Consider the following 144,179-nt stretch of genomic DNA (forward strand, 5'->3'; position numbering starts at 1 on the left):
AGCTCAGAATGTCAGGATATCACTTCCGGCTCTTTCTCCATCTCTCTCTCTCTCTCTCTCTCTCTCTCTCTCGGCCATCTCCTATCCTTCCTTCCCCACATATGGTGTTTAAACTTTACCAGCCAAAATCTATCATACTTTGTGTTGGCATGCAATGTGCCAGCAGCCTGATTCAAAGAATCAGTCAAGCATACTGTCTGAAGCATACAGATGTCAAAAATTGTTTGGTAATCACATCAAAATGCATCTGTTCGTACCATTTCCCCTACTTTTGTGGAGGTAGGAAAAAAAAGGAAATCTTAGAATTTTGTTATGTCTACTTTTGGTATGACATCAAAATCTGAAATGCAGAAAGCTGTGTATTTTAAAATTAGCCCTATTGAATTAAGGGAAAAATAATAACCTCACCAATGTTCTTTTATGTCCTTATCAAAATCTGAATAGGTCTTGGCACCCCTATGATAAAAGAGGCAAATAAACAACACCAATAGTGAAGTAAAAAATGCACATCTTGTAAGAATTCCAGCCAGTTGTGCCAAGATTAGACATCTGGAAGCTTTCCTGTAAGAGATGTAAAACATGTCAAAGTGGGATATTGATTTTTCTAGTGTAAATCATAATAATTCCACAAATGAAAGGTATATTATAGACAGGTTTATTTTCCTGTATTAATGCATCTACATTTCTGATGTTGAAAAGTAAATAAATTACATTTTTTGTCAACTTTGCTGGCTGAAGTTCTAAATATTGACCCGAGCTTAAGCACCAGCACTATTTTTATCAGCTCTTAGCTCAGACGCTGGTAGAGAAGCTGCACAAATACAGATGTAAAAAAAAGGAAGGTCTAAATAATGCAATATTTGGAAATAGTTATGGGAAGATGACAATGAAAAGTAAATAAGTTCCAGAATAAATCTCTGCTGTAATAACATTGGACAGGATTTCTGGTCAAAATAGTGCAGCACAGACTTTTCTGAAGATAAGGATTGCCCTTATAGTTAAACTTTTAGGCAAAGCTCCTCTTGGTACATGTTATGCTCAGCTTAAGAAGAATAATTAGCTTTTTACTAAATACTCTCCTGTGTAGAATATATTTATTACATACTAGTTTATTGAAGGACAGTGTCTTTAAGGGTATATGAGATACTTCTTCATATGTGAATTAGAAAATCAGTTTCCTGAATACAAGGAGCAGTCCTCATGAAGTCATCCTCTGTGGAAAAAGTTTAGAGTCACAAATGAAAAAACCTTTAAAATTCCTTTTCTCCAGGAAAATTCTTTGGTTTCTATATTCTAGGTTATCTTTCCTTGCCATGATAAAGCCTCAGGAAGGAAATAAGCTACAAATCTATGATGGATCCTTCATAGGGAACTTTTTAAAGAAATATTCCCTCTAGAGGAAATCTGGTAAAACGGGGAAGAAATGTGTCTGAAGTCCTCGTGGATAGCTGCACAGAGAGCAGAGTTTGATGACTTCTTTGTGCTCTTTCTGACATCCTGCTTTCTTGCTGTGTCTGGTTTGGTTCTTTCACCCTGCTACATTTCCTTCAGTGAGATGGGACTGGAAGCTTCATTAGAGGCTGCGCTCTTTTCTGAATCTGCTGGGATGCTCTGCAGGTCCTGAGGGTTCGTGCTCCAGGGACCCAGTACATCCCAACTTACTTGACGCTGATGGGATTTCTTCTGGTTTACATAATTTGCTTATTATGCTGCTTTGGAGTAATACCACCCAATTTACTCTCATTTTCTTCACCATGGAGGTGATCAGAAAAAATAAACATCTAAAACACTTTGTTTCCTAGCTTTCAGACATGTAATTTGTTGCTCTACCAACTGCAGAAAATGGAAACTATAATACAAAAGAGGTTACTATTTGTCTCAAATAAGCATTTAACTTAGCTTTAATGAGGTAGTTACTGTATATTAATTAAATCTAAATAGCTCATTGAGAGGTTCTTTCTGAGATTTTTCCTTGCCATCTGTTTAACTTGTTTAAAATGACAAAAGCAATAAATACTTAATTACGTTCCTATTAATATATCTTAATTTCTGAATGTTCTGGGTTTTTAATGGGCATTTCTCAAGGTATAGTGAAAGAATAGAGATTTTATCATCAAAGAGTAATTACTTGCATTAACAGCTTTGCTGCAGAGTGCTTCTGTAGCCTGTCTTTGGAACTGTGTCGTGCAGACAAGAACAGAAATGTCAGCGTTTTGCATGTGTCATAGCAGCCTCAGAATGAAAAACACCCAAAGCAGAGTTCACATTTCTTTCTCCTGGTGCTTCTGCTCAGTAAAACTAAGTCTGCCTTGCATGGTTACAGCCTGTGAATTTCCCTGTCTCACTGAGCTCTACTGTGTTGGCTATTACAATAGGATCACTCTGGAGGCAGCATAAACTTACTGGCGATTTCAACCACTGCCGAGTCCTGGTGCTCCTGCTAGAAACACCTATTTACTGACACTGCCACCACCTCTCTCTAGACACGGAACATCTGTGTCTCCCAGACCATAGAACAAGCAGGGCCTCACAAGGGAAAGAAGCCTTTTTTCTTTTTAAATTAGGTGATGAAGGTGTGGCTGGTAAGCAAATAATGGGAATTATCATGCTATTTAGAGAAATGTTCTCAGCTGTATGCTTTGTGCTCTGTGAAGTCTAGTGGAAAAGGCAATCTGTTTTGGTATTCATTGAAAAGGAAAAGTCTTCTTGAAGGCATGCTGTTGCTTTTGTCACAGCAGTGGTCCAATGGCCATTAGATATGGGTAATTGTCATTTCCACAAAATGATCTTTGCAGCTTGCATTTAAATACTATTAGCCAAATGAACTCTCACTCAGTGACATGCTGAGTGACTAAAAGATGATCAATGGCAGCTGTACCTGGTAAATAGGAAAACTGCCATTCTGTCTGCTTCTTGGCCACCTTAGTCTGCAGCTGTAGGTATCACGATCAAGCATCTACCAGTTTTACAGGGAACTCCACAACTGATAAACATAGGTACATCCTTACAGCACATTTTGTTCCCTGCTCAAGCCATGAGGGTGCCATAAGCAATGCTTTGAGTTGATGTGCAATCTACTGCTTACTGTGGCCAAGTGTGAGCTGGGTACAGTTTCTGTAGCAATTGCTTTTTTTTTTTTATTAGGAAAGAGAAAATGGTAACATGGCACCTAAAGGAATTTGATTTTAGACATGTAAGAAATGTAGGAAAAAAGTAGTGTAGAAAGGCAAGAAAAAACAAGGCTGAGAGAATTTCCTAGAGACTATTACTGGCTGAAAAGAAGGACTTTCCATTTGCAAGGAATGCTGGGGTGCTGTGTGAGGTTTGGTTCTCGGTGGATTGACTTTGTTATTTACCTGTGCTGCTCATAGGCTTGTTTGGATTTGAGGAGTTGTAGTTTCTGTGTCATTTATTAAAAGTCAAAACCTCACAAAAGTCAACAGGCAGCTCCATAATACATTTAGTTATTTTAGCAGCCAGGAAGCAACTTCAGATAAGAGCAGGAAGAAAATAGTGAAAGCCCTCACAACGTACCATCATTTAGCAACTGGATAATGATATAATTACAGATTCAGTGGCAGAATGTTTAACAGCCAGCGTGATCATCTCATAAAGTCTCCACACAGGGGGCTCTGCTGAACAAAATGTGCCTTCTCAGACCCAGTTGAATACTCTGCTTTGCTTTTAATTTTGATGGCTTTGGAAATAGATCCATTTTGGTATGAATAGAAAACTTTAGCCTGGGTTTCTTAATGCACAATCTGAATAATCATGAGCTAATACCAGATTCACATGCTACAGCTTGAATATCTACGTAAGGAAATAACAGTGCTGAAAAGAGTGTGTTAACTGCAAAGGTGCCAGCACACTTAACAAGGGAATAAACTTCATGCTGAAAAATACATAATGTAAACCACAAAACTGATTTTTATTTTTCATCTTTGCTCCACCTCTTCTCACTTTTTCCCCCTTGAGCATTGTTTCTTTTCTGCTTATGTTTCAGCCTCACGATCCCTATTTTTAGAATGCTAAAGGCAGCAGAACTATTGCAGCTAGAGTGAAGTAGCAAACCATATATCACATAATCTTATCCTATCCAGGCATCCTAATATTCATTCTTCTACCTGACCTCCCACTCTCCTTCCTTTCAAGAGGCGAACAGAAAGCACCAGAGCTCTCACTTCAATTGCACCAGTTCCCTCTGCCCATTAGTTTCGGGAGGTTATTCTAAATTTCCACGAATGAATCAGACTTGCAGGCTTTTCTTTAACCTCAGTTATGTGGCTGTCTTTTACACTCTACTTGCAAAGACTTCAAGCTGAAGAGAAGACAGGGAAGTAACTGCAAAGGTGCTTCTTAACAGGGCAAGAAAAAGGTGTGTTCTTACTTGAAGTTAAACAAACCAAGAGAAGACAAGAGTATGCAAATGCTGGTTCAAGTTAAGGAGACAACATAGTAAGGAGAATCTCTCTAGCTTCTGGAATTTAGCCACAAAGTCAGCTGGGTAACCTATCTGAGGATTCGATCTGCTGAAATATTTTAGGGTTGGTTAGATAAAAGGAGGTTAGGAAATATTTCTACGGGAACTGGCTGAGGGGCCAACGTTCAGGACTGATACAAAACAACATGGTCCTTATGTTGTTTCTATTTAAGAACACACTAGCTTTTGTCCTTATGTTGTTTCTATTTGAGTTCACTCTAGCTTTTGTCCTGATTCATCAGCTTCTAAGAGCTAAGATTGCTCATTTTGCCCTATTCTTGGATCTGTATTTTTCTCAGCTCGCTATGACTGCCACTGGGAATTGGGCACCAATAATTTTAGGTCATAGCAGCCCAGAAAGAAATTGGTTTACATTATTATTATTGTTGTTGTTTATATTATTAAATTTCAGATGCTTCTAGTTGCTATTGAACTCCAGCTTGGAAGCTTGTATTTCCTTGTTGCAACTATTGCCCATAGAGAGCATGTAAAGCTTGGAGCAGCAACTGGCAGGTTTTTTCACCCCATGCATCACCCTGACAAAAGGCAATACTGGTACACCTCCTATTTTCTTAGGAAACAATTTTCCCTGCAGCACGAAGGAGCTGTGATGGAGATGGGAAGTGTAATTTGTAGCCTGCTGAGCCATCTTCACTCAATCTTGCCCTAGATATAGAGTTATATTTGCAAGTTCACAACTTTTTGAAAGGGAAAGTTAGGCAAGATAAGTGACTAGTCCTTAGAAGAACTCAGCAGATATGCACTACGTGTGCCTACACAGAGTGAAATATGCCAGAGCTAGAAAGAGTGTAAGAGGGAGAATGAGCATGAGCAAACAAAATCATTCTTGCAATCAAATCCCTTGATTACTTTACAAACACTTCAGTGACAGCCCTGTAAATCAAAAGATGCTGTGTGGTCAGTCGCGAGGCCTTAAAGTAGGGAATCTAAGTGATTGTACAGTACCCAGACCACTAATGATTGGGGTAGCTCTTCCAAGCTCTTGACTTAAGAAAGCCTTGTTCTGCAAGGGAGTCTTCTGGTGGTCGGAATTTCAGAAAATCAAAACCCACAGACATTTACATCAGAATGAACTGAAGAAATGTACATGCTTATCAAAGAATGTCTTTTCCAAATGTGGCAAAGTCCTTTATGGGAGAAGCCTAAGACTGTCATGAAAAGGGTATTGAGTAGGTATCTTGTCATAGACCGTTGCTTTCCATCCCTTCCCCATAAGTTGTGGATGGCTGAAGCCCCAAGCTGTTAGTTGATTTAGACTCCTCAATTTTCTCTTGGCCACAGTCAATACACAGCCACTGTGGTCTCCTCAGTAGGCTCAGAAAATATACCAGGCACTTTTGGTATGCTTCAGCATGGCCAGATTAATTACTCAGATAAGCCTGTAGTGGAGATGCACCAAAATGTTTCAAGGAGCAAGGACCATGAAACTTTAAGGCTAAATGTTCAAAAGACCTGGACTCAAAAAGCAGACGGTGACACTGGTGTAAAAGAATTTTGAAGAGTTCCACATGGAGAAAAAGTAAAGATAAGAAATCCTACCAAACCTTATCCATTTTTAATGAGGGAATCTTTAGCTGAGGTCTGAGGTATCCTGAAAGGGAGCAGTAAGATAATTATGTTAGGTGACTTTTAGCAGTCATAATCAATATTTCCTTTATATAACACTACTGTGAAACTCACAGTGCAATACTGAACTACTCCACCCATCAGGAATAATAAAAACTCACTGACAACAGACCTTCCTGGCTGGAGTGCCTTAATTGTAGTCCATTTAAAAATCTATTTAAACTTCCTAATAGAGTCCTTAGTTCTAATTTAAAGACCTTCTTTTCTGGTCTGCGTACTTCTCACTGTCACATGCCAAAGGCATTTTTCACTTGCTTAGGTGATAATATGCCTATCTTGACATAAATGTTCACTCACACAGTGAATTGCTTGGCACTTGTATATTTTTTTTTTTTAGATTACTGTCAAGTCAGCTAGCTCAAAGGGGCAACAGGTTGTTTTCAACAGCTGGCATGCTCTGGCAATAAATAAATGATCCTCTTTTATTTACATATTTTCATTTTGTCATCCCATTACTGACTTACACATGATGGATTTTATTTAAAGCCTCTAGAGGTATTAGTATCAAATAAAAAGAGAGTGCTGTTATAAAGATAGATAGAAGAGCTGTATTACAATGCCTTGAAACATCCTTTATTCTGCTGAGCATATATGAATGAGAATTCAATACAACAAGGGGGGAAGAGAGACAGAGAGAGGCATCTGTCTGTACCTGTGTATAAAACAACAGACCCATCTGTTGCTTTATGTATGAAAATGCTATTGTAACAAAATGAATTAGAAGAAAAAGATGAGTATTTTTTTGCAATGGGAATATTTGAAAAATGAAGTGTACAGGCCTTTGCAGAGCATATCTGAGTGCTGGAAAAACAAGAACAAGACCCCTAGGTATTATCATCCCTAAATGTTATACGCAGTATTGTGTGGTATGTGGACATTGGCAATTAGTCATGGGTAGCCATTTCTGAAACATTAACCTCCATGATACGAGTTCTGCTTACCTAATCCACAGAAATACTTCTACTCCAACGTGTCTCTTGCAGCCTAGCCTAGCCCTCAGAATATTGGACATATTATTTTCTGCATTTGAAAGTCAGACTGTAAACATTGCAGTGAGAAACCTGGAAATACAAACAGTTGCTCTTGCGCCTCAGCCACAGCAATTGCATGTGGATTATTTGCAATTGAAAGTTGCCCCAAAATTTGCAAGTACAGTTATAAATTCTGGCCTAGAGAAGCAGCCAGTGTGTGCCAGGGGCTTGCAATGACACTTTTAGATTATAATGATGAAGTCAGTGAGTATAAGCAGGACTGAGGTGTTGGCGTGGGCATGGCAGAGGTGAGCTGGGCAGGCAGCGAGCAGGGAAGGAGGAGCTATTGTTGGGAGCTGATTTTAAAAAGCTGTGCAGAGCAAAGGTGTGCAATGCCATCGCTCTTGGGGCTCCCCCTGCAAAGGCAGCTCTCTCTGAGCCTGTGGAAAGGGATGTATTGTCTCTGCTCTCCACCTCCCTGTTAAACCTAAAACACAGCAATAAGCTGGGGCCTGGATGCTGCCTTTTTTCTCCCCCTTTTCAGAGGACTTCTGGCTGGTTTTCTGCAGCTGCCAACCGTTGCTGAGCTGACTGGCTTGCCTCTGACTCCTCAGTGCACAGGACAGCCTTGAAATCCTCTCAAAAATATGTTTTTTCAGATGATGTGATCATCTCTTTAACAGATTGAAAGCAGAGAGTGGTTATGGTTACTGGGATACCTGGAACTGGGGGTTGCTGGGTCAGGAAGGATGGCATTAGAAAACAAAGTGAAGTGAGTGGCCATGTTTTCTACTGCAAGTATGTGGAGCAGAGGAGTATTTTTCAGCTCCCTGCTCTGGAAGATAGCTGAATGGCATAATTTAAAATATCGTAGGGCCTAGAAAGTACAGCATCTACAGCTAGGTGCAGGTACTGCGCATGCACCAGCCAGCTAGTTGTTACCAGAGGACAACTGCAGCTCTCCCCCCAGCACTAAAAAGAGGTGCTGTGTAAAAGCCAGGTAGTCTTGCTTTATCCTGCTCATGTACTCTATTGTATTTCCCAGTAGGGATGCACCACATGAGCAGCAACAAGTGGCTGAGGAGGCTGTGGTCCAAGCTTCTGGCCTTCTGCATCACAGGAGAGCTGAGGCAGAGCAAGAAGAAACCTGAAATGCACCACATCCAAAGGGGAAGCTGCCAAACGTCCACCTGGGCTCCTAGTGAGGAAAAAGAAAAGGAAACTTTTAGAAAGGAAAATATTTAGTATTCAAAGACCAACAGCCTGCTAAACAAGTATCCCTGCTCTTTTCATTTAGCTTAATGACAACTAGCAAAGACTGGCAAGCTTCTTTCTTTGACTTACCGAAGCATTACCCTAGTATGTGGGAGTACTGGCTCTGGCAGGCATTGTGTGCTGTTTCATTTGTGAGGGAAAGAGGCTGTCTGCCTTTCAAGGAATCACAGTGAAACCGGTACTCAATTTGAGGCAGAATAATAAGGTGATCTATTGTACTGCTTTTGGAAGTGGAAAATGAGCTCTGCTCTAGGTGTGTAATTTTCCATCGTGGAAGCAACAGAAGTATCAGCAACACACAGATGCTCACATGTGCTGTGCCCCGTGCACAGGGTGTTTGCTTGCTCATGTGTGAGTACACATAAATACCTGGACTGGGGGAGGGACGATTCAGCTCTAGCACTGTAGCCTTTAGCTGTGCATGTCTCTGACTTCTGGAGCAGAGGTTCCTGTGGGGCATCAGTGGTCACGGTGAAGAGTTTATTTTGAAAGCTTGAGGAATATTCCTCCACTTGAATTCCAGTTATGGGGACCTCAAAACCCTACAATTTTTTTTTTTTTAATGGAAATAAATCAGACAAAAAGGTGTCTGAGTAATCACATTATAAAGAGGTGGAAGTTTTAATGTCTGTAATACAGTTATCCAAGCCTGTGCTCTACATACTTCCTTCTGGAGACTATGAAGTGTCATTGATTGTGGTGGTTAAAAACTAGTCACTCAACATGGGGTACAAAAATGCAGAAGAGATTTTGCTCTAACAAGGAATAGGAAGGAATGAGACAAGGTATTCCTTTAAACAATAAGAAGTGACAAAGATTTGCTGTAACAAAGGGAGGAAAATATGTTTCAGAGATGCAGAAAAAGGTCTGTAGTTGGCAACACTTGAATGTCTTTTTTATTTAAATAGATCCATCTGCCAAAGTTTGACTAATGACTCTGTCTGATGTGTAGAAAGACCTGAAAGATTGAGCTCAGAACCAGTTGCATTTTTTCTGTGCCTACAGAGTGATCACGTGTTTTTGGACAAAGTGATGCTCAGTCTAGAAAATGGCAAAAGAGGGAGATGGGGAAGAAAATGAACAAAAAAACAATGTAAAAACTATGTGAAAGTAATCTTTATGTCTTCCCTGTGACATAAGGTAATGGCTCTGCCTGGTGTAATGGGGTAGAAGCTGTCATCTTAAATTTAAAGGATCAGAACAGCGACGGGAAAAAGAAAATCACAGTATCAATAGCTAGCATATTTTTTCTTCATAGATTTCTGCAGTGTCTTAAAGATTGAACAAAGAAAATTCTCAGAAAAAAAAGGAGGCAATATGAGAAAATAATACTGTTAAATATTTGATGAAGTGGGATTATAAATTACTGAGAACCAGACCTCTCCAACCCAACATTCAGAAAGCCAGCTGAATTAGATTTTCTGATTTGCACCAAACTAGATTTTCATCATAACCTTGCACAGTCACTTCTGACTCAGAATGGTCAAACTCTATCAAGTCAGTAGTGCTTTCCCAATGCAAATAAAGCAAACCATGCTGGGCTGTGCAAGGAGAAGCATAGCCAGCAGACCAAAAGAAGTTACTATTTGGCTTTCTCTGGCACTGCTGAATCTGTACTGGAAGTCTGTCCAATTCTGGGTTTCCAGTTAGCAAGAAACATTAAGAAATGAGGGAGGGTGTAGACAAGGTGTGCAGAGGGGAACCAGGATGTCAGGGACATCAAGCAACAGCCCCAGACTATGGATTTGGTGCTTCAACGACTGGGCCATAAGAAAATTTTTTTCACTAGTAGAGGTGGTGGAAGATTTCAAAAGTCAGATAGATCAAGCCTTGGATGACCTGATTTAGTGTTGGTGATGGTGTTGAGTCTTCTGCAGGTTGTTTCTGTAATGAATGAGAAATCTGTCATTCTATCTAAAAACATCTATCCAACATGGGTTCTTCTGTGGACTGGGAATGCCTGAGACTCAGTTACTGTTATTTATGTAGATGTAGAGGGGAAAGGAGCCACACAAGTTTCCCCCATATATTCATTGTAATATGTAAACCCATTAAAGCCATCATGGATGTATAAAAGTCAACATGGACATGGATTTCTGATTTAAGCACTGAAATCCAACAAGCAGTGAAAAGTCCCATTGAAAGAAGTGTTGGCTTTACTTTGCCAATCTTCTTGCTTAGTTCATATAAATAATACATTTACCAAGATTCCATTAATGACCATCTTTTCTTTTAAAAAGCCGAATCTTAATACAAAGCAGTTCCTCTAAATTTCAGTAAAAGAGAAAACATCCAGTGAGAAATCCTGAGTGAACTAATCCTGTTTCTGAGGTGCTGATGGCAGAAGATATCTTGCTTGACTGTCACTGACAATAATAAATTCTAAAAAGGTTTTTAAATAATTTATTTGATGCAGTTCTATGCTATCACACTACATGTTGAGAATTGTTTGTAATTGCTTGCAAGTTGACTGAGCTGCGGAATATGCAATGAGCACCCATTTATAATTTACACTAGTGAAAAAGAAAAAAGACTAACTTTGCATTAGTTTTCCCTATTTCTATTGCATAGATTCACTGAGACCTAATTAAAACTCTATTTGAATAGAAAGCAAGAAACTGGAGTTTGCAAGCTTTTGGCGGATATGGTCCAATATTTCTTAAACAGCTACATTATGGATTTCAATGGGACATTAATTATGTAGGAAAATTAACTTCCAGAAGTAATTAACGTAATCACTTTTTGAAAAATTTAACCAGAAGTCTAATCATTAAATTATTTCATACAACCTACTCAGGAGTTGATGAAGACCAGGGAAATGAGTGACTCAAGAGGTTCCCTCCCAGTTCTGCTTTCCTGAGAGCTGACATTGAAATCAATGAAGGATACAAAAGAACAACTTCTTCCTGGTTATTGTAAGTGTTTTGTCTCCTTTCCCCTACTGACTTAGAGACTCTTGGCAATCACAGTCCTACTAGATAGCAGGAGACTGAAATTGTCCTGCAATTAAACTACATTGTAGACTGTCTTAATGTGGATGGAGATGGTTATGTGAATCCCAGCTCTCTCTGCATAGATTTTAACTTTGCTACTGTTTTCAGACAAAAAGACATACCTGATCCTCAGAATTTCAAGAAAAAAGGTCACACACAGTATTTTGCCCTCATCCTGTGCTTTCGCAATTTTTGATACAAAATGCAGGTCATCTGAGGGAGGAATTACAGCAGTAGGAAGCTGAGGGATCCATCCTTTCTGCTTTGCTCCTGTCACCATGGGACAAGAGGATTGTGGAAAACAGGTAGTGGTATCAGGCTTACAGCAGCTCCTGTGCCATCTCATGTTCATCTAATGTAAAAAGGAACTGATCAAAGCAAAGGAAAGTAACAGACTAGCAGCTTTTTATTTAATGTCTCCAGCTCTGGTGGTAGATTTTTAGGGTCTCTCACAGCTGTAGGGTTGCTCTAGGTAATAATTCTATTTCTAAACCATGTCCTGCACAGGTACTCTAAGTCTGTGTTCTGTTTCTTGTTTAAATTAGTGAGTTGAACATGGGGAAAACCCTATAAGCAGAACAGCAAGGCAATAGCTCCAGGAGAGTCACCTCCCAATAACCATGTTGGGAGAGGTGGAAAGACACTGGATTTGCTAAAAATAAAGAGGCCAATGAGGAGCTCTGTCAGGTTACAGTGGTTTTCTGGATGAGGCTGGAAGCCTCAAAGTGCAGAACCTCCAACTGGTTGTAGGTAGCTCTGGGAAAAAAAAAAAAAAGTTTCCCTAAAAAATGGGAGAAAGGGCCAGATGGCTTTTGAGGCATAACTGGAGCCAAAAGTGTATTATGGGGAACAGGGATTATATGATAGGAAACTTGAAAATCCACCCTATCCATGACACCGTAGATCTAAAACTTTGTTATCAAGGTGAAAAAGCTTGAATACACAGGTTTCTGATTTTGTGTATTTTGTTGGAAAGAATCAAATGAGCAAATAGTATAAATTAAATATACAAAACAAGGCAAAATTAAATAGATTAATATCATAACACAAAAATACACTAATTACCAAACTGCTTAAGATGATCTGATTAAACTAACCCTTTCTTAGTGCATTCTGTACCATAAACTGGAAAAGCAGAGGTCGTGTTTACTTGTTAGCCCATCAGACCCAGCATTAACCTAACTTGCTCATCATGTTGGTATCAGAATGTTTGTGTTTTGGCAGGTACTCTGTGTGTGTGTGTGTATGTGTATATGTAGGGTCTAATCCCTGGTGGAGTCAAGATTGCAGTGTTGATGGTGTACAGTGCAAAGCGTTCATCCTCTAAATCGTCAGAGAGAAGTCAGTGTTCTGTGACTGAGCATAACGTAAGGATACATAAAGTATTCTGATGCAGCTTGAGGTGACAAAGGTTCCCATATCTAATTGGTGAAGAAGGATATACATACAAATAGCTATTTCACAACTGCAGCACTGTCCATGGCCCATAAGATTTGTCCACTTGTGTGTCTTTAGACAATGCAATTATGACAGGGATATTCACCCAAGGAGCACTGATGAATTCACAGTGCTTCCTAGAATTTAGGATTGCTGAGTTTTGCAAAGAACATTATGGCATACCGAACATGGAAATCTGTTGGCTGCCTCACTTATGGGCATATAGTGTCTTACCCAATGCAGAGTCTTCTCATGTAAATCATTACAATGAGTTGGCAAAACCATTCACTTGAAATTGGTTTTGGAGTACAAGACGGGCCTTTGTTCAAGCACATTTTTTTCAAAGAAGCATAGAGAAAACTAAGGAATTATAAGGGTCAAAGCTAGAATACCCAGATATTATTAGCTATTGTTATTGGTGGTTTTTGTGCTCTTGTCCTCTTCCATGGGCATGGTCCAGAGCTGTATTTCATCTCCTGTCTGTTCAGTGACCAAAGGAGTGCCAAGATGTACTGTCTCATCACTGAAATGGAGGGTGTAATGCCTCTGGCACAAGTATGCAGTCTAAGTGACAGTACAAGAATGAATGTAAGTTATATGTAGCTGAAGCTCCCATCACTCAGCATGGCAACATGCTTAATCTGAAATATTTTGAGGGGGAGAAAAGGTATTTTAAAAGTAAATATTGTTCATGGGACATTTCAGTTATCTGAAACGCAATTCTCTGTTGGTAACTAACTGACCTTAATTTTGGCAAAGCTTCCTTGAGGGACAAGCCTAGAAAGATGCTACTTCAGGGTACCTAAAATGCAGTCAGAGGTGTGAGGTAAGGTAACCTCTGCTAGCTGGTACACTGTAGGAGATCATTGCTATGCTATGCAGCAGTCACCTCCGTGTTTGCAGTGTATACATATGCTCAACCTATTATTATGCAAAAACCTACATAACCCTACATAGTTTATAGACATTTATTTTGATCTGTAATATTTCCATTAGATGGTCATTCAGTGTTTTAGGGGGCTATTATGCAAATTACTATTCATAATATAACTTATCAGATACTATAATGGGTTTCTAACTCTGTTTCAATGAATGGATAATTATGCAAGAGCAAGGCAGGAAATTTAAAGCCATTGAAAGAATAGGTCAAACAGAATCTGTAACAACCAGATGCAGCAACTTTCCTCCAGGCTTTTCTCCAGTGGGATTGTTCTAGCTCTGTATATTTCTGCCTGTGACAGGGTGTGCCTCTTAAATCTAGGTAGGTGAAGCTAGCAATGCTTGTCTCTAGGTTATGTTTGGTAGGAGGCTGATTACTCTCTGGTATTGGATCTTGATATATAAGGATCTCTTTCTTTTGGTTTTAATTATTTTTATTTCTTCTGCACCTATTCTGATAATTATTGTGCCATTATGTATTATTATCTATAGTTATTTTCCATTCTCCTTTTTTGGATGGTCTTTGGCCTTTGGCAATACCAGCTGCATAGGTTTTCCCAAGTTATTACTTAACAGAGTATTCAGAGGACTAGGCAGAGAGTAATTAAATACTCACAACTCAGGGATGAAAGATAAAAATTCCACACGCTGTATTGAATAGATAATAGACACAGAAGTCTATTTATTTTAATTGTTTTGGATTTACCCATAGGAAGGAGGAACACACAGCCTTTATAATGTATTACACAAAGAACAGAGTTGTGTGTCACTGGCTGTTAATTCAGTCCCTCATGGAAAATTCCTGCCAGAACAGGAATTTGTTAAGTACATAGAATATTGCTGCATATTCCTAAAACGTGCATTAGATCTCTAGGGTCACTAGTTAATTGTTTTAACTGTCAACTTTCATATATTACATAAATTTAAATGGAGTGAAAAAGAAATATAGAAGAAAGACAGAGACATCACATTTTTTTTCATTAAAAAATAATAGTGGACTCCCAAACCCCAAAACACTGTCTTTACCAGGATTACCTAGAAGTCCACTGGCAGGAGGCTCGAGTAAGTGCTTGACATACAATTACTTTTTCTGAATTGTCCTTTTATGAAGTTCTGTTAAACATTTCTCTTAAATCGTGGCTCTGTACATCTGCATAAACAGGAGTGTTCACCTTTGCCTTGTGGTTAGAGACTGTAGAATGCAAGATTGCACCAGAGGATTGCTTCCAGTCAAGACATTAAACAGAACTGACAGCATTCCTGGCGTATTTGTGGTATTAGCTATACTTAGAAAGGGAAGAAGTGCAAATGTGGCAGTAAATTCCTCTGCCGCACTTGATACGTTTCCAGTTTCACATGGGGCTCACTGTACAACTGGGAAATGTCATTCATTTTTTAAATTGAAATTTGATGCAATTTTGTCATTGCTCTGTAGTTCTGAGACCATAATGTTAAAATAACAATATTAATTATGTAACAAAAGCCTATTTATTTCCCCTCAGGTCCTCTCATCATGTCCTGCCAAATCTGAATCTTTTGCATGGACTCTATTTCTGGAGATAATTTCATCAAGTCAGGTACTCTGAATGATCACAAGTATTACTCGCCCCTGAAGGATTTTGCTTATAGCCCAAGCTTGCTGACTTAGTAAGACTGAAATTTACTCTACTTCTTACTTTCTTAGGTAGGTATCACAGAACTGCCCAAAACTTCTCTATGACCATGTCCTCTGTCAGGTCTTGTGAGGGCATTAGACGATAATATTAGAAGACAATTTTCAGATGTCCACCTCAGTCGTGTTTAAAAGGAGCTAGTTCCTCATTGGATGAAAACTTTCATACTCTTATTTGTGTGCAGAGACTAGAGAAAGTATGTACATTTTACCTTTGAAGTTAGGATTCTTGTTAATTTGTATTTTTCCTGCAGGGGTTGACATGATTAGCCAAAAATCTTTGGTGCAGTTCATTACAGAATCAAACTTAGCTTCTGAATCACCAGGGAAGTGTCTGTGAGGCTTTGGATCTGGGTAAGACATGTGGACATTTAAAAGAATATCTCTGATTTTACATGCAGAAAAAAAACTTAGCTGGGATTTGACCTGATAAAACAAGCCCCTTTGATAAAACAAAAGCAGTTAATCTTGTTATTTCTTCTATTTCTACTTATCAAAGACTTTATTTGTTGCGGGTTTGTTTTGTTTTGTTTTGGGTTTTGTTTGTTGTTGTTGCTAAAGAAACAAAGATTGTGTTTCAAGATCAAAATATTCATTGTTTTCCCACTGTGATGAAAATAGTTCAACTGTGCTAATTAATTAATTAGCACAATTGTTAAAAAACTCCCTAAATACACATTAAAAAGTTACTTCTTTCTGTCTATGTCATGTCAGTTTATCTACCCCACCATCCTGCTTTTATGCCCTTTTTTCTCCTCTTCTTCAGACCTAACTCCAGTTCCTTTAAAGTTCTTATGACTCCTTAACCTTCATCTTTTCAGCCCATTGCAGACCTTCATGGTTCTGAGCTTCCTCACTACCCTCTAGCTCCAGGCAGTCTTCCAGTTGGTGGAGCAGTTGGCTGGAAGGGCTGGTAGGTGTTGGCTTAGAGGCGGAAGAGGAATTTGAGTGTTTGGAATTAGCTCCCGGGGCAGCAAGAAATTCTAAGATCTGTAGGTTTTAATGTGTAAAGGATTGTCTGTAGATATTGTTGCTGTTGTCTCCCATCTGACTTCCCTCAGATTTTTTGTGCACTATTATCCAACATACCATCACTTTCCACCTGGTCAATGGAAGTGACTAGTGCTACCTCCCACCTCTCTCTTACTCCCTTGCTGATGACTCAAGGCCCAGTCCTCTTTCCCCTGCAGAGTTTTGAGAAACCTGTGTGCAGACAGCAGTTATTAGAAGGCCACTCAGGATATCAAAAGCTAAAGAATATGGTGTCCAGGAATGGTAGCCACAATTCCACATATTAAGAAACACAGAACCATTTATCTCGCAAGTGCCAACAGTCCTATCAACATCTGTAAAGCAAGCAACAAGGAATAACTTAGTTGAGCTGACAGAATGCCACTGCAGCTGAACACACCTCCCTCATCCTGCACGCTTCAGTCCAGACCCTCCTTGCTCTAATCTGAAGCAGAGGACTCTGGGTTGGCAGGATTTCCATCAATAGAGCATATGTCGAACACAGAGGGCATCTTCTGCATAGTCTTCCTTTACAAACTTACTCAGGCTATGAATATATTCCTCCTAATGTATTGCAGACTGCTTATCTCTGTACATTAGGATTTAGAGCCTTTGAACAAGTTTTTGCACCTATAATCTTGAAACAACATTTTTGTAGTTGCATTGAAGAGAAAAAAATTTTATAGTCCAAATGAATATTTATTTATAAATGTAATATTTATATTCATTTATATGCATTTGGAAACTAGAAAAAGTCTCTGATCTGAAGTACTCTGCCTAACTTTAGAACTTAGGCAGCAAAACATGGCTGTTTTACTGGGTTCCGTTCTGTCACCTGAGAGAGACCACATGCACACAGTCATGTTTAGCATCATCTCTGTTGTAAGAGGACGCTTTTCAAGTGCAGGGTATTACAAGAAACAACTATGTGCTTGCCTTTTGTTTGAAAAAAAAAAAAAAGGAAGCTGCCTGATTTCCATTCATGCCATTAGAAACCTTCCCCTACCGCTTCTTTGAGGATATATTTCCCCTTAATGGCTCCTCCTCTCACAGTAGTGATAAATGCCTGGAAACATGCCATTTTTCCTTACTCAAGGAAAAAAAGAAGAGGGGAGCTGTGCTGTTCTTCTGCTCCTTCATTCTATGGGGGCTTTGTGGAGCACAGACCCCATTCTTGTTCAGGGTTGTGGAACTAGAGCACTAAATGACCCTGGGAAAAGGACAAAAGAGGTTCTTAAAGGACTTCCCCAGTATGCTTTTGGGGTATTTGATTCTGGGGATCTTTGCAATTGAACACCAGAGATGATAAAAATTATTATTGTTGTTATCACGGTTTTATTTTTTTCAGTTCTTGCTGTTACTGTGACATTTCATAGCCTTAGTCATAAATGAGGACTTTGCTGTGTAAGAAAAGGATGGTTTGTTTACCTGTAATTGGCAATCTAAGTTAGTATTTGGCTGCCTCCCTTGCTCAATATTAAAACTTTGTTTTAAAGTTTGAATAAAAGTCTTGAGCACCATTTGCAATCCTTTTTGAAAAGCATTTAAAACAAAGTGGGACTTTTCAGTGTACAGTACTTTACTGAAGATTCATCATTAGACTTAGTGAAAACTGTAAAGATAGCTCCCTGGAGAACATCAGCTGGGGTTTGACAATATGTTGTCTCTGGCAGCAGTATCAGCTTTAAGGTTTTCCAGGTTCCCATGTCCCATTCCTCCACCCCTCCTCTGCTTCCTGGCTCACTGTACAGTATATACTAATGCAGCTGTTTTGGACGGACGGTCTGCATCCTTGGAGGGCTTGTAAAGTCGGATCACTTGTCTGATTTAGAGCACAGGCCCCAACTGCATTTTGCTTGTGTGAAGGATTTGGGAATTGCTGTGCTAAAAAGTCGAGATAAGTGGCAGGAATTGCAGTATCATAAAAAAAAATTAGGTTGGGAAGGACCAAGCTTCTGGATCAAGACTGGGCTACCATCATCAAAGCAGGTTACTCCTGGTTTTACCCAATCACATTTTAAATACCTTTAAGTATAAAAAAATCTGTAATCTCACCTCTACAAATCCTGATGCCAACAGTTCTACAGTGAACAGTACAGAGGTTACATGCCAGCTCTATGTTTTGAGAGCTTAGCAGGTCTTTGGGCTATCACCCACTTTAGCTTTGGAATGGTTAGTTTATGTCACTGAGGAATAATAGTAGCTCTGTAAGGTAGTTGCTCTTTGGTTAATGAGCCTTGTCTCATAATGTGGCTGATTATCTCAGGAGACATACACTGATGGGTCTGCATTACTTCCAACCTGAAAACAGCCCAGGTAGCCGTTCTGTACGTATAGTGAGGTAGTGCACTGTATAGATTTCCCTGATTGCTCTTTGACAATGTGCAGAAGACAAAGGAGAGGGATTTGGGAATATGAGCCAGACTGTTCACATGTCAGTGCTTAGATCTAACTCCTAATCTGATATCCAAAACAAAGAGAGCTGAAAAATCAACTAATGTTACTGCAGTGCTTGTATCAGTCCATTTGCTTGTGCATTAATTCTTTTCTTAACCACATGGAAACAGCTGGGTACATGATGCATGACAAAGCAAGTGAAGGGTTTCTGTTTGTGCAGCAGGGCTGCTAAATATTTACATTTTGTTCGAGCTACTGGAAGCAGCTGAGAGGTAAGTATGCCAGGCAAACCAGACCTGACTGCAAAACAATGATTCATTCAGTCAATTTGTCACTTAGCTGAAGTCTGCATTCAATTTTAAAAAAGGAAAGAAGAAACAATGAACTCACTTGATTAGTTTCCACTCATTCAGTGTTGAAGTTATCCTGCTTCAGATACAGGGAAAAAACAAGGAAGAATGGAATAGTATTTCTACGACCTTTAATTAAACAGTAAGGTAAATATAGGCACAAACTGTTGAAGAACTTTTTGCGGGCTTCTTTTCTGAAATATGTATACACAATCCTCACTAAATTGGTGAACAGTCTTTCTTTCATCTATTGGTTGCAGAGTAAACTGGAGAGTGACAGCTCAATTCTCTGGTGCAAACTGGGAACGGTGCAATGTTGATTGATACAATATTTACAAAGGCATCTCTGGTATGCTGAAAAGTGGGTCTAGGTGGACTTCAGCAGGAGCTGACTATCCTGACTTCTATGACTCATAGAATCATAGAATGGTTTCAGTTGGAAAAGACCTTCAAGATCATTGAGTCCAACTGTCTATCCAGCCCTACTAGGTCCAACACAAGACCAAGTCACCAAGTACAACATCTAGTCTTCTCTTCAACATCTTCAGGGATGGTGACTCTGCCACCTCCCTGGGCAGCCTGTTCCAATATCTAACAACCCTCTCAGTAAAGAAATTTTTCCTGATATCCAACCTAAACTTCCCTGACACAACTCCATATTATTTCCCCTTGTCCTGTCACTAGCTACCAGGGAGAAGAGACCAACCCCCACCTCACTACAAGCACCTTTTGTGTAGTTGTAGAGAATTATGAGGTCTCCCCTGAGTGTCCTTTTCTCCAGACTAAACAATCCCAGCTCCCTCAGCCACTCCTCATAAGATTTGTCTTCTAAACCCTTCACCAGCTTTGAAGCCCTTCTCTGGACAAGCTCAAGCATCTCAATGTCCTTCTTGCAGTGAGGCTTACCTCTATAGATAGACAGTGGCTGCGTGTAAGGTGAGCTAGATCCAGTCCACCTCATCTGTCCCATGTCTTCCCTTGCTTTGATGAAGTGACAATCCAGGAGCACTCAGTCCTGGAGACTGAAAACTTACAGAGAAGTCAAATGCTGGCTTGGACTATAGGCACACCAGCTGCAAAAATTTGTCTTGGTTTTAATAGCAATATATATCAGTGTTGACTGCTGAGCATCAACAACCTTTCTTCCCTTCTCCTCCCCTCAACCCCCTTGTATTGTTGCTATTCTTAAACATTGTATAGTCAATTTTAAGGTAAGAGTAATACTCTGGAGAGAGTTTGGGGATAGTCTTGCAGCTCAAATAAAACTGACCCAACTTATTCACACAGTGGACATGTGAAAAAATCCCACCAAAAATACAGGGGAAAAAATTAAAAAATGTTAACAAAAAAAGGACTGTTTATCTGAAATCAAGACAAATAAATCCAGAATAGCTCCCAAACCCAGGAAGATGGCTTGCAAATAAATATAAAGTAGGAAATTTTTTTTTAAAAGGAACAAATTAATTCAGAGGCAACGATATCAGACAAAAGCAACAGGGTAAGAGTCTTACAGTATTATTTTTCGGGATCTAAATTCCATAGAGGAAATTTGCAATTCTGGCAACATTAAACTGCAGTTATCTGTGAAATGAAGAGCAAGGACATTTGTCACAGCAGCGTTGTGGTTTTGGTTCATATAATGATAAGTCCTTGTGAGTTATGGTGGAGTACCTAACACTAGAGATATATGTTTGTCTTGGAAAGAAAACAGAACGTGCATCTGTGCATCTGGTGAAACCACAAACTCGCAAAGCCCAAAGGCAGGGCGGGTGCCCCTGCAAGATGAGCATCAGGTGTTCCAGCTGTATATAAGCAAGGTAGCACAAGAATTTATTGTTTCTTCATATTTTTGCTCCATGCTGTCAAGGATGGCACTGGCTTAGCTTACAAGGCATGCCTATAACGTTTTCTAAAGTATGAAGAAATTGCTTTACCTGTAAACTCTTGTTCAGCTTTCCTGAAATTGTTTTGCCCAGCTGCATGCACAGTTTACCTCTGTCATTACTGCTATTGCAGTTTTGTCTTTCACCCTAATTCTTTTCCTTTTTCTGTGTGGTTTGCCATGACATGCAACTTAAGCAGGCAGTCAACGTTTGTAAGCAAAGCTGAAAGAAATGTCTTTCCTTTATGCACCTCATACTACCGATTTAGAGATGTTTTAAGCACCAAATAAAGTCAACACTACCTCTTCTACTTTTATTTGTAAAGTTGACAATAATTAATAAGTTCATGTTGAAAAGAAACTATTAAAAATAATAGACTGAACAAGAAAGAATGAAAACAAAATGAGCTCATTGACACATAACAGCAGTAACTAGGTGCTTGCTCAGTCACCACATCAACCAACGGATCGCATGGTTTAGAGGAAGAAGAGACTATTGTGAAATATTAATTGCAGTAGTAGAACTACAGTTCTATTCTTCTTCCTAGAATACAGTTGTTCTTTTAAATACTTACACAAATCTTCAGCAGCTGTAAGTTGTTCCTTGGATTTATTTCTTTTTATTGTCTGAATTCTTGCTGTTGCAGAAGAGACAAAAGAAGTTTATTTTAGAAATTTTTTAATTTTTCCTCATTAAAACCTACTTAGCATTCATGATCATAGGAGGAAATAGTACTCCATAGGTCTGTAATCCAAACAGAGTTTTTGGTGTGAAAATGGTGTTTACTGACTCTTCACATGGTGAAGTTTCAGGTCTAAATCTAATCTAGAGCTGTTTTTTTTCTGCATAAAAGAAGAAACTTCTTTGGAAGTTTTGCAAGGCATGGATGGAACTGATTATAAACAACATTTTTTATGCCGTTCATTATGAGGAATTTTGGGGCTGAACTGAAAATGAGATTACTAGTCATGATTTTCCTGTTAGCAATACTATAATTATTCACTTAGAGAAGAAAAATCAGAATTAAATAGTAGAAAACTACCTTATTACATAAGTAATTATTTATCATATGTATCATATAGGGACTGACCATGGCTGGTCTGCCATCCAAAGCAGGAATATTCCTTGTCAGATTTTCCAACCATTCCTTACAAACCACAGGTGTTTGCAGGTTAGGATTACTGTATGGTGGTTCACTAACCAGGATGAAGATTAAATTCATCAGGAGTCGTATTCATACAGAACAGCTTGATCAGTGCTTTTCTGCTTACAGTTATCAAGTAAATCAAAGTCGCTCCAATTCCTTTCGTCAGTTGGAGAAAGGTTCCGTAAATGCCTGCATCTTATTGAACCACTGCTGAAAATTGCTTTGCCTTTACCATTGCCTGTAGGGAAGACTATTAATGACTTTTGGAGAAGCAATGTTAAGTCCTCACTCTCCCCCCCCCCCGCCCCCCCCCCGCACCTTCCCCATTTTGGTTAATCCTCAAAACAATATAATCCTTCTTTCCTGCCAACACCTCTACATCTCTTGATCATCTGCACAGGGTTTATGCTCATAGCCTCAACACTAGCTACAGATTCCTCTAGCAAAATCAGCCAGACTGGTACTTTTGCAGGGCTATGAAGATCTTATAAGCTTATGCTGCCACAATGCATATTCAAGAAATAAGATCTGTTCTGAAATTCAAACCACCTTGGCACTTATTAATAAAACTCTTTCCTGAGTTCCAGATGAATTTTCTCCCTTTGCATCTTAAAAAATATGCAATAAAAATTTGCTCAACCATAAAAAGGTGGAATGAATGCAATTAAGCCATTTAAATATCAATCATTTAGACAAACAAAACACACAAGTGCCCAAGTGTTCAGCCAGTCAATTTTATAAACACACAAGAAAGAATAAACCAAGAGTATTTTAATGGAAAAGCAAGCTAATTTGCAGTCTGCTACAACACACCACTAAGCTTCTTGGGTATACTCTGATTAGACATGGATTGCAGTAAAATAGCTATCAAGAAGCCACAAATTCTGATGGTATTAGCAAGAAGTCTAACTTTCCCACAGCCACATCTAGGAGAAACAATGGTTGGAAAGGGGGAGTGGTGTTAATACTGAAGCTTAATGGGGCAAGACTTGCTGTTCATCAGAGAAGCTGGATTTTGGATCAGCTCCAAGTCCATAAAAATCTGCCCAGGAAAAATATGAAACCTGATATAGAAGATGTCTCCTTATTTAAATAACTTAGTGCAACCACTGCAAAGTTGTTTGGGCATTTTAATATAAAGGAATAACAGTATAGAAACCAGAAAACGTATTTCTTCAGAACCTCCTTGATGCCATCTGCAGCTAATGTACCAAATATCATCTCTGAATGCTTTGCAGCCACAAGGTGACAAAGTAGCTATCAATGAGATAAGGATTGTTCTGCTTAGAACTGCTCTTGCAGTTACAATAGGGAAGTGATAAATTACAGGATTCAATGATCTTTCTGGAAGAAAGGTTTGAGACAGTTACAGCTGAGATTAGCACTTTGGCTAAGAGAGTGACAGGAGATGAAAGAAGACCAGAGGCCTGCAAGAAAGATCACAAGATTTAAAAGAAAAGACTAAAATATTCTGCTCATACAAATGCAAATGATTATGGAATAATGAACTGAGCACCTGCAGGACAAAATTAAAGCAGGAAAAGAAATTGTAAACTGGATAAATTAGCTGGTTAAAAACAGTCTGAGTTTTTGCAGTGGTCTGTGAATGAAACCTTTTGTTTTCAAACACCATGAAAAGCAAAAAGGAAACCCAAGAAAGGAGATGCGTTGTTTTGGTTTTTTTAACAAGGATCGTAAACATGTTCTGAGCAAAACCAACATGTTATAAGGTTTGGGAATATGTCAAATATGCCTAGTTTCCAGAAAGACTCCAGAGTCAGGAATCAGCTAAAAGGGATGTTAAGGAACATGCTTCTGAAATAGCTGGGGAGTGTTTGGAAAGCTAGATGCAAGTATTTGGCAGTGAACAGTTCTGTCTGATAGAGTTTACTTACTTGTTCAAGACAGCAGCCTCAATGTCTGCATCAGCATCCTGGGGAGAATCCAACTGTGTTTTCCTTGCAATTTTTTTCTCTCATCATGAAGCTGACCCAAGTCATAAGCCAGTGTGTTGATTTTGAAGCTGTAGGAAGTTTCCATATGTGCAGGAATGGTCTGTCAGTGACTTTTTGACAAATATGTGTGCTCAGTAACAGATCATGGTGCTTAGTGCTATTGGTAATATGCTCAAATGAACATTAATACAATGTTCCTTTTGATGAGGTGCAGTCTACCATCAAATAAGAATGTTAACTTGGAGATTTACCTGGAATCTGTGGCTAGAGCACTTTTGAAGTTTTTCCTAATGAAATGATCAATTTTTCCATCCAGTACTAATTTCTATCCAATAATTGTTTTCATGAGCAAAATTAGAATTTGTACATGTGCTCTGCATGGAAAATTGGAAGCTCTTCCGAGGGAGACCCTTTCTGCTTTAAAGGTGACAGTGGTCAAGAAGGAACTTCGAGAAAGAGAAACTTGGGGACCAGCTGCTTTCCTAGCAGGCTCTATACTTTTCCCACAGTAAGTATTCTTGTAGGAAGAAATACTGCCCCAGCCACTCCAAACATCTGAGTCAAAGCCCACTACAGGGAATTGGAAGATTATCAGGTTACAAATTACTAGCAGTCCATTGTCATCCACACTGTTTATGTGAATGTTCACCAAAGCAATGGCTATTGCTCATATCACCATAGCTTGCTAAGAGATAACTTTTTGGGAATAAAAAAATTATTCATTGCTGTGGAGGTTTTGGGGATATGTGAGTTTGTGAGAAGGCTTGCTGTGTTTTTTTCAGATCCACAGGAAAGCAGGAGAAAGCTGATGTTGAAAAAATAGAGCTTAATTCTTGTGTTTCCACAGAAGACCTTGAAGGTATGATCATTCTACATTAAAAATGTAATGGCCAGGGAAAAGACCCTCCCCTGATAGTATTTTTTTTGTAATCTAATCACTTGGTGGGTGGGAGAAGTAGAAACAGGCCGTGATTTTTGGATATTTGGATTTGACAGTGTTCTTAAAGACAAGATGCACAATACATCTGTTAAGCAGAGAAATAGCACCTTCTCATTGGGGAAAATTTCAGGCCTTGAGACCAGATCATTTACAACAGTCTCAAGGTGAGTCTGTAGCAGGAGTCCGGAGAAATGTCAGGGGTTTTGAATTGTAGCCCCATGCCTTCACCACAAAACTGTCCTTAAAATGTATGGTCCCAGGGCACCTAATTCCCCCAGAATCATTGCTAAACCTGGCATATGAAGATATTGGAAACTTCATTAACGTTAACAAAATGCTTTCAAAGGAAGGCTGCGACCTTCTAGTTTAATTATGGTTGCAAATCTCTATCTCTTCTCCAGACTACTGCATTTAATTTGGTCTCTGTGTGTTCAAATATAGCTTGTTGCTCAATATCGTGTATGCAGCTCTTGGACACCCCATTGGTAATTGTTGCTCTGCTTACTTAGGTACATCACAGCTACACAGAGATATTTGCCTCGGAGAAGATAAACTGCTTAATGGTAAAATAGTAAATAATCAGAATTGATGGACAGCCTCTGCCTCAGTTGAATAACCAAGCAATCCTGTGAGTTTAGATTTGGCAAACGAAGGCTTTTTCATAATTTCAACTAATATTGTAGACTTCTGCTTGATTTAGAAATAGCTGTAGATTCCATATATTGCAAAAATAAGGAATAATAACTAGTGCTTGCTCAAGGACTATCTTAAGAAAATGTTTAATTTACTGATTCCTTGTTGACCTGCCAACAATATCTTTTCACACTAGTTCTGTCCCGACACAAAAAAAAAAAAAAAAAAGAAAAAAGAAAAAAAGAGGAAAACAAAGTAGTTTGGCTCATGTTGAGAAGATGATAGGTCTCAGACATTAAACCATAGGCTAGACTTCGGTCCATTCATCATAGTCCCCAGATTCTGCATTTGACAGTGTTGCCTACTGAGCAGGAACAACCTACTCTGCTAGTTTCCTAATTGGTGATTTCGATGATAGAGGAATTAATAGGGTTAGTTTCTCAACATTTTCTTTTTATTCATGTGTTGCCCACACGTCAGCTTGTGACTGCCTGTCCCATCTGAAATGTTGTCATCTCCTTCCACATCCAGCCTTTCTTTGAACAATTTTTGTTTGCAGATAATGCCTGTGGACTCTAATCCAACTTTTTGGAGCTTTGGCAAAGTCTAGAGGACCTGGGTGCAAATGGGGAAAGGATCCTAGACTCCAGAAAGCTTTGTATCATTCAGTGGTATTTTTGGACCTTACCATTTGGGTTAGAAATCCAGTCAATTTCCTGGATAATCATATCAGGATTAGTATGGAACTCAGAATTGATGGGGCTTGTTCTGTGCACAGGAGTCTGTAAGGTTATAAAATCTGCACTCTTGATTACAAAGAAATAAAAAGTGCTCTAACATGAAAATCATTTTATTTACAGGCAGTGAAAAATGTACAATTTTCTTTTGCTCTGCAGAGACTGTTGTTGAGCATATATCAGGTTTGCTTCCAAACTCATTTATCCTGAGACTTTGCAATAACAAATATTTAATTTACAGTAAAGTGTAATAGGAATGGAAAAAGAAGCTTTGGTAAGTGAAAGTAACTCTGTGTATCTCCTCAATTAGCTACAGCCCTTATAAAACAGCCACTGCAAACGCGCTGTTTGGTGCAGTGAGGATGCTCTGGACTTTCTTCTTGCTATCTCTTCTGCACAAGATTATTTAAAGTTTACTGACTCATTTTTATAATTTCATGCTGAGGATTGACTGTATATCAGTGCCTGGGAATGTGTTTGGTAGCTGTGAAAATATTCTTTCCACATACCTTCCTGGCTCGAACATGTACCATTAGAGACTGTAAAGCAGAGGCGGTGCAAGAAGTGCAAAGGTGGGTTTATGGAAAGGGGACAGCACCAGATACAAACTATGAAGGCTGCCTAGTATGTCTTCTGTTCCTGCTATAAAACTATCTGCCTTTTCCAAGGGTGACAAGTAATTCGCAGTCCTTACAATAGACTCATTTCTACTGACTCAAGAGTTTTCTTATAAAAGACTTTTTTTGAAAGAAATCATTACTGTCTCCTTGGATAACACGATCTGTTCCTAATCAGTATTTTGTGCTGCAAATAGATGGATGTTCACATATTCTTCTGCATCCGGAAAGAAATTTCCCAGTTAATGAATCACAGAACAAGTCATTCTGCAAGCTAATTAGCCAGATAATAATTACATTAATTTAAGGAAAACAGAAAGAGCATAGTAGTTTCAGTAAAACTGCAATTCACTTGCACAAACCAATCCCCGCACTCAGGAAAGAGCCAATATTTGCATTTGAACTCACTGGATAAAGGATTGCTTTATAATCACGCTGTTTAACATATGCAGATTAGACTACAGAAGATTCTATATTGAAACTCAATGAGAAGAAATAAAAATTCCAGGTCTAAATTTACAGTTTGACCTCAGTCTGTGATTAGTGTTAAGTTTCTCTGTAAAGCAAAAATATAACTTGGTCGCTTTAAAGCTTCAAATACTCTAAAGCATGCCTCCCATGGAAAGGCGAGCCAACAAATTATGCACTTGTCTCGAAAAGATGTGGAGCTCTCAGCCTCTTAACACTGCTGAGAAAATGTCATTAGCTGCCACCATTCCCCTTTGAAAGTCAGAGGTAAAGCTCTTATTTTATTTTTCTGCTCCCCTGAGCTCTTAACGTGACAGACTGATCATGAAGCGTCCGAAGTTGATGCATTCGGACCCTGGTAAGACGGAGACCAAGCTAATACCACTGAGTAATCTAGAAAACTGTACAGCCAAATTGAAGAGAACTGTGACAAGAGCATTGTGTTGCCACTGAATAACCAAACCACTGTCTGGTTTTCCTCCAGGACCACAAAAGAGCGCTTAACCTAAAACTTGCTCTGGGGTGGATTGGCAACATCCCCAAAAAGTGAATGCCTGTGGGTCAGATTCCCAGCCTGCATTACTCCACATCAGCACTAGGTCTATTCATCATCATCTTCTTCCCAAAGAAACAGCAGCAAAATCTTTAACTGCCACACACTGTGTTTTGAATTTAAATTTATAAATTCCCACAGGGTCAAATTTGATCAGGAAGGTCTCATCTACAATATGTCTGATTTGATACCTGGTGTCTTGCTAATTATGGAGGAAGTAAATGCCCTATAAGAGTCCTGTTTTTTTGTTTTAAATGCAATACATTCAACATTATCTGATATGCCCCTTACCTCCTCACAAACACATTAGTTGTAACCATTTAAGCCTTGGGACCATCTTATTGGCATCATGGGCAAGATGACAGTGACATTTCCTGCTGTGTTCAAGAGCAAATCTAGCAAAACTGTATAGGTGCCTTTGTCTTTCAGATGCTGTAGTTCACCTGATATTTGGAGAAGAATTTGGAAATGGCTTTGCTGTGTAAGAAAAGATGGACTTAAACTGGGGCACCTTTTCAGTCTTTCAAATTTGCAATTTGCACATGTGATTTAGAGACTTGCTAGAAGTTCACATAGCCCAAAGCTATGTCCAACCTGTCCTTGAACACTGCCAGGGAGGGGGCAGCCACAGCTTCTCTGGGCAACCTGCTCCAATATCTTGCCATGCTCATGGAGAATAGTTTTTTTTTTCCCTAATATTTTGTCTAAATCTACCCTCCTTCAGTTTAAAGCCATTACACATTGTCCTATCATTTGATGCCCTTATAAACAGTCCCTCTCCATCTTTCCTGTAGGTCCCTTCAGGTACTGGAAACCTGCAATAAGGTCTTCCGAGCTTTCTCTTCTCCAGGCTGAACAAGCCTAACTCTCTCAATCTGTCTTCATCAGAGAGGTGCTCCAACCCTGTGATCATCTTTGTGGCCTCCTCTGGGCATGCTCCAACAGCTTAATATCTTTCTTGTACTGGGGACTCCAGAGCTGGTTGAGTAGTATCCTTTTGGGTATACTCTTGTGTTGTGGTTTTGCCCCAGCCAGGAGCTGACCACCATGCAGGGAAGGGAGGAAAAGGGAGAGGGGAAAAAAACGAAGACAAACCTTATGGGCTGAGATAAGGACAGTATACTGGGACAGCAGAGAGAGAGAGAGATAGAACAACAGGACTTTATAGCTAAATACACAAAACCAGTGACACACAATGCAGTTTCTCACTGAACTGCACAACTCTGTACAGCTCAGAGCTGTCCCAAAGCTGGACTGTCCCCCAAACCTGTGCGACTTGGAGATGCGTGCTCCTCCTGCTATCTGCACCCCTTCATGCTGAGCATGACATAATTGGTACAGATTATCCACTTTGGCCAGTTTGGGTCACCTGTCCTAGCTGTGTCCTCTCCCAGCTTCCCGGGCACCTTCTCATTAGCAGGGAAACATGAACAACTGAAAATGTCCTCTACTGCTTGGCAGCAACTAAAACATCACTGTGTTATCAGCACTGCTCCCATCCTGACTCCCAAACACAGTACTGCACCAACTGCTAGGAAGAAAATTAACTCTATCCTGGCTGAAACCAAGACATCTTTGCACATGTTCTCTCTGCTGCTGAACTGGGATCAAGCCCCCCTTCCAAGGACAAGAAGTCTGGAAGTGTCCTCTTGCATGAGTGATTCTTGTTCCAGTTATCTTTGATAACCCCCATAATATATCTTAATTAACAGCCATTGAGATCCATCTTAAAAATAAGGTTTTTTGGTCTCTGATACTCCTATTTGCAGGAAGTAACTCTCATGGATAGAAATCTACTTTCCAACTTTTCTTACATTCATAGCTAGTTTAATTCCTTTTTTTTCATTATACTTAAAGTATATTCCAGTGTAAATCTCTATTTTTTCACTTTGTTTTCCATGTGTAATTTACATTACTCTCTATGTACTTTTTGTCAGAATAGCACCTCTCTGCATCATTCCTAGCCTGAATCCATCTTGCTGGCATGTAGGTATAACTGGGGAGAGATTCAGATGGTCTGCTAGTGTTGGATACTATTCTATTTCCCTCAGGACTTGAATAATGAAACAAGGAGAACACATGTAAATGGAAATTTGACATTAGGAGAAAAAACAAGCCCCATAATGCATTATTCAGGGAGAATGTGAGATGTTGACTGTAGGAGATCACTTAGGAGAAAAAAAAATAAAGTAGTTGTCTGTTAAGAATAATTTAGTTAGGGCAGTTATGAACAGGTTTAGAGGATGTGACATAGACAAGGGCTTCAGGGGGTCATTACTGGCCAGGTTACAGTAATACATCTTGTTATATGTTCCTAAAAGAATATCCTACTACTTAGTGTTAGCTGACTTCATATGATCCCTTTAATTCACTTATTGCCATTATTCTCATTAATTTCTTAATGTCCTCAGCTTCCTGAGTGATAGTCAGAGCCTCTTAGAATGTTTCCCAATTTTCTATCACTAGAAAAACTGCATTAGCGCACTCTGTGATTTTGATTGAGATGACTAATGAAAACATTAAATAAGATCAGACAAACCATCAAGAAACTCAGATATGTTTAAATATGTCTAGACTGTCAACAGGTTTTTATTTCTTCTCTTAGTATGATCCTTCTCAACATTACAGTGATTGAACTATGCTACATTTTCTCCTGCTTAACTGATAATTTTCCATGTGATGCTGTACCAAATACTTCACCGTAACCCAGACTGACAAACTTCCTTCCCATTATCTAGAAAATAAGTTATTTTATCAAGTCAAAGTGCCAGGTTAGTCTTACATGATCTTTTTGGTAAATCTGCATAATATTTTACGTCATTTTGGTTTTCTGCCATTTTTTAAGTTACTCTTTTCTCAAAATCTATATAGTAGCTTACAAGCCTCTGATTCTGTATCTTTAAACTTTCCCCTTCCCAAACATAGGGTTTTTTATGTGACAACTGTCACTGATGCCAGTTTTTTGGATATAAAAATCCAAATAACTTGTGCTATGATTTAATTTATTAGCCTTTTCAGAGCTCTCTTGGGGATGAGCTGCCTCCCCTTGAATGCCTTAACCTCTGAGTTTTCATTTCATCTTAGATGCAGAAATTTCCTTGGGGTTTGGGGTTTTTTTTTTTTGTTTGTTTGTTTGTTTTTTTAATTCCCAATTGTCCTGGTTTTCAGCTGGGGTAAAGTTAATTTTCACAACAAGCTGGCTGTGGACAGAGCCAAACTAGCCAAAAGGATATTCCGTACCATACATTCCATATGACGTCATGCTCAGTATACAAAGTGGGGGAAGACTGGCCAGGGAGGGGGGATAGCTTCTCAGGGTTGGGCTAGGCATTGGGTTCCAGGCAGTGAGCAAACTGCATTGTGTACCACCCATTTTCTGTATTCTAAGTACTGTTCTTGTTATTTCACTCTTCCTTGGTGTCCCAGCAAACTGTCCTTTTCTTAACACACAAGTTTTTCCTTTTTCTTCTGATTCTCCTCCCCATCCCACCGAGTTAGGGGAAGAGTGAGTGAGTGGCTGCCTGGTGCTGAGCTGCTGGCTGGGGCTAAACAGCAACAGATCTAGGCAGTCTTTCTATATCACACTGATTTTGGTTTCTCCATAGCTTGGCTTCACAGCTGCCAAGTTTTTCTTCCCCTTCCTCTCCCTCCTCTACTCTGTATGGGTGACAGGTCTTTTATTTATATGTCTTAATCTAATTTGTAATGTGTGTGTCAGTCTAAATTTTGCTTATCCTTTTATATTTCCTCCTATCTAGAACAGTGCTTTCTTTGCTGATCAGTATTTGGTTTTTTGCTTAATTCATTGTCAGCCTCTCATTTGTACTTAGCAACTGTTTTGCTCATCTGTTATTGTCTTTTTATAATGTTCTCATTAATTACTGCAATGAAATCTAGAAAAAAATAGTACCGTCTGATGAAGAGGCATTTGTAATAAAAGATATTTCACTGTGCACCACAGATTTCTCAAACTGTCTCTAAAAGGTGCACTGACAGAGCTGAAACACTGCATTTCCACGTCATTGCAAAGGAGAAAAATCTTTTCTAGTTTCTCACTTTCTGCAATTTTACCCATGAAAAGTAGTCTTTTCAGTACATTAGAAAAGTGAATATTTTATTTCTCAGAAAAATATAAAAAGGAACCAAATTTGTTCAAATGAAAGAGGAATGAAATGTAAATATTCTAAACTATTTTTTCATCTTCTCCCCTGCAGTCAGAAAATCTCCCTTAAAATCTACCTTAATTTTCCTTTCTCTCTACGTCTGTGGCCGTAAGTGGAACACGACACTTTAAAGCTCATTGTGCATAGCTGGCAACCAGCAAGGCTCAAAATGTTTGTCAGTATTTTAAGGTTTATACTGCCTTATTAGAAGTGCTCTGTATCATAATAGGACTGTGTTTTCTGGCCTGACTGGTGAGCCCGAAAATTGAATAGTTGCTTCAGAAAATCAGAACAGCAGCGGACAGCCCAATGCTAAATACTTAAAAAATGTAAATTGAAAGGTGCTTGCAAGAACCTGTGGGTTGGGCCGTTAAGGCACAAAATACTTTGAAAATGTGGAATGGTATAAGACTTAGAAATAAAAGCTGAAAAAAAGAGATTTTCCCAGGCAGGTAATATACCGTATAAACTCCATGTCTTTATAAGCTTCTGAACCAAAACTAAGGTCTCTGAAAAGGGTTAAAAATAGTATTATTACAAAATTAATTTATTATTCAAAGTATAGCAACTCATAAATAAAATCAGACTGTTACACATTCAACTGAGATCATGTCTGTATTCATAGACAGTAACAGTATTTCAGTAATTTGCGAACACTCTTACTCTGTTTTCATTGTACTGCTGAATTGCTGCATAATCAAGGACCTTAAAGTATGTTTAAAAGAAAGAGAAATTCGCTGTGTTATTTTGTAATTGGTTCTGAAATTTACAAATTACAATTAAAATATTTCTTGTAAAATGGTCTCTTTTTTATTATTGTTATTTTTTTGAATGCAGTAACACTGTGGCCTCAATTCAGGGAAGGGTTTCATGTAAACCTTCAGCTAGACTGCACCGTGTTGTGAAAGCCGGTTCATGCAAAATACTTTACTGATCGCTGGCTGATAGAATATCGATACAGTGAACTAACTGTGACAGGGAAGATGCTATGATTTTTGTGCCAGGGTTGGCTATTATAATACCTCCTATATCCATTTGATGGCAGGCCTGAGGGCTCAGTCACATTTACTATTACCCTTTGCAGAGTACAGCTCTTCACAACATGGAAATTAAAGAGTTTTTCTCTAAAAAGGTTAGTTACTTGGTTTAATTGTTGTTGCTGTTGATTTATCCTTAATGGCTGGATGGTTAGATTTTCTGTAGGAACAGTTTTATTGCTGTGAATATCATTCTTTTGAGAAGAGGATGTGAAATATGCATCCTCACTGCCTAATTGTGCAACTCCTTACGAGTCACTGGCTCTTTCTTATGCCGCGGTCAGTTCAGGCGCAAAAGTGGATCCAATCAAATTCCATTAAAATCAGTGAGAGTATTAAAGTTAAGCCTTCATGGATAAGTGGATAAAATAAAAAGGAGTATGTGAGCATTACATTATTTAATGTGGATTCATTTCTGGGGCATGACTTTCAGAAGACGCTTGAGGCTTCAGTGCTCTTGGGATAGATTTCACAGATTGTATAAAAACATATATTTCCTCTTCTCATTCCTCAGGAAGCCATAGGGTGAAGAGTCATAATGGAATGTCACAACAACCATTTGTTCTTATTTATCAGTGCGTATGTTCCTGCATTGAATTACATGTACTTTGATTTCATTTCACAGCTTCATTTCTGAAATTCAGGCTGATCATGATGGCTCTCTGTGACTATTGACTCCTGCAAAATACTTTGCGCTTTCCTATCCCAGGAGGCTTACAGAAGTGCTGTTAATTTGCATTCAGGAATAATATTACCTGTAATTTTCTAAAATGCTGTTTAAACATGACCAGGTTTCTGGGTGGCTAACTATGAAATTACTGCTTCTTTGTAACTACTTAATTTCAGTCCATAATGGAAAACCATTATACAGTACCCAAAGGCTGATATGGTAAGTGGCTTTCAGAGCTGTTCATTTCATAAGTATTTTTGTTGAATTAGTTAGTGAATGTATAAAAATATCATAAAAAGTTTTGCTCTAGTCTGCCAAAAGCCATCTCTGTGTCAGACAAACCCGAAGGTTGTGCCGTTGTGCCGATTCACAGGGTAAGTCTTTAACTGGCCCAGACTGTCAACTGAATATACAAATTGTGCCAGCAAGATAAATTGTCAATAACTTATCAGAAGGATCATTCGGTCTTTGCTTTTTACTACTTGCAAACTCAAATGCAAACAAGTATCAGTGTGGGAAATATCTTACTTTAAAACACAGAATGAAGTGTTTTAGTCTAGTGGCCATGCACAGTGAAGAAATATACTTCAGGATGGGAGAGGCAGGCATTTTAAACACTTAAGGGACAATTGTTGCCATTTGTTTTGCTTCTCTTTTAAGTAGTGGTATGGTTTTACACCTAACAAGATCCTGAGCACCCTAGAGTAACAGCTCATGCTTCTTCAAATGCTCTGTATGTCTTTATATTGAAGCCTGGGAGAAGCTGATATCCTAGCTTTACTCAAAGCTAAACTGTATTTCCATTCCCAAAGCATCCTTTCAAGATGTGAGTGACTTGTAGGACTGAGCTGACTCTAAAAACAGTGACAGACTGAATCCAAAATGAGGAACACAAAGCAACAAATTGTTCATAAAACCTGCATTCCTGTAAGAGTATTCCCTGTCTGACTTATCCTTGCCTTTGCATACTTATCTGAATTGAGTCTGAAAAGGGTGGAATTTTATTGCAAGATGATGTGCCTCTGTTAAAATATAAGTTGAAAAACATTCATGACAGTATGTACTGTCTGTACATACTAATATCTTCAGGATCACAGTATTAGATTCGTGCCATTTTAAAATTTGTTTCAATACATTAGGCTGAACAGTGTTAGCAGAAAAAAGTGTGCATTGCATTTCTAGAAGTTATATTAATACAAAATGATGAAACTTGTTACTATATGTTGAGCCAAATCTTGGTTACTCCAAAGTTAAAAGGTAATTCTTCTCCGTTGCTTGGAGGAAGTCACCTAGCAAAATCATTAATGCTCATTAGCATCATGCAAGTCTCTCCTGTAACTATAAAGTCAGTGTTAAAAAACCTTTTACCATTTTTTTACACTAACTTACCAAAACACATCACTCCAAATGAAGACTTAGAAATCATTTTTGTAGGTTCATCAACAGCAATTTCTTAAGTGGCTGTCTCAACCTTGTTTTATTAATATTGCTAATCTCCCTGCACAAAGGAAGGTTTCCGTAGTCTCATTAGATCCAAAGACTACGTATGTTCTCCCTCCTGAGAACATGCCTCAGCCCATGCTTGAGATCAAACCCACTTCAAATCTAAACTGTTTAAATGTAAGCCACCTGGGAAAGACTAAGTACTTGGGGAATAATGGGACAAGAGAGGTGATAAAGCTTTGACCCTATGTTCCCATGGGCAAGAATTGAAGCATACCTCAGCCTGCATGAATCAAGTCTCCCACTGTACCTCCAGCACTGCTTAGAACTGATATGAAATGCCATCAGGCAGGCAGGCAGGCAGGTAGGGGGCTTCTTATACCAATGCGGGGCCCATGGACTGAAAACATCAGCTACAGAAATTTTCTGGATGGAGGCACAGTCATATGTCATACAGATTAAATCTTCTCTCCCACTTTAGTCCTCTCATAACACCGAGGGCATAAAAAAATATTTTTTCCTATGTTAGTCTTGAATTTTTCCATTCTATAGTTACTTAGCAGTCAGCTGCGACCAGAAGTTCTTCAGGCTTTCAAGAAGTGCGAAAGACCCTGATAACTGCAGAAGAATAAATTTTTTTGAAGGAAAACGTTTTGTTATAGAATTCTGGCTCAGAGATGCAGGAATAATGTGCTATAGGCCATGAAAAAAGAAAAATCTCCATGCTTCTAAAATCACACTAAAACTCCTTTGCAAGAATTATAAGTTTAATAAGTTTAATAAGGCTTTTTTACCTTCCTCCCTGGTCTTATCCAGGTTAAAACGGATAAGTTTAACAGAATTGTTTGAATATAGATTTGATATTTTTCTGCATGATGTATTCTGCTTCAAACAGGAATTAATTCAGGAAGTCCTACTGTATAGGAGTCAGACCTCAGATCCACTGGGATCTCTTCTGACCTTGTAATGAATGAATGTATGACTTTATGTCGGGAATAAGCTATTGATTGGGCCTACCTCTCTGAATGTCCTTTGTCTCTGTACCTGATTAAAGCAGCGTCAAATGCTCTTTCCTCTGAAGACCAGGAAAAAGCACTTAGTACAGCGAAGTACTGAGCAATATGGTGGTGTTTTGTTGCATTTTCCTCTTGTCAGGCTATATGAAATTCATTGAAGGTATGGAAATGTATCCCTAAATATTCCTCCTAATAAATTATGAAAATTCTTTCCTCGGAAAGTGCTGAGTTAAGCAGGAGAAATTTTCTAGACCATTGGAAGGTCAGTGCTAGGAAACCAGCATCCATTTTCTTGATGAATTGATAGTTCAGAAGCAATTTGGTGTGAGTCTTCAGTTCTGACAATGCATGTGACTTTGGTGAGATGGCTGGTTATATACAGAGAACATGCACGAAGCATTGCAGATGATCTTGATGATTCTCAGGTTCAGTGTTCTAGGACAAATAATAATGGCACTTAACGTATGGCTGCTAAAGCAATCAGTAATAAAAGAACAGAACAAAGCAAAACCAAAAAACAACCAACCAAACAAAAAAACACATCAGCTTCTGCACTGAAGAATCATGGATCATTGTGAGCTGCAGTAAATCTACTGGTATTAAAGTTTCCTGGAATGGGATACCAAAGATTAAGATAAATACTTCTACAGTTTGTTAGTCCTTCTTTCATTGACGGACTTGCCATCCTTATAGAAGGATTAGATAAGGTCTTAGGATACACACAGAATTTGTACTCACCTCAATATCAAATGAGCATGAAAAGGCATTGGACACATACAAAGAGAGATGAGCGCTCAGGTTTGAAGGCAGTTCTTTGTAATCATTCTTTTTTTACCTTATTTTCTAAGTATTCTTGAGGTGACTGTCAGTTTAAAAAAGTGCTAAAAAATAGTAGAGATATACAGTATCAGGTGCACAGGGAGACATGAAAACAAATATTAGAAAGTGTGCAAAAAGCCTCCTTTAAAAGCTTTTCAATCTCCAGAGGTTTTAAAAAGAGAATCGATTCAAATGACTCTTCACTCTAGTATAAACATAGCAGAAAAGAGTTAAACCAAATGCATTTTTGTATTGTACATCATGTTAGTGTCTTTTAAAAGGGTGAAGGCAAATTTAGGAGACTTTTGGAGCAGTGCCTGTTGTTTTCTGTGCAACTGAATTTAGGATTTTTTGAGGGGTTTTTTACTAGTTTGGTGTTTTGTTTGTTTGTGCTTTTTAAAAGAAAGGACAAGGCCTGTTTCCACTTTTGTTCTACATTTTCTTCCTAAATACTGCACAAAGTGTTGTTTTAAGTTCTATCACTGGTCTCATCAGAGCAATGCAATTCTCACTAAACATCAACTCTTGTTTTTTCACCTTAGTGGAGCTGACCCTTTCTGAAATAACAGCAATTTTATATTAGTATAATTTTCTAGTTTTGAAGGAATTCATCACTTCCTCGCTCCAGTGATTTTTTCAGTATTTATTTTATAGTCCATGGTAACACCTTTACCCTATGTGATTTCAACAATTTCCCCCTTACAGAACAACATATACATCTATGGCTTTTTATATGTATTTAAAATTAAATAAGACCCCATGGAAATCAGCAAGGTTGTACCAGGAGAAGGTGGATATAATGCAATTGAGAATTCAGCTCTTCCTCTTAGAGTAGAAATGGAACTGTAAGAAGTAGTTTCATGTATTTGTTTCACAAGGGAAGTCTCCCTTAGGAGTTTTCAACCAAAATATGTGATAAATACTGAAATGATGGTTGTGAGTTTTCTATTGGGCCAGCAAGTTTTTTCTAGGCTACATCAATTTCTATTTGTGTAGTCTATCCTGCAAAGCCTCAAGCTTAACTTTATAAAGTTGAAAACCTTTGAACATCTTTGACAAAAGTCCTTGACAAGTTATTAATTTATATTTGGAAGTAGTTAATATAGAATTTACTCTTCCATTATAAAAACTTATTGTAAAACAGTTTCTCAACCTTTTGTCATCAACACTTGAGCAATACATTGAGATCTCTCAGCTACTCACAGTACAAGTCTTGGTTGGATGTGAGTGGATGACCTGTTCTATTGTATTCCCTTGCTGGTGGGGCACGTATGCTTAAGTAGAAAGAAAATGAATGACTGACAGAGATTGCCCCTCTGATTTGTAGAGGAACCTTCTGAATCTCATCTCTGCACTGACTTCTTGCTTGGCTGAGGGCCTTGAATAAATGAAAATGGCAAGAAAATGTATATAATTATTCCTTTTTATGCTCTCATTGTTTAAACTTTATTAACTTTCTTGGGCAATGAGACTAGTCTGCGTTCTTTACTGTACAGTTTGCAATTGTAAGTGAAAATGGTCATGGGATGCCCTTGTCCTACCTGAAGCCAGTGGCAGAAATCCTAGTTGGGGTCACCAGAGCCAGCATCTGGTTCAAGGCTATTCCTCCTGAAGTTTCTCTTCTGTGCCTGCTGTACCTCCTTCTGAGTGTGAGAAACACCAGTGCTTGTAACCCTTACAATAATTTACCCTTCTTCTTCCCACCTGAATGAATCTTTGCAATTTTCTTTAATTCCTGGTATAACCCCAATAGACAAACTCATTGATCTTTCCTTCTAGAGGGATTTTACTAGCTTATAGTTCATAAAATTTATGAGAAACACAGGCTGTTTCAAATTATGTCCTTATTGACATGAACAGTAATTTTGCAGTGATACAGACCAGTCTCTCAATTTCATTCAATACATCTGGAGTGAATTGTTGCCCTATGTGAGTTTTTATTAACCTTAATAGCAATATTTTACTCTCTTATTTCTTGGTGGGTTTAGATTTCTTGGTGTCTGCTCCAGCCTAGAATTGCTACTTTGCACACTAAAATTCATACATCCCAAAAGAAAAGCAGCATCCACTTCATTCTGTTGCAAGGGTAATATCATTATTAAATCACTATTTTTCTATTGATTTATCTACTTTTGATATCTGATTGGACTTTTCTCCTTGCTTATTTATCTTTCTTAAAAGTGGCTTGCTAGGTCTTTTCTATACCTTATATTTGAACTTCCAAATATAGCACATGATGTTCACTGACTTTCTTTTACCCACAATAAAAGAAATATGCTGAGACAGGTGCTATGTACCATACCTGTAGCAAGAATGCAAAGATGCATTGCTCTTTCCCTGATACCTATTTTTGCATCTGTATATTTGCATCTACTTTGAACCACAGATTTTTTTTTCAAACAAGCATTTTGTTAACCTTCACAAGATAAAAATAAAGAACAGTTAAAAATAAATTAAAGGTGTAACTTATCTCTTCAGTGTTTTAATTTGTTTGTTGATCAAATCTTCTTACACTACCGATAGCAGCTTGTTAATGCTGATCTCATTATAGGTAAGGTTGAAATATTTAATGGCGGGCATAATTTCTTTAAAAATGCTGTACTTAGTGACTAATGTAATTATACCAGGAGGTATAACAGAAGAGATTAGTTCAATAAGTGACCTAGCTTTAATAATGTCATCAAAAATTGTAATTGCAAAATTATCCACTGTTATAAATGTTCACTAACATAATATTCAAGTCACTCATCATTTGCAGCACTTCATGAAGTAAGCAATTATTTTTTTCCAGTGTACAAATATCAATTCCATTAATTTTAATAATCCCCTCCTCGCTGTGCAATCCTGAGAACTGTATTTTTAGACATGGTGTGAAATGCCTTCAGCCATGACTGAAAAACACATGTTAGACAGTGTTTGGCTGCCAGCTTTCTAAATCTTGGTACTGAGCATACCTAGAAAGATTTAGAGGTCATGTTTGAGATAAGAACTGAGAACTGCATAAAAATGCCTGCAACCTACTCTAATAAAGATATTGACATTATGTCCCAGATTTCTTTATTTCTGGATAGATTGTGTGTGTATATGTCCATCCACCCACCCATCCATGTCAATCTATCTCACAGCATTTTAACATTACACCTTCAAGACTTGAGTCAATCAAAAAATAAAATAGAATAAAATGAAAATGGAAAGTTTGATAAAAATCTGTGTGTGGGTTTTTGGTTTTTTTCAGCCCTACAAGAATTTTATTATTCAGCAGGATGAAGAATATGTCTGTTTCTTTTGTTCCCTGAACTGCATTAAACTGTTGTCAGAATGAATAAGAAAACCACATTTTCCCTATGAAGATGAATTAGTCAACTGCAATAGTAGTTTTTCTTCAAGTTTCCTGGCATTTTCTGCCATGTAATTGTCTAAATATGGGGGAACTTACTTGACTGATCCACAAAAACCAGCGCATGGTGTTTCTCCAGATTCAATAATGGCTAAGGTGTTTCTTATAATAGATAGAATTATTTTCTGTGTTTGTTGTATTCCTTCCCTTTTTCCTGATTGGTGTTTATCTTCACTTGTTGCTTGTTATCATACTTTTTTTTTTTTTTTTTGTAAAAGCTTGTGAATAGAGAATATTTAAACATGTGAACTGAGTCTAGTACCTTGTAGACCATATATGTACTCCTGGAGGATGTGCAATGATGCCTGTGTTGTGACATCTCAGATGAAAATGAGCTTCAAAGCCATATTACCCGAGTAATATCCTAATAAAAATACTTACGGTGTGATGAGAAAATAGCCATCCACAAATATCTGCCTCAACTGAAAACCCTCCACCCCACCTCACTAGATACTGAGGGTGCAATTCCTCTTGCTCAGTTCAGGCTGTGTAAAAGTTGTCTAGTCTAAGAAAGTCTCTTAAGACTCCCTGCACAGCTGGGAAAGAGAAGAACCTTTAGAGAGTAACTCAGGTACCTTATACATCTGAGGTTGAAATGAACTGCTTTTGAAAACACATCTTCCTTTCCAGTAACTATAATGGAAGCTTCAATTACTGCTCACTGAGGCTATATGCTCATTGTACTGATGTTTGGCTTAGGATAGAATCCTAGCTTTCAGACAGCTAGTATGTCTGATCAATGCCATCAGTTTTATTTCTGGGACTGAAATGGAGTATCCCATCAAGTATGATCATGTTTACAGAGATAAGAACTGCCATGAAGCAGACTAGAAATCTCAAATCTTACAAGGAAAGTCTCGCTTCCCCTTCCTATCTAGCTCTTTACAGGAACTCCAACCACTCCATAATAGTTTGAAATTTGCAACCATTTCTGTGAAAGCAGGGTTAGACCAAGACCAAACTTCACTGAAAACGTCAGTCATGATGATGATGATATTGCATATCTGGATTTTTTTTCAAGGCTGTGTCGAGATGGCTTTCCAGCCACACCTGCTTACTTCTGCCTTCTACAATCTCCTGTAAAGTGCCTAACTGGATTTTTTAGGGGTGGGGATATAAAATACCTTGTCATACTAAACATAGGCTTCTTAGGCTTTTTTCCAGCAGTATTATCTGTTGGGAGTAAAAAAGAAAAGTACCCAGCATTAAACTGCTAGGGAAAACAGTTTTGGAAGCATTACCAAGAACAGTGACCTTTCCTTTGTCAACTACTATTGCTAAAAGTATTGTATTTGCTGGTATTTCTAGGGTGTAATTTCCATGTTGTTGCTGCTTTTTCCTCTAACCTGTGCCTATTGTTGTTGTTCTGTAGTCATCACTTCCCGTTTTTATTTCATCTCCATGGCTTCTCATTTTTTACAGTCTCTTGTGCAATTTTTTTGATGTCAGTGCTAAGAAACTCAGTGATTTAGATATTTAGCTCCAAATTATTTTTATATTCTTATGACTCTCACTGCTGTAATGCCCAGTCACTAAGGAAAAAAACACAAATCCCATAACATTTAGTGTGGCTATTTTTCTGTATTAGAAATGGAAATACTGTATATCTTAATTCCAGTCACAATATGTAACATTGTATGTTGGGTTGCAGTGAAATTACTGTATAAATTTATATGCTGCTATTAAATTATATGAAATACACAACTGAAACGTATTACACACTAATGAGGTAATTTACAAAAAGAATTTGAGTAAATGTAGACATTTCTGTATTTTATATTTTTAATGAATAAATTGTAGAAAACTGATGTTACTACAGTTCTCAACGTTTGACTTGTACAGACCAAGGCCAAATTAATTGCTGGTGTACTGCCATTAATCTGATGGGAGTTACATATGAGTTATGAACTCACTCAGTTATTGCTAGCACCATCTGGAAATTTATAATGCCACAACAATGTTTCACTTGCTGAAGAGATGTTCATTCTTTTTGTTTAGGATGGGAAGACAGGGATTAAAAATTGAAGATCACTTTAGCTTGCTCTATATCATCTTAAATTCCCTTGTAGGCTTTGTTATGTTTGGATGCCAAGATGTTAATTTAAATAATATTTAAATAAGCATAATAATGCTATCAAGAAAAGACAAAATAGGCCTCCTGAGGCACAGCAATATCAACATAATACTTTTATAGTAGGAATGGATCTATAGAAGTGAGGTTTCCCTCTGCCTGTCCTTCTGGATACAACTCTGAGCTAATGATGGCATGGAGGAACCTTACTCCTAGGACTGGGAAAGACCTGTATCATGAAGTCCAGCACTGTTCTGTCATGGTTTACCACAATGTATAATTCTTCCAGAAATGTCAGAAATTTCATTTTGTCTTCCGTTTTTTTTCAAGAGGTAATGTTTGTTCTCATTGTTTTTCATGTTATTGAGTCCAGAAATTTATTTTCCAGTGATTAGAAACCTTTGTCTTGTTTTGAAACTAAATTTTATCTATCTGACAAGACCAAATAAGAGTTCAAGCCATTTCATTTCTCCCTATCCTTCTCCAGTGCACAGGCAGCAATTATGGTTTTAAATGAGTTCTGATTTCTTGGCTTCTGCTCAGAAATTCACCCAGTATGTCCAGGCCCATCCATATCAAAACCCCAGGTTGCTCAAGACCAAGGCTACAGAAACAGTGAAAATATGAACAAAGTTTATATCTACATAGCATATACATATGTTTATATATACATATAAGCATATATATACATATGTTTTTATATATATGCTATGTATATGTGTTTTTGTAATAAATATCTCTCTGTTATGCAAGGTGACAACAGTCCAGAGATGGCAAAAAAGTTTTTTCGATGAACAAGGCTAATTTAGGCATATTTGGTTAATTACCACAACCCAGCTTTAATGCAGCATCTTTGAGTCAGCTCATTAAGAAGCTTTGTGCAGTTACAGAGGAGGAAAAGCGTTGTCCCATCTGGAAAACTGAGTTTTCTACAGCTCAAGTATTTGTTTATTTCTCTTTCCCATGCCAAGAGCATGCCTGGGCTGGGCAGCGTACCCAACACGGCCGTCCTGCTGTGATCCCCCACAGTCTGCACAGCACCCCGAGGCTGTCGCACAGGAGCAAAGCTGGTGTGTTTGCTGGCAGCCCAGGGAGGGATGGAGCACAAAGCCAACACTCAACTTCCTCACCTTTGGTCTTGCTGAATCATATGCTACAGGGCAAGAATTTTTGCTAAACATAATGGGGTTTATTAAATATAATTTTTGAGGTATTAGCCATAAGTTCGCTGGGATTTCCATAATGTTGCCTGAAAGTTCCTACCCTAAGAGGTTCATTGTTTGTCTATTGGACCCTTGTTATTTGTGTCTGGTTTTTATTTACAATGCCCACGGCATTTATCAAAACTGTTTGCCTTTGAAATTAATGGAAATGTATTTGTGTAGTTCACCAGAAAATGCTGCCGAGGTAAATTTGTATTCAGAATGTTTTAGCAGTTACAGTTTATTTTTATTCAGCCATGATACAGTTAAGAAATAAAAGAATATATTTTTCCTAATGAATTTTAATTAAGTAGATTATGTAACTATCTGATGCCTGGATGGTGAACATTATCCACTATTTATAATAAATTATTGTAACGAACTTAGTCCCATAGATGCATGTATTTATATAAAGAAAAGAACTTTTGCAGCATAAACCAGATAATTTACCTTTGTTGCAGTCAGCTTGGTAGACATGTTGCTTCTGGAATGCTAATAGCCACCAATTTTTATGTAATGAAAAGTGGAATGCACAGTGTTTAGAAATACTCAGAAGGAGAATTTCTTTTCAAGGACAGTAAAAGCAAAAAAATGTCTGAAGGGTCACTGATAGCAAAAAAACCCAAACAAAACACCATCCTTAAAGCTGAGTACCTTACAAGAGCTTATGAAAAATATCAACCAATCTAGTAAATCAGGCAAAGTGCATTTAGATGTAAAGATGTAAAAATAAACCTAAAGAACAAAGGGGGGAAGGAGCAAATTTGAATTTTAAAACAGATTCTGGTAAGTACATCTTCCCAAATTGGCAGTGTTATAATATTTGTATTTTTATTTGCATATGAAGACATGCCAAAGAGGAGACTTTCTCTTCAGTGCAGGGACCCTCGTCACATGATTGACATAGTATCACGTAGCATAATCAGATAGCAGCTGGAAAGGTGAGTGATGAGTCAAATCCCTGTCTGTCACCTCCAGTTTACTGTTCCTATGACTTTATTTCTTTAATCCATTTCTGAAGCCTCTGATCCAGGGAGTTTCACTTCTATGTTTGCTGGTGGAGGACCTACACACTGGGAAGTTAGCTGTAAGGACTCCTCATTTTAAAGCCAGCAATGCCCTGTGGGGAGCCAGTTTCTGAAGCAGTACTTTAACATGAGCTCTGCTCCCAACAGCACACCTATAAAATTTGTATTTTCTTGTTGGTATGGAACAACTGTGATCTGAGGAGGGGGAAGGGGGCAAGTTCTATCCCAGCTGTTTACCGGAATTACTACTCCTGCTTGTCCTACAGCATCTTTCCTCTAAAAGACACAATCTATCTTGAGGACTTTGATGTGCCAAAAGCCATCATTCTCTCCGCACATGGTTATCCCTTCCCTTTTCCCTTTCCCTTTCCCTTTCCCTTCCCTCCCCTTCCCTCCCCTCTTCTTTGTTCAAGAGAAGGGTCTTCTCTGTCTAAGACAATTCCTCTGTGCAGAATCAAGCCTGGCTCAGGGAAAGGAAAATGGATAGCACACAGTTGGTCACAGTAGCAATCACGCAATTGATGTAAACATTTCTAGAGGTTTTAGTTGCTGCAATGGTATCAGACATTGACAAGGTCCCATCTGCACCACTATGGTTTCTCAGTGGCTTGTCTGATTGCCACTATACTGCAATGGTTGTACTGCCCTTTTAAAGGCCTTCCTTACCTGCTGGGGTGGTGAGGATGACAGGCTGTAACCGAGGAATGTATCGGGGCATAGGTACTACTCTGTGGGCATTAGAAATGATATATGAAATTCAAGAGCAAAGGTTGCCACTGCACGTTGTGTGGTTTGCAGCAGATGTAGGGAAGAAAGAGACAGTGTGTTGGTTACTTTCTTATATGAGCTTAAAGTTTCGTGTGGGTTTACAAATTTGTCAGCTAGTAAGTATACTATCAAACCTCATAGCATTGCCTTGATAAGTTGCCATCAGTTTGGACAGGTGAAAAAAGACCCAAACTCAATAAACCAGCACTGATAGAATTTATTGGTGCTGAAGGATTTATTTTGTTGATACTGTCAGCGTTAGTGTCTCATCTGTCTCCTCTGCAGCCTGAAAAGTTTCTGCGGTGAATTACAGACACTCAAAATTCCTTTTCGATTGATGTTTTCAGTGTTGTAAGCACAGAAGGAAAGGGAGAAAGTGAGGTCTGCAGAACAAAGTCAATAGAAAGAGACCAAAGAAACTAGCTTGAGGAAGCAAAGCTTCAGCATTGGAAACCCCAAATCAAAGACTTTTTGTGTCTGGGTGACAATTTAACAACCATTAAACTGATGCCCTTTTGGCAAAGGTCAGTAAAATATTTCATCCAGTACAGACAAGCTCTGACGGTTATAACAATTACTGCTGGCTAAACCTGGCCTCTGCTTCTGAAGCATTGCTCAAGTTTTGGCAAAAAAAGGATGTGCAGAAAAATGCATTGTCTTTTATTGCCAGATCATTTTCACCGTGCACCTTCTCCCCTACAAATAACAACCACAACCACCTAGTCCTTTGTATTATCAAGGTTTGAACTCTCTTTTGTTGAATTAGGATAGAATTAAATGCACTTTTCTAAGCATGCAAGTCTTTGTTCTCTGGGGATGGATTTTCACATGAAGAAAGGACTCTGAAGAACCCTCTCCCACTTTTCACTAGAACTTTGTGGTGTGCTTTCAAGACATCTAGCTTCTGATCAGTCACAACTGGCCACAATCCTCAGCTTTATCAACATAGATGTTCTGTTCAGGTCTGGATTCACAGACTTTTTCTACCTTTGCCTATTTCCAAAATAGGTACAGTTGAGAGGTCTGAGCATGAGGCTACCGGGGTCATGGAAGGATGTTGATACACATGATGCCATGATAATGTAACAAACAGTTTTTGCACTTCAATACTTGATGCTGGAACTTTTGAAAAGACTGTAGTGAGGTGGGTGGGTGTTTCCAGACCAGCTGCCTCCAAACGGCTCTGCAGGCGCAGGGCTATTTTCCTGCTTGCTGATGCCACAGGGTGGTGATGAAATTAAACCATGATAGTCCTCTGGAGATTTTTAATGGCAAAGAGTAGTACCTTCTAAATGTTTTATCGCTTTTACATTATACTATATATGGATTTTGATTCATTGCTCTGTGCAGTGCATGTGGGACGGGCTTGCCATGAGTAAGCTGCTTGCATATACCGGCACAGGGGGCTGCAGTGCTCTGACCCCTCCATGTCTCCCCAGCAGCAGGGCGGGCTCATCCTGAGCTGTGTCGGTGGTGCGCAGCACCCAGCGCAGCCACATGCGGCGAGCTCTCACTTTAAAAGCACTTATCTGCAGTGATAAAATCACGCACCGCCGCTGCTCTTATTGCAGCGCTAAACATCTATTAACACTGACAGTCGAGTAATGAGGTGACTGCAATAATTAATTTCCATGTTTCCATTGATCTAGGCTCTGGAAAATTGTTACGCTGATTCTTTATGAGCAACTGACTGCCCGGAGAGGGGGAAGAAAGGAAGCCCCGTGTTTCAGCACTTTCACCTTTCTGCTAGACATTGCCAAAAGGCCACTGTCTTTGGATTGCTTTCCTGTTTTCAAGTGCCAGAAAATTGATAGAGTGTTATTTCACGGTTTGCTGAACACAGGGAGAATTGCAACTGGCGGTGCATTTTTGCAAAATCAGTGTGCCCCTCACTTGATTTCACACTGCTTCTGAATCCAGTGAAATGCCTTCACTCTTTCTCTGTTTCATGATGAGAAATCATTAGCAATGTTACCAGGAGACCAAAATATCATTGGAATGGGCATTGAATCTGCAGGTTACTGTATTGATTGATTACATGTTGCTTTTTTCAACAAAATAATAGCATTAAATAATATCACAACATTTAAAAAAAATTCCTAACTTACTGAAAATGAACAATTGCTCTAAAGGCAGGAGATGAAAACCAGGTTTTCCCAAAAGGCAGGCTGCTGTCAGTTCCAGCATTTCTGTTTATAGATCTCCACTTGAAATCACTGCTATGGTTAAGGCTATAGAAGACTGTCCCAGTTCAGTAAAGAGCTTTAGGCTGAAGAACAGACTGTGTGTTGGTGACAGTAACTAACAACAATAACCACTGAACAGACACAACCAAAGGCTAATGCAGTCGCAGCTTTTTGGAAGGCAATCAGAACGGCATCTTACGTACACGGGTGTAGCTCCACCGAAAATAATGGAGCTATGTCCATTTATGTTGAGATTTGTGCCTCTGTTTTCAACAGACCAGTGAGAACATACAGCAGGCTTGGGAATTATCTCATCTCCTTTCAGCACATAACAGAAAGGCTGGAGAGGTCTCAGAAAATGGGATATACCCGGGGACTTACGGGGTTTATCCACACAGTGCCAACTGCATGCAGAAGAGGCTCCCAAAGAAGCAGTGGCAGCCCCAGCTCTGACATCCAATGTGAAATAGCTGTAGATAGCCTCCCAGCATGCAGGTAGCATGGCTGTGTTGTGTTGGGGTGGCTATACTTGGTCTGGATGCAAATGAATGATTGAAGTTCAATTCTGAGCGTCCAGGAGACTCTGGGTCTCTGTGATACCTGTTGTCTAACACAAAGTCTTGATGAGCACTAAATCAACTCCAAAATAAAAAAAAAACATTAATCCAGTGAATACTTGTATTGAAATCTGTATTAGGGAAGGTTTTCTAGAAGGTAATTAGTTGTCTAATTGCCTCTGCTTTACCAATCACATATCCATGGTAGTGCTGCTTAAAGCCTTAACATTGCCCACACCTCACTGTGCCAGGTGCTACACCAATGTGTCAGAGACAGGCTCTGCCTCTGAGATATTTACATCAGCTGTGCATAAAGCACAAATGCAGATGTGTGCCCACTCTGGATGCAAAGAGAGACAGCTGGGAATGACATCTGGGCAGGCGACTGATCCTCCAGAGCCAAGGTCTGCATCAACCTCGCTGTAGTACTGTCCCTGAAGCATACTGCTCTCTTCTGCAGACTTCTGTCTCATGTGTGCCTCTTCTTGGGCATGGCACGTATGATCTGCCTGCATGCAAAGTTGTAATCTGACAAATAAGTGCAAGAAGGGAAGAAGAAGCCATTTTGGCTGCAAATTGCCTCATGTAACAGTTTATGGTGGCTCCAGAGCCATCTTCAGCCAGCAGGACTGTGGCGCTCAGAGGTAATTGGCCAAGACAGACTAACCAGTCACTGGAGAGAGCTATGTGGGAGCTAAGGAGGAGCCTTTCTGTTAAATATGATCTCAATCATGTGCTGTAAAGGTGTGCTTGGAGAGAAATGTGGTAGGCATAGAAATTACTCGCTGAAGACCGCTACTCTGCTGACAGCGGTGTAGCCATAGGTATGAACTGACGTCAGTGAAGTCAGAAAGGCAGCTCAGCAGACTTTCAGGAGTGACGGGCAGAAATCTCACTACGTTTATTGGAAATCCTTAAAAACAACTGAAAGTAATAAAGCAGATGGCAAGAAAAACTGAAATGTAGGAAAATTTGGGCTCTCTGACATATAGGGCCAATAAACATCTTCCAGCTCACTGGCTACCACAGCTGGCAGCCTTCTAATAAAGTGTGTGATTTTTTTCATGGAAATGTTTGTTTTGCAAAAGTTTTTTAGAAAAATGTGACCTACCAGCTGTAGCATGTATGGCATGTTTTACTGAAAATAAATCTGAAGGGCAAAATGAATGTCTGGTCCCTGGTGGGAGCAGAGTCATGGATTTCAGTGAGGTCACTCCACTTTTTCAAGTCTGTTCTCTATCTGGTCAACAATTTGCTCTAGAGAATGTCTTTCAATTTGTTTGTCATGACTCTACAAAAATCTAAATTTCAGACTGTCATTGAATTTTACACACAGATCAAGCATTGTAACCTCCTTGCTACCAAACCCTCTGAACGGATCCAGCTGAGAAGTAACACAGAAAGCAAAAGTAACGTTCAGCCCAATCAGCTCCTTGGTCTGGTCAGGGACAGAACTGCCAAGAGCCCATGCTGGCACTGTAGAAGGAGAAGTGTAAACAGGCATTGATAAAGACATTAAAATCTCGACAAAATGCGGATTTGCTGCATGTTTATTACTATACTTTTTAAAAAAATAACCTTCATAGAGGAGTGCTTGCAGTCCGCATTCTGAATTCACTACCAATTTTTCTTGTTGTTATCTCCCTATTTCCTTCTTTAATGCCTCCAGAGATTTTTTTCAGAACTTATTCTCTTTCTGTTATCTATGTTTTATTTGCTTTAGAAAAAGGAAAATGCTTTTTCATTTTTTTTCTGTAATCTTTTTCAATGAGATCTACCTTGAAGTTCCTCTCAAATTTAAGATTTGTTGTGACTTAAAATTCTCTAAATCCTAAAGTGAGCCTCCTGTCTCAAATCAGCCTTCTACTTCTTCTCTTTCAATGCTCCTGATGGCAAAAACAGCTCTGTAAAAGCCGTTTACAAATGAGAAGATGCACAAAAAATAATGCCAGCCCTCAGTACTTCAATAGAGCAATTTATATTTTGTTGTAAAGGTGGAAAACTGAGTTGCTTTGTTTTATTAAAAATGCAAAAGTTATCATCCCTGTAAATGTCTGGGAAGAAAATCCCTGCATCCAGGTTATCAGGAAGGCTTTATCTCAGCACCTGAGCACTACTGGGGAGCCTGGTGGAAGAACTGGCCTGGTGCGGCTGGGGGAAAGTCCATGGGATGGACAGAAATCTGCATATGCCAACGGACTGTGTCTGGTCTCAGCTAATTACCTCCAGTCAATGCAAGGAGAGGGGCACTTCCCTCCAACATCTATGGTAAGAGGAGACAAAATAATCTCTGGAGATGTTTCCATTGTCTGTAGGGGGTCCTACACAGAGATTTGAGTCTAGACCACTGACTGTTAGCAGGCTAAAGCTAGGTGTGGGATCCCGCTGAGCAAAAGGTAAATAATAATAATCAGATAACAACATTCAGAGAGTTACAGGCAGCCAATTACCAACAGCAACCCTGCAATCAGCCTCCAGCTTCTGTTTTGAGGGTACACACCCATCGCACCTTGTGGTTTTCAGAGTGGCTGCAAGTCATTGATGGAAATAGCGGGATCATCTGTTGGAATCATCACTCATCGCTTAGAAAAAAAACATGTCTATGGATTTTGCACAGACTGATTATTTGGCAATAAGATCTGTTCATTGTGGTAGCTATCCTTTTGAAAATAGCATGTTTAATAAACACTTGGAATATTTGAATGGAAAATTTGGCTTTAAGTGTTGAGGGAAAATAATCTGGCCTTTTTCCTTGTCTATTCTGCTTTGTGCAAATGATCTGAGAGCAGAGCCTGCAAGGCTAGCCAGACAAACCTAAACTCTGCCTTACTCCCACCGCACCACTCCGGCCCCTTCCCCAACTGCTTAAACAAACATGTTTTCTCTCTTTTGGTACTGCTGTCCAACACCCAGGTACTGTTTGGCTTCTTTGCCTTTGGTTTGGCCAGTTTCTACCAGTGATCTGTCCTAGCATGCCGGGGTGTGCCCAGGGGCAAGCCTGTGTTTACTTAGGCAGAGCTCATCACTGTCTCCCAGTGCAGGCTTGAGAACTCCTTAATGATCGGAAAAATACTGGCTGGCAACATCTTTGCTGCAGTCTTCTGTTAGCTTTAATTCTGATAATCACCTTAAACCCCTAAAAACTTACCCTAAAAACTTCAAGTGGATGAATAAATGACCTGATTGATTAGTCATAAAAAAAAGAGTCAGCTGAGATTTAACGGTATCTATCACTCGACCCGGAGGGATCTAGTTCTGCCTTTCTGTAAAGTCGTGCAAAAAAGATTATGTTCACACCCATGGGAATTGTTACGTGACGGCAAAAATTCCCCTGTCGAAATGGAAACATCCCACTTCCCTACCTCCTGCCGATTTACGCTGGCGAACTACAGCTCCAGCTGTCAACGGAGCCGGTAGAGAGGAGGAAAAATAAAGGGGGGAGAAGGGAGCGCGTGTGGGGAACCCTCCAAAGCACAAAGCCACAGCTTGTGACACCAGAGGGCAATGTTCTCTTGCGATACCGGCTGCAGGACAAAAACCACAAAGCCTGAAAAATATGCATCACTGGCAAAAGCTCTTCTGGAAAAAGACCTCGGTTTGGAAAAAAACAAAAAAAAAACCAAAAAAAAACACCCCAAAACCCAGCTCTGGTGTGCGAAGCTCTACTATCAGCCGGGAAGCTTTGCGTGACATACAGGTGTTGGTTACACGCAATGCTTTTTTTGTTACTTTTGGTTTAGAGTGCAGGGCTAGCAGACCTGCAATGTCAAGGAAAGCTGAAAATCTCAAGCACGTTTGTGCTCAGGATCAACGTGGTATAGAAGCCCCCTACATTAACTTTTTTCTCCTTAGAGTACACAAAATAATCACTTGTGCAGTCAATTATTAAAATTAAGGTCCTAATAAGTCAATAAGCACATGTGATATTGGAGTAAAAGTTAAAAAGTCAGTAGTGCCACGTTTTTCTTTAGTAACAGTTTAAAAACAGGTGTGTCTCCTTCTTCCCTCCCCCCTGCCATTTCCACAGTGGGTTTGTTAGCTTCAAAATTAAGTGTGCTGAAGTGATGCAACCCCTCCCTTCCCTTAAAATGAAATAAGGCGGCACTGTTGGTTGCCTGGTTAGGTCTGTGCCAGAGCTTGTCGGAGCCTCTTGCAAAGGTATGTGTGCTCAGACAGATCTGAGACCACTGGTGATGGGTAGTGCTCCTGGGCAGCCCTGCTAGTGGTGCAGCAACCTTTCCTGCAGCACATGGACAGAAAGTCTGTCTATGCTTCCCTTTGTTATGCAGTGAGAGGGGTGATTTGTCTTACCCTGGGCAATTACATCTGTTAAATGTGCAAATACCTTGTGCAGAAATTCAAGGTAAATGGGAGAGACTTTATGAATGGCCTCAGGGACAAATGTGAGAGCAAAATCCTCAAAAGGATTTAAGTGTCACAGTGTCAAGTAGCAGCTTGCTGGTTTCTGTGGTCTTTATCTGATGAGTCAGAAACAGACACCTAAAATTAGGGTCCACAAAGTGATTAATGGCCAGATTTTTCTGAAGGAGCTGGGAATGAACAGGTAGCATTTGTTGCTGAGACTGGTGGACCTGTCTTTGTCCTGAAAGATCTTAAAACTTTTTTTCCCTCTGGGGACAGTCCTAGTCTTTTGGACAGAGGTAGAGTGCACATTGTGGGGGCAGAGAAAGGACAAGAGAAAGCCTGGAGGAGAGGACCAAAGGTGATTGAAGTTTTGCAATGGCTTGTGCACAGGGAATGCTTCGATGGGTATGGCTGCTCAGGTCCAGAAAACAAAGTTGAGAGGCAAAACAGAGGACGCATGGTGTGGAGAAGATGGGGGGGCATGGTGGTTCAGCATTTCTGCTGTTGAAAGAACAAAGGGGCATCAAGAGAAATCAGCTGATAATGGACTCAAAATAAGCAATGTCATCATAGACATTGTGCCAGCTTGAAACTTACATTGTTTTGTGGAAAGAAATCCCACAAGGACTATTTAAGAAATGGATAGCACCTTTGTTTCAAGGATTCATTGGCTATGAACCTGTGGAGCTGGGAAAAAATAGTATGAAAGCAGCACCTTGGGCTTTCCTGGTTTCTGTAGTCTTCCCAAGGAACCTGCTAAGGGTTGCTGATGGGGACAGCCCTGCAGGAGAGCAACCACTTATTTGAGCTGGTACAGGAATCTTATGAATTTAATTCTATGTACTGTTGCTTTTCCATTTTGTACTGGATAATGCCAGAGAAAGGGAGCATGTGCATAACTTCAAAGGTTAGAGGTTAAGTTATCTGGGTTTTTTCTGCCTCCCCCCTGCCATCCACAGCTGCATCAAATCCACATTATCACTTTGTCTTAATTATCACATTATCTTCTAGGAGACTTCAAATATCTTGTTGTAACTTATGATCTTTAATGACCTCACTTGTGTGCAAGGATTATATACAGAACTTTGAAAGAGAGACTAATTAAAACTCTGCAGATAAATGGAAAGCAGGATAAAATGGAATAAGGCTTGGTCAGAAGCACACTGTGTCAGGCTATCCTGATGCCTGTGTTAACAAAGAAGACTGATAAGAATCTTCATGTGTCTAGGAAAAAAAAAGATGATATCATTCTGTAGACAAAAGCAATAGATCAAATCTATCTGACCTTGAGCAGAGCATCTGATGCAGTGTCACATGGGAAATTATTAGCTAAAATGGTGAAGATGGAGAGTATTACAGGAACTGAGATGTGGTAAGGTGCTCTTTAAATGAGAGATGACAATGAGTCATGCTGTGAGGCAAATGATCAAGCTGAAAGAAGTTACTAGACAATTTCCTCAAGGACTGGTCTCAGGACAGATCTTATTTAATATTTCCAACAAAGACCTTGGCATAAAGGACAGGAGTGTGATAATGAAATTGGCTGACATATACAGGAAGCAGCTGTAGTGTGTCACTACTGGAGTCTTGTGCATTAATTGTGAGGACCAGAAGGGTAGAAATGGATACAGTAGGAGATGCACCAAGGGCACATGTCTTGAGGCTGATGGCATGAGTCTGTTCTAGCATCTCAGTGGTGGGAAGAGGACATTTGGGAGAACATCTTTTACTACAAGAGATCAAAAGAGGTTGGCTTAGTTGGCACAGTAAAATGATGGCTCTGATGGGGGTGAAGAGAGTGGTTGTCTCCTATAAGCATGCCCCAGGGGAGACAGTTGGGATCTGAGAAAAACTAGTTTAACTAAATGATGTGTTTGTGATGAAACTCTTTGGGGATGAACCAGACATAAATCAGTTGCAGCTGCAAATTGGAGAGACTTACCATCTGAAGACTGAGACTGTGGAGTCATATTCTAAAAGGAATAGTAATTTGTGTCTGTGTCCCTGTCCCGCCCCCTCCTCCACCCCCCACCCCCCATATAATCTAGTTTTAGGCTGGTACTTGACAAGCTTGTATGTATTATTGATTATATGATAATGCCTTTTTGTAATGACTGAAACTGGACTCAGTTGCTCAAAAGTACTCTCCCAGTGCCACAGTCCTCTAACTTATTTGGTTATAGGCAGTCTTGCTTTTACTCTGAAAATACTGAATTCTTTCTTTCCGAGAGACCAGCCTCAACAGAGACAGTTACCATCCCAAAAGCCTGTTACCACAATAACACACCCAGGTGGGAATTGCATCGGGTCTCATACTGTCCTTGGAAAAATAAATAGATGGATGTAGACCGAACCTTCATTCTTTTCTCCTTCCAAATTCTTCTGCCAGTATTTTAGTAATGTGTTTCTCCTTTCAAGCCACACTGAGATAAAAAGGTGCACCAAGCTGGCATGGTGTCACAGATTGTAAGGCCAAAATAGATTGCTTGGGTCAGCCGGTCTGACCCTTGGCATTTTTCAAGGCTATGTGGTACATTGCTTCCACTACCTTATCTTATAATGTCTCATCTGATACCAATGACCTGCAGGGCTTTTCTTGTCTCTTGGAAGAAGAATTGGATCATTCCTATACAGCAAAGAATTTATTAAAACTGTTCTATTTCCTTTCTGTGTTTATGAGCTGTCTTTAAGTTGATTTATGTTCCTAAAATATTTCATTCAAAGTCAGTCAGTGCTGCTGGCATATTTGAGACTAAGAACATTTTGCATGCTACTTATTCCTGCTAATCTCTAGTTTGTCAACTAGAATTTTTGTCATGATAAAATAAGGTAAGTATTCTAAAGCTGGTATCATAAGGGGTTTTACTGATGTTCCTGCCGTTCCCTGACTGGATGGGTCATAAGCCACCCAAGCACTTTCAAAAAAACCCAACTGCTCACCACTTCCCAAAGAAACACCTCTGTACTTGTCAGGGTTTTGTAACACATTTCCTTTCCCCAAGTATCTTTGCCTGCAGAAGTGTTCTGCAGACCAGTGTTCACTGAAAATGATGGCTGGTGCTGCGATGCAGTTAACACTGACATGGACCCTAAGTTGTGCTCTGAAGATTCAATTCCAGGCATCACCCTGCTCAGCTTTTCAGTTTTATAGCGCTGCTAGTAGTATAATTAGCCAGAACTTAATCATTGGCTTTGGTCATTCTTAATCTTGTCAGCTCCTGAGTGTGTGAATATTACCTTTTTTTCCTATAAATTGTCCCCTGGAACAGATAGTGATCACAGCTGCTGCTTGCCTGGGTAATTGCTGCTATGTTGTATCTGATGATCTTGATATGTGACCTTCATTACACCAGCTTCCACTGGAATTAGCCATAATATACAATGAAAGAAAGACATCAGTACCTGACTTTCCCATATCCGCAGAAAGTGCATATGTGTATGCTTTATGTCGATTAACATGCACACCTATAAATCCAAGTTAATCTAATTCTTCATTGTTCTCAAACCGTGGGTGTGATTAACACATTCAGAATGAGAATCTTGTTTGTTTAGTTTTACACATGTATTGTGGAACTAGGAACAATGGAAGAAAATTACATCAAGCGCTGCTTCGCTCCAACTCCCAACTCCTCCAGAAATAAACCCTGCAAGGATATAGGCATAGCTGCTTGTTCTGCAGAGATTCAAAACAATACTGCTTGCCATCTGTTGAAATATAGTAATAAGACCACATGGCACATGTCCATGGGACTTTTGTTTATTCCAAACGCTAGCAGAACGAGAATCCTTTGAGGAATGGGAAGAATAAAATAGCAGTGGAGAAGAGCAAGACTTTCTATATTAGCAAATGTGAAAAGAAAAGCAAAAGGGAAAATGAGCTGATAAAACTATTGGGAATTTCTGAGTATGGATGATTCTCCCCTTCTGCATGTTGAATTTGTAGGTGACTGGTGCATTTAAAATGTCCTTGGGATAATCTTATATTCACTGTAAGTACTGAATTCAAACATTCAGAGATGAGTGAAAATTCCCCATCATACACTTTCACTTGGCTATTTACAAGTCTCTGATGTACTCCTATGTTTAATACAGGCAAGGTGTGGCCACCTAAGAACCTCTTAGTCAGCCAAATCTGTGAATTATGAGAGTGCTGTCTGCCTGCTCCTATAGTGGCTTATCCTTTACTACTTGCTTCACGTGCTCCTGAAGTTCACAGATAACTACACCTCCATCTGTACATTTTTTCAAGGAATCTTCTCCTGACCATGCCCAGAACAGCACACCACCAAGGGATGAGCAGCTAGGCCTGAAAGGTTAAGAGGGATGTTTAGGAGACATAAACTCCAGATTTGAAAAACTTTCCTTCTGTTTAGGTAGTGGCATGGTTGAGGCCTCTGTGTGTCTGAGAGCAGGCAGCTGGCTGCACACCATCACAGTGCAAAGTGGTGCTTCCAGTGCCCACTGCCCAGAGCAAGCAGTGGTGATACCGCCAGACTTCCGTGTCAGCTACATGCCTATTTGGACATATCAGTAAAATAGTGATTTGGTGGTTGAGGGCTGAGGAAGGAGATGGCTTTTGTCCATGCATTTATTAACCTGTAGTACCACAGCTCTGCCTCCTGTGCTCCCCTGAGGTCTCTCAGTGCGACGTGTGCTGCGCTGCTTATAGCTCTGCCTTGGCTGCTTAGACCTTACAGTAGATACTTCTGGCTATAAAACCGTGGGGTCAGAGTTTGATTGAAAATGTCTGTCAGATGGTTGTAGGTCAAGGTAGCATGAAAGGAAGAATTAATTTGATCATCTCTAGCCAGCGTGGAATTATCCCCACTGCAAAGATACTGAAACTGAGGAACAGCTTCCCAGATGCCGATTTTTCACCCTTGTTCCTTCTGTTTTGTCTTTCCTAGCAGTCAGATTGTTGCTGCATCTTTTAGTGGTTCTCATCACCTCCTGCCTTCCTGATATCCCTGGTGCAATACAGTTATGTGCTTCAGAGGGCGAAAAAGGATGCTGCCTGTGCCAGAATCAAATATTCTCTCAGAGGCTTAAAATCCTGTATCCATGTCTATACTGGCGGCTGCTGCAGCTACTCACAATACAGACCGCACCAGGAGTGAAGAAAGAAGGCAGTTGGGTGTTTAAGGATGTTTAAACTTACTGGAGCACATTTTCACTGGGAGCAGAAGGAAAGTGTTATTCTACATCTCCCCAGAAAATACAGTTTTATTTGCAGACTGCATAATAACTGCTAATCACGTTATTTCCTCCAACTCTTACCTGTGGGAATAGACGCAAACCATAATCTCATACCTCCTAACAAGCAGTGACTGAAGCTTTCTTTGGTCTCTCATGATTGTCAGAGACTGCAAAATGGCATGCCTTTCAGACAGCCCCCCCCCCCGTAAAGCCTCTGTTCTTTTTGCCTTTATATCAATGTCTACAACCATAGGTTTGGATTTATGAGGATTTACGGTTTATTCTATACTTGTTCTTGGTATTTTAGGTTCTTGTAACTCAGACACAAAGCACTGGAGAGACAATATGCAGAAACAATGTGCAGTATGAAAACGAGGACCTTTTTTCCTCACGAGGCTTCACATGGTGCAAGATGTAGACAGCAGGTTTTTGTTCTCTGCCAGAGAGGGTACTGACTCCTTGATACGATTCACAGAGGCAGCAAGTCGAGTCACGAGGCTGAGAGCACCAGGTAGTAGAGAAGTCATTAGCACAGCATATAAACTTCTGGCAGTGGGTCTTGTCTCCCCCTCCTGTATGTCATTCTATCACGCTTGCTCTCAGCTCCAACAATGTGCTCTGCAGGCCCTACTTTTCAGGGAAGATGCTGTTTGTTTTCTGTGACGTCTGTTGCTGCTTTTTCCTCCTTGTTCCTTGCTTTCAGACCTCTTTGCAGTTAACAGTGACGTGACAGAAACCCCGTCTTATCACAATCTATAATAATAGATAGTTCTAATAAACACAGATGGCACAGAGGAAACAAAAATGATGGAGTAAAAAAGCAAATGGGATCATTTAACCTGAGACCTGGGCAGGATGCTGTGCCTGTGGGCTGAGGCACTGAGGTGTGTGGCAAAAGTGTTAGCCATCATATCTGACATTTCATCTTGAATCTTTTAGTCCATAAAAAGTTTGGTTGAGGACTCATCAACTCGCATAAGTTCAAATACTATCTGGAAATGCATTTGACAAAGAGCAAAAATCCATCAATAGTGTGTGTGTGGATATATACAGTTGCTATCTCTTTCTCAGCCTAAAGTCACTTTGACAAGATACATGCACTCCTTAGTCTTAAATATAAATATTTGAAGCTGGAAATGAGCATGAGTAAACAACACAATTTAAACACTACATAAAATTATTCATTTATACCTATCATTTTAATTTTGTCACCTTAAAGAATTGAAATGCTGATTAATTTGCTTATGGCACTGGGAGGGTTTCTTACCAGTGCAAATGGGGATTATAGCCTTATACAATTTGTGCCTTTGGAAATCTTCTATTTCTCTACTTTGGTGCTCAGTAATAAAAGTCATTTTCTATATATGTTGTAGCATGATAATTATGCTATTCTAAGCCTGTTATGTCCAGATTAGATTAAATAGAGCAAATTAGTTCTTATCATAATGCTTCATTAAAATTTTAGAAGTAGGACAATATCAAATTAGAATTTGACTTTATTATCTACAGAAATATGAAGGCAATAACATTTATGCTATTTATCACATCCAATTAGACTGCGCTTTTGAAAACAGAAGAAGAGTTAACCTTCAGTCTTCAGTGTGGCTTTTCACAAACATATGTGATATTTTCCCATACAAACTGCCAGCCTGTGCATCCCTAAGGTCACATTTAACAGCGGTTGAAGGACTACATGATTCGTAGGCGCTACCAACAGCGACAAATTTCACTCCTGAAGAATTAAAGTCTTGCATTTTTGTGTTGTTTTTTTGAAGCTGCTCCTGCTGACTTTAAAGTCAGTGGAAGATTAGCCATTCATTTCACAGCCAGGAGTGTCAGACTCTTAAAGAGCACTTTGATTTGCTCTTAAATCTACATCTTTAGCATGTATTTCCACACTTACCAAAACTGATCTGGAAAGCTCCTGGATGGGGTGTGCTTGTTACAATGGCAGCTATCACTTCTGAAAGTGAGAAGAAAGAGGCTCAAGGGATGACCCATGGAGAGCAGCTACACAGACTTTGCACAGCAGCAATTCTGCTAAGCAATTAAATACCCATCCTTTCATCTGTGATGTGCTTTCATGTGTTCTTAAATTTCATAAACTGCCAAATTAGGTATTCAATAGTAAGTGGTAAATTGCAGTTCTTATTTTAACAACCAACAATTAGTCCAGCAAATGATGGGGTTTGATCTGCTGAAGCAGTTTTGGGCATTAACAGACAAACAGTAAGATAAAATAATGATGAGGATGAGTCTAAACTCAGAAATTTGCCTATTGTACTGTTAGTGAAAAATCTTTTGGTGGCGATAATGCTGCAGCATGCTAGTCCTGGACTGGTCCCCAGGCAGCCAGGGTGGCCCCATTCTCATCATTCCCAGTAGCTCAACCAAGAAAATGTGGGACTGTTGTTCCACAGCTGTGTGGGCTTTGGCTCAGTTTGCTGTGCAGCTAGAAGCTCATTTGATGTTCCAGACCTGAACCAGGTTTTCTTCTGGGCCTTATTTTTCTTCTCCCCCAGCCTACAGATTTTAGCATGGGTGTAGCTATGTGCAGGTCCCTTTCATGACTGCTCCTCCCTGGCTGGTTGTTACCATACCCACAGGCACTTGTTGCCCAATTTGTTTTAATCTAGTACTCCCCTCAGTACACATCCTACCCCCAACATGGCATATATTCTTAAAATCTGACAAGAAATTATATCTTAAAACCAAAACAAAACCAATCAAACCCTCAACCTTGGAAGAGCAGACAGCTTCCTGCCTGGCATGTTGTGACAATAGCTCCTTTAGATGACTGTGTTTTGTATAAACAACATTTTGTTCTGCACACTGACAGTCTGTGATAAGTTCTGTTACTACTGAACAGAAGAAACACATCTGGTTATCCTGATATGAAAAAGACCCTGTCAACAATAAACAGATATCTTTTTAAACTTAATCTGTTCCAAGTTACTTAACTGCAGGGCAAAAATATGTAAGATGCAAACATTTTTCTTGCAAGAAGCCTTCTAACGGAACGATGTGTCAGAAGTTTACCTAATTCCTTTCAAACACATAAGCATTTAAGAAAGTCAGGTATTTATTTATTCTTTATGATACACTCCTTTTCTACAAATGTTAACACCAGGAAATAATTCTCTAGGTTGGTTGGTCTTTACTGCTGAGTGATCTACCATCTGTTGAACAGACATACCTGTTTTAGCATCCTTGATGGAAGGTGGGTAGGAAAGAGAAAAAACCTCCAAATGATGGGGATGTGGAATCACTGGGAAAATACCTAGTTAATAAAGAGAGTCTGTATTGCTATTTAAAACTATAACCCTCAACTTGGATTTACATCTTCATGACACCAAGAGATACATTAAATATGTTACCGTTAAAATACAGAGCACTAGTGAGGCTATCAAACATACTGAAACTCAGTTTGGGATCATGATACTTTAATACAACCCAGACAGTTTTACCCTTTGCATGGAATAGAGTTTGGAAATTTTTTTAGATTTTTTTTTTAATTAGGTCTATATAAGAAACTCCCCTTAATTTTTGTGATATGACATAAAATCTAATGGCTCTTAATCATCTCCAGTTTCAATAAAAATATAATATAAATGACTTCTTAGACTCACTTAACAGAACAAACTAATTCCTCCGCTCTGGCTAATAAACTCTCCCTGAACTGAATCTTGTATCAGTTACCACATGGTGGCTAACACAAGGAATAGTTTTCCCAATCCTGATACTGAAAAACTTTACCTAGTTTTAATGTGCCATTCAGACTTGTGAAAACTGGCAGTGACATACAAATGATTGGCTTGCTCATTTCACATGTCTTGGCAGCATTTTTGTTGCTGGTTTTGTTGGTTTGTTTATTTGTTTTGTCTGTAACCCATTTTGGCTTCCTCACTCTCCTCACCTCATGTCAGATGCACCTGGGTCCTGGCGTGAGTGGCAGAGCTCTGCTTCGCAGTGCTTGAAGCATCACCTCCCACAATGTGTAAAGCATGAGGGATGCTGTAAGTGTGGAGTAAGACAGCCCCTGCCTTGCTGGAGCAGGAGCAGAACTGAACTGCCTCATTTGACGATGTGCATTTTGGAGAGTAGTATCTGGATGGCAGATTTTCCCAGATGAACCCCTCTTTTCTGGTAAAAGCAATTATCAGAGATTGCTCTTTTTTGTTTTTGTTTTTGTTTTTTTTCTCCAATACAGATTAAAGGGTAAGGAGTTAAATTTCCTCAATTCTCAGTGTTAATAAATAAATAAATAATCTAAATCAATCTCAGTGAATGTTACCTGTCTACAGAGTGCATTTAGCTCCTCATCTGATAGAAAAGAAACACACTTGTTTGTTTTGTTTTGTTCTTTTTATTTATTTTTTTAAAAAACAGTGTAAATATTTGAATGCTGTTATTTAGTATCAACTTCATAGGAGCGCTGAAGACTTGGAAAATTCAAGCTTCAGCTCCGCTGCAATTCAAAATGTTGGTATAAATGTTGGCATAAAAGCCCTAAATAGGGCTTTTTGTGTTTATTGTTTCACATTACTGTATAAAAAGGAGTCTGAAAATACTTTCATGAATCATGGGATTAAACAAAAAGAAACTAATCCAGTTTCTTGCCCTGGGAAATCATGTAAAAGCCAAGAAAAATCCAGGATTAGCTACGGACAGTGTTTTTAGTGTATCATAGTGCAAAATGATGGAAGTGCGGTGTACTTGGTCATGCCCAGAGTCCTTCCAGCTTCAGTGAGGCTCCTGGGAACAGTGAATGCTCATTCTACCAATTCAGGGCTTGTAGCATTTGATATGAACACATTTGTACAGCACATCACTGGGATTAAAGAACACCATATATCATAGTGATCCAAAATCTCTGCCTTGCGCAGAGAATCTTCAGGAGGCTTATTTGCAGAGACAAATGTATTTTAATATTATTAATAGCTTGTAAGCAATCATTTGTATCTATGAATATAATTGCTTTTAATGGGAGAAAAGGATTTTGTTGGTCTTTTTATATGAATAACCCTACTGCTTTGACATCTGCTTATTCCACCATTTTCTTCCCCACTCATTTTCATCATCCTTCATTCATTATAAAACCTTCTCCTGGATTGCAGGTACCCTTTTCAAATATAGATTTTTATTTATTTGGTTTAGGTATAACTCTGGATGTTCTCACTAACTGGAGTCCTACCCAAATGTTAATATCTCCTCTCCTGTAAGTGCTTATGCTCTTTCACTCATCTCCTTACATACCACCCCATTCAGCCATGCACCATTAGTTCCTGTCCTTTTTACAGCTACCATGTCCAACCTATCAGCTGTTTCCAGCATTCTAGAACAGTTATAAAATCAAGTCTTTATTGACATATCACTACAACATTTATCTTAGTATTTAAATGCCATATAAACGTCGCGTTTATTGCACATAAGTTATCCCTAAGCAGGTGTAGGCATCCTTTTAAACAGGCTGTGAAAATGTGCTTTTAAGAAGAATGATGGACAGAATGAGAATACTTGTGCCATTGATAAAATGCTCCTAAGGGTTTCTTGTTCCCAAGCCCATGCCCGTAACAGGAAATGTCCTAATCTCTGAGGACTTGAGGGCAGAGGCAGTGAAATGCTTTGGATGAGACATTCACTAGCAACAGGACAAACAACCAGACCCTGGCAATGCCAAGGCTGCAGGGAGATGCAAGGAGATCTGCCACTGGGCCATGTCAAAACAGACATAGAGCAAGAGTGTGCACAGCAACCATTTGTTGCAGTGACGAGCTGGGTGTTTGCAGTCCTCCAGCTAAATCAAGTCAGGCAAATGTGTAAGAGGTGACCAAAGTCTGTGAGGGCTGTGTTTTCTCCCGTGTGTCTTGGGGACAGGACATTGTATCTCTTCTAATTGACTCCAATCACATTGCCTTTTTGCCTATTTGGAACCTTCTTAAAAGGATGCTGCCACAATACTGCTTCAGACAATTTACTTCACTTGGTTCTTAACTAACAAAAGTTTTCCCACTTCCATTGTATTTCACACAAATGACTGTGATAAGATGCTTGAAAAAATCTCTTGATCAAGTGATCAGTGAGCTGCCTGTTTGAATCTTTAAAAGCAATTATCTGCAGCATTAGAAACAAATATTTTATTTATTTTTTCAAGTTCACATAAGCAAGAACAAAAATGTTAAATTGAAAAGAAGTGTCATTTGAGGTCCACTATACCATAAACCAAACAGTTCTTACGCATGTTTGTCTTATTTAACTCTTTTAAACATTGGAATTTTCTAAGCAACATACACAGAAGCCCACATGCTTGAATATTTCTGTGTTCTCTATTCCCTCTCTTTGATATGAGGCTACTTGCTATATTTCGGCACAACTATAAGACATTTTAGTCCCTTGGGAAAGTTCATTTTCTGTGGAAAGTGTACTTTTCACTGAAGAACTGCATCAACTCCTACTCCACCTCAGCTTGAGCAAGAGAGGTAGGAAAAATCAGTTTCCAAGCTGTCTTCCACCCGTGATTGAGTCCTGTCAGTGCTCTGTGAGATGCAGAGTGATGTTTCTCTCAGGCTGGTGGTGAAGATACTCAGCAACAGCTCTCAGGCTTAGAACACATATAATACTATTATAAACTAAGAAGTTTGGTTAACCTCTGACTGTCTGCTGTGCAGTCTTGACTCATTCCTGTCTCTCCCCAGACATCATCAGGTTGAATAATCTTTCTCTGTTTGGTTTCTCATCTGGTTTTCCTGTCATTTTGTTTGATCAAACAAAGGAAATTACTTCTTTCATATTTGGTAAACTTTAGCTGATTCTGTTTGGCCCCACCTTCCACCTACACAGAAAAAAACCCCATGCTCCCAAAGAGTAAATAAAGCTTTTTTTTTTATGTGGCTAACAAGACTGAGGTGTGAAAAACTGGCAGATACTATAGACTAAATTTTTAATGTGAGAAAGGCAAATCTTCTCAAGAAAGAGTGGAAAATGTTGCAGATACTCCACACCCTTGTATACTCTGCAGTTGCTTCTCCTTCTAGCCCCAGTAGAAGTAACTAGCAGTTTTGGTGATAACATTACTTAGCCCTGAGCATCTGTGAAATCTCTACAGTTCTGTCTACAGTAAGATGCTCACTGCCTGTGCTCCTGGACAAGAGGAGACAGGAAACCCAGGCTTCAACCACCTCAGTGCTGAACTTTCATTAAGGTTTACTAATTACTTCTATGAGTAAACTTCGGCACAGAAAGCCAGCACCACTCTTGCCTGGACATAAACAAAGTGGTGGAGCACCTCAAGTTCACAACAGGATGCCCTGTGCCCATTTTGCCCTTGGCTTGCATGAGGGACTTAGATACAGGGCAACACTGGGATGAATTCAAGGGTGACCTTTCCACATTCCAAGGGTGGGCAGAGAACTTGCAGATGAACGAACAATGAGAAGCATGCTCCTTTGCCACATGTTCTTCTACCTCACCTGTTAGCATGCAGGAGAGTTTTTTTCTCTTGCCCAAAAAGAAATTTAAATGCTGTACAGATACAAAGCGAGTGGCAGATCTCGCCTAAATAGATATACAACACATCAGAACAACTGGTATTATGGTGTTGCAGGCTAGTGGGAAGAAATACCAACTTGGTTTCCTGAGTCAGAGGCCAAGGACAGTCCTGTCTGGATGCAAAAAGTTGAGTTAAGGCTCAGGTAGGTGTTAGCGTGACCAGCATTTCTTCCCTTTTTGAAAGGATAGCCTAAAGGTAACTTCATCCAGCAGAGGTTCAAATTTAAGTGTTTCAGCCCAGTGGTGATTTCTCACCATTTAATGCCCCCGCTTCAGCATTTCCATGAAAACTGGTGATGGAGTTGACTCACCATGGGGAGGTGCAGCTGTCTGGGAACTGTAATGGCTTCCAGGGCGCTGCTCTTAAATCTCTGAGAGACTGGCATATCCCCTGTTTCTGTGTTCTGCAGCAAATCAGATTGTTCCCCAGATCTTTCTCTGGGGAACTTCTCTCTCTTTGTGGTGTAAAGATGGAAATAACAGGCGAGAGGGTAGGGAGAGTGTGGCTGCTCTAGAGACTGTGCTTGCATTTGCAACATGATGTGAACAGGTTACCAGGAGAACAGTGCCCAGTGTCTGACTGATGCTGCTGATCCACCGTATCAGGCAGCATTGGACGAAAATAACTCTTGTGTCTGTGAGAATTTCCAGCGCCTGGGTCGGGGAAAAAGCCTAGGCTAGCAGCAGGAAAAAGTGACTCTGTATCTGGAAGATCTTTCTTTCAGTTGTACCTCCAAGTAATGAGCCCCACAGGCTAAAAGAATTCTATCATATGGTACTGCTGTTGTCTGGTACATTAATATTAAGTCATAAGATTTTTTTAAAAATTTTATTTTAATTGCACGTGATTTGTTTTTGTAATGTACAAAATCCACTGTTCCACTGGTAATGGAACAGTGCTTCTGTCCCAAAGATTTTGTTTTGAAATAACCAGAAAACAGTCTACATCTCATCAGAAGAGAGACAATTAACAAATAAGAAAGGAAGCGAACAGCCTGCAAGTTTTGCAGCTCACAGAACACCAAACTAATTATGTGCAGGAGTGACAAGGCAGTGGTGGAGCACCGGAATGACAGCTGAACCATGAGCTTATATGAAAGCATGCTTGTGGGACTGCAGTTGCTCATTCCATAACAAGTGAGTGGATGCACTGAATTTAGGATCCTGAGAAAGATGAGAAATCCTTTCTGACATGTTAGATGGGTGTCTCAGGCTTTAGGGTAAAAAGTTACATTTGTAAGATTAAAAATTACAGCCCTCTTAGAATCACTGAAGTGAATTACGATGACTCTTTTAAAGGTCTCTGTCATAACTCCATTGATCTTTGTTGCTTTAATCACTGTCTTTAATAAACTGGCCCATAAGGAGAGTTTTCTTTTGTCCCCAAATGCACCCTCACTTCAGCTCTGATTATTAATTAGCTGCAACTGAATAGTAATAAATAAAAATAAATTTAAATATAAAAGAGTGAATAGTTTTCTCTGGCTTGAGGAATCAAGGTCATGATTATACAAAATGATGCTGACCATCTCTGGTTCTTTGTGGAAATGTCCATGAATTGTAAATGTTTTTGCAATGACGATATGTTAGAAAACTTGTATTATCTATTCTCATCATTATTTTCTTTTGTGCTGCTTATCCAACAAGCAGAAATTAGATCATGTCTGTTGTTTGTGATGTAAAGCAGCATTTGAAAGTTTACTTTCACTGAGAGTAAAGCTGTTTACAGATTACTGTGCATAAAGATGGCTAACGCCATAAAAAGACTGTGCTGGAAATTCACAGCCCATTCTTTGCTAACTGATCATCGTAGCCAGGCTTAGACTTAATCCAGAAGTCTTCTGCTGCATCTGACTCTGGTGCTTGTACCCACATGAAGCTATAAGGGACGGAGAGTGAGTATGTGAGCAGATACGGTTGCAAATAAACCACAGCCCAAGAAGCATTTGTTCATCTGTCATCTCCAACAGTGTCAGCAGAGGCTCAATACTTTCCAAGTCCATTCTGAACAAAGTACTTAGCACCTCACTGGTGCATCACTAGGTAGTTTGCCTTCCATGATGAAAGTGACCTCTGAAAAGGACTAATACAATTTCAGTGTTTTGACTCTATATTTAGAGGAACAATAGTTTAACATAGATGGTGCTGAAATTAAACTCTTAACCTTGAAAGATGATTTGTAATGGGTTAGCTACAACGGATGGTCTCCATCACAGAAAAATCTTCAGGGAGGAAAAAAGAATAATGAAAATAGCCTTCCATTTTCTCCCTCTGAGTGCAGTGGCATCTGGCTGCTGTATGGGGCCACCACTGAGTGCAGCCTGGAAATTTGACATAATGCAATTCTCCAAGGGAAAATGAGACTCCATTCTGTTAAGTATTGGCATTGTGTAGGATTTTCTGCAGAATGAACTGCCCCTTTTAGGAGTCTGAGAGAGAAACACTTTTTCTTAGAAATAATACCCTTTTCCCTCTCATTTCACTTCAAAAAAAAAACTTATTTTCTGTGAAAACTGGAAACTTTATTGGTTTTTTGAAACACTAAAACTTTTAATCAAAAGAAAGAAAAAGAATAAAAGTGAAATAGCATCAAAGCTGGAATATTTTAATGGGTATTTTATATCTTATGGCTTTTTGTTTTAAAAGAAACGCTCTCTCCCTTGAGACAGTCTTTCAGCAAAAAAAAAAAAAATCTGAACAGAACCATCACTTACCTTAAAAATATAGGATGGTAACAACAATCTTAGGCTTTACTCTATAACAGTAATTTAACAAAACTGACACTCTCCTGCTGATTCACTGCTGATATGGTCTTGCTACTAGGCAATCTTCTTAAGTTCAAAGCAGAGGAAAAGTTTGTGGCTTTGAGAACTGCATCATGGTGTGGCGGGTCCTCTGTGTTGATACCAGTATTCTGCTGAAGGAGTACTGCTGTGGAAAGCCTTTAGCCATCTGGCTAGAGGAATATTTGAGAGTATGGCTGTTCAAGACAACCCTGTGTCACTGGAGTAATAATTATAGATGGTGGTATTTCAATAAGTGCTTTGTGGTCACTCAGATTCCACTACGCATATACAAACGTACAGAATAGCAAAGGGTTAAGCTTTAGTTTGTTGCAAAATTAATTTTCCTTCACTAAACTGATTCCCTTTATTAGGCATGAAAAGCTTTTCTTTGGAACCAGAGTTTCATCTCAGAGAATGTTATCAGTTTGTTGGACTTGAAATGATCCCCATGGAAAAAGTGGGAGAACGCTATAAAAGATGTAATTATTTTCCATTTATTGATTTTCTTTTGAAGATACCAAACTTCTTCTGAAACTATTTCAACACTCCTGAAATGGAAATTCCATAGGTCAATGACAGGAAAATTGCAGCTAATGACTTCAGGGCAAGGAGTGGGGGTACATGATTTTTTGTATTTGATTTGTTAAAAACATCAGCTTGTGAAGGAAAAGTTGACTTGAATAATTTTGATCTCATGTGGTTTGGACTTTTCTGGCCCACTTTCTGATGGAAAAGCCTTTCTTGCCTATTCAGTCAACTTCTTGGATAACTGCAGTTTCGATAATCAGGCCTGGGTATGGAAATGGTTGAAAACAGTTGTTCCAAACCCCATCTCTTTAATGATTCCCTGTTCAGCATTTTGTTCTACTGAATTCTTTCCTGGGTTTTCTTTGACTGTTTTACTGTGTCTGACTTCAATTTATCTCTGCTTACACACAAATGTAGCAAATGATGTTCATGCATCTTGGTAAATGGATAAAAGCTAGTTGATCAGAGTGCTCACTGAATAAAATACTCACAAAGATGTGCTCAGAAAGCAACAGCATGGAAGAGCTGGGGCCTGAAAACTGAGATCTTTAAGAGAAAGCCAAAGGAGCTGCTGAAAGCTGATTAGAATCAAGGACTGCTGAGGAAACATGCAGCAGAGGAATGAGAGGCATTCAAAGCAGAGATAGGCAGTGTGATATCCTCTGTATTCATTACAGTTGAATCGAGGTGTAAAAAAATGACAAAAGAAACTAATGTGGGTTAGCAAAGTTATGAAAAGCACTATCAAATTTTTGCAGTCAAACACTCAGGGTAAAATGAACCTGGAGAAAAAAAAAAGAGAAGTGCTGGCTTGGCTGCCGTAAATGCCATCCCTGAATGAAACATGGAACAACGTAGGAAGACCTATCAGCCCTCCTCCACTGATTCCCTCCTCCACGCCTCCCAAAAAGGGAATAAAATTAAATCTGAACAATTTAGGATTTTTTTTAAAGTTCTTGTAAATTTATAAAAGCTGAAAGTATAGTGACAGGAGAGAGAATGACGGGACAATGCTGATGAGTTTTGATATTGCTCTTTGTGAAATTGAGTCAGTTGGCTTGGCATGGTCCCATGGACAGGAAATATAAGGCTACAAACCAGAAAGATAGGCTCCAGTGCATCTTATGTGTGGTTTCAGAGTCTGTTTTCTATTTGATAAAATTCATATACAGGGACTGCTGGCTCAAAAGGAGAAAATTAATACAAATCTGAGAAAGGTATCTAAGTCCTATTATGTGACTGTTATTTGACTCCATTTGGGTGCAGACAGGAATCAAGAGCATTCAGTAAAACATACCGAGTATGTGGATTTGAAAAACAAATAACACCTCTCTCATCCTTCTCAGAAAGATGTTCTGCCCCTTCTTTAATTCAATATTAATTTTCTGTGAGGCATCTGTTAGAAGCATGGCTACTTCCCCTACTGAGAGGGATACCAACTCATTAGATACTATCTCAGCACTCCCTTCACAGACACAAGCCAGGCCTTTAATCACTACAGTGTTCGCTGTCATCTTGTGAGTAGTGTCCAGAAGTTTAATGAAAGAAAAGTTGAATTTTCTAATTTCACATGCATTTCTACAGATGCACATGAACAAAATGTTCTGTTTTCATAAATGAATCCCAAAAAAGTTATCTTAGTCTTCACTAAAACGTGTTCAAACACAATATATATTTTTTTTCTTCTGAAAAATCTGTTTCCACAAATAATTTACAGCCTTCAGTCTTCTGAATTTTGGTTTGTCAGAAGAAAGAAATGACTGAGCTTCTCCTTTGCCATAGAGACATGCAGCCTTGCCTATGGAAAATGTCATTTCTTCATTCAATGATAACAAATGTAGGGATCAACAGCACCACAAACTATTCCTACAGGGACAACCAAGACATACTCCAACAGCTGTAGTCCTCATACACACTCCACCACTCTACTGGCTGTTTTATCTTCCACAAGCAGCTGTCTTCTTCCTCCATCAACCAGATAAACAATCCCATGCAAGTATATCTTTGTCTGTTCTTGGGCATGGACCAATGGGGTCTTTATGGGTCCCATTCTTGTGAATAAAAGTGAGCATCTTCAGTTCAGGGACTTAAAGCCAGTCTTACCACTTAATACTTGATGGAGATCTAGTTTAGGTACTCAGAAAAATCTCTCATGCAATCCACCTTATCATAAAGTCAATGCCTGCATTTTCTGTAAGAGTCATATTCCAAACTCCATTACTCTAAGGGAAGCAGCCTCATTGCAGATACCTAGATTACCACTGGAAAAGATCTACAATAGGATTTCATTGTATCGCAGGACTCATCTATGCATCTGTTTGTATTACTCTCAAAATCTTGGTATGGGCAGAAAGGGACCACACCTGCAATGTAGATGGAAGAATTTATTGCTAGCCTCATTAAAGTCTTGACAGACTAATCAAACATAAAAATTATTATTAGTCTAGGCACAATTATAATAACAAACTGAATGCAGGAGAAAAAGAAACCCAAAACACCAAACCCACAACTTATTAGCAACACAGTTAAAATGTTAATTTTAAAAAACAAACCCTTAAAAAGCTAAATTTCCTCTTACCTACCTGGTTGTTTTTCTGGCATTATGGCCACTCATGCAGAGGTTCTCTGAGTCAACAGATCACAGAGTCATTATTTGTCCTGATTCTGGCTAGGATGGAGTTGACTCTCCTGAAAAGCCAGCATGGGTAAGAGGGAGTTAGCCATTTGTGTTTTCCAGGCCACCTGACTCATGCTCCCATAAAAAGGGGCTGGTTGGGGAGGGGTGGAGTGTTTGGCTGGTAAGTGTGTTAAGTTATCACAGTTTGTGCTTTGGGTCTGTTCTGTTGTTCCCCTCTCCCTGTTTGCTGTGTGAGCAAACTGTCCTTACACCACCTGTGGGGGCTTTGATACATCTCCCCTCTCTGGGAAAGGGGTGAGTGAGCCATGGTGCTCAGCTGCTGCCTGGGGCTGAACCAGGACAGTGTCCCTACAGAAGAAAGGGATGAAGTTATCAAAAGCCATTGGTATTCCTGGTGCTTTGCCAGAAGAGGTTTAATACTGGTCAGAGTATTATTATTCTTGCATGGCTTACAGAATCCTTAAGGTGATTTTTCTCTTGTTTCCTAACACAACTTACATGTATGCTCTTTTTTTTCACTGCTTGCCAGTTACCCATTTTTTCTGGTTGTCTCTGTTGTCCTTGATTCACAGGGCTGCTTTCTCTTGGTAGCCAGTAGCTGCCCACTGTCATTTGTGATCACTGCAGGGGATCTCTGATACCTGTGTGTGTTGGTGGTCTTCCACAGCACATTTTGTTCTTCAGTTTATGCCACAGAACACAGCTTCTGGCTGTTGTTATTAACAATAAATGCTAATCCAAGACCTCAGTCCTGTGATCTGGTATCTCTTACTGCTGATGACAATTCTGATTTTCTGTGCTACATTAGGGACCTGAGAGATGCTGCTGGAGCAGGAATGGAAAGGAGCTGCTGGAGCAAAATTTGGGCTGCAAAGAGAACCGGGATGTGGAAAAATATTTTAGCTGTGCAGTGGCTTGGGGGTCTTGTGTGAAGATCATCCTACAACTGGGGTTGGAATTAGGATCCCACCCATTTTTAGTATGTGTGCTTGATACGGTGACATTGTATGGAGCATGCCCACTGCTGAGAGCATCTTGCATTGGTGCAGGCTCATTTTTTTTCATGTGCAGTACCTATCACTTAATTTCTTCACAAAGAAATATGCCAAAAGCTTTGATGGAGTCAGTTTCTTTTAAAATATACTTGGCAAGCAAATCAAACTTAAGTCTTTTTAATCATTGGAAGCTGCCATTTGAGTTCTGACTGTAACCTTTGTTTTACTGTGTTTAGCTCTCATTGGAATCCCTCAAACTGTGCTACATCCATAGCAAATCTATATGTTAACTTCTCTTAGTTAAGCTTTGTTTCTTTACATTCTTTCTCTTGCATTATGTCCTCAAAATACAAAATTATCATCACAATCAAACTTGTTGAAATAACTTAATCAGCACTATCTTCATTCTCCTGACATAGATATCACTTAGATCTCTTTCTGCTCCAGCCAATTCCTTCTGTCAGTCTGAAAACCATTGCCTGCATCTTTAATTCTCCTTGCAATAGTTACCAGGTCTGGGTTTAGAATTCTCAGCAGAAATTCTTTTTGCCAAAAAGGAAAAAAATCAAGCTTGTTGGGAATTTGCACCTTTTCTTTTTGTGAAACTGTACAGAAAAAATTACCCCTCAAAGAATGTTATGTCCAAATGATTCAAGACATTCTATTACAGTATATTTAGGTGAATTATTACATTTTTTTATCCCAATAAATGCTTTATTTCAAACCATTCAACCCAATGCTTTGAAGTTTCTTGCAATGTATATATTATTGTCATTGGTGTGTAAAAGTAATAATTTGAGAAACAGTTCTCAAGTGGCTTTCAGAAGCAGTCTCTGAAGTATATTTTTATGGTCCACAACAATTGCCACATGATTTGTGTCAGTTTTCCATTTCAAAAAGAAGGAACGCTCTCTCCTTGGGGAAGAAAAAAAGAACTAGAGCTCTTCATAGTGATGAGAGTCATCAGTGGGACTGAGGTTGCTCAAGCCATCAGTAACATAGGAGTCAAAGAAGAGACCAGAATATAATTTATGTTCTAACTTTTTTCTGGCTCAGTAGGCTTGGAAGAAAGGGATGCAGGTATTTATAGAGGGAGAAGGAAAGAAAAGTCACCAAGAATTCCTGTCTTAAGACAACTAAAACATATTAAAGACAACTAAGACATATTAAGCCACAGGTCTGTCTAAGGTAAGATAAACAGTGGGGAAGGTGTGGCATATAATAATTCTCCCATGAAACTATGGCCTATGGAAATACTTAACATTTTTGGAATCCCAATAGAAACAGGTGGATGCACTCACCTGAATATCTTTCAGTGTACTCTGGTGTGTCAAAACCAATTATACTGGACTTTGAAGTCATGCTCACATGTATTTTAAATTTGGGCTTCTCTAGGTTTCTGTGCTATTTGTTAATCATAATGACTCTATTATATGTGAGCATGTATTTTCCTCTTACACAGACAGCGTGAGTGACAGGTTTTTCTCCTACCATTTTGTATGAATAACAAATTGTTTCAATGCACACATTTAGAATTAGTTATCATTTCCAGACTGTGCTTTATCTATTTTTTACTGAGTAGAAAATGAGCCCATAACTTAATAGTCTTCTTTTCAGTTTTATTCAACATACAGTGTTTTCTCTGAAAATGGTCTTAGACCACCTTGTCAGTGTTTTTGTTGTGGTTTTTTTGTTTTTCAGTCTGAATTAAATTAATTGCTCCTGAAAAAATTGTCTTTAAATGCAGATATATTTCCTTTTTAAGAAAAAAATATATGCTCTTGGTATCTCAGTTAAAGATTATATGGTATCTTTCTTGAATACATTGCAAAGTCAAGGGAAAGCTTGTGCATTGAATTGGAGAAAAATACATTAAAACTAAGGTAGAGTACCATTTGAAGTCTAAGATGTTAAAATACAAAGAAGTCTTGGCTATTGCAGAAACTACTTACACTGAAATTCTTCCCATTTTTTCCATACTCCTACCACTCTGAATTACTTTGTGCATTATTTATGAACTTCTTAGTCATGGATGTTGAGTTAATGTTACCTTCATTCTATTTAATTCAGTGAGTAATAAACTTTGTGGCTAAAGTTGGAATTCCAGAAGAGTATGTGTGTAAAAACAACACTTATGGTTGACTTTTTTATAATTACTTTTTATTTTTCTCTGCAGACAGATGCATTTTTCTCCTGAGGCTGTAACACCCTCTTTCTCTACCACTCTGTCTTGCATAGCGAATAATTATGCCTGTGTACCACGGCAGCTTAAGCCTTTTACATCACAGTAAGAGAGTGAGATCCTCATGCCTGCATGTAAAAATGAAAGAAAAAAAAAAATCCCAAAACCAAACCCACAACAAAGTGCCAGGAAAATCAGGTTTCAGGTGTATTAGTTTGTCACTATTTTTTCATTGGCTTCAGTACTGATTACCAGAGCTATCAGAGTCTCTTACTATTCTGTAATTATACAACAGAAACCCAAGAGTTTTAGCTCTTCTCCCTCTAAACAAACATGTTGGAGAAACTGCATAAAATGTCCTCTACCAAGTTACTTTATTGAATCACCTAAAACTGGTACCTTTTTGCAAGAAATTGAGTAGGGCTAGCTGCATCTGAAGAAGATGCAAGAAATTCTAGATAATGATGAACTAACTTGCTATAATGAGCAATTAGTAGCTGGCTTGTGAACCTAAGCAAGAAGGTTGGTATTTAATCTACTTTTTTTTTTCCAAGCTCCTTTTTTTCATACCGCTTTCCTCCCCTCCCCTGTTTCTCTACAGCAGCACTGAATGTGCTCATTATCTTCATAAATGCCTATTGTTCTGACCCTTGAGAAGTTCTTGGCCTTACTATGTCAAAGAAATATATTTATAGGCTAGTTATGCAGTATATTAAAGTGGCAGGTCTTTTTCTCAGTTTGTCCAATGTTGAAGAAGTAAGTGATAAAAGACAGGTGCAAAGTAGAATCACAGCAAAATTCTACAGTATCAGCAACATCAAGAAATTCAGAAACATAAGTTAAAGGACATTTCTTCATCTTATTCTATGATTTCCACAGTTTGGTATTAGAAGTGATATAATTGCTGTCATAAATATCAGCTTTTATGCCTTAGTACTCCTACAGGGAAGCTGTTCTCTCATTTCTGCTTGTGACTAGAAAGTGTCTCCACATTTCCAATATAAATTTATTTATAGGCAGTGTCTATCCCTTTGACAAGTCTTGTTCTTTTTTTTAAAAAAAAAATCTGGTTTGTTTTTTGGATAAGGTCACAGAATGCTCTTGGATTGCTCAGGCAGTCTGGTTTACTAAACAAGCCCAACTTTCTTAGCCTTGTCTCAGAGGGTCATCCCACCGACTTTATTTTTGCTTACCTGGTATGAAACTGTTTTGTACAAGGAACAGGATTTGTGCAAAATTCTGCATAAGGTTTTACCAATATTTACTAAAATATTTTAAACTCTTCCACATACATACTAGAAACCCTTTGTCTGAGTAAAGTCTTTAGGAGACTGCACTTGATTTTTCTTCAGCTGTGCATTACTTTGCTGGGTTAGTAATGTTTGATGTGTCTATAACTTGCCTCAACTTCTGGAAATTCTCACTTTATGTCCCTGTTCTCCATTTCTCAAGATTTATCTTTCTTTGCTGATTAGTTTTGGGTTTTAATTCAGGTTTATTCTTTCTTTTTCTTTATTTTTATTGCCCTTCTGCTCTGGTGAGACTTCACCTGGAACACTGTGTCCAGCTTTGGACTGTTGGACTACACCCAGGGAAGGGTCACAAAAATGATCAAAGGGCTGGTGCACCTCTCCTATGAAGACAGGCTGAAAGAGTTGGGGTTGTTCAGCTTGGGGAAAAGAAAGCACTGGGGGGGCCTTATAGCAGCCTTCCAGTACCTGAAAGGTGTCTATGAGAAAGCTGTGGAAGAACTGTTCACGAGGGCTTGTAGCAATAGGATGAGGGGTAATGGTTTTAAACCAGAAAAAGGTAGTTTTAGGTTGGATATGAGGCAAAAATCCTCAATATGTAGGTGGTAAATCACTAGAACAGGCTGTCCAGAGAGACAGTGGAGGCCCCATCCCTGGAGATATTCAAAGTCAGGCTTGATGGAGCTCTGAGCAACCTGGTCTAGTGAAGATATCCCTGCTTACTGCAGAGGGGTTGGATTTACTGCAGGGACCTTTAAAGGTCCCTTCCAACCTAACACATTATATGTTTCTACTGATGTGCACAGGTCTGGAACTGTTCTCTACATTTTTCCGTGTTCAAGATTCAAGTTTTGGATAGCTTTTTAAAAAAATAACTATCCTGATAAAATTCCAGATGCCCTCTCTATTCGACTCCAAAGTTTCTCATGCAGTTAACTTTACATTTCTCTTCTTTTATCAACGTTTCATCTTTTGAACTAATGAATCTCAGTTACAGATTTACCTTTATTATTTAATTTTGCTTAGATCAAATTAATTCCAGATCACTCTGGTTAATTTTCTGTAGCAATTTTTTCTACAGTGTCCTTATTACATGCCAAAGCCAACTTTTTCTAGATAATAATAATAGCGATACTATTATATCCAGGCACATTTGCACCCAAATTAGTATAATTTCTGCCTCTTTACCTGGTAAGTTATATCCTTACAGAAAAGAAAAAAATATATTTTACGTCTTGAATGCAATTGCAGAGATTTTTCATCCACATACCAGTCCAATCCTGCGAAGTCTGTACTAGACTACTCAACTTCCTTTTAGCAGATCAGAAATATTCCACTGAAGTATAGTTGTGGCTCTGCATCTTCCTCAGTCTGGCATCATCATTCTGGTTCTCTTCCAGCTGAAATCTGGCAATAGCTTTTCTCATTGGCAAGGGTGGGATTCTTCCCCTCTCCCACTGGGATCCATTTCACCCCTGAGTGCAGATTCAAGTCCTAAAGTTTCAGTCTCAGTGACTCACTGAATATGATCCCATCTACAGCAATGAGCTTCAAAAGCACAATCACACTAACTTCAAATATAGAAGCCATGGGTGTTGCATTACCTATAGATCATCAGTTGTTCAGCACTTTCTATTTAATGTTAAGGCTTCTTTTTATCACTCCCAAGTTGAGACCAGTGCCAAACAGGACTGGAATAGAAATACTAAGTGATGTTTTCATTACAGCTGGGATCAATTATTATGGCTCATTATTTTCAGATATTCAAGCATGCGTTGTTATAAAGTGCTAGCTGATGCAAATGCTCCCTCTGCAGTGATTCGTACAGAATAGTGACTATATGATGTTCTTATTTCATTATTTTTCATCATTATTTTGCCTTAGAGTTCTTTAACCAGCTTACGTGTTCCCTAAACACCAGTCCTTTATGACTGACTTTTGCCTTGCACTCCTGCAACTAGCTCTTGCTCGTTGTTCAGGCACACCAAAATCAACAGAAGTTCTGCATGGGTAGCTCACACCACAGACACTTTGCAAATCCTCACTTTTTCCAGTCAAACATCTAGGAAGGAGGGGTTCACATCAGTGGTAGGGCCTAATATTGGTCCCACAACGGCAAAAAAATTCTTCTCATTAATTTCTACTACATTTATCACTGTAATACATGAATGAACACCTTGCATGCTTCCTCTGTAGATTTTTTTCTTAAAGACCTGTTTTACTGTGAATTGAGTTGAATAAAATACACTTGGCTTAACTGTTAATTGCTGAGAGACAAGACAAAAAAGTAGATGAGGCAGATATAATGGGGGCATAATGTAATGTTATCTTGCTAACGATTTTAGGGACTGTCCCTAATAAATGTGTGCTTTACAAGCCCATCTCATGGAAGTACTGTTGTGAAGAATGTTTCCCTTTTCCTGCCAACAGGGAGCTCGGGATGTGATCAAAGAGGACCCGAATCATTTATTAATGTGGTGTCACAAGCCAAATGTTTCAATTTTTCCAGCAAAATAAAAAGAGCTGTCATTACAAGGGTGAAAACTGCTGGTCAAAGCAAAAAAAATTAGGGGACAAGAGCTCTAGCTTCTCTTCCTGCTGCCAGTACAGCAGGCAGTTATCACTTCAGACTTACCATTTATAGTCTGATTTGCAGAGGTATCATTAACTGTAGCTGGAGCAGGTGTGCGCAACACCTTTGAAAATAAGCTTCCTAATCGTTTTGTGCCTTTGTTTCCCTTGTAAATTGAGGAAGAAAATAACAAGATCAAAGTCACTGCTTGTGAAGTGCACTGAAATGTCCATTTAAGAATTAAAGGCACGGCAACAACTCTGGCAAAGCTGCCCTTGCTGAGCTGGGCTACGCATAACAGATGTAATATTTCAGGGAATGATATAATGCCATACCCCTCCCCTCACTGATCTTGCCTTTGCCCTTGAATTTTTCCAGCCTCTAGGTTCTGCAAGCCTCTGAACTGAAAGGTCCTTGATGTACTCTGCTGTGAGTAGCTTGATCACAGGAAGCAGGCTTTAAAACAACAAATCTGTCTGAAACTGCTGCTCATTTAATAAAAATGTTAAACATTTCGGGCTGTAAAACTTTTTTTTTTTTTTTTTTGTATTTCACAAGCCTGGCTCTTAGGGCTTACAGGCTCCTGATTTGCAGGGAGAAGCTGGTACTGCTATCCCAAAGGAACAATGTAATGGTAAGCTGGTAGAATTGTTTTAGGTTTAGTCATACATAAGGGGATAGATCATTCCTACACATTCAGTCCTGTGTGATGTCTGGAAGAAATACAGATCCACCATTTCTTGAACAATATTTGTTAGCAGATTATTCATTTGCATACAATTAACTTATTTTACATAGGATCTGTATTCAATTTTACATTGTAAATAAGAGATAAAAACATATCCCGCTACGCAGCTTTTCACAGTAACTTTTTGTGCGCATTCTTTGCTGTAAACCATTCTGTTTTGCAGGGTTGTACGTATGTTGCTATGTGCTGATGCTGCACAAAGCTTTTAACTATTTCAAGCTTTGCAACAGAAGCATGTTTTACCTAGTATGTCACCTTCGAGACAGACACCTTTCTTAGTGCTCTAGTTATGACATCTTCCCTAAGAGAAGAGGAAGGAAACCATCATGCCACCACCATCGAACCTTAGAGACCTGATGCAGTCACAGTTGGGTGTCTGCTGTCTGCCTGCAGGTTTTCCCCCCAGCAGCCCAAACAAACCTCTGCGTTTTTGCCAGAAGTGGGTGATAAGTAGCTGTTAATTCATCTCCCTCAATTCTGGTTGAGCTTCTTCACCCTCAGCCCGATCTTTCTTCATCCCTACCTGACTATATGGTCTAGTGTAGAGTAACTGGTAGATAGTGCCTATTTTTTCAGGCATTACTACAGAAAGTGTTTCAATAGACGGCACAGGAGTTTGAGAAGGTGAGCACCATCTCCCTTCCAGAGTCACTGCACTCCCTTATTCAAGCCTTGTGTTCTCCTGCATCCAAATGTTTAAGTAAGAAACTTGAGAAAGGAGTAGACAAAACTGGATCTAAACAGCTAATTATACTTAGAAAATTCCAGCATTGGCAATATTGAAGTTACTGCCTTTCTTACAATAAAAAAACCCTGAATGACAATACCAAGCAGCACCGACCCTGAAACCCTTGCCAATCATACGAAAAAGAAAGTGGTTTGCTTAACTTGGTTTTAAGTCTTGTTTATGGCACTTGTTACCTTCAACAATGGAATATCTGCTCCTGGTATTGAGGACAAAATATGAAAATGGTATCTTTTTAAGGCTGGATTCTTGCCCCTTTGTGGGAGTATTGTCACCATGGTCTTTTGGAAAAGTAAGAATTATTTTACCTCACTTCAGGCTCTTTTTAGACTAGGTAGGTAACTTATGACTGTATCACATGACAGGTAATACTTTATAACAGAAATCCATATGTAAACATGACATACTTCCCTTGACACATGCCAGCCGGTGAATTAAACATTTAGAGAAGTTTGTCTTATTTTAAGTTAGTGTGCCTTGAAATGTGCTGACAGCAGGTATTGAAATTTGGCTCTAGGCAATAGCTTCCAGACTCCAGGCAGGAGGACAGAAGAGCTGGAGTACGTGAGATTGGAACCTGGAAGATTCCATTATGGGTGATACGGTTCTTATTCCAATATGAGGGGAATATGAACTGTTTCTTGGAAGCTGGAATATGAACAACCCCACTATGGGAAAAGTGACAGTTCATATGTCACTGGGAGACTTCAGTTTAGAGATAGGGTATGTATAGAAGGAAGGTGTAGGTCAGCAACAAGTTCCTCTCTCTGGGGAGAAAAGTATTGACTTAAGGTCTATGTGAAAAATTACTTTTTTCCTCATCCTGCTATGGACACTTCTCTCTTGCTATTTTGCTTATAAAAGTGTCCAGCCACCTGAAGCAGCCTGTGGATGTCCTGCACACACAGAAGCAGGACATTTGAGGTGAGGCGCTTCTTACCTCCTGTGGATGCCTGGGTCCCCTCTCTGCCCGGGCAGGGTGGTGCACAGGTGGACCCTGTGGTCCTCAGGAGGGTACTTTACAGAGGTGCCAAAACTCTGCTTCTCTTGGCAAAGTCCAGCGTGAGCAAAAAGTGCTCGGTACATCCAGAAATCAAGACCGTGTTTTCCTGTCACCCCTCCCTACTGCAGCTTCACATCTCATTTGCTTTTCTGACCACTGCTGCTCATTGAGCAGCTGTCGTCAGTGATCTGTCCATGATGATGCAGCCAGAGTGCTACTTTAATTTTGCTTGCAAATAAATAGGCAGCAACAGATGGTGCAAAGCAGGTAAGAGAATTATCTGCCATTAAGGGAAACCAGGTACAAGAGTAGCTACTCTGTGCTTTCTTTCTTTTTCCTTTTTTTTTTTAATAGAAAGACAGTTCAGGGAATGTTAATAGGAAACAAAGCAAGAAGTAAATAATTAAACCACCAGATAAGGGAAGATTAGGACTAAGGAAACACTGGGAAGAAACAGATAGGTTTAGATTAACATTCTTTGCTTTCAAACAGGAGCAAAGATTGCATAAAAGGAGAAAGAAAGAAAAAGAAAAAAACGGTTAAATGTATGTAGGCAGTCCATGTGCAATTTCAGGTGGCTACTCAGGAAAATGAACAAGTCAAGTAATGGAAAAGAGAAATGGAATTGCAAAGGATCGCAGGATTTCAAATTAAGTGAACAAATTGTATGGGGGAGGTGTGTAGACCATACAGTACAATAGCCTGAATTGGCAGACAGCTTATAACAGTGGTTCTGAGTGAATGGCCCTTCATCTCCTGTGGCAAATTGAAGATAATGTCAGTATTTCATAGTAATTTCATTTTTATTATCACCAAAAGTTTAGGCCAGTATTCTATTACCTTGAATGTCTTTATGGTGCCAAGTTGAGCTGGACAAGAAATGAATTTGATGATTAATTTGCTGACTCTGAAGAAGAAGGTAAAAGAAGGCAAGGTTTTTAGGATTATTAGAAGTTTAAGAAAATGAAAGAACCAAAAACATTGAAATAATTCATTTGGAACTGGACATAAAATATTTCAATTTTGATCTTTCTAAACTCCTTTTCAAAAGCTGCAAGTCAATACAAAGAGTAGAAATACTGTTTCAAAAGATCTCCCTCTTTTACATTTGAAAATGTCAAAAAGCTATGGCAATTTTGAAGGAAACCATTTCTACTGATCTGCAGGTTTTTTCTTGTTGCAGAAAATCTTGCCTCTCTGAGTTTTCCAAACCAACAGTTTCGCATGATATGGATCAGCACTGGTTTGAAAAATGTTTGGTTATTTGTATGTTCACTGAAAACCAGTCAACCAACTTTAGTGTTGAAAGCCCAAGCTGCGGCTAGCCCCTGAAGCCTAAAGTTTTGTACCAATGCCTAGAATGTGACTGAGTTGGTCAATACACAAATCTGTGGCACACCAGTAGTGAAAAGAACTGAAGAATCATATACATTGAAATAAACTACCATCTACTGTCTTGATCGTATTCGTTTCACATTCAATTTTCCAACTTCTCCTTACAAACTAAAAAAACCCCGCTGCTTAAGTTCGTGTTTACCACACTCGGTGCAACACAAAACCCCCCACATTCTGCATCTTGGAAGTCACAGAGTGTTGTGGACAGCAGCTGTTACCCACTGCCCCACTTCCTAGGTCTGAAGCAACATCATCATTCTATCCTGACCCTCTTCCTCCACTCCCTTATGAAGGGGTTTTCCATGCAAGTATTGCTTGCTCCTCATTCACAATGTACAATTTTTACCCTGCAAATGGACACCAGCTCCTGTGATTTGACAGCTGACTACTGCAGACATTCAGAAACATGAGGCGAAAGTGGTATAAGCTATAATGAGATCATGTAAAATTGTATGCAGCATATCAAACAGAACAATTTTAAAATTCATTTATTTAACTGGCAGCCAAATGCAGCTCTTTCTAGGGAGGTGATATGTGCTCCCAGCTTTTGCTTTTCTTCTGAAAACTGTCAGTCACATTCTGCATCAGCCTGGGTTTATACTTAGTTTTATCAGGCAGACCAGTCAGCGCTGAACGTCGTTAATGTCATCTTGGGGTAATGAAAGTGTAGATAACCATCCCAGAGACTGGGTGGAAAAAACCTACAGATGCAAGTAGCTGAAGGCTCTATTGACTGCATAATTCATGTTTCTTATAGACGAGGGTATGATCTATAAATTGTTTTAGGCTTTCTTACTGATGAAACAGCTAGAATTTTGTTGCTGATGGGCACAGGAAGCAGGAATAAATAGCTATGTGTGCATACATGGGAAAGAAAAATGGTTTGCGTTTTATCAGCAAAGCAAAGGATTCGAAATGTAGCCTCGGATGTTTTGCAAGTTACAGCAGTGTGATTGTGTCTTCTGTATGACAATGATAACATGAATGATAACATAGAAGATGAGAGAGTGGTGAGGTGCTGGAACAGGCTGCCCAGAGAGGTGGTGGATGCCCCATCCCTGGAAGTGTTCAAGGCCAGGTTGGATGGGGCAGCCTTGTGTAGATCCAGGCCTGGAGGTTGGTGGCCCTGCCTGTGACAGGGGGGTTGGAACTCTGTGATCCCTGGGGTCCCTTCCAACCCAGACCATTCTATGATTCTATGAAAGATTATTTGCCCATTCTGTATGAGCTATCTGCTGGATTCTTCATCTGTGGAGGCCTTTTCCTGATGACATATTGAAACACCATGAAATAACTTCTGATGAAGCAAAACTGATAAACCTACCTGAATGTTCATGGTGATTGGACATCTTTTGGGCCTTGAGGTATTAGAAGGTTATACTTCTTCTAGTGGTAGATCTCCTGTTCACTGCTACATGTCAACAGGGTTAATATGTCACTTAATGAGTGGGGCATCTTACCACTATTCTAGTGTGCTAGACAAACTTCTTGGGCTGGAGGGATGACTCACAATAAAATCGCTTCAAACATTTGGGTGAAAAGACATAATAAAAGACAATAAAACGTCAGTAAATAATCCTTTCCATTTGGACGAGGCTTTAACCTGCATAAAACCAGAGATAAACATTTAGACAAACTTCAGAATGAAATGTCTTTTTGAGAAAAATGGTTTAAAGCAGTAGTCTTCCCCCTCCATCATCCCAGTCAAAGTTATGCGAACAGGATGGCCAATATACTCCTTGACTGCTGATAGGGGTGACGGTGATGAATTGCTGCTCTTTGAACCATGTACTTTCAGAAAAGCAACCCATGAGGAGTTGCTGTTGTGCAGCTGAAGTGGGTCAGTATGAAGTGTCTATCAAGAAGAGCTTGGTAAGGAGTCAACTTCCATTGTGACTCTTCTTTAAACTGATCTGCGGGATTATTATTTGTTTGTTTGTTTGTTTAAATTGTTATACAGTATGTTGTTTATTTACGTGTATGGTATATTTAGAGTTTCAGAGCTGGGGGTGATGCTTTCTACAGTAACCTGTGGTTCAAAGAACGAGGCTGTGCCAGAGGCCTGATGAATACAGGGAAGCAGAGAATTTTTTGAGGGAATTTCTTTGTGAGAAAGGATTTTACTGTATTTGAGGACAAGACTTACCATGGTAAGCTTGAGGTTGCTAAAAATGTGCTCACTGACACAGAACTAACTAATACAAAAGTTGTTGAAATGGTGGGTCACACGCTTCAGCCAAAGTTGGATCAATAATTCACAGGTTTGAAACTGCTGGGAAAGGTGCCAGATACATCACCCAGGGTGTGCAAGTGAGCAAGAGGGGAAGGAGATGAGCATATAGAGTGAATGGTTATTGCTAGAAATTGTCTTCACAGGAGAAAGAACCTGTCCCAGATTGTTTGGCCAGAATGGGACATGAGGTGAAATCGATTTCAGCACACCTCTCTGTGAATGAGTGTCAGCAGAAGGTGAAACCCAGACAAGGAATTGCAGCTTTGGTGAGAGATTGGATGCCATGCTTTTGGGAATTAATGACCTTGCTGGAAGGTACTCAGGTTAGATAAAGTTTCTGTGAGGGAAGCCAAGGGAAGCTGGTTGAAATTGGTCTGAGGGTGAGAACTGCAGTGCCTTTTTCAGTATCTCCACTTGGTGCTTCATCCTTTCTGTGTGCTCTCTGGTTTGTGGTTAGCATTTGGAAGGTTAGCTCTGCTTTGCATCATCTCCTAGGGGCATATTCCGTGGCAGTAGTGTGTTCGAGCACAGAAGTAAGGATATTTAACTATGTCTTTATTCTGAGACAGGACGGTTGGTACTGATCTTGGTTCAGCCAGCCAAGAGCAGTCTTTGCCACCTTCTCTTTACTTGCACTTTACAAATAGACTGCCAGCAGCATCTCCTCTGCTCCTGTTTCCAGGACGTACAGATTCAATGACTGTACAGGTTTCCCATGATGTGGCATGTGTAGCATCTCAGAATATGCCCAGTGAAGACACCCTGTTTACCCAAGCACCTGAGGTGGCTGCTCCTTCCTCAGAAAAAGAGCTAAGTATTATGGTTGACCTACTGGGAGCCCAAGCATCAATGGGATAGCTCATGCATGAAACCTCTATAAAATAGCTGTGATTTCCATAAGACTTCCGTTCTGGTTCTGCAAAGGCACTATATGCACCATATCATCTGGTTTGCTGTCCCTTACTCATGGTTATATGATCACTCAGAACTTGTTAACTTGCAGTATTACCAAAAAGAAGTCAGTTCTGCCCACCATACGCAGCCTAATGGATACTGGATTCAGCTGCCCAGGTAATTGTGATTTCACTTATAGCAAAAATGCAATAAAAAATGCCTATATGGGGTGCCCATTTAACATCTTTATCCTGTGTTTCATGACTCCATCCTTATGTGTGTATTGTACAAGGCAGAGCCAGAAAGTAGGAAGCTTGGTGCAGCTTTATCCCAGCACACCCCATTAAGAGATGTGCTCACAGCAGCAGATTGTTGAGTGACTGCTTATCATCATAGACCTTGCTGTCCTGCATGACCTAATGAGAAGATTGACGATTTCACTTTATTTACTGAGAGAAAAATTATCAGACTTAAGTTTAAACAGAGCTGGGTGGAGAACATCTAAAGTTGGCCAAACTGATTTTGACAGGGTTCCAAAGAAAAGAAAACTCCTTTGAATCTTTCAGGAAAATAGCATTCTTCCCATCTGCTACACTAATTATTTAGCATCAAATTCTGGTGCCAAAGGCGAAGTCTGAAGGAACAGACAGGGGCTACTGTAGGCAGAATGTGGGAGACAGGACTCCACCACGATCATTAAACTGGAAAGTGATTCACTGATGCAGCATTTTACTGCTCCAGATATAGGATAAAACAAGGGCACATTTAAACATATCTTATTCATTCAATTATTTACTTTTTTATTAATTATGTAAAACCCAAAAGTTTAGAATGCTTGTAAAGTACTGAGTAAGGCAGAGAAGCACAAGAGAGAGGAAAAATTAAAATCCACTCTGTGATTACAGAGCTTACCTAGGTTTAGTAATACCACTCTGTAATAATTAAACATGATGGGCTGAAGGCAGCATCCAGCACAGAAGGTCAGAAGGTATTTCCAGGAAAAAAGTCTCTGTGCCTTATAACCTTCTCCTAAATATCTACCAATAAACATGGTGAGAAGCAGAATAGCAGCCCAAACTGACCTCTCCCATAGCTGACAGTTCGTCAGCTATGGGAACATCTTAGAGAGGCTTCGTGAGACGTGACTGATTTTACGCTGCTAAATGCAAAATCGCCCTGTCTCCAAGCAATCGTACACGAAATGATTTAACGTCAGTGTACCATACCAACCAGTGCTCTTGCTAGGTAATGACACAGACAGTGACTCTCATATATTCTTTCAAATAAAATGCAATGAATATCAGAAAGGTATTTGAGAATCTGCTCTGCATATTTACTGGTGAGATAATCTTTCTGTTTCATAGCTCTGGAGCATGTACTCTTCTTTCTGCTGCCCTCCTTTCTTCCCCCAATAACACTGGCTTTATAAGGAACCATTCCTCAATATTGTAATACTTACTTTCTTAAAGGAGTCTTAAAAAATTCACTGCCTGGATTCTCATTTTGCATTTAAGCCTGGCACATGTACAATTTTTACTTTATATCTTTTATAGGATTTTGCATATATATAGGGAGGGGGAGGGGGCGGGTGGGGGAAGAAATCATAATTCAGGAAAAACAGAATTTAGTGAGAACAAAAAGACGGTTATTACCATGAGAAGCATGTAACTCTCAGTTATTGCTTCAAGAAGCAGCCAGCATTTATGCCTGCTTCTGCCTAGCATGTTCTGGGTACTATGTGTTGAGTGTGAGGGTGTGCCTGTTTTATGGTGAATAATTCTTTGAGTCAGTTCAAGGTGGCTGTGGCTGAAAGCACAAGCATTCGAGAAGCTGAGTAAATGGCTGTTTGACTTGTACAACTTCTGTATTTCTAACAAAAACGTAGCTGTTTTAAGCCTGATGTTTAGTGGTTTCAGGCTATCACAACTACAATTATGACAGCCACTCCTTGCTCTCTTTCCTCATGAAAGGAGATAACCACAATACCTATTATGTCATGCTTTGTGGAAGGTGCTGGACTAGAGACCTCCTGAGGTCCTTCTCACCCTGCATAGTCCTATCATACACTTGCTTTAAAAATAGATGATGGACTCACGAGTGGAGTCCGGTTCCAGATGCCGTAACTAGATTTAACTGCTCTCGGCTTTAGCAGCAGGATGAGAGGTCTAGTTTTGTCACCACCTCAAGTAAACCTGTGGCGATAAACAGGTCTAACTGGATGCAACTACCTACAACTTCAGACTTTTCTTTAACTTTACTAAAAGTTAAAATTGTTAAAATTAGGTGTTTCAAAACTTTCTGATCTCACTTTCCTCGTTGGCTTGTCTGAAATTAAAATAATTTAGCTTTTAGATGAAGAATATCTCCCAGAAGAGTAAATGGTAAAATTCAGGAGACCCATATTTATGCTGAGTTTTTCTATGTTGGGTTGATGAAAACTGATGCAAATGAGGATTACATAATTATTCAACTGAAAAATGTCCTTTGGGTCTTTATGTACATAAGGTAGTGCTGTCCAGTGGAGAGGAGAAAGTTACTACCTTACTATTGGGAATTAATATGGAAATCAGTGTAAGAACAACAATTTAAAACTTTTATTTCAGGAGCTCCATGTGATTTCAGAGGTGAAATATTTTTATTATTTTTTTCTTGTCAAGACTGGAATAGAAATAACATAGACACATGCAAGCAAAATAGAAAATGCAAGTCAAAAGAAACCAAAACCCAGGTCTGCCTTTACACACTCTGTATATCTTCATATTTTGGAACAGCAACTCGCAACAACTTTGACTATGGCTATTCCTATTGCTATTACTATTACTACTACTATTGCTGTTACTATTGCTACTACTATTATGATTACGATTACTCTTACTTTCCTGGGTGTAATATGTACATTAGGATGATTTACTGAGACAGTAAATAAAGACTTCAGAAGATCTCAACAGCTCCTTCAGATTCTTGGAAAGCTAAATGCTAAACTTTATAATAGAATCATTATCTTTTATTTGAAAAATCCTTTGCATGCCAATCACTTGTCATCTGAAAGTAACATGCCTATATTGTTTTAACAATAAACCATTTTTGGCAAAATACGGAAAGCCAGAAATGCAGCAATTGATGGCATAGGCATAGTGCTAGAGTAGACACTCTCTGCGGGCAGATGCTGCCTTCACAAAGTGGGGTGTCTGATGAAGTTGATACCTCCATTTCCCTCCTCCCCCCACTCTCTCTCTGCTTGCTACCTCAGTTCTACCGGAGAACAGTGTTCTGGGAGCACAGGAGCTACCCCTGTGGTCAGCTCACAGAAAAATCTGCAGCATTAGTTTCAGAAATCCAAGAAGGTGGGTAGCACCAGCCCATCTGTCTTTCATCAGGGGCTGGGAGGTGGGGAGTTCAGATGTGCTCGGCTTGCTGCTCACAGATCTGTGGGCCTGGCAACCTCCCACTGATGGGTGGCAATGAGCAATGCGGGAGCAGTGATATTTTCAGATGACACTGCAAAATGTATGGGAGACAATGATCCAGGAAAGCAAGTGCCTAATAGCTTCTGAGATCTGCAGTAGGCATATGTTGATATAACAGCGTGCAAAGAAGAACACAATGAACCTGTTGTTCAGGCTGATCACTTACTCATTTTTAATTTATTCTGAGCAATAAGAATTAATTTGTGGGTGAAATTTGGTTAGCAAACTAGATAGCCTTTTCTCCACAATATTCAATGCCATTACTAGTTTTTATGTGCTGCATGTTTATGAAAGTGTAATAGAATGGCTGCTATGTAAATGCTGATGAAGACAATATGTTTATTACTAAAATACTTGGAGCTGGAACAACTCCACCCAGGCCCACACAATGAATGAAGTCATGGGCTTCTGTGTAGCATACAACATCGATGTTGCCCATTCATCACTTTAAGTATAGATGGTTGCACTTAATTGGCTTTGGCACTAAGAGAAAAATCTCAAGTATAAACCAAAACCAGTCTATATGAACAAGAATGCTCTGATAATTAAGCCCAGGGAAGGACCAATCTTTTAACATGATAGATCAGATATACTAATTTCCTCGTCTTTTCACAGTGCAGACCATCATCTTCTTGTTGCTTGCCAGTTTATTTTTTACCCTTTGTCACATTTCCCATACACAAACTTTCTCATTTGGAGATAAGTTGAAATTCAAGTATTTCATTCTGTTATGACTTATTTGCAGCTTGAGATTTCTTTTTCTGTGACTAAGTTAGGTAAATATTTGAACCTTCTCCTTTGGTATCTCTTTGATGATGACTAACAACTAGAGCAGACTGCATATCTGACACCAAACACTTTAAATGATTGTGAGAGAGAAAATTATTGTACTTAATCAGAAATGAAAGGGATACTGATACTTGCAAGCATAATCCACATAAACTTTTGTGGATTAGTTATATGTATTGAAGTGTAGCATGTGGACTCTGCTAAAGCAAGCGAACAATTTGGCAATATAACACATGGTGTGCTACAGAGCAGTGCAGGTTTACACTGCATGAATAGAAGTGTAAAATTCCCAAACAGTTAAAGCGCTACATGGGCTTGAAAGAATCACATATTAACTGAGAGTAACAAGAGTCCCAGGGCCATTCTTGAGATCTGTTGTGTTTCTGTGGTTTTGAAGGTTGTTGGCTTGACATAAATTAGCAACACAGCAGTTTTGCATTAACTGTTATTCCCTCCGTACAGCTTCTGTCTTGGCTCAAGTTGTTAGACACAGAAAGTCTTCACAGGTGGAAAAGGTCCTTTTCATTTAGTGTCAACTTCAGATCTCTTAGAAGTTGCTAGATATGCAGATTCAAAAATTGCCTTCTTTCATCTTTGCTGGGTAACAAGATACTGTCCTGACTTGTGTAAAAATCACATCTATTTCCAACTTAGCTTTACAGCTCTATGATTATCCACCACATTACAATAGGAGGTCGTGGTGTCAGTGCTAGGCTTGACTCTAAGATGTTCTGCTAGCACAGGTCTCTCAGTTACATGGCCTGTATAGTTCTGAGAATAACCCTTGCCCATGAACTGGGCTTCTTCCTTTTAAAATATTTGACCTGCTGTGCATTTTCTGTCTGTAATATATTTACTTTTACTGTGTGATACAGTGACAACCTTGGTGTCCTTGTCTCTGTGCAGCTGAAGGTCTTCTAGTCTATTCCTAGTCTAGATACATTTTACAACACCACACTTCAGAGAGGACACTGACCACTGTGAACTGAGTAGTGTTTGAGTATATTTAATACTGGAGACATCAACTTTCAATGATTTAGTATAAAACCTTGGCAGGAATAAAGGCAGTAAGAATGCAGATAATTGGATTTAAAAGTGGCTTTTACTTCACAGCCATGTAATAGTCTTGCTAAAATCTGCTGTTGATAAGCTGGTATCCCTTTTGTTGCGAGCAAAAAACATCCTGTTTTCCTGAAACATTAAGAGAATGAAAGGCTAAAATCTCTGAAAGTTCAGTGGCTACATGATTCATGTTTATTATTTTCCCTGGAAGGGAGTCTCTGATATTCACTCAGTAGAGGCAAAAAAAAAAAAAAAAAAAAAAGCAGAATACCATTTTCATGTCACAGTAACACAATGGTCACAGAAACATAATGAATGAGACAAGCCATTCACTCCACAAGGGATGAGCACTCTTGAAGTAGGCAATCCATAAATCTCTTTCATTGTGTTTGTCAGCAGTCATTTTTAAGGGCTTCTTTCTCAATTCACAGGTTGTGGTTATTAGTAACCTCATAGCTGTGCTGCAGATGTCATTGAGGCTTATTCCTTGGAGCCATGTCATCAATCATGGTTTTCACATGTTTTTCACATACTGGAGCAGAATAATCCATAGTATTTTTTTTCCCCCTGGTAAGCATGACTTCAATAACTTAAATGGAAAATGTAAGATATAATCATCATGCACATGCACAAACCACAATGACTTGGCTGCTTAAACCGATGCAAGGCAGTGACATTTTTGGTAATAGTGTAGCGTTCTCTGAGATTTACCTTGTACGCATGGAAAAGTCAGGCCACCACAGCTCTGTGTTACATAAAGGAATTGCTGCTGATGCAGACGATGTTGGAATTGCTGTAACCTTATTCCAGATACCACTTTTCACATGGCAGGCTGCAATACCATTCCCAGAAGTGTCGCACAGTGTTATGAGTTGTCCAAAGGTACATGAAGAAACCCATGCTAAGGCTATGTGTCCTCACAGTTTTGTTCCATTACATGAATGCTTGCAGGACCTTGTGAAAGTGGGATGCTTGCTAGAGGGTGAAAAAAGGTCGTTGGAAAAGTGTATCCTTAATGAGAGAAAAGAGGCATTTCATACATTTCAGCAAGGAAATGTCTGATCTAGTATGCAGTTCTAAGCTTAAGGTGGAAGGCAAGTCATCTAAAGTTTTCTGTAAAATATGATGTCAGTGCGATAAAATATGCCTTCTTACATGAGAAGCTAGCTCTAACTACATGCATGCACATTTTCTAATAATGATATTTCCAATCCAGGGGGCTTTATAAGTACATTGCAAACATCTTCCCTGGAATGAGTTGCACCTTAGTAGTGAATCTCATAAATTTAATCGATAGGCACATACATCAGAGTGGTGATTTATATCTTGGCTGTTGATCAATGACACCATACATTTGCTGCCTGTTTACGGAGTAGATGGAGTGTTTTGGATCTGTGCAATTGCATACTGAGCTCACCGCTTTACGCTCCCTGCCAACTATTCTTTTTCAGTCTGAGCATATTTCTTCTGTACTTCAATTATAGATTTAGCAGCAAAACACAGCTCAGACAAGCTCTTCCTGAAATTGCTGCTGCAGCTCTTCACATCCACCTAAACCCTCCCTACAGACTCCGTCAGAAAGAAAAAGCAGAATGTACTCTGATGTGTAAGCTTGGGGCATGAGTTTCAGTTTGGATCTTGAATCATTTCATTAACTTAGTTTAACTTTTGGTTGTCTCTAGCTTAAATCTGGAGTGCATCAGCTGACTTCACAAGCAGGAAAAAAGCCATGCAGGAAAATATATTGATATTTGTCTTCTGTTCTTCCAAGCATTGCAGAGGAGACGGAGTCAAACCACTTGGCTTAGAGAATGTAGGCTTAGCCACAAACTCAGATGCAGAAATGGGGTGCATGCCTATCTGCTGTTGGTCAATATTTTTTGTGAAGGTAGGTAGTGCCAGATTCCCTTCCTTCATCTCCGTTGGCTGTTATGTCCTGATGCTGATAAGCTATTTGAAAGAACTGACCTATCAATGTGGTGGAAAGCTACTCAAGGTATACTGTAGGAATGCAGACAGGACTCTTTGTACTGCGTAAGTGTTGCAGGCAACAATATGTTATGGTCTGTTCCTATCTCATTGGACCATAATGGTGGCAACTTCCTGTGGCTGCTTGTGAAAGAGTGTTGTCTTAGAACATGCTCTGCACATCCAGGCTGCCCTTTGATAATTTTCTGGCTGCACAAAGTTATTTATCTTTTCCAATGTAGCCAAAAGAGTCAAGCTCATTTTCTGTGTCTGAGCCTTTTCTTTGGCAGGTCTGATTTCCTCCTATTATTCCGTGCGCTGGGAAAGCATTCTGTGTGCATTCCATCCCTGCCTTCCTGTACAGAGGTGCCATCCATTACCGTTTCTGTACTTTCATGTCCCTGCTGGAACTTGTCTATTTTCAACACAGCAAATGTGTTGAAAAAATCAGCGCCCAAGTGGACCATAAGTATGGGACAAAAGGTTCAAACAGAAATGTAGGCTGTTGGACAAAGAGTTGGATGGCCAGATCAAAGTGGTTGTGTTTTCAGGGATGCTAAGGACTTAAAGCTCTCACTGAAATCTGAACCAGAAGCTTTTAAGATGACCATATTTTTATGCTCTCGGAATCTGACAGGTCAAGTGAGCTTAAATATGTGACATTGCCTGCCTGATGTTTAAGTGTAACAAAATCCCACAGGTTTCTGAACAATATTACCAAATGTGAAAAGCATAAATCTTTCATTTCCTTGCCTTGTTCAGCCACTTAAGGTCCATGAAGATACTTACTCTGTCACTACTTACTTTTATTTTTTTGGTCCACAGGGGAATTCTCAATCATCATCTTACAACTCTCCTTTAAAATGCTCACAGGTTTTATTCTAATGATGTCTTCCTTCACTTGCAGAAGCATTATAAGTCTTACAAGTGATGCAGCATCGCAATGGTGAATATTAGGTTTAAGTTCAATGTGAACTGGCTTATGCTAAAACAAACCAATGTCCTCAGAGATGGCTGAATTTATTCCCTCTGCTCAGTACATCAGGCCCATCATCAGGCCCATCATATGATTCACATATAGTTTGTACAATGTTACACTGACGGCCTTGGAAAAATGTGAAATATCAAGTGTGGCACGTTAAAGCACCTGTCAAAACACAACAGTTTGATGGATAGTTTAAAGATTCTTAGATTATGGGCTAAAACTTCACTTTCCGGACTTTCAGTTCTTGAAAAACACAGCATTTTATATTCTTTTACTACAGAGTAAAACTTTCTTATGCATCTAATTTGGGAAATGGCACAAAGCTGTGCTAGGACAGGTTCAGATTAGATGTTAGGAAAAAAGTTTTTACTGAAAGAGTTGTGGGGGCCTGGAACAGGCTGCCCAGGGAGGTGGTTGAGACATCTTCCCTGGATGTGTCTAAAAAAGGGGTACTTAGGGATATAGTTTAGCATAAGATGGGAATGGTTGGGCTTGATGATCTCAAAGGTCTTTTCCAACCGTGTGATTCTGTGATTCTGTAATCACAAACTTTGGTTTCACTGAGAAATGAAATGGCCTGGTGGTAAGTCACAGAAGCAAAGCTGGCAGAACCTGCCTGGATGCTTCACAGCCATTCTGCACCAGAGCAGTTTTGTGGCAGTGTGTCACTGCAAAGCAGTGCTTCCGCTTCAGGCTGAAAACATTACTTGAGCTACTGTATCAAAAGCCATGCACAGAATCCTTTGAGTAGCTCACTCAAATTACCAGTGTCTTCTGTTCTTAGTTGAGTAAATGTAGGATTTTCACTGCTCCTGCTGATGCACAAAGGCATCTTCCTCCCTTCTCCAAAATTGTTCAATGAAACAAGACATTGAAGAAATAAAATCATTTTAGTTGGATAAAGAGACAGAAAATTGGCCGAGCAAGTAATTGAGGGCCTCTGAAGTTTTAAGGGAGAGATTCTTGGTGCAGGGAAAGTTTTTTTATTAGATAGCTACAGACAATGATAGTTCAGATGCAGGAGGTCCCTGATTTTTGGAGAATGGAGAGCTCAAGTGTTGCAGGGAGGTGGAAGCTAGTGTATCTTTTGTGGTGATTTAGATGAAGAAGATTTAGAGCCCAGACCTTTAAAAAAAAAAAGCAACCAACAAGAAACCATGGGAATTCTCCCCTTCCAACCTGCAGTGTGTTTCATTTACTGTAGTTCCTTGCCTTGCAACATTTCTGAAAGCATATTTAATACGGGCCTATTCAAGAAGGCAGAAGTATTAAAGTGTAGTCACTGACTTTGGATACCCATTGTTCAATGTGCAGCCTGACTTTGACTTTTCACTGATGTTGATGTGAAAGAACTGGCTAGAAAGTTTTTAAGATTGGACCTACAGAACTATAAAAACATCAAAAACAAGTAGTGAAATGTTTAGGTTTAGGATCTTCTAAGAATTTATACTAACTTAAAAGAAGCAAGTCAATGTAGTGTATACAATTGTGTAAATCTGGACACTGTATGATAACATGTTGAAGATTATCATCTTCTGTAGGGTACATATTGATGACTTGCATAACAAAGACATTTTTCAAAAGAAAGATGAAGTCCTCAAAGACCTGTAAGAAATTATAATTTGAATATTTGATATAATTTGAATGTTTGATTTCTTTTCACTTAAATATATTTCTCTCATATAAATTACAAATCAATATTCAGAACACAAGTGATTCATTACTCTTATCTCCTGCTCTGCATATACTAAAGCTATCATGATTATCACTTGTAAAAAAAATCTTGTTAATGAAAGTACCTCTTCAGGTCATTTCTTCACAGCCTATGATCTAAGATTAATGGCTAGAGCTCACCAGACCATTGTTAAGTATTGCTTTGTCTATTCTGAGGAATGATACAGATTTAATTAATTATACCTTGTTAATGAATTGGAGTAGAACATCATGTTGGTGAGAGGCTCATTTTCCCCTACACAAAACAAACCTTTGGGTTTCTTTTTCTTAACAGTATTTGCTAATTAGTATTGAGATATTGGTATTTAAAATACAATATGTGAAATGCTCAGACAAAGCTTATTGGATTTACATTTTATTATGCAGCATTACACTTAATGGCACATTCAGTCTCTAGGAAGGCATGACCTGTGGTTATAAAGAAGAAAGGACAAAGTAAAGAACTCAATCTCCAACACTGACAGACGTGACCTTTTTATTGCTTCCCCTTTCTCTGCTCATCTGCCTTTTTAGATCAGAACTCTTTGACAAGGTGGTGTATAGCTTCTGTCTATTGGCAAATATATTGTGTTGTGAACACATAGTTTATTGTAAGTCATTTGCATAAATGAGGCATCCTGATAGATTTTTTATGTCTGTGCAGACAACAGTTACTCTTCTTTTTTTATGGAATTTTGGATGAATTCGAACTAGTGGAAGTCCTTGGTGTATCTATGATTACAAAATGCTTACTATTTAGTATTTAAGATGAAATGTCAAAGCTAATCCCAGGGACTTAACTAACTGAGTTTTGGCTGACTGACTTAATGTACCTTAATAACAAAAGGTTTTCTGAAAACTGGTCATTTGGAAATATAAGATGTCTGAAATTAGAGGCAGGTAATTAAGGTAACCATTACCTTTAGTTGATTGTTGTCCAAATTCTGTTTTAAAAATCCAAGTGATCATAGTAATACTGGACTCTGTCAGTTGTAAATGCTGTGTTGGAAAGACTGCCTTACAGTTTTTTACCTTTTAGTGCTCTGTAGAACCTCTGTGTAGAGAAACATCTATTAATTAATCCCACTATTGAGTAAAACATTCAAGCTGCACAGTGAGGCAATGACTCAAGATAGGTTTTATTATTTTTTACCTTTTTTTCTTTTTTATGCATTGAATAAAGAATTGAAACATTATTGATGCCATGATTAGTCCTTTTTTTGGTTGAGGGAGAGTTTGCTAGGCCATAAACCAACAAAAGCCACAATCTAATGGCAATCAGAATTATTACCTGTGAAAAAGAGTTATGATTGTACTATTGCAAAGTGATGAGTGGGTATCTTGAGAATAAAAAAAAAAACATTCCTTTGTGAATTATCAGTGTTGAATGACTACAAAGCAGTTTTGGATGTAGGTTTGGGTTTTTTTGTGTCTGTGTCTTTGGCTGGTTGGTGCGTTTTTTTACTTTTTAGTGTGTCATGAACCTTTTCATTAATAACTTTCCAACTGATTCAAAATAACTATCTAATAGCTAATTTCTTTTTCTTAAAGAGAAACTTCTCATGATGCCATTAGAAAGGATACAATCAAAAAGCATCCAGTTTACAAGAACTGCGTGAAGAGCAGACATTTGATAGACGAGAAAAGTGTAAGCCACAGATCCTTCAATAGAGGCAGATGTGGTAGGTACCTGTGAGCATCTTGAAGACAGACATATGCATACAGAGACATAAATGGATATATTTCTATGTATAGAAAATGCTACCTAACAGTAACACTTCTCTGCACAAAATTTTTCCTGTTCTTACTACCTCTGCATGAAACGGGGTTGATGAGGCTTATTTTACTATTTACACACTAGTATTTTAAAAAAAGGTCCTCAGATGAAAGGACTACAGTTTGTCAATATAAATCCTATTATTACTAATAACAAGCCTATAAAGTAAGTTTGTGTGTCTAAATCTTTGGTTTGAAATGTACACCCAACATTACAAAAAATTTCGGAACCTATTTTTTATCATCTACTATGTTGCCTACTAGTTCTCTTTCATCATTTAATTTGCTGTGTTGTAACAGTCACAAGGTTCATCCTTTTCGTTTACTTCATCCTCACTTTCTATTAAAAAAATTGTAGCCGTTGGTTTTGAAGAGACTTATGGGGACTGCATTCTGAAAATAAGGAGCATATATCTTTCTCCATCTTGATGTAATACAGATGATGAATATTAACAGGCAACTTTCAAAGTACAAGTTCCCATCTACATATTCTTAGTCTCCTTTTCTTTAACTTCACTATTCATAAAATACAGAAGAACTACTGATCAAGAAGCACAGAGTGATGCAATAGGCAAAGCAAGGTTGCATTTCTTTGTTGAATGTCCTATCAAGTGTCTTTTGCTAGCTTGTCATGTCTAATCAAAACTCTTTGATGTTGTGTCTTCTGGATGAGTGATTTGATTTTAGGTAAATTGGGCATTCATATCTGTGCTTTAAACTAGATGTGGCATATATTGTTCATGTTTTGATCACTGCTCCAGTAAACACAAAAGTTTTTTTATTATTTTACAAGTAAGACACAGAGTTGCAAGATTGTACTTGACTTGCAAAACAACAAAATAAATCTTACAAAAAATGCCAGCATTCAATAAATTATGTACTTTACATCAAGCTGTGTCGACATCTTAAATGAAGTATAGCTTAAAGATAAGGTGTTAAAAGGGAAAATTATAGATGTGCAGTGAATTTCTTTAAAACTATCACTTATCTCCATTCCATCACTGTAGCTGTCATTTTCTCTTCTGTTTTTTTTTTTTTTGAATTTTTTTTTCCCTGCATTTTTGGGCTAAGGTGTCTGAATTATGACAGAAGCTGCCACATTATGAATAATTCTTGATAAATGCAGAAGAAGATGAAATCTCTACAAACTCAATGAATATTTAAGGTCACATATATAATATTAGTTCTGACAGATTGCTAAAAACTGAGGGCTTTTCTTGAGCTGAAGGAAGTTTCACTGAAAACCTGGGATTTTCTTTAAGTATGTATTGCATGTCTCGTGTACATATCACAAAATTCTTGTTTCTTACAAGCACACGCTTCAAAATTGACACTTGCTTTTCCTTTCTGTGGCTTCAGTCCAATACACAGACCTTCTGTTCTTATTACCCTTTCACATTAGCATGCTGGTATCATAAGGTACTAATTACAACAGACTTTTTAAGTACATCACTGGGTTATCACTTCAACAGGTTGTTTTGAATTTGTAAGAAGAAAGTTATCAGCTGAAATGTGCAAGAAGTAATTTCAATAAAGAGGGAATCACAGAAAATTCAGAGTTTACTTTTGCTTTGGATCAGCATGCAAAACCTCACCCACCCAACTCATCTGTACGACGCACAAATGCGAGCCATTTGCTTCATTAGTAAATGCCACTTGGCTGAACTGTTGGTATTTCCCGACTTCATTCATGATGGAATCAGGAAATGTATAGATATATGGAAATATTTATAATGACTACACATGGCCATTCCTTATCTTCAAAGCAACCAATGCCAGGAAATTCAGACTTAAGCTTCAAAAATCGACCTAAATTCTGACTATCAATCACATATGTTTGAGCCATTTCAGCCAATGTCATGATGAATACTGGACACAGTTCTTTTTCACGCTGAATTGCATGAAATATTGCTCAGTTTCTTTCCAAAAGCAGAAAATCACAAGAGGAATGTAGAGGTGGATGATACTTGTTGCATGACTGGGTAGTTTTGGTAGACTATGTTCTGCATTTGAGTCAGTAAACCTTTCTTTATAAAATTTGTTGATATAGTGTACCATGCTATATGAGCAAATAGTGTTTCTAGACAGAGCCACAGTCAAAATCGTGTGGTGCTGTAGCATATGTTAATATCTTTTAAACTTTGCTCCCTTGATATTGAAGAAAACTGCAGGATTCTAGACAGTAAGAGGCAGCTATGTGATGAAGCCTGGACTAGTACATGGGGGCTGACAACTGTTAAAGAATTTAAGCTCTTGATAAACTGGCTTATAACTATATTGAAATTTAAAAAAAAAACCCTTTGCTTTGTCAAATATCCTACAAGACTATGAGTTACTTCTTCTGTTTTGTAAATATACATTTACAACATTATCTGCACGTGATTTTTAATTTGTTAGTATGGAAAACTTGTGAATACTGGATTTTCACCTGATTATTCTTGTTAAAAGGATAGAGATGTCACACAGTAAAACATAAGAAATCTTAAATCAGATTTTCTACCAGCTAAGCTTAAATTGTGTGGCTCACTTGACAAATTTTCCTTGCTTCACTGACTTCCATTGCATCCTGTATTGTCTTAAGGGCACCTTGAAGTTCTGCAGGCCATGATTGACTGTCCTGGGAAGTGTGAGAAACTTTCTACTGACTTAAAGAGTGTATTCATTCATCAGGTTTTTGATTGACTTTATGAACTTCGCAGTGATTTCGTGAAGTTCTCAAAGATGCTGATACTTTCTGAGAAATTACTCAAAATGAACCACTGAATCTTGCTGAAATTATGCTTAGGGATAATTAACTAACATAGCAAGGGAAAAGATGCTTAAGAAACATTTTAAATCAGTCATTTGTGGAACAGCTTCTGAAATACCGAGCATGAAATCGTAATGCCCTATATCTTTCATGTGAGTCTAGTGATGTATACTGAGTGTTCCAGTATGTGAAGAAAAAGCATATTTTAGTACTGCATGAATTCAGGTACCTACGAGAAAGAAGTCCTTTTAATCCACTGACATTCTATAGGTTACAACATCGTTCTTATTGTCTGTGGAAAACTTTGCTGTTTTAGTGAACAATGTTAGTCAAAACCCTGAAATATTTTGGTCTGGAAATATTTCTTAGTGGTTCTAGTTACAGTATTATTCAGGTCCCCTTGTTCCCAGTCAGACTACATCTTCTGTGATGCATCACCATTCCACAGTGAAGCCAAAATAGCAGATTTCCTCACATAAATTCTGTATTCCTCAAAACTAGTCTTTGTTATTCTTTGTTCACAGAACACACTAGCTAACTTAAGAGAATTTAACTTAGACAATGGTGTGTTTGGGGTGCACTCCTCCTTGTTTTCCTTGTGCTACTGGGCTCAAGCGCCTTCTTTGGAAGACAGGCTAGTTTCCTGTAGCCTGATCAGTAATTACTTTTGTCCTTTGGCCCAGTTCCATTCTTTATTAGCGTGAACTTGCCTTTCCAATACCCTATATATATATATCTTTCATTTAATGCAGTTGTTTCTTTTATGCTTACACACATTTTTAGTCCATCAGAGAACAGCCTTTGTTTAATTACCCAATAAATTTTCCAAATTCAAAAGAATTTCTTCAGCAATGGATTACTGTGATCTTCCATAGAGGTAGCAAATGGCCCTTGTCCATTCAATACTGTCCAAAATAAAAAACCTGAAAAATTGATAGGTAAGTGGAGAAAACCGATGAGTCTAAAAATTATTTACTGCAATCTGTATTGATGCAAGTGTTTGAAGAAAAGGACAAATCATTTTTCAGGCCCTCAAGCTCAAAACTGAATGAAGTCCTTCTATCACCTAACAGATGCCCTGAACATCAAAGACGCATATCATCTGTCATCCAAAAGCAGACAGGAATCACTGCCTCGAAGAATCAGAAGCCTCTCTTATGGCTTTCTTTGCTCATGGATGCTACAACATGTAATTGGCACTGGTTTTGGCAGTAAAATACAAATGGCCCAGGAAATGCCTTGAGATCTCATAGTCCTGAATGAATATGCTGAAGGGAATGTAGTAAGATGTACCCCAACAGGCTGTCATTCTAAGCTCTTGCTTTGCAACTCCATAACCCAAATACTCACTGAAATTAAAAAGAAAGAGGAGGAATTAATTTTTTGGTTTGGTTTGGTTTTGTCTTTGGAAAATAGTTACATCTTGCCTTTTCCTACCATTCTCCTGTGCGGTGCAGAGAGAGATGATAACTATGGGATTTCTTAATTTCTTAATAGCTTTTCTTGGGGAACTTGGAACAGACTTTGCCACAATGTGCATTTTAGAGAAGACAAAAAAAAATTGTTGAAACTTTTCCACACTGTCCTATGTCCCCATTTTCCCTGTTAGTGGAAGTGGTGTTGTGGCTTTCTGCCCCCTCACTCTCCACTGAAGAGGTTGCTTTCATCTACAAACTGAGTAGAGGGCACATTGTACTCCATCCCCACCCTCTGAACTCCCCATCTCCTGTATCTCTGTAGACTGAAAATGAAGTAGTTTATGTAAAAAAAAAAATCTTATTGCACTTCAGACCTTGCTGTGTCTGATTTTTACCTTACACTGTCAAAATGCTGAGTTCTCACAATTACTCTCTTTTAAGCAATTACAGTGTAAGTTATCAGTTCACGTGAAGAGTGGCCGACATCGTATAAGGTAGAGCTGCTATGATGATAACGAGCAAGGCTGCAGAGAAGTCAATTATGTAAGACTTGAAGAGCTCAGAGACTCAATTCATTAGTGTTCTTCTAACCTCCAAATCACCATTTCAGGTCCATCCCTAGGGGCTGTGATATGTATGAGAGACATTAAAGATAACACCTCAGGCACTCTGATATCCTTGGCAGCACAAGGAGGGAGATATTTTCACTCCTTTCTTTTGGCTTCACTCCTTCTATTTTTGGCACCCTTTCTGTGGCAGTCTGGGGGCCAAGACCATGAGCTTTGGAATAGCAAATACAGTTTCTCTTATGTTGCTTAAGAAATGGTGAATAAGGAACTGCTCATGTACATGACAAAGAATAGCAAAATAAAAGCACCCCTAACAAGGACACTCTTCATGCAATGAAGAATGATTAAATAAATTTTAAAAAATTCAAATATTCAATAAAGAGGAATATTGACCAAGGAAACAAGAAATCTTGAGTGAATGAAAAATTGATGTCAAGGTTCAACCTTCCTCCAAATACAATCATATTGATATTAACTGATTTTAACAGACATGGATTTGATTGTAGGTTTCAAACACATTTAACAGCATAAAATGACCTGACAGCATTTTCTTTAAAGATAGCAAAACTGGCAAATAATTTGTAAAAGCAATATTGCATTAGTTTGTTATTTACCTCAGTATTTTGCCAGGAATTTGACAGGGATGGAGAGTAGAGTGAGATGGTAGGGTTCTATGAATGCTGAAGGGAAATTATTGTAGCCTAAGTGAAAAACAAATATATGTTTATGGCAGACTTGAAGGCAGAAGGACTCCCAGCAGTAAGAAGAAGACAGTAATGATGAGGCTCAGGCACAAAATGGCAATTGTGGTTGTGCTGTTGTGAAAATGATATGGAAAGTTCATCTTGAAGGATTAATGCACTTTTCAGCTGCCTGGAAGGCCAGGAGAGGCATGGATGAGTATAGAAGACGATCTAGATACTTAAAAAGAAGAGTGCCCCGGCTCCTTCTGGCACTCAAGAAGGTCTGCTTTGCTGTTAGCAGATCAGTAGTTGACCTGAACTGAAAACTCCTTATTTGAGCTTGTGCTTTAGAAGTGTAGATAAGGTATTTTAAACAAAGTCTACTTCTACTCTTTTCATTGTATGACTGTTCTGGTTTTAGCAAATCCAAGAATTTGTTAAGAGTAGCACTGGCTGAGTAAGCTCCTTCTGTCCAAAGGGAATTTTTGACTTTTCTCTGTTGAAGGTATTGAAACCCGGACAGTTTCTTGAGTCTGCCCTCTTCTTGCTCCTTTTCTCCCTTCATCTCAAAAGGTATCAATTTTTATATGGGAACTACTTGCACTACACATGCAGCTAATTAAAGAATATGGGAATCCATGGAAGTACTGATTGCCATAGGTACAGGCATTGTGCACTGTCATGCAGAGGGAGCCGAACTCACTCTTTTCAAACCACTTGTGTCCCAGAAACTGTCTTCTTGATGCTCCGCTTGAGCTAAAAGCACAGGCACTTGAGACCCAGCTGTGACATTATATATCTCCTCAGATGAAATGGGGCACCTGATTGTGGAACAGCTTCTAGTCCATCTCAGTGCAAAGTAAAACAGGGTTACTAATACTTGTCAAAGGTAATGAACAGAGCTCTTACAGAAATGGATGTGTGACTGCATATAAGAAGGTCAAGTGCAAGGTCCTGCACCTGGGTTGAGGCATTTCCCAATATTAATACAAAATGTGAGACATTTTGATTGAGCAGCCCTGCAGAGAAGGACTTGAGGATACTGGTGGTTGTAAAATTGAACATGAGGTGGCAATGTGCACTTGCAGCCCAGAAAGCCAACCGCATCCTGGGCTGCATCAAAAAAAAGGTAACCAGAAGGGCGAGGGAGGCAATTCTGCCCTTCTGCTCTGCTTTCATGAGACCCCACCTGGAGTACCGCTGCAGCTCTGAGGTCTCCAGTACAGGAAAGACATGGAGCTGTTAGAGAGTGTTCAGAGGGCCATGAAAATGATCAAAGGGTTATAACACCTCTCCTGTGAAGAATGGTTGTGGTTGTTCAGCCTGGAGAAATGTTGTATCACAGCCTTTCAATATAGAAAGAGGGCACGCAGAGAGTTGTTTTACCAGGGTCTGTAGTGACCAGATGAACGGAAATGGTTTTAAACTGAACAAGGCTAGATTTACATCAGATATACAGAAGAAATTTTTTAATGACAAGGGTGGTGGTGAGACACTGGGACAGGTTGTCCAGAGAATTTGTGGATGGCCCATCCCTGGAAGTGTTAATAGTCAGGTTGGGGCTTTGAACAACATTATCTAGCACAAGATGAAACTGCCAATGGCAGCAGAGTGGACTATATGATCTCTGAAGGTCCCTTCCAACCCAAAGCATTTTATAATTCTATGACTGTGCCCATATATTTACTTCTTTTTGGCTGAGTTATCCGACCTCAAGAACTACGTTAATATGCCTACTTCTGGTTGTTGAGCTAGCTTTAAGAAACTTGGTTATGTATTTCCACGTAGTGTTCTGCATCCAAGGTTTATGTCACAAGAGTCTGAGCATATGAAAAAACACCAATATGATACTAATATCAACCTTGTTTTGTGTACTGACTTTGATAAGGTCTAAAATGGGTCCTATATAAATATTTATTATAGGACTATGATTCTGAAATAACAAAAAATATGCTTTTATTGCATAAGAAATACATATAACCCCTTCTGATAGATAAAGGTTTTTTTAAAAAGCGCATTTCCTTACATATGAAATGCATGTACTATAGTGCTACTTTATTGATTTATGATGGAATGAAAGCATCCAGCATCACATAATATATTAGAAACTCCTTGACAGAGAGCTGAGGTTAATGCAGGAAATAGTATTATGACCCTTGGTATTTAAGCTCTTGTGATTATTTTAAAAGTGTGGTTACATTTGACGTTGATCAAATTTGTCAGTTACATCAAAATAAGAGTATCAGCAAATAGACAGAAGAAAGTTAAACTACAAGGAGACTTAAAGAGGTCAGAATACTAGAATGCAAGAGCATGAGTCGGAAACAAACATGATGAAAAAGTAGAAGATGCATACCCTGAAACCAGCAGGGAAGACATGGAGTTGACAGAGAAAAAACCCCACACCTTAAATGCAAGACAGATGTTCTCTATCGTATGTAGAACATGAGAAGAAATAGTGTAGTTTTCATAGCATAGGCGAGTTATGTGGAATAAATCACAAGCTTTTTTTTATCCATTACATAGGAAAGACTGGAGAAAGTGTGAAAAGGTAAAAATGTCAAGCAAGATGCTTTGTGAGACATTAAGTCAGAGTTCTGGTGTAACATATTTGAAAAAACTTATGAGTACTTCATTTCCAATGGCTTTAGGACAGAGACATAGGTCAAATGAAGATCTTGATTCAGTAAAACAATATAGCAGAGATTTAGTTTTCAACATGGACTTAAGCAGAACTCTTTTCTTCAGGCATTGGCTTATTCCCCAAAATACTGGGGAAATATGAAATTCAAGCATCGAGGAAAATTTTCACAGTCAAAAGCCTTGCTAAATTACAACCTATTAAGAGGCAGAAAAAGAGTAATGTAAAGGAAATCTTCATGCAATGGGAGGTATATGGAATAATTGACACATGGGAAATGCTAATTACACTGCTTGATTTACTTTGCTTTAGTGTAGATAATGACTCAAAATGAAAGGCCTTTTCAGTGTGCCTTAAAATGTATTGCAATGCTTCTTTGACTTGCAGGGATCTAAATGCCTAAGTGAGACTTGATGAAATGGGAAAACTGCTCCACCAAGGATTCTTCCACTTGCATTTGGGTCACTGAAAATTTTTGGGAAACAGAGAAATTTGTTTCTGATCTATTAAAAAAACTGGGTGCCTTTCACCTTCGTGTTTTGACTGTCATTTTCATTCACCTTCTGCTTTTTTTTTTTCTTTTTCTCAGAATGACTGAAAAGTTGGGAAAACTTGGCTTCTGCAGTATAGTTCTGAGGAGCCATTAACCACGTAGCCTGCCAGTCTCCTACTATGGACCAAAAAAGGTTCAATTTTTGTTACTGTGTTTGCACAGACTCAAGGGCTATCTAACAGGAAGGAAAATGCAGCTTGTGGAATTAAAATAATGTAATATTTTCCACCTATACACAGAATTAACAGCACTAAAATATTTGCTATGGGAAGAAATATAAACAAGTCTTTTCTCAGTGTTGGAACTTAGGAAAACACCCATGTGGAGGTGAAATTAAGAACAAATAATTAATGACCTCAGCTAAAGGCAGAGGCTGAGACTGGCAGGTTTTGAGCGCAGAGCACAGCTCAGAGGGACCAGCTTTAAATCACCTGCTATACCTTGCTTTTCCTCCTGGCTGTGTGAGGTGCTGCTTGATAAGTTTCTGAAGGCTTCTTTAACTTGTGCTGACTGTGAGCTTCTCAAAAGGGTCTTGTGCCACAGCCCATTATTCCAGACTACATCCCTTATTTGTTGCCTCAGCACTCTTATCTTGCACAGATACTTCACAGCAGTCCTTTTCAAAGGACTTCTTTCTAGGGCCTTGAACCTGGTAATACCTACTTTATCACTGAGGAAAATCTGACATGGGCTTTCCACAAGTACTCGAGATTATGATTCAAAGACACTGGATAGATTTTCTTTGAGTTTAAAGGTTATGGGAGAGCTATCCTCAGGTGAGCTACAAAACCATCTTTTCCGGCTTATAATCACAAAAGTGAGGAGTGCTGATTTGGTCCTTGAGAAACCTGCCATTTATTGGGATCCTGCAATTCTAATGGGAATAGCCGCAAATGTCAGCCTCATGAATAGCTGCCTTGCTTTTATAGGTGAAAGGCAGAAAATCACCTCAAACATCAAGTGCAGTCTGAGAGGTGCAAAAGATATTTGATTTAGATCTTAATGATTATGTGAAGATTGGTTTAGTGAGCCTGAAACAAGCTGAATTTTACTTTGTGTTACATTTCAAAGCAACTTGTTTTGTCCTCTTTTTTTATCAGCAGTCTTTCAGTAGTTTCATAGTCTATTACAACATTTGGAGATCAAGAGTAGAAGGACTAAAAGTCCTTAAGACTTAAATGTGATTTCTTCTTGGGCGACACAGACTCTTAAACACAGATTTGTAGATGCTGCAAGACTTCAGAGTCTGCTCATCAAAAAGACTTCTATGCCTAACTCGCTGAAATTCACAGGAGCCTGACTAATTTAGGTGATAAACAGTGATAATATAATACCCACTGAGTTGCAGTGAAGTTCAAGCTCCCAAGCTATTTAATCTAATATTATGGCCATTTCCTTCAAGTTTGCTTTCAATGGAGCAACTGCTGTATGAAGGCATGATACTGCATATAGGAGTGACAAAAAGCCGAGACCTGCTGCTCAGGGATGATTTCTGCCTCTCTTAAGTCAACAAGATGGCAGAGCAGCTAGGCGTGAGCAGATAATGTTCTGAAATGAACAATGGGGGATGCTTTACCATGTTTCAATAGGCCACTCTCAAAAATAAATAAACCCAGTCTTACTGGGAAATCATCAGCTTTAGCAAACTACTTTGAGTGTGTATGTTCTGGCAGGTTGGTGAACCTTGTTTGCCTCCTCTATTTTCAAGGACTTCCTACTGCTTATTCCCTTTTTACTGGGAGTTCAAACATTGAGTAGGAACACCTTGCTCTGGGTGCTGCTGTTCAAAATTCTTGTTGGAGAGCTCACAACAGAAATATTTTACCACAGGTGAAAACAAATATCCCTGAATAGCAATTACAAACAATTACCTTTTGAAACATTTTGTTTTGTGTGTTTGTTTGTTTCCTCTTTTTAAACACTCAGCAATAATTTGTTAAACTCCATCAAATTATTTCAGAAAGCAAAATAAACAATAAGTATGTGTGAAAGGCATCTGGAAGCACTATGCACTGCACATAGAAGCAGTGGGATTCCTCTGTGCATATTCAGCACTGGTGTTTGTTCTCTTTCTGAGTTTTACATTAGCAAACCAAACACAACCCAGGACAAGAATGTATTTACATAAAAGAGAAGGACCAGCATGAGACTTATAAAACCACAGTATTTTGGAAATCCCATGAAACATCCTTATCCTCTTTGGCATTAAAACTTGGTGAACAACTAACCCTATTTTCAGACCTATCTCAGCTAGTTTAGGGGGGATCTAACAAAGATGCCCGGGTCTGGGTTGATGACAGAGGAGTCAAGATCTGAAGAGCTGGTGACACTCTTAGCTCAGGCTATTGTTGAGTACACTCAAAGATGATCTAAAATACAGCAAGAATTTTCTTGGTGTTTTATATGTAAAGAACATGGTTGCCACACGAGGTTTTAAGGACAAAGCAAAAGCAGCAGATCAGCACAGAAAACTTTTTCTGGGGGGCAACATGGCTCAGGCTCTTAAAAGATGCAAGTACTGCCAGTACTGCTTGGGTCAAGCACTGTTGATCCTCATTGTTTACTTTTGGTGCTGGAAAAAACATGCATATCTTACTCTGAAAATTATTTTGTTTTCATGCACATACCATATGTGTGTGGGTTTCACCACAAGTTTGCTCAGAAGAGCTTTAGTCCTGGCACAGAACAGGAGGAGAAGGTAGACCAGAGTTTTGCTGCTCCAATGAACCTTTCTCTCCCCTTCATTTTTCATCTGTTTTATCCCAGAAAGAAGGATGGAGAGTACTGAAGTACTTGGTTTTAAATGTTAAATGACCAATGGGTTTCTCTGCTTGAAAATGCTTGTATTTATGGGACAATAAGCCTCTTTGAAAACTCTGGGACTGAATGTCTGAGGTGTTCTACCTTCACATGTGAAAGCAATTCCTGCTCTAAAGAACTTGAAGAAAAACATAAACCGAAAACACTAAATTTGGGTTAAAAAAAGAATCCCTGTAACAGATAGAAGCATGAGTATAATTTTAAAATCTTGTATAATTTTAAATGTAGTTTCACATAGAGTTTGTTAAACCAGAACCCATTATTTTCAGGGGAGGCTTCACCTCATGTGGGTCCAGGTGAAATCTGAGGCACTTCAGTGTGGTAATGGTTGTTGAGGAAAGAGGTGGCTCTGATCAGGACCTAGCACAGGTGCAGCAAGCTATGTCTGGCAGCTTCTGTCCACCTGTCTGTTGCAGCAGGAACTTTAATCTTAGTCTTACTCTGTCCACTCACCTCTGGTTTTCCTTCATGCTTACTGTGCCCTGTTACTGCTTGAGTAATGTAGACTGCAAGACTTCTGTTTACACAAGCTGAGGGTTGGAAAGGTCCCCACTTGTCCTGTAAGAGCATGACTTCACAGCTGTTAGAATATATTTCCCAAAGTTTTCATTTCATAGTTTCTATAAATTAACTGCACCAATATTTGCTTGTCCTATGACTAATTGCTGGTCTCCCTGGGTTTGCCTGTCTTTTAACTCCCGTATAATCCAATTGCTGTGTCCAAACGCTTCTCTATGATGGTTGAAACACTGACATATTTTGTGCTACAGAAAAATGTTGCAGCAAGAAAGATCAACTACAGTCGACTACGGTTCAGCCCACAGACCCTCACAGGGACTAATAATTTATTGACATGGCATAATACTGCAATGTAAGCAAAAAATCTTTTGCCTTCTTATGTGCTAAATATTACAATGGATTGAATATGAAAAGCATCACTTTCAAGACTTTAAAATATGAGCAGGGTTATTCCATGACAGATCATCTGCTCATGTATAGCAAAGATGCTGCGTATCTAACAAGCATTCATGAGCATAACCCTTTCATCAGGCTAAACTGTATTTAACTGCCACTGAAAGCTGGGATGCAGTAAGAAAGTACTAGCAGTCAGAGCTTTTTCTGCAATTTGTCATGCATGTCAACACAGTGAAAGACATGCCTGAGCTGGCAGTGACAGCACAATTGAACAGATAGCAAGAGATGTGCCCTTCACTTTGCTGACATGTGCTCAGCATACCTCGAAGCACCACTCTGTAGGAGCAATTTCCGTCCTTAAGCTTTCACAGGGAAGGGACGTGTTTCTTGCCCTGCACCTGTGCTGCTCTCTAGGCTCCTGATCCTGATTCACATGACGTGAGCAGCAGTCACAGCTCTGGTCTTTGCCTTTGCTCAAACTACATTGTGAGATGAAAACTATTTTCAATTCATGTAAGTAATGAGCACTAAAAATTAGACTCAGATCAATTATTAAATGAAGATAATTATGAAATATTAAAGGGAAGCTATTATACATAATGTATTTGTCACAGATTAAAAATTAGCATATCCATCTTTGCTTGATAATGTATTTGGATATTTAACATATTTAAAAGGAATGTAAAAAGCAAAGATAAATGGGAGGGAGGTGCATCTATTAAAACAAGAGCTGGACTTGCTAATGACTTATGCAAAAGAGCTTTCTTCAGTCTGGGATACAGGCTATCCCTAGTCTATACTGATGACATGCAGGACACGTCACCCCAGGCCTTGGGTACCACTGTCATTATTGTTGTCTTTGAAGACACTATTGTACACATTTGGGGAGAAGAAGAATTTTGATTTAACACCTAGCCCTGCCACTTGTGTGGAAGTCCTGGTGACTGCAGAGTGGTTTTGTACTAGCAAAATGAAGTTGCTAGTCAGCTGGGGGTTTGTCATGACAGAAAGTACAAACAGTAGAGTCACTTCCCTGAGCTGCTTCTGAAGTCCTGCTGTGCTGAGATATTTTGCATTGCGTCTGATGAGTCAGTGGTGCAGCTTTCTCTCCATGCTTGATGTCCTGAGGATGTGGTGCTGATACAAAACCTCATTAAATTCAGCTCAGAGTAAGAAATGGTGGAAAAAAAAAAAGACGAATCACTGATAGAGCAGTTCTCACATCAGAAAATACTGGTTCCTTGGAAATGAGACATTCTGGGGAGCTTTGTTGATTCTTGTGAATTTTACAGTGAGAATCAGGCAGATAAGCTGGACGAAAGTCAGGATTTCAGGTTCTCCTTGGGCCCCCAGTTCCTCCTGACTCCCTAGGTGGCAACACAACCTCTGCCATAACCAATGTTGGCACTTACGTTATTTCTGGGATTGAGCTGTCCTGTCCTCAAAGCTGCTGTGCAGTTTTCCCAGCATGCCAGGACTGAGGAAGACATGCCAGCCTCTGGGTCTTGCTGGATGGGCCCAGGAGGTGTCACCAGGGAGAAGGGGCAGATGGAGAAGAGGCAATAGAAGAGGAAGGCCTTAGGCATTGTACCCTGTCTGGGAGGAAGGGGTGGGAGGCCTGTGCCTCACTCTTCTGCTGTGACAGGGGCAGAAAAGGACCAGAAATCTGGGAGGCAGCAAGAGGCTGCTGGCCCTTTGCACTGCACAGGGGGGTGCCTGGGATGGGGCAGGAAGGCCATTGCATGGACGGAGAGAAAGAGTATATTTAGTTCCAGGAAAAACAAAATGTTCCTGTTCTAAAACCTGTTCTCTGAGGTTATTACCATATTTCCAAAACAAAATCTGTTGGGAAGTCAGTACATTTCAGGTTTTTGCCTTTTTTTCCCTACTCAGAAGGGAAGCTTAAAAATCACAGTTTTGGAAGAGCTTGGCAGGGGGGTGGGGGAAGGCTTTTTTTTCTTTTTAATCAGCGTAGAATTTTCCCTTTTATATCTGCTCTAGTGTTAACAGCTTGTATGTTTGGGTGTCTTGGGGGGTTTTTTGTTTGCTTTTTAAAATTTATTTTATTTTGGAGAACCCCTATCACAACAACCCGTGTTGGCCAAGAAGCTATCATATACCTGCATGTTAACACGTACAGGTATTTTTATGCTTCAGGAGGTAAAGCTGCATTCTGCAGAGTTACTCTGGGAGAAAGGAAATTTTTGAGACACTTGTGTTTGCTTTTGTTGTCTATTTTTGCCTGTTCTAGAAGGAATGTCATCCTCAACCTTGAGTTCTGATTTATTATTGTTTGAAACCAGATACTTAAGAGACTTGAAAAGCATTATTATATAATATTAAATATTAAATAATACTCAGTTTATGTATTAATAAACAGTAAGGTCACAGATTGTTTGATAATAGTAAATGATTAAACTTGTTTTGGAAAAAAATAGAAAAATGAAGTATCCTGGAGGCTGGAAAATCTCCTCTGAAGCCTTTTCTATCTCTTGAGTAAATATGTGCAGTTATAATTAGATAGTTTTGTTAAACATGTATTATGTAACCAAAAACCTGGAATGATTCCAATGCCATTTCTCTCTATTGTGTAAATATGTAATTAGGCAAGATTTTTTCCAGTGCTGCTGCTGATTACATTTTCCTCGGTCATGCAAGAATGGGATTTTTCTCCTCTAATACATACCACAGTCCGAGCTCTACAATGATCCCCGATGCAGCATATTACCATTCCACTCCCAATTCATAATGATTTGCCCCCTATAAATTTCTTTGGCTGTCCCCTTCTTTTATATAAAGCAAAGCCTACATGAAATCTGACACGAATATCAACCTAAGAGAAGATTAGATACTCATTATGGCACTGAGATTTAATGTTTTTCCATCATGTGGGGCTAGTAAGAGGGGAATAGCTCAGAGGATGAGAATCTTTGGCCTTTGAGCATGCTGCTGGTCCACAACCCTGCGGTGTCACTTCCCATATTCCGTCAGCTGAGAGGATTTTGGATGCAATAGGTGCGGTGGCTGTGCTTTGGGAGTGCTTGAGGAAAATACCACAAAAGTTGTAGCACCTTCTTCTTGAAGCCCTTATTTATGGAGTAAATGTTCAGTCCTGAACTCTAATAGCCCTGATGACTAGCAATAGCAAAGGGAGTTAGTCACAAATGCTGAGCTGGAGAAGCCATGGGAGGAGAACTCACCCTGACTACTATCTGTCCCTTTTGCATGGAAGTACTTCTATACCTTCAGATAGTGTATGTTTCCAAGAGAATTTTATTTCTTGCATAAACAATCCAGAAAAAATACAGTTTTGTGTCAGCCTTGTGACAATGCTGATAGCATGTCCTATAGTAGGAAAAACTGGCAAAGATAACTGAAGTTTAGCTCTGGCATAATTTTTTTTGGTAAATTTTGCCAGGAGCTTTTTGTAATGGATTTTCATGTTTAGAAATAATTTTGAAGATGAGAGAGTAATTTTGAGGATTTGCAGTGCATGGGCAACATTTTTATTATTTCTGGCTTTGATGGTATTTCCTCAAGAAATGCGAGTGTTAACTATCACTTTGAAAGACCTCTAACATTCAGGAGGCAACTAAAGTTTTTCTAAAACATAATTAACATTTTACTGAACTTCTGAAATATTTCAGACACATATGAGCCATTAAGGACTCAATGAAAAGGAACCTTGCCACTCACCAGCAAAACAAAGCAGTGTCATGACCCTATAGTGCATTTCAAGAGGTCAGTATTGAACTGGTTGCCATTCTGATTTCTGTTGCTCCATAAATAAACTCTAACACTATTTTTATGGTGAATACCTCTTTATAATATTATATATGTTTTGAAAAAGTAGAACTGTTGCTTTAGAGAACAGCAGAAAATTAAGGCTTATCTCTGCAAGAAAATTGATCTTTAAAACCAAATTTATTAAACTTTCAAAGATTCGTGGTAGTTCAAATATATATTTTTTTCTTTAAATGAGAAATATCCATCAGTAACCTATTGCAAGGTTATAAAAATAACAAACGTATGAAAATAATGGAGGCTGGTTGGAAAAAGGTTTAGGTAAATTGCAAAGACTTAAAAAAGCCAATGATAAAGTTCATTGAAGGACTTCATGAAGTGATCCCATGGTGAGATGTACCTTCAGTGCCTTAAAAATGGCTTGGCTATGAAATGCCATGTGTACAGTTCACTTTTTAAAGGAAAACTAACTTCATAGTGTGGCAAGGTGTTCTATAGAATCAATTATTTAATCATTAATTGTAATAATAGCAAAACATTATAAATCTATTTCATTAGGCATTACAAGGACAAAGTGAAGCAGTAGTGAAACTGAAGCTTCTTACGACACAAAGTTATTTTAACTAATTAATGTTACTGAGGATTGAAACTCATCAGGTCTTAAAAAAGAAAACAGAAAGAAAACAGAAGTTTCCAACTTTGATTTACTGTTGACATCTGCCCATCATCATATATAACAGCGACAGCAAGCCCCGTGCATTTCATTGCCTTCCTATTTAACTGTATGAGTTGCGGTTGTCATTGTGGCAGGTCCAATGGTCGCCTTGCTCATTGTGCAGAGGTAATCCAACAGCAGACAGAAAGTTATGTGGAGGACACAACATGTAGAGGAGGTATGCCATTACACAAGCCTGCATGGCTCTAAGGCAATTTAATTTCTGCCTCTTTCTCCTCAGCATATAATGTACAAACAAGCTTTCCCAAAGCTGCTTTTTGTAATCCACAGTTTTTGGATTGCAAATACAACCTCTTCTTCTTTACTTGGAGTTCTCTCTTCTTTACTTGGAGAGATGGGTTTTAGAAAGCCATGATTAAATAAATTGGGGTTTTTTATTCCCTACCTCCATATTCTGTCTCAGTTCTTTGAGTGTGATTGTAGGTACAGATGTACAGCAGGAGGGGGAAGCCAAGGCAAGGCAGAAACATAGGCTTTGGGAATTCTGAGTTGTGCGGATCTGTCCTGTAGTGGCCAAATGTCTAAGCATTTGCAAAGGAATGTTGTTAAAAATAATAATAAAATGTAAAAAAGTTAAAAAGTAGGTGAAGGGAAAATTCACTCATCTTTCTGAGGTGCCTGATTCTGGAGCCCAGAGAAGCAGCATATTCACATTCCTGTTCCTGGCCTTTTGGATGAAACCCCAGGAGGATCCTTGTCCATCCCGTCTATTCTCTTCTGCTTTCTTCATAATCAATATCTTCCTACTGTCAAAGGAAGTGTGAAACAGACTAAAGAAGCTGCCCTGCATTAACTGTCTTGAGAGCTTAAGGCAGTTTTGCTACTTGAACTGAGCAATTCAACTTAAAATAACAGTATGACGTTTCCCCAGAGAGACAAAAACCAAAGCCTGATCTGTCATAACTAATAAAAGCAGAACTTTGTCAGTCAAAGTCAGCAAAGACCTCAGGGGAAGGGAATAAATGGAATTTATTAATGTGTTGCTGTTGCCTGAACATGCGCATTATGCAGCTGTTGAATTAAAACATTCCCCTGCATTCTTGCAGAGTGATGCTTTTTATTGTATTTTCTTATCTACTGTTGAAATCTTTAAAAAAATAATTAATTGCATAAAAATAAGTCTTCTCATTAAGAACAACTGAACCAATGTGCATCAAGTGAGCATTAACCTAATCTTTATTTATATTTGGGATAACAACAAATGTCTGATTCAAGATAGTATAGATAACAGCAGTTGATTAAATTACTGTGGGGTTTTTCCCTCATACTTATTGATTCGTAGTACTGAATCCATAGCTATTTTTGCTAGTATACACTATGTGAAAATGCTCTGTTATCTAAAACAATAAATTGTCTACATGCAGGTATTTCTACTTCTAAATTCTGTTTTCAAATGCTTCAAAGCACATCAAACTCCACCAGAACTGCATAACTTATGTGACCAAAACTGATGTCAAAAGTTATCTTCTAACCCTATGGTCTGACTTTATCCATACAAAGTTTTCAGGGCATAGCTATGGATAAAAACCCTTTTTTTCACAAGATGAAATAAGTTCATAAGTGTATCAATTAACCATGAAGAAATGTAATGCACATTATTCTGTGTCATGGATAAATTGTCAGGTCCCAGAGAATACATTTTATGTTGACATGTCATTCAGATTTTGTCTTTTTCTTTCGAAGTGTCAGAAAACTGCTGTGACAAAGCTGTAGTTCAGAATTTTTCCAGATATAAATAAAATAGGAACTGTACACACATTTGAGACATTTCAGTCTCATGAAAAGAAATTCTTGCAGGATTTCCTGGTAAGTATCAAGCACTACTGGAAACATTGAATGATAGTCATGAAAATCTCAAGAGAAAAGACTGTCTGGCACTCTCTGCTTTAAAATGAAACTAAACTTTTGGTTGTGTATTGGAACAGGTTTATTATTTCTATACATACTCTATATACACTACATACTTCACAGTTTCATTATTTTCCACAAGATAAAAAAAATCATGTTCTGATCCTAAGAAGCGTGAATCCTAATAGTTTTATTGTGTTTAGTTTTACAGACAGTCAGTCAGTGCTATGAATCAGCAAAACAAGGAAAATAATCTCTACTCCTTGTTATTAAGTCACCTCTGTCCGTAAGATCTTGACACCCCCTGTCATTAAGAGGGCTCTGCAGACACTGACTATGAAGTTGATCCTGTATGCAGGTACCCACCCTGTATGCTTGAAAACTGACTGGAGAATGGTGGTGTGACTGCTCATGCAGGTGAAGCTGAATACATTTGAAATGCCTGCAAATAAAAGGCTACAAATTGTCCTTTACTCTTCTTAGAAGAAAATGAAGACATTCACTGCTTTTTATCACGTTACAGTTCTAGCAGCTTCTAGAATATAAAATAAAGTCGTTTCTCTCTTGTAGCATGGATCAGAAAAGATATACATTTCTGCATGAGGAAGAGCTTTGAGCTCCTGTATGTGTTTTCAGGAGGGAGGTGTCAGTGCTCTGCTCTCTCTCCTGCCAGGGATCAGCACCTGCTTCTTATTCAGGGTCCTGGGTGTGCTCCACCTCACTGCCACATGCACTGGAAACACATCTGGAGAGAAAACACTGTAGGTTTTAGAGAGAGTAGCAGATGGTGACATGCTCTTCTGCACATACAGGAGTCATTATGTAACACCAAAAGTATCTGAACCAGGCAGGCTTCATCCACAAAATCTCACTCTTGTTTTGCCATTTGTGATTCCAAAAAAAACTTATTGCATTAATTTAAGTTGCTGCCATTCACTTGCTAGGATTAAACTTCATGTCCACATGAGAATTTTCCAGGCAGATTGGGTGCCTAGGGTGCTGGCCACCCATATCGTCACAGGGTCCATCCCCAAGCCTGGTATTTCAAGCTGTCCTGCAGGTAAGCACAAGCTACTTAGTAGAACACTTCTGGCACTATTGTGTTCCACCAAATCACTGAAATCAAGTAACTAAAAGGCAGTTCAAAACTAGATAGATGAAATCACCAGAAGCTAGCACACAGTGGTGAAACTCACAGGAGGGAAGAAGTAGTCCTTTCTTCTGCCATTACCAGCACTTAGTACAAGTGATTTTTTTTCAACTGATCTTTACTCCAATGCTGTAATCACAGAATCACAGAACCATAGGGATTGGAAGGGACCTTGAGAGACCATCAGGTCCACCCCTGCTGACAAAGTAGTTTCCCTAGGATATATGGCACAGGTAGGCATCCAGATAAGTCTTGAATATCTCCAGAGGAGACTCCACAATCCCCCTGGGCAGCCTGTCCCAGGGCTCTGTCACCCTCACTGTGAAAAAGTTCTTCCATGTGTTGGTGCAGAACTTCCTGTGCTCCAACTTGAAGCTATTGCCCCTTGTCCTGTCTCCACAGACTATAGAAAAGAGGCTGGCCATTTCCCCTTGTGTCCCACATTTGAGATATTTATAAACATTAATGAGATCCCCTCTTAGCCTTCTTTTCTCAAGGCTGAACAGACACAGTTCTTTCAGCCTATCCTCATAGGGGAGATGCTCCAGGCCCTTAATCATCTTCGTAGCTCTTCACTGGACTCTCTCCAGGAGATCCCTGTCTTTTTCAAGCCAGGGAGCCCAGAACTGAACACAATAATCTGGGTGGGGCCTGACCAGGGCAGAGTAGAGGGGGAGGATCACCTCCTTTAACCTGCTGGCCACACTCCTCCTGATGCACCCCAGGATCCCACTGGCCCTCTTAGCCACCAGGGCACACTGCTGGCTCATGGCCAACCTGTCATCCACCAGGACCCCCAGGTCCTTCTCAGCAGAGCTCCTCTCCAATAGGTCACCCCCCAGCCTGTACTGATTCAAGTGGTTATTCCTTACCAGGTGCAAGACTCTACGCTTGCTTTTATTAAACCTCATTTGGTTTCTTAATAAACTCTGCACACTCGAAATCATGCCCCCACATGGCTACGCACCCACACAAACCTTAACAGGGTAAAAATCAGTCACCCCAAACAAAACTCTGTAAATGAATTGAAATGCTGCTCAAACAAAATGGGGAAGGAGATTAACAGAGGTACCAATCTTCTTGTTTCTATTGTGAAGGGCTGGGATGCTGCTCATGTTTGCATGTAAATAGCTAGCTCCATTGCATGGGTTTTGTGAAGATGCTCTTGATCAGAGTTGTGGAAAATATGTGAATTATAATCACATAAGTATATCCTGGAAAAGGATACAAACTGGAAAGCTGTTGCCAAAAACCCAAGTTCCAGAATAATGAGGTAAAATTACATCTGTAATTAAATGTAGACAATGTGGCTTCAGGAGAAAAGCCCAAAAGTTTATATTCCTTACAAAGATCATCTGAAAGTTGATGAAAGAACTGAAGTATCAACCCATGGCAAATACAAATACAGTGTATTTTTGACTGGAACAACATATCCACGGTGGAAGCAGAGTAGATCTCTATTGGAACAGGAAATAATGTACAACTTAAGTAAAACATACCCACACAGATGTTTTTGTCACAGGTGGGGTCTTGTATTGCATGTATAGCTATGATACCAACTAAGTGTGTAACTAAATTACCTGTTTTGTTTAAAGCCATACTGGTATTTATTTCCAATATTTATTTCAAATGTTTTTAATTATTTCTTTATATGTACTAATCAGTTTATATAAAACAGTTCTTAGGAAACATTATCTGTCCTTGCAAGCTGGAGAGCTAAATGTTTCCTGGGATACATCAAAAGAAGTGTGATCAACGGGTCAAGGGAGGCAATTCTGCCCATCTACTCTGTTCTTGTGAGACCCCACCTGTAGTACTGCTGCAGCTCTAGGGTGCCCAGTACAAGAAAGACATAGAGCTCTTGGAGTGAGGCCAGAGAAGGCCATAAAGATGATCAGAGGGATGGAGCACCTCTCTTATGAAGACATGCTGAGGGGATTTGTCTTGTTCAGCCTGAAGAAGAGAAGGCTCTGGGGAGACCTTATTGTAGCCTTCCAGTACCCAGAGAGGGTAGGAATGCTCTATGTCTTGGTGGGGTCTCACAGAGCACAGTAGAGGTACCTGGGTAATAGGACAAGGGGTAATGGCTTTAAACTAAAAGAGGATAGATTTAGATGAGATATGAGGAAGAAATTCTTCTCTATGAGGGTGGTGAGACACTGGAACAGGTTGCCCAGAGAAATTGTGGGCAGCCTGGTCAAGTGGAGGGTGTCCCTGCCCATGACAGAGGGGTTGATAATACAGATCTAGATGATCTAGATGATCTTTGAGGTCCCTTCCAACCCAAACCGTTCTGGGATCCTGTGAAACTATGGTTCTATATGAAAAGAAGGAAAAGCTTCTATTGAAAAAATTTTAGGAAAATAAGTTGGGGTTTTTTTTTAATAGATTTCTGTGCTAAACCAGCATAACCTAGATTTGCATATAAGCAGATGTTTGGGCTGTAGCATTCTTCTGCCTGTTTCCTGCCCTTTTGATCACTCTGGGTTGAGGTACTGGGTATTTTATTTCAGAAAGTTACCCTCAGCAAAAGCAAGCCTGTTATCTCCTACATTTAAGACCACAGCAATAAATTCAGATTAATTTGCTGAAAATAGAGGTGGAGACCAAACTCAAGATGTGACATTTCTCACCAGAGGTATGAAGAGATGTAGAGGAGTGAGGAGGCAGGGAAAGGGCAGCTGGTGAGAGCAGGGAGTCCTATGGGCCCAAGATGTCAGTGAAACTGCTAAGGCAAGTGAAAGTTCTTCAGTCTTACTAAGAATTAGTCAAAAGCAAGATGTCTCATAAAGTAAAAGACTCTGATGTGTTGTTGAGGCAAGCCCTCTTGTTGAGTTATGAGATTCAGAAAGGACCCCCTTTCTTTCTGAAGTCCTCCTCAGAGAGGAGCCCAGGTGTGGCTAGGTTGAGTCTTAGTTCCAGACTTGGTCATGTCTTGATTTATGTCTAAAGGATGATATGTATAACCCCATATCAGAGTCAAAGTTTTCCTGTCAGAGCCCCCAAGGACTTTAACTCAGACAGTTTTGTCTCTTTAAGAAACATACAGAGTCTGGAATCGCCACTGATAAATGCACTTACTGCAATAGTGCTAATATATGACTATGATTACAATGCTAGCAAAATGCTATCCCAGGTTTTCTCACCAAAAAGGTGAAACAGCAGTGCTTACCAAAGAGTACCTGTCTTGTGTGGAAGAGAAGGAGCACAGTCTATTGGCTGCCTCTTTGGGGTCTTCAATTTCTTCTTTCCCTCCCCAAGGTGTAACTTCCTCAATATCCTTTAGCAGCCGGTCTTAGCTGCTCCCTCCCAGGGGTGATGTTTAACATGGTTTGGGTGGAGAGTCGAGTACTATAGTCATATATGTTTAGCATGTACTGCTTTTAGCTCATTAGCATATTTAGGACAAATATTCATTTCACAGTTAAGGAAGCAAAAGGTCTCACTCCATGCTCTGTGGCCTTCAAAATTTTGTGTAGAAACCATCTGTCTGTTTATTCCACATCACCTAGACAAAATGGGGCTGGAATGCTGCCATAAGGCTCCATCCTTCAGCTGCTTCTCATACCAACCTTACTTCTCATACTGACTTCCATCCACAATATTTGCATAAGAAATAAGTGCACACTGGTGTTTTTAACCTCTTAGGTACAATTCCCACAGCAAAGGATTTTTTTTTTAGACTGATTCTGTAAAGGGGGTGGGTTTGTGTGTGGTTTTTTATTGTTCTGAGGCCATTTATACTTCATAGGAAAATGTATGGGACAGTGGAATATCTGTGCAAGGACTTTATGAACTCCTGTTGCAATGTGACAATAAAATTTCTTATATCTTTATGCAACTCATGACATTTATGTTGTAATCTAATTCTGCACCCACTTTCAGGTATTTCATTCACTTTGGTGAATTTTATTCACAGGACCTATTAAGAAACAGCCATGTGCTCTGAAACAACCAACTATTTTTAAAATAATGTAGGTAGATAAATTGTAAACATCTTTTTCATGCAATGTTCTTTATGCCTTGCATGCAAACTGCATACAATTTTCTTTCATAATGCATGGTCCTAGGAAATAGTTGGTGCTTTGAGAGGCAAATTAACTCAGTGAGTTCCCTGAAGTCCTGACACCCAGGTGATGGGTAGCTCTCCAGATGCCCTTAGTCCTTCTCTCCTCCTTGACCCTCTCTCTTTCCTTAAAACAAAAACTTAAATAGAAACAGCTTTTGAACTTAATTACCCCTACAGTGCTCAGGTGTTCGCATATGCTTAAGCTTGTATGCAATATAAAGAAAAAAATAGTTAACTGTTAAAAGCTGCTATCTAAAAGGTGGAAAGAAAAAATGTTTTACAGCAGTGTTTGTTTTGTAGAAAGAATTACTGACTTCTTTTTTTTGCTACCACCTCTTAAACAAAATTCTCAGTGCTTCCTAAAACTCTTTGGACTATTGCTATGAGCAGTATTGCTTAATACATCATACAGTAAGGCACAAAACCTCATGTGAAAACACAGCTCCATTTAGGTTATGCTTTCATGCATCAGAAAAATTATTTTAAAAGCTTTTTGAGCCCCTTCTGAGAATTGACTCGATTCCCACATCATTTTCCTGAGAAGTGCAATCAAAATCTCTTAAGAACAAGGAATGGTCTAATTGGCATACTTAAAAATTCTTAATTGTGACTAGGGGATAGCAGCGTAGTTTAAGAATATGGTTTCAAAGAAAGAATATTGGTTTTTATTTTTCAAGAACTGCTACAGTTGGTTATCTTTTTGAAAACTCCATGAAAACTTTAGCAGTTCGACTTCAAACCTCAGCTTTTAGAGATTAAATTGTTCAGTTGCCCCAGAAGATATAAATTACTAATGTTTTACTCAGCAGATGTGAAAATTTTACAGTTTTGTCTGGTCTCAGGGGAATAGCCAGGTTTCAGGAAGGTATTTGGGTTCTTGGTTTCCATGAAGAATAGTTTTGAAAATAGGATTGAAAATCTCATTCTTCTGACTCTCATATTAATTCTATACACAGTCAGAAACAACATTACTGTAATGGTGGCGATGCACAGATAGTCTCATGGTGCTATTTTTGGCATTTATTTATCTGTGAAGACAGATTTTCTTACTGCCATGGGAGACCTTCACCTCAGATACATTGAGGTGTACGAAGGTCAGGAACTTTGTGTAGGAGACCCAAGACCAACCTCTGTCTTGCCTGGTGGTGGGTGTCAAAGCATTTGCCAATGGTCAGCCATCCCTGCCCTCCTGCCATCATTGTCACTCCATGACGCAAGGTGTCAGGAAGACTTGCTCGTACTGGCTGCATCACTGTCAGCAGTAAAGGTTAAATGAGATACACTTAACCCCATGAATCCAGCTTTATGGCTTCACATGTATCTGCTAGAAGCACACACTAGTGTCCATTGATCCCCCCCTTTTTTGTTTTAATTTAATTCATTGTAACAATATTGGTTTTAAGTACTAAATTTATTTTTTTTTAATTCAGGCTGAAAGATTAATGCCTCAGACTATTGGAAAAGGATTTCTCCCTGCTGTCATCTGACATAAACTGGAATTTCTTGTGTGAAATAAAGCCGCCTTCTGGTCATGATTTGGGTTGCAAGATCAGAATTGTTCTCATCCATCTCCTCCAACCTAGTATAAACATTTTCAATTTTCAAGTCCCCTAAAACATTTTGTATGTGTTCCTGTATAGTTAGTCTAAGCCTACTGTAAATAGGTCAGTTTGTTTGCTTTTATTTTCTATCACACACCCTTTAGCATTAGTCTAGAGACTTGTCCAAGAGCCCACAAATGGATGCTTGAAAAAATCTCTCCAGAGTAAAACTGAAGTTCTGAGACCTCCATTCCACAGGTATGAGGTATGCTGGATTTTATTTGTAATGCAAGTGTTCATTAGCATGAGTGAAGGGAAGACTTGTGTGGAATGTAGGGATAACCAAGACATGCGGCATATCCTAAGAGATAATAGGCTTCATAACACAGGAATGAAGCTTTTAAATATACTGTCATGGATGAACAAGGTAAAGTAATTGACCTTGAGTAGTTATTTCAGTGCTTTGCATTTACTAGATTTTTTCCATCTCTACAGTTTGTTTTCTGTATATGATATGTCTTTTTTAATAACAAGCCCTTCCCTTCCCTTCCCTTCCCTTCCCTTCCCTTCCCTTCCCTTCCCTTCCCTTCCCTTCCCTTCCCTTCCCTTCCCTTCCCTTCCCTTCCCTTCCCTTCCCTTCCCTTCCCTTCCCTTCCCTTCCCTTCCCTTCCCTTCCCTTCCCTTCCCTTCCCTTCCCTTCCCTTCCCTTCCCTTCCCTTCCCTTCCCTTCCCTTCCCTTCCCTTCCCTTCCCTTCCCTTCCCTTCCCTTCCCTTCCCTTCCCTTCCCTTCCCTTCCCTTCCCTTCCCTTCCCTTCCCTTCCCTTTCCCTTCTACCTCTTTCCCTTTCCCTTCCCCTTCTTTTCCTTTCCCTCCCTTTCCTCACTGTCTTCATGCCAAAACTCAGCTTGTGCCTCCTTAGCATGCATTGACAGGTGGACAAGAACTAGAGCAGGCTGAGGAAGGACAACTATTTATTTACAACAACTTTCTCCAAATATATTTTAGCTGTGCACTGTAGAGAAAATGAGACATTTAGAGAAAATGTTATTTAAATTGGAGCTGTGCTGAAACATCTGTTCTGAAGTTGAGAGGTTCCAGTTTTCCTTTTTTTCTCTTTCTATTGCTTTGATTAAAAAGATTATCCTGCTTCTCAAATATCTTACTGCTATAAACTTAACAGAAATATTTGTTTTGATTAAAATTGCAAGGTTTCAAAACCAAAGCATTTTTCATTTACACAAGAATATTAAACTAGAAGGGACAACATGTAAATAAGTCTACTCCTCTGCAAGTGCCAGCAGCATTGGATAGACATTTAAATCAGAAGGATGCATGGGGCATCCCTATTACTTCTTGCAGAAACAGTGCAGACTGCAAGAGTTGTCCTAAATTTGCAGTTAATACACAATCCATGAGGCAGGGCCAAAACTAACCCCATAGTGGAATAGAGACAGAGAGCAGGAGAGTGTGAGGACATTGCTAGGCAAGAAGATCTCTGAGCCAGTTGGTTGGTTTTGGATTTTTGGGGTTTTGGTTTTTATTTGGTTTATGACTTGTGGGTTTTTTTTCCCCCAAACTCATTGGTCCCCTTAGGAATGAGGCAGTTTTTCTCTCCTAAGGGAGGCAAAAATTCCTTAACATTTCCTACCTGTCCAAGCTGGGTGAACGTTTCCTTCTTGATTATAAATGCGGTGCTCAGTTTAACTTGCGTGCATGAGCAGTCACCACATATTGGTCAAGGACAGTGGAGAATCAGTGCCCTGTGCACTGTTACAGACCTGTTTTTAGCAGTAAGCAGCTTCCAGTGTTTTGTGGAAAGGTTTAAAAGAAAAAGAAAAAGCTACTTTTTGAATCATGACACCAAAGAAGATGGGGAAAGAGGATGGGGGGTAAGAATGTCTTTCTGCCTTCTGGAAATGGCCAACAATCATGCCTTAATAGAGGTGACATACAAAAATTCAGGCAAGGAATATGATGACTGGGCAAATTAGTGGAGGATTTGAATGGTTTAAAAATGTGATGCTGTATCCATGTACGTGCCTGTTGACTGCTGCTGTGTCTGGATCGTCCTATTCAGCTGAAGAGGTACTTTCGTACCAGCAGAAGAGGGCCTGCTGTGCCCCATGACAATAAACTGGCTTCTTTTCTCTGCTACACTGCTTATATTCAGCAGTCTTGGGCAGATTACATCTGAGGTATGGCCAATGTGATCAGATCCTTTACAGACTTTGCTTGCCTCGTAAGCTGGGAAGAGAAGAAAAACGATCAGAAGGAATGAGCATGTTTAGATTTAAGCTGCAGAGAACATATTCACCCTTCTCCTATTCAATATTTAAAAGACACATCCACAAAATTTTGTTTTCCAGCGTCTTGCTGTAACAATAATCTTTCAGCATCTCTAGCTGAATAAAATAAGTGATGCAAATGGACTGTCATCTGTCTCTTTTATCCTGTATACCATTTCCTCTGTTTCAGCCCTATAGCTGCTCCCAGAATGTAATATGAAAGGCCAGAAGCTTGAAGGCACTGGCAGACAATATATTTTAATCACTGTAAATTTATTTTGCATGTGCTGTCAACTAGATCGGTGTGTAACTTTGCACATACAAATACTTTCACCTCTCCTTCGCTTTCATCTGGGCAGGCAAATGGGTGCTTCTAATGAGTGGTGCTTCTTGCTGAGGAGACCAACATTTCAAAGTGCAGCCCTGAACTATTAGGTAGGGAGGAAATCTCTTCATCTAGGGTTGCTTAAAGCAACACTAACTGCAGCATGGTGGATTGTGCTTTCTTGGACAGGCAATGCAGGACATGGGCACAGGGATCTGTGACATCCGTGGTCCTTAGAAATGGAAAATTTTGTGTCTGCCTGGAAAAAAATGTGTTTCTTTTTTGACATCACTTTTATATTTAAAGTTCTTTCAAATTTTGTAATTTCTCAAATATAATTGTTTACATGATCATTAAAAAGAAAAAAGTATATGGTCCTGGACATTAATGTGAAAAAAAAAAAGAAAATTACTAGCTTGTGAGAAAGTAGTAATTATATTTTTCAAGTGGTTGGGCAGATTTGGTAGCATTTCAGTGCAATTCTGTGAAACAACATAGTAACTGAAGACAACAATTTATTATGAGAATTGTTACATTATGTTTTAACTCTCATTCACAAAACCTCAGGTAGGTTATTTTTCCTTAGTGCCTGATTGTGCAAAAAAAAAAAAAAATCCAACATTGCTGCAAATCACCCATCTAGTAGGAATCTCTGAATTAAAAAAGGACATTCCATTGTCTGCCTTAAGTAACCAATATGATCTGGAAATTCTTACATGTCATTCTGGAAACACAGTAGATCAAAGAATGTGGAAAAAAGAAGTGTGAAAAATGTTTGAAAACTTCCATGAATTGTCTTGAAGAACTAGCCTTATTTTGCCTTACATTTTTGGAACAGCTAATACTTCATGTTGCTCTGAGAAATGAGAAGGTCACCCATGGTCAGGCCTCTGGGGCCAAGATAAATGCTGTATATGACATGGGAGGGCATAGACGTACCTCTTATTGCAGGTAATTACCTCATCTCTCTGGACCCCATTTGCTGATCACTACCCCATCTGTTTTTTTCAGATTGTGGCGCATGGACATCTGGGAGAAATTTAATAGAAAGCTGGCCAGTAAATAATTTTGTTTTCATAAAACTTTAGGAAAAAAAATGTTAGTTTTGGATACATCTTTCCATTGAAAGATGTAATTTTTACACCAGCAAAATACAGATATTTTCATTTTGGGGTATCAATTTTTAAAGAAAATATAAAATATTTAGTTGAATGCTCAATTTTCTTAAAAACAACAATATTGATGGAAAACTTGATTTCAACAGAGTGGAGGGACCAGTTCTCAACTGAGGGCTTTGGGGTGCTGCTGTGCAGTGTTCCATGACATCTGGAAAATGTCTTTTTGGGGGTTTTGGGGGTTTTTTTTAGACAAGGGTAACATTTCTGAGTATTTGCACAAACATTGAAGTGACATGAAGATTTTTGCTTTGAAAGTTGCACAAACAAGAACATGAAAGCTCAGATATGACTGTGAAAAGGAATTTGGGTGTGGTAGAGTCCTCAGGACCTGACTGACTTACACAGTCTACTGCTCTGTGTAGTATGTGACAGATACCATGCCTACTGGTGGTAGCATTTCATTGGATTTAAGAGAATGAAGCATGTTTTCAAGTCTGTGGATGTCATGGTATTTGATGGTTTATGTGGAAAATAAATCCAATAAGCTCCAAAGATGCAGTAACTTGAAAATATATTCAAATAAATTATTAATGTAAATGTATTTAAATAAGCCATTATGTTGAATATGCAGCAGAAGTGCTGGTTTTCATGGTGAGATATAAGTACCAGTGTCATAAACATTAATTATTAGAAGAGAAAATTGTGCATGTAGGAATTTCTAAAGCACTTGGCATTGACCCATGTCCGCAGGCATTGAAGTTATTGGAAAATTTTTCCATTGTGTTCACTAGTTAGGCTGATACTGAGTGCCTTTAAATATATCCTGTAGTTTTATCTGTTAGAGGCAACATTTATGCATCATCAGTACAAACACTCAGCACACTTTCAGTGAAAACCATAATCTGAAGAAAGAGCACTTCTGATTTTCCCACTTTACTCTTTTGGTAAAGGCTGGAAAATTACAATAATTTAAAAATTAGCAAGCTGAGCTTGTTCTAAATTAAATAAAAACAAAATCCTTTTTTTTTTATATGAAAATATTCTGGTTTTTCTGTTTCTTTTTTTTTTTTTTTGCATAATACTAAAGAGACTTTGGTCAGGGTGATGAACAGTACTACCATAATATGTTGATTAATATCACACCATATTACAGAATCCCATATTTCTTCCATATCAAAAAAATTCTAATATTTAATATAGAAAAGATAGTCCATGACAAAAACATTTTTGGGAAGGACATTTTCATTTAAAGTATGGCTCAGAGTTGTATTAGTGGAATTAGTTTCAGTGTCCTTGATTTAAAAAAAAAAAAGATTATATATAATTAATTAGATCTAAGAGTTGTGAAAAATAGCTACAAGTTTTATGTTGCTCTTTTTTAGCTTTTCCTTTACATACATATTAATACAGACTATTTAAGTGTTATAAATGAATGTAATAAGCAGTGTAGACTAAGCTGATGTGTGTAATGCAATTAAAAGGGGGAAATGAAGATTTAATTGGAAATGCATTTCTTTTCCTTAAATACTTCTTGATAGTAGATCTAGACATTAGGAACAGGAAATTTTGACTAGACATCAGGAAACATTTATTTACCTAGAGGGTGGTCAAACACTGGAAAAGGCTTCCTAGAGGTGGTCAATGCCCCAAGACTGACAGTGTTTAAAAGGCATTTGGATGGTAGCCTTTACAAGATGCTTTAACTTTTGGTCAGTCCTGAATTCGTCAGGCAGTTGGACTAGATGATCATTTTAAGTTCCTTCCAACTGAAGTTGTTCTATACTATAGTGCTTCAATTTTTATGATGCACTAGTCATCAACTGGTCTGTTTGCGTGTTGCTATATTGAAGATATTATATCTGACATTGCATTAGTTAACAGTTGTTTAACAGGGCTTATCTGAGGGCTTTCCCTCTTCAACTTTGCTAATAGTTAATTAATACCTGAGATTTTTAAATGTTAAGTGTGACAATTCCTGATGAGCCTTGAAAATAACAAGCTCTACAAAACAAAACACAAAATACACAGAGAAAGATACTCAGGAGATCAAACAGAAACAGAAAAATTTCTAAAGGTTTGTGGGATGGCCAGCTGATGTATCATGTTTGTACTAACAGGCTATTTTGCTTACTCAGCTGAACAGTTCACTGTATATTTTTAAGTACAAATAAATTGTTTTCTAGGTGTAGTGGTTTAACTGCAGCTAGCAAATAAGCCCCACACAGCTGCTCACACACTCCTCTCTGGTGGGATGTCTGAAAGAATTGGAAGAGTGAAAATGAGAAAACTTGTGGGTCAAGATACAGTTTATCAGGTAATGCAAAAGCTGCACACACAAGCAAAACAAGATAAGGAATTCATTCCCCACTTCCCATGGGCAGGCAGGTGTTCAGCCATCCCCAGGAAAGCAGGGCTCCATCATGTGCAATGGTGACTTGGGAAGAGAAATACCATCACTCCAAACATCCCCCTCGTTCTTCTTGTTCCCCCTTCTGTATATGCTGATCAGACACCATATGTTATGGAACATCCCTTTGGTGAGTTGTTGTCATCTGTCCCATCTGTGTGCCCTCCCAACTCCTTGTGCACCCCTAGCCCACACACTAGTGGGGTGGTATGAGAAGCAAAAAAGGCCTTGGCTCTGTGTAGGCACTGCTCAGCAGGAACATCTCTACATTATCAACACTGTTCTCACCACAAATCTAAAACACAGCACAGTGCTAGCTACTATGAAAGATATTAAGAGCCAAACGCTGTGCAAAACAAACAAACAGAAAACTGGGAACATAGGCTGAGGATACTGCAGTGGTCAGTAATAGCTTTTCAATTTTTCAAAACACTGCTTGTAAAAAACCAAACAAACAAAAAAAGAGGACTATTTCTGCCGTGGAGAGGTGATGCAGGTCCCCTGGTCCCCATGTCGCTGTTTTCAGCAGTGGAAGGGGAAGGTAGAAGTAAGTAAAGGGAGACCAATCTGCTGCAGGAAGGGTACAGTGCTAGTAAGTGCTGCTGACAGAGACAGCACATTGCTGCTTGATGCTTAGGGTGCCGTTGGTGCATTTTCTCTTTTGTGGGATGCAGACTCCCCTGCATCCGATCATCAGTAATGAGGTATAGAAACAAAACTGTTCCTGATCTCTCGTGATGTGAACACTACTAATCCGTCATTTAAAGATACTAGTTAGAAGACATGTGGTCAGATCTGCCTTAATCTTTCCTTGCTTCATAGTGTTTCATACAGAGACTCCCAATATTCTCATAAAGTGATAAAGAAAATCCCCCTAGGAAGTCTGTCAGAGACCTAAGTTGGAAGCCTCACCCTCTTCTGAAGGCACTTCTAGCCCAAAAGCAAAGGAACTGGCACAGGGGGAACAGAATAATAGCAGGATGCATCATCTTATGATGTGGGTCCTGCTGTGTGTCTTAGGGCAGGCACAACTCTGCCTCTTTTAATCCTGAGAAAGTGCATCTGTAGGTACCCCAAGGACTTCTGTACTTCAGGTGTTTATGTAGATGCAGTAGAAAGACATCCTCTTTCACATGTGCCACTCAGTGCCTCCATAATTCAGTTTCCTTCCAACAGTTTCCTACCTCTTCCACATCAATTAATTTCATTCTATCCATCGCTTCCACCTGCAGATAAAACCCCCAAATACTCAGTCCTTTGTTAATTTATTTTTAAAGCAAAAAATGAGAAATAATAAAATGTGGGGTTTTGTGTTTTTCCAGTTATAGAGTGGGGAAAAAAGTTGTTTTCACTCACTCAAAAGCAGGACATGGACCTCCCTTATGAAAATTAGAAGCAAATGTTTATTCTCATTTCCTAGACAGAATGATTTTGCTAGAGAGCTGCTTCTTTCTTTGCCACACCAGGCTAAACCCACACTTCTTTGACTGCTGTACCCAGCCAACATGTCACTCAGGCGATTCCTTCGAAAGACTTTCAAAAAATATCGGCAGCGTCAAAAGCTATCATTGGTGGCATCCCTGGGTGAACACAAAGAGGATGTTGCATGGGACAAGTCCAAATCACATCATGGAGCTCAGTGCAAAGGTAACTGAGGTAGTCATTGGAGAAAATCTGTGTCTTTATGTGCCATTCAAAACACAACTCTTGTGGTCAGAATAAGTAAGAAACTTTGACCCCTCTCTTCCTTGCTTCAATCCCTTATGAAATCAGTACATAGTTACATATGGAATAGAAATTTTGTAATATGCTAATGAATAGAAAGTATAAACAAATTACAGATTAAATTGTAACTGTGAACGTGGCATAAAATATCTTTAATTTAAGGTATGGTTTTATTAATCTCACTCTGTGAACTTCTGCCAATGAAATGCTGTTTAAACAGAAAAGCTCAGCACTGTTGCAGCCTATTTGTTCTCTCTCTCTTTAGAATCACAGAAAAATATTGAAATGCAAATGGATTTGATTCAACCAATGTTACTTGTTACTTGTGCTCATTCCCTGGTGCTCATCTAGGCCTGGGCTAGGACCTGGTGTCTCAGCGGGACCAATGAAAAGGCTGTGTCCAGCCATGCTGAGGAAAGAAGATAGTGGGATTGGAGGAAGAGCAGGCCAGGTGGGAAATGTCCAGCTCTGCTGTTGCATTTAGAGTGATGGGTCTGCAGCCAGCTTCCAACAGGGATGACTCAGAAAACAGAAGGAATTCTGTCAGGAGCTTCTGAGGTAGAAACAGCAGCTTCAGTTCTACTTCTCAAACAAGCCATAAGTTGCTGCACTGGACCTGGTCCTATTTATTTTATTTTATTTTATTTTATTTTATTTTATTTTATTTTATTTTATTTTATTTTATTTTAATTTTAGGCTTTGTTCCCTCTTTGTCCCATTCACGAAAATTGCAAGCAGGGAAAGCTATGTTGGTTTTTGATTACTTCTAATTGCACAACTCACATCTTGGTAAAATACCCAGTTCTTTTCTTGAACAGGTTTTTGCACCTACCCTTTCCATTGCTGTCCATATTGGCTGTTGAAAAGTTTTCTCTTGTTATGTGGCACTTAGCATAATAGCAGTTGATTTTCCTGACATGTGTTACCACACTGGAAAACGTTTAAATATTATCCACAAAACCGAACCTTTTTATAATCACCTCTTCTGTTCTCCTTAGTACCTCAAAATAATTCCTGAGCTGTGCCAGCTAATATCCTCCTGTTTAAGTGTTTCTGAAACCACTTCAGTTGTGTGCGCACCAAGGGAAGGCTTCCTCTGCATTTTCCTCTTCCATCCCTGTCATTCAATGTTCCAGTCCAATGGATTTTCCATTTCTATTTCCAGCAAGCTCGTTTTAAAGTTCCAAATGGCTCCATACATTTATAGTCTCTATTAATTTCTTTCATTTCCATTATTTTACTTTCTTTTTTCGTGCCATTATTAATATTAGGATGTGCCACTATCTTTGAACTTACATCTCTTTCTTATTTTTCTCTATCTGAAAGGTGTAAATGTGCACTTTGGTTTCTGTAACTAATTTGGTTTGGTTTTTTTGGTTTTGGGATTTTTTTCCAAAGCAGAATATTTTTTCTCCCTTTTCTCATAAAAACTCAAGAATTCCCAAACATGAAATTGCTCAGAAGAGCAACAGTATGTTGATTTAGTCTTTTAAAGTTTTTTTAAAAAACATATTCCATATATGAAAAATGATGTATGCACAGCCTTGAATATCAGTTTAATAACTGAGCTTGAAATCAAAATTAATTTTTGAATGAATTCTTTTGGTATTTATGCTGTATCTTGACTGAATATGGATCAGTACCTCTAATAAGCATTCAGTTTTGATTTCCAGACCAATTGGAAAGGACAATTACAGCTTTCCTGGGAGAACAAGGGAAAATGGGTACTGTAATACAGTGGATTTGCAAATTCTGCTTTTCAATGAGATATCCTGAAGGCACAACAAATATTTCAAACTCTAAGGAGCCATGGCATTAACTGCTCTAAGAGTCGATTTTAACAATTAATATCTTAGCTCAGAAAAAAATGTTAAGCAAATGCAGAAGACTGATCCAAGCACAGAAGAGGGAGTGCTGGGAGAATATTTCAAAATGAGAGAACCTCAGGGGAGGAGGAGAGATAGGAGCATGATGGATTGCCCACCAGCGATAATAAATCATATAAACATGTTGCAGCTGTGAGAAAAGGCTAATGATTATACTTGTTTCAAAACCCAAAGGCCAAAGGAAATCTTGACTCAGATTCTACTTTATTGTTTATTTATTTCTATGCCTAAGTTTAGAAATTACATTACATTTCTTTTCTTTCAGGTCCAGAAATCAGCCATATGGTGAAAGCAATGAGATAACTTGTTGCTTCCAGAAACGTTTGAGTTCAGACAATTGAGCCTTGGTTGTTGCCTTCTAGGAGAACTGAAGTGCTGCAAATTGGGAAAAGAAATGCTGGCTACTGTTGTTAATGCAGGATCACAGCTCTTGAAGCCTTACTTTTTAATGTACAAGGATTTCCTTTCTATGAAACAGTAAAATGATGAGGTATAAACCCAGGTAACATAAAAATTGGAGTAACCTGTTGTGAATATATTATTCGCTGTATTAATTCTATTTGTTTGTGAACAGAGCATGAAGCATACAAAGGTAGTTGCTATTCATAACTGTTCACTAAATAATAACTAAATCACTGAATACAAATCTTTTATCTGTGAACATTTCACTGCAAATTGTCTGTAATAGGTCGTTGGCCACTTGAAACACAAGTCTTTGTTCAGCTTCTCCAGCTGACAGAAATGTTTCTGTAGTAGTGCAAGCAAAATAGTCTCAAAGGGTACTCAGCACTTCTAAAATTAGTGGTTCTTCAGTGTTCAGAGCATTAAGCCAATTAATTCCACGCCCTAATAAAGGTAATAGTAATAACAATGAGATGCTGCTTGGGTTTTGCCAAAAAGACATATCGTTCCAGCACAAAGCAATAGTAAAAGTTATTTTTTGTCTTCAGCCCCTGCTGCTGAGGGACAATATTACTTCCAAGTCAAGATGCTAAAGGAAATAATTTCTTCCCAGGAATAATACTCTGGGCCCATTTTGTCCTTCTCCTGGTACACTTCTCGTTAGCATTCCCATGGGCTTACCACTCAACATGGCTGGCAGAGAGAGAAAACAATGCCACAGCAATGCTTTCATGCTTACTGCATGTCCCTGCAGTGGCTGACCAACGAAATTGACCCATGACATTGATCCTGAATCTGGGAGTGGTACTGGGATAATATTCCTACTTGCAAGGGCAGAGGACTGTTGGTCAGTGAAAGTTCTCTGTAGAGTTATGTATCACTGAAAGTGTGCTGCAGAAGGTACACGACACATGGAGAATATATTTTTATAGTCATAAAATCAATCAGGTTCTAATGCAAGTATTTATGCGAGGTTTTGATTTTGTGTACAGTATGTTTCTTTCTTTCTTATGTTACTCACTGAAATTTCCCCTGTAATAAAAATGTTATTTTTGGTCAGATTGAGTTTGTATAAATATATCTGAATACAGAATTAAATTATTGGGGCGGTGGGGGATTTGTGTTTTTTATTTTTTGGGGAGGGGGTTGGTTTTGGTGGGGGTTTTTTATTTGGTTTTTGATTGTGGGGAACTATCTAAAGTAGTACTTTTTGCTTTATAGTGAAAAATCACCTCATATTCACAACTATAGGAGATGAAAGCTGCTGTCTCTCAAGAGGCCACCAGCTGCTGGGACACTAAGTAGTGGTCCAGTGAGGTGGCTATAGGAGTCCTGCAAGAACCAAGACCTTTGCTGTCACAGGGCGGCAGATGCAGAAGCAGTTCCACTGTGTTGTGTGTTGGAATGCATGGAGCAAGTGACTGAGCACTCAGAGGACATCTGGGAAGGAAGGATTATCTTTTGGGTAAGGGCAGTCCCTTCTCATTCACCCTCTGAAACGTAAGACAAAAATGAGGAAGTATGTTCTGATCATGTTAACTTCTATTTGATTAAAGTGCTTTTTTTCTTTAAGTTGTCTGCATGTCATATTGATAGTAACTAAATAATCCTGTATGCTTTGCCTTATGAAAATGTGTTCCCAAGTTCCCTGAACTCTTATTGAGTGGCTGGCCCATGAGGTTGCGATGCTTTGCTGCTTATTAGCTTATGTATGAGAACATCAGGCAGATTGCACTTTATGTCTATTTTGGAAATAATGGTCAACAATATCCTGCTACAGTTTCCTCATGTTGTTATGTATGTACATATACTTGGAAGGTCAAAGTGCAGCTGAGATGAAGAAGTGGTCCCATGGGTCATTTCTGCTATGCTGGCGTGAGTCTTGCCTGGCCAGATGATTTGGTAAGTGAAGTGTTTTTCTTCCATTAGCAAACATCCAGGTGTTAGTAAAGTTTGAGTAATTCCTCAGTATTTCCTATTGGCTGAGCCATCAAGCTGACACAGCCCAGCTACTTTAGGCTGAAATTTTATGCCAGAATATTTGTATTAAAATATGATTCTAGAACAAAAGTGGATGTACAGATTAGCAAGCCCACCCGACACAGATTTCTCATCTTTCTTTCTTTTCAAGGTTTTTTTTTTTCCTACATACGAAGTCATCAGAGTTATTTTTTTCCTGATTAACACATTCCTTCATCAACTATAATTGCAACCATTAAATTAGATTGCCTCCTGTTAATCTTCCACCGCTCCAATCCTATTATGCAGAGAAATAATGTAAACTGTCAGAATTAGAGGATGCAAGTGCCAATCTGGAAACTAGAGAAAAATATTGTTTTAATAAAAAGACTTTCCATCATAGTGAACCTGAAAGCAATACATAGGTGACATTTTCTTAAACCACCAGAAATATGCATTAAAAATGGGAAATCTTTTCATTATCAGGAAGAAATGAACATCATATCAAAACTGATGGCATTCTCACATGCATCATTTGTATAGCTCAACAGACAGTTTAGAATTAAAGCCAGCCTCAGGCAAGGAGTCGCAGAAGCAAATTAGAGCACTTGAAGTCTTAATTTATATCTCAATATAAAGTTTATATGGCTAGATAAAAAAGTAGGTATTGGAAACATTAAGTCCCAGCAGTCTAGCCAGTCTGATTAATATCTCTTTGAACAGAACTTATATTGAGACAGTTCAGGGAAGCCACAGCTGGGTTTAAAAGGCAAAGCCTGGCACATCTGCCAGGCTTGGCACATAATGGAGGTGGAATTCTTCCTCTAGAGCTACCTTATGTTAAAATATGATATTAATCTTGCAGTGAGTTTTAAAGATCTCAAGATCTGAGTGAATGTACTAGCTTTTTCAGCACTGAAAAATTCTACACATGCTCCTCATAGTTTTTTGGAAGACTTTATCATAGAGTAATTAGGGCTGTAGCACATTTAGAAAAGTACTGTGTTTTTAAACATTAAAATAGATTATAAACTGTCCTAGCTTTGTAGTGTATAATTAAAAAAACCCAAACCAAACCCACAACAGTGACCCTCTATATTCCATGGTCATCAATCACTTTTTGATATTTGAGATAGTAAGGGAAAAATGCTTATTAGCAGATTGAGCAGAATTATTTTGGCTTTGCTGTGAAGAGTAAAATATGCATAATCAGAGAAATCTCCTGTTTGCTTATTATCTAATTTCTAAAATGGCTTGGGAAAATGATGATTTGTGGATCTTAAAAGCTAGTTGTTCATTCAGGAAAAAAGCTAATAGAATGCCAAAAAAAAAAAAAAAGAAAAAGAAAGAAAGCCAACTTGGAATAAACAGCAGAGTATTTCCATAAATCCTCAGCTCATACATTTTAATTCCATGGTTTCTCTATCAGTTTTTCAGAAGATGCTTTTTTTTTTTGCCTGTAGGTTATAATGAAGGTATTCTCAGAATTCGTTCAGGATCCCATTTGTACACTGTTGTTATTTCAATAACTACCTTCCCTGTAACAGAAAAGGTTCTCTTGAAGTTTTTTCAAGTTTATTCAGGCTTTTTCATCCTCTGCAGTCCTCCTTTCCTTTGTGCAGCAACCTGTCAGTTCTCCTGCTGTCTGCTGGGAGTGGTTGATGTCCTCTCCCAGGACAATTATTTGAGTTGCCAGAAGGGCTGAAAGATGCTCAAATATACAGTGTATGTTTTTATGAACTTACTTTTCTGCGTATTTAATTGCAGTAGTTGCCCTCATTCATGGCTGTGTTTGGAAGAAGGTGACCCCTGGGTCTTTGGCAGGGATAGCTGGGAGCCCAGGTGTCCAGGTATGGTGCTGCTAGCTAACTTTGTCAGGCCAAGTGGCCAAGATGTCCCTCTGTGGGTGAGCTGGCCGCTGCACGTAGCAATTGGCAGGCAGGGTCTGACACATCTCTTTGGTCTGCTGCGTGGTGCTTTGATCATAGACAGCTCTGGCCAGTTGTGTGTATAAAACTTAGATGAAGTAAAATTGTCCTGTTTTTGAGCTGGAATAGTTAATTTTTGCAAGGGGACACAGCCAGGATGGCTGACCCAAACTAGCCAAAGGTGTATTTGGCACCATATGATGTCATGCTCAGTATATAAGCAGGGGAGCTGGATGGGAATAGGGCATTGCTGCTTGGGGATTGGCTGGGCATCAGGCTGCATTGTGTGTCATCTGGTTTGTCTACTCATGCATTAGTATTGTTATTTTCCTCTCCCTTTGCTGTCTTGGTGAGCTGTCATTATCCCAACCCACGAGTTTTACCTTTTTCTTCCAATTGTCCTCCCCATTCCATGGCGGGGGTGGGGGGTGGGGAGGGTGGGGAGGGGAGAACTGAGTGAGTGGCCATGTGGTATTTAGTTGTTGTCTGGGGCTAAACTGTGACAAAAATATTACTGAAATAATCTGGAAAATATAGGCACTGTGTTTACAGTGAGGGCAGAAATGACTTAAATGGCTAAGGATGAAAAGTAGCTTCTCCTTGAAGTGCTCTTTATTGCAGAATGTATTATAGCCAGCACAGTGGCATGTCCTCAAAGGTAAAGAAAACACGATAAAACGAAGGACAACAAGGAGGAATTGGTTGATGACAAGAAAGAAGCAAGAAAAGAGACACAGAAAAGCAAAGCAGATATGTAAGTACATATCTGTGGGGGAAGAAAGGATGTAAAGAAATGGGAGAAGACAGTTTCACAAAGATACTGAAGGAAGCCAAGTGAGAATAAGTCATTCAGAGAAGTAGAAAGTGGGAAAAAAGTCACAAAAGTTGGAGGAGTCATTGAAAAGAGACAAGAGTGAGAAAACCAGTCCATTTCCTACCGTCAGCACCTAGCAAACACATAGATCAGATAAAATAGCAGCATCCTTATCTTCTGCCAGGGACATCCTTGGCCCTCAATCCTTCCACCTGACATAAAAAAATAAAAGGTGTTCACTGAAGCACATGGACAAGTCAGTGCCTGCTGCGTTCCTTCCCTGTTTGTAAATGTGATCCATCACAGAAGGAAAGGCCTGCTGGCACCAGTGGGTTGTGCCACAACTGAGGTCTGAGGAGACCACCAGCCCCATGGTTCTGCTTGTTTTTCTTATTCTTCAGTTATGTTGTCACTCTGGTAGTGACAATGTCCATGTAAGACATTGGTTTTTCAACTGATGAGAAAAGGCTGGTCAGATGTGGGTAAGCCATTTCGTTGAAGAAATTATAATTCTGTGTCTCTGTTTCTCAGTCTGTCATATCTATTTCTAAATGATCTACTTTGACATCTGAGCAAGATGTGTACTACCACTTAACTCTATAAAATATTTTCTAAAGCAGTTTTTGATGTGTGGGAATGCAGGGTGTGGAGCCAAATTAAATTACAATTATTTTGTTGGTTTCATAGTAAACATTATTATATATTTGCAATCTATTTACAGAGTAGTTTCATGATAATTGAAAAGTTGTTAGTGGAACATAGAGTGAAACTTGTACAAACTATTTGCCCATCATTATTTGTCTAACAAATGTAAGGATGGAATTGATGGTGTCCTACTGTCAAAAACATTTGGCCAAACTAAATTCACTGTTCAGATTTGAATTAGTGTTTAAGTGCTTTCCTTCTCTCATCCCCAAAACTTTACATTAAATCTTCCCTCAACAAACCATGGAAATACTTCTGGTGGACAGACAGCTCTTCAGCATGTCCTCAGGTGCTTTTTGAGATAAGGTGGAGATGGGAAGTAGAAGAGCATCTGTACACTGGGTGATAAGGATGAAAACACAGCATCACAGTGATTTATAGCATATCTGAGATATACATGGAGTTTGGGTATTTTTGTTGTTCTTTTAAAAGAAATGGAGTTTTGCACTTGAAGCCAAGCTTGGAACGTTAATTGGGAATTGTCAGAATGAGTGGCAAGTGCAGTGAGACCCCTATAAGATTACATTACTGAAGCAGAACAGAACTTTCCCAATATGCAGATAGTTGCATAAAATTTACCTATGGGGCTTTGCATTATGTTTCAACATGTTTTGAATAACAGTGATCTTCATGGTCACGGTATTCATGAGAGAATTGTTATCTAGTGGAGAAATGCTTCAGGTTAACTAGACGGCAGCTCTGTTATTTCTGTACTTGCTACGTCTTTAGGAACTGCATCACTGAACTAAGCTCTGCCTGTTTTAGCGGGAGGGTTGAAGCCTGGTTCCTGATGGCCTTACTTCATGTTAGGAAAGAGACAGTCCCAAAGCTATTCAAGTCTATGTGGTAAACCATAAAATGGAGAGATCCCTTTAAACCCTTTTTTGGTACTGTTGTATCAAGGTGAATCATAGAATCATAGAATGGTCTGGGTTGGAAGGGACCCCAAGGATCATAGAGTTCCAACCCCCCTGCCACAGGCAGGGCCACCAACCTCCAGGCCTGGATCTACACAAGGTTGCCCAGGGCTCCACTCAACCTGTCCTTGAATACCTCCAGGGATGGGGCATCCACCACCTCTCTGGGCAGCCTGTTCCAGCACCTCACCACTCTCTGTAAAAATCTTCTCCCTAATATCTAATCTAAATCTTCCCTCCTTTAGCTTTAATCCATTCCCCTTTGTCCTGCCATTGCCTACCCTTTTAAAAAGGTGAAGATGTGGTGGAGCCCCACTGTGTCAATTAAAAAGGGAAGAGCCCTGGCTGAGGTCAGGACTGGGCCTATTTGGATGTGGGAGAGCAGAAAGCAAAGCATCACCAGTGAGTCATCTATTAGGACACCAAGCCAAACCTCTGCTAGGAATGACCACTATATATCTGAACGCAGCACTTGGGCTGCATTTGTTCTTTCTCTTCTTCCTCCCTCCTTGCTAAAGAGGTACCAACATGTTTCAAAAACTGATTCAGGTGGTGAATGGACAGCATCTTACTTTTGTCTCAATTCCTATTGGCCAACCAAGCCCTGCAACTGTATCAACTGCTTTGTGCAGCTTTCTGTCACAAACATCATCACCCACGTGAGGAGGATGCTTCTTCTGGCAGCACTAGACTTTGCATTGATATTAGGAAATGTGCAGAAAGGGCTTCTATGGCCCTTCACCACTCTCTCTGGTCCTGAAGAAAAACTGTGAGTTGCATTGTGAACAACAGCAGCTTCTATGTTAGTGTTTGTCATGAAAATAGAGGCATCTAACGCACACACTACGAACTACTTCTTATGGTGTAAATATGTGTGCTTAAGGAAAAAAAGCTGAATGCTTTCTATTTCTGTTGAGGTTTTAGCCATGTGAAGGGAAAGACTGAAAAGAAGTACTGACAAATCACTTATTTCAAAGATGGAAAGAAAACATTTAAGTGCTCACAAAATTTGTACATGGAGCTATTTTAAAACTAACAACAGAGTGATGACATCTTGGAATGAATGCTTACAGAGTTAGAAAGCATAGGGTAAATTAATTTCAGATGGATGACAGACATAGTTTTAAAAAATGCTTAAGTGAGTTAGAAATCTAAATTTTCCCTTCAGACATGACTAAAGACACTTAGAGGTTTTTTCAAAATGTGACTTGAGCTCCTGAAAACTATTTAAATGTAAGACAGTTTCCTTTGTAAAGTAGAAAATTTGATAAACTTTAGGTAGCCTTAATGGGTATGTTGTTAAGGAGCTTTATTGAATATTCTTGAGATGAGACTTCTTGAAAATAGATTTCTTAGAAACCTCAAGACTTAGCTAAAAGATCTCAAGCTACTTGCTGGCAATTCTGTTCCACATTGCCCAAATAAGCAGCAGTAGAGGTAAAAGGAGCAGATGAAAATATAAGGGTCATCAGCAAAAGCAAATTATGTTTAGATTTCACCAGTAATCAATAATGAAAGAAATCAATTTGCCCAGAAATTAAAGAAATGTAGAAATTTATTCTATGACATTCTCAAAAGGATATTAATAGAAGGGACGTGTATAACTGTTGCCAAACCCTGTGTGGGCATCTTGCAGCAGTCAGGATCATTTTCTGGGAGACTTTTCCTGTAGGAAGTGTTGTGTGCCCTATGTTTTCTCATCCATTCTTGTGCATTGTGTGCTCTGGTCTCTACCATGGAGAACAAGCTGGTTTTAGTTTATTTAGTTCATTTAGTTACTAAAGAATGAATTATTCTCCAGCCTCAAGAAGTATTGATGTATTTTCACTTCTTACAGTCTAAACCCATTTGTTCACAAATTACAAACTCTGTTACCACTCAGTTTGCCAATACTTTATGTCCCACATCTATAGATTTTATGGCAACCTTGCGATACAAATTTTGGATAAGGATTTCTCTGATCCCCACACTGCAGGTACACAGTCTGAAAAATGTTAGAATTATTTATCAGAAGTGTACAAATCTTGATGTCCTTCACAAAGGCCAAATAAAAGGAACCTTTCTTTATGAACCCATATTTTTTATATACAGCAGTACTTTAGCATTGCTTGTAGTTACAGTTCACACAATATTGTATCATCCTTGTTGAAACATAAGCCTTTAGTATTAATTTGAGAATTTTTGTTTACAGACTAGAACAACACAGCACAAGAAGCAATCACATTTACAAAGTTATGAGGTTGATAATTACAGTAAATTATGTTTTGTATGCTTGATTCAACACTCCAGGTATTGGGTTTTTTCAAGAATTTTTTTTTTTTTTTTTAGCATCTATAGCCTTTCTGTGAGCATCAGTGTCTGGAACTAGCTGCTGTTATGAAATGAAAAAGTATCATCATATAATGATATATTTAAGGAGCAACTATCAGAACCTGTGCAAACAGTTTATAAGTTTGGCTCTCTGTTCAGTATTGACCACTATTTTCTCAGTATTTTTATAGGACTTCAAGGAGGAGGTTATTTTCAGGAAGCCATGTTATGGCTATGGCCAGTTAAACAGCAAGGCCATTTTAAATAAACAAAGCTGAAACAAATCTGGTTACATCAAATACAGAATGTAGCCAAATAAACTTCATTGATTGTAAGGCAGACAATAAAACCAGCCATCCACAGATATATTTAATCACCTTAGTAAAGAGGATTTGATTTTCTATGGCAACTGAACATCTGTCAACATCCAGTGACTTCCCAAATACTTTTAATTTTTTGTTCCAAAACGGATGTCCGTAGCACCCTTTGAGTGAATATTTGATGTTCCATCTGGCCCAGGCATGTATTTCTGCTCCTGCCTTTGCACTACTCAGATTTTTTAGAGGAAAATTCTAAAGCAATGTTGTTTACTTTTGAGTACTTAAGCCCCATTAACCACACTGGAATTAAGACACCTACTTATATTTAGACTAAAGCACACATGCTGTCCTAGATATGACTGCTTTCTCAGCAGTATTTCTCAAAATGCTTGCTAGCAACAGTAAGATTTTACAGTTTTTTTAGAAAGTTCCATCTTATTTTTTTTCCCTCTGAGCCTGGGAATTGCAAAACACCCTGACTTTCTGTGACATTTTGCATGACATGAAAAGTGTAGCCTGAGGTGGACTATGTGGTTGGAAATAGTTAATCCTCTTCTTCAGATACAGTCTGGCTGTTAATACCTGCTCCTGAAGTGGGTTTCCAAAAGGCAGAGTAGTTCCAAGTTCATGTCACCTCCATGTCTGCTCCCTACCATGCAACCCCTGGAGACACTTCCATAGGGTGGCTGTTTCTGGGAAGAGTGAGTATGGTGATGTCCGAAAGCCCCAGAGAAGCTGCTGGGTCTGCACCCATAGGCAAAGCTGGCTTAGCACTAATCCCTGCCTCCTTACTACATCTAAAACAGGCATGCTCTCTTCTGGTTTAGATGCATGTGTAATTGTATTTCTCAGCTACTGCCAGAGAGGGATGAACAGTCCTGGAAATTTTAGATTAATAAATCACATTTGATGTGATAAGCTAATTTGAATTTTAGTGATGAATTCTCCGATAACGTGAAAAAAGTAATGGAAAGAGCTTCTGAACTAGGAAATGCGGTTGTGATATAGGAATCACAGGCTTTAGTAAGTTTTTTCCTAAGAAATCTATTTTCATGTGCATTTGATTACATGGCAGAAAACACAACCTTTACCTCATTTTCAATTCAGAAAATTGATTGTGCAAAAAGCTAGAAATTATGTTGCCTAACTTTGGTGTTACAGGGCAATGACCAACATCGTCATTTGTTGGCCCCAGGCACCAGAACCTTTTTTGAACTGTTAGAATAATTTTGATGCAGAACAGAGTGAATTACTCTTGATAGTTGAACACTAATTTTTAAAATTCCACTTAAAAGTCAGTATTCTTATATATATATATTCTATATATTCTATATATATTCTTCTCTGTCTATTCTTACTGCATTCAGTGCTCATGTCTCATTTACACGGAATGGAGAAGAGACATTTTTCTTCTTTTAAATTTTCTGTAAATTGTTAATGCATCTTCCTATGTCAGTATGTAAAAGAGTACTATACTGAAGTACACATAACTTTTATATTACATGGGCAAATTCTTCCTTGGATATGTGTTTCCACGATGGCAGGTAAGAAAAGAACTTGAGCTGCAATTTACAATTAAGTGAAGCAAAGACATAAAGTTTCTAGATTGATATAAAAAGACATTAAGCAATTTTATTTTGAGCCCAGCCAAACATGTTTAATGCTGCCTTTTTGAGACCAGAAAATGAGAGTCTAGATTTCAGATTTCATTTATGTTCTGCTTTTACGACATATCTGTACTTCAGGTTGATGGAAACCCTGATGAAAGTCTCTTCTCTGTTGGGACAGTTTAAACCTGCTTCCATGGATATGAAGTCTTTATGACTAGATTTGAAGATGGGTTATTCATAGTTTCTCTTGATGGCACTTTTTCACATGTAGGATCATAGTGTGAATTAATAGCTCATTCATTACTAAGTGCCATGCTGCAAAGCTCCTGGATCAATGATCTCTTTCTTCATGATTTTACATTTTTACACTTTATATTTTGTTCTATCTACATGTGTTTTACTGTGCTTATAAAAGGCAGAAAACATTTCCCAGGAGAGGGCTGCATCCAGTGAACTGGATGAGGCAGGACTCTTGAGGAAAATAGTGTATCACTGAGTTCAGAGGTTAAATTAAGATTTGAGCCTTACTGATGGACAACAGGAACAGGTAGTAGATGGCAAAGAGAATGCGCATGCACTCACACTCACAGATACCCACTTCTCTGCCCCAAAACACACACACGGACAAACAGACAAACAGACATGTCCAAAACCCAAATGAACAGAAATCACATTATTTATAATCACACTCAGATGTGCCAAAACCAGAAAGCAAACCATGAAGTGTATGAA

Source organism: Gallinula chloropus, assembly GCF_964237585.1.
Source record: "Gallinula chloropus genome assembly, chromosome: 3".
Classification (NCBI taxonomy): Eukaryota; Metazoa; Chordata; class Aves; order Gruiformes; family Rallidae; genus Gallinula; species Gallinula chloropus.